The sequence below is a fragment of the Neophocaena asiaeorientalis genome, unplaced genomic scaffold (genome assembly GCF_003031525.2).
Source record: "Neophocaena asiaeorientalis asiaeorientalis breed wild unplaced genomic scaffold, Neophocaena_asiaeorientalis_V1.1 scaffold212, whole genome shotgun sequence".
Taxonomy (NCBI): domain Eukaryota; kingdom Metazoa; phylum Chordata; class Mammalia; order Artiodactyla; family Phocoenidae; genus Neophocaena; species Neophocaena asiaeorientalis.
The window spans coordinates 4680706-4824884 of NW_020174046.1; the positions used below are offsets into that span (position 1 = coordinate 4680706).

The window sequence follows — 144179 nt, forward strand, 5'->3', positions numbered from 1 at the left end:
GTCTGTCATGGATGAATTATTCCACATTTTCCTTGCTGATTTTAAAATGCAACACTCAAGCCACTAACATAATAGAGATTAAAATGAACAAATATACATGTAATATTTTTCAAACCAATAATTATTTTGAATAGGTAATATATGTAGAGGGTAGAGAGTTTGAATGTTACAAAAAAAGGTAAATACAGCAAAATGTAAGTCTCCCTTCCACTCCTTTCCCCAGATACCCATTTTCTTTCCGGAAATAACCATTGTTATAAGTTTATTAGGCATGAATCTAAAAATGAAATAATAATAATAGCCACCATTTGTTGAATAATCACTCTCCACCAAGGTTCCTCACAAAAATGGTATGAGATAAAGACCGCTATTTTCCTCATTTTACAAATGATAAAACTGAGCCATACAAACATTAAGAATCTTTTATAGGGTCACACTTTGCAGGTGGAAGAATTTTGGTTCAAACAAGAGCTATTACTCATATTTGTACAGGCTGTACTCAAACAGATACTATACTAGAGAAAATAGCTGAACTAGAGTAATAGTTACTAGGATAATTGAGATTTGATAAAACTTTACAATGATGCCTTTAAAGGGTCTTTAACAGTTAAGAACTAATTTACTTACTTATGAAGTAATATTTATTGAAAACCTACTATGGTCCAGGCACTGGAAACATACTTGCCATCCTCACATGAGAAATGCAGGCAAGGGAAAAGCAACTACAATATTATGCAGTATACAGAATTGGGATCATGCCATAACAAAACTCTAAAATATGTGACATTGATTCCAAGACCATGTGGCAGATGAAAAGGAAAACTTTAGTAGAAATAGCAAGAAAACGATTGCAGGAGACTACAAAAGAGATGAGGAAACTGCTACAGAAGCTAAAAAAATACTGACCCGTGTCATATAATATAGTGGTAAAAGTATCACCTGCAGTAACTTGAAAGATAGTCCACCCGGTAACCTGATGGACTTTTGGATTTGAGCAGAGATTTCTAGGAAGAGAATTGAGAGTGTTTATACTAGCTGAAGTATGAGGAGCTTCAAGAAAGAGTTGGGCTCTGAAAACAACTGACCAATATGTAAGCAAAATTTAAAGAGATTATAGAGGGGCTAGAATTTGCCAGTCTGGAATGTAAACTCTTATTTCCAGCTTCTCAAGCAAATAAAAGATTTTCAAATTAAGATATGGCCTAAAGATAAAGGATAAAATCAAAACTATGGCCAGAAGATACTTTTCTAACACTTCTAAGGAATTTAAACTGGTGCTTTCTTGGGCTGAACAAAATGGCTTCTCAAAAGCTTAAAGATGTAGGTCCACAGAAGCCTGATCCGAAAGTAGCAGTAAATTAGTCTAAAAAGAGAAGACTGTCTTGAAAACAAGTGTGGCTTTGGCTTCTAGAGCATGGAGTGAACTTTCATCTGATATATAGAAGACTCCCAAAGTTCTTAAGGGAATTGTACTAGCAAAATTACTGCCAGCCTGGACTAATAGGGAACATGACTATTCAATCGTAAATAAGTTTCTGGGTTCCTAACTTTATACAGGCAGGAACAGGCTGAGAAAGTTGCTCAAAGGACATACAAGGAGATGAACTGGAATTGGACATTTGGAATTTTAAGTGTCTGTGGGATATCAGAGCAGAGAAATCAGAGGAGTTGAACATGTGGTTCAACTCACCAGGGAGACAGGACTTCCCTGGTGGCGCAGTGGTTAAGAATCCGTCTGCCAACGCAGGGGACACGGGTTTGAGCCCTGGTCCAGGAAGATCCCACATGCCGCGGAGCAACTAAGCCCGTGTGCCACAACTACTGAGCCTGTGCTCTAGAGCCTGCGAACCACAACTACTGAGCCCACATGCGGCAACTCCTGAAGCCCATGTGCTTAGAGCCTGTACTCCGCAACAAGAGAAGCCACCGCAATGAGAAGCCCACACACTGCAACAAAGAGTAGTTCCCGCTCACTGCAACTAGAGAAAGCCCACGCACAGCAACGAAGACCCAACACAGCCATAAATTAATTAATTAATTAATTAATTAAAATAAATAAAATTTAGGGGACAGATCTGGGCTAGAGATATAAATTTGAGAATCATTAGCACGTATGAAATACCAAATTACAAATGCAAACTTTCAGCTTTGGTTGAAATATAAGCAAAATCTTGGGACCCCAAGTGACAATGTTATTCAATGAGAATCTTTAACAGAAGCAGAAAATTGTTGACACAAGTGCTTTTGAGGATGCAGAGCACTGGGTTAGTTTTACAACACTATCATAAATGTCAGGTTCCCAGAAAGAAAACAAATTCACCCTAGATGGATTCAAATCAGACTTTGATGAAAGGAGTAACAAGGAGCGGGCAGAACTGAGGAGGACAGGGAATGCCAAGGCACTGAGAGCTTTGCAGCAGTGGGGAAACATTACACCTATGACTAAAAAGTCAAGAGTAGGAAACAGTGTTTTTTGTTTTGTTTTAAAATATTTATTATTTATTTATTTTGCCTGCATCGGGTCTTAGTTGAGGCTCGCAGGATCTTTAGTTGCAGCATACCTGTGGGATCTAGTTCCCTGACCAGGGATCGAACCCAGGCCCCCTGCATTGGGAGCATGGAGGCTTAGCCACTGGACCACCAGGGAAGTCCCCAAGAAACAGCGTTAATGGAACCTAGAGGGAGGCACTGCCCAGCAGAACATATAGTTGGGGAGGAACACAGCTACTGCCAGAGATATGGCACAGAGCACAGAGCAGACAGGGAAGAAATGCCCTGACCTTGCTCTCCTCTTGTGCTATATCTCCATCTGGTATACATGCCACTGGACAAGCCAAAGGGGCACAAGTGATATAGTCCTCAGAGGACAGTTTTCCAAGGCATAAGGCAAGGGAAAGAAGGGCAGAGTGTATCCAGACAAGCAAATGCAAAATGAGTAGCACAGGTTTTAGGTAAAGGAGAAGATTTAATAACATTTATAATTCAGGTATCAAAAATGCAAAAGAATGTATAGCACTAGCCAGGTGGGGAGAAGGCCATGTTGAATTTATATATGCAGTTTCTGTGTCATAAATATGAATCTCTGGACAGTTTGCTGAGAAGGACAAAGAGAACCTTTTTTGTGATATTCTACTTGTAATTACAAAAGAATTATCATAATCATTGTCATAGTCATCATCATCTGCTTCAACATGTAACATTAACTCAAGAAAATAGATACTACAAAGTTTGTTTTTCATGTTTGTTATGATAATGTATTTATGAATTACATCAGCATTGCATGAAACTGTATCTGTTAGAATGTTTGTTGTAAGAATCGACTCTACACACCTATGCTGTAATATGTTCCCAATCAGCATGAAATCGATTGCTAATAAGGATTCATTAACACATTTATTTTGGCTTTCTCCTTATAGACCTATTTAAACAAGATAATCTTTTTGATTCCAACAACTTCATGTCTAAACACAATGTCAAAGCATTTTTCTTACATGATATGGATGATAATTTCAGTCTGAAGAGCTGATGACATCAACCACAGAGCACTGACAATGAGAAGGAAAGATGCCTAGGAAGCCCGGAAGAACATCAACATTTAAGGGAAATGCAGACCCAAATGTAGCACGCAAAAAGACTAAGAAGGATAAACCAGAGACATCGGAAGAATGTGGTGTCATAGAAACCCAGTGAAAAAAGAAGTGGTCCGCATTTTTACATGCTGCATACAGATCAAATAAGGTGAAGAATGAAATGGTTCCATTCCATTTTTAGCCACATGCACGTTATTGGTGACCACAGAGAACATACTTTTAGTAAGAGCAGAAGCAGAATAAATGAGAGATGCAGACATTAAAATGCTAAATATAGGCAACATTTTAGAGATGCTTGGCTCTAAAGAGAAGAATAAAGACTAGTAGCTGAAGGAGGGAGTGGGGGACAGGGGTCTGTTTTTCAGTTTGGTTCCATTTAGTTGGTTTTTAACTGGTAGAGAGTATTGAGCACAGTAAAATGCTATCGGGAAGAAATGAATAGAGTGAGAGAAGCTGAATCTACAAAAGAGACAACAGTTAATCAACGAATGGAACATGAAATTTCTTTATAAGAAATGAGGTATTTAATCCAGAAACCAAGTGAAGAAACTGTCTGTAGATAGGAGGCACCATATCTCTTCCATCAAAAAGGCAAAAAATGAGGACATGAGTGTGGATGCAGTTCATTTGGTAGATGTGGGGTCAAGAATTTGAGAGAGTTCCATTAGATGATTTCTATTTTCTCTGTGAAATGAAGATGAGATCATCTGAGAAAAATAAAATAAAATCTGGGGAGTGGTAGATTGGAAGGACTGAGAAGAATGAAAAAGGTTTATGAATAGTCTCTTGTGTTCTGAAAGGATGCTTCAGAGAGAAGCTCCTTTAAGCAGCTGCCAGCCTCTGCAGTATGCGTGGTGGCTCGTGAAAAAGGTTGCCCAGCGTATATACTCCCTGTACAGGGCCTCAGGGCTGAATCAGGTGGACTCACCGTCATCTGGCATCTTTCCCTGTTCCTCCCTCACTTGAAACTTTTAGCCACAGTCTTCAATATTTTTTCCCTCCTGTTTTCCTGGCATTGTTCCACCAGATTTCGTAGAGAGCTCCCTGGGAGTCCATGACCTTGGACAATTCTGCCTCCTAACCAGGAAAATGTTCCACGGTTCCACTTGAGGACACTTTTCATAGCTCATTACAGTTCTGAGACCTGCCTAGCCAGATACTGACCCTACCACCAAGGCACCCACTAACCTTCAAAGGAGCAAACTGGGCGTAAGGTCTAAGAAGGGGGCTAAGCCTACTTCATTGTCTATCCAGTCTCTTCACACAGAGCTTGAGTCATTTTGCCCTCAAGACCCTGCTCTGGCCTGCTTAAGTCCTAAGGACATCATTCCCTCTACTCACCCAAGTACCTGAAGGTGGAAAGGATCTCTCCCTTTGAGAGGAGATTCTGCTTGAAATCTACCTTAATATGACCTTAGCCCATGGCCTCAAGAAGGAAACTCTATTAGGTTATAACACAGAAAGCCTAACACACACCCCCAAAGAGAAAATAGTCATAAGATAGGCAGTTTTGTTACAACAGTCAGAAGAACTCCCAAATCTGTATAAGGATAAATAGTACAATGTTCTGTTCAACACAAAGGTTGAAGACAAAAATGAATAAACTATATGTCCATTGTAGTCATTACCTAACCAATAAATGATGTGTATATAAAGTATTTTAGACAAACTCTAGGGAATTTTAAGTCAGTTCTCAACAAAATTTTAGAGGATGCAACACAAATTCTTGAATAACATATGTAGCTTCGTAGAAAACTTTGCCAAATAACTGACTATCTAGTATTGAGATTATGTAAGAGAAAACATTGAAAAAGGTGGCCTAGGGAATTTATTTTCAGCAAATGTGGAGGGAGAAGGTGAGAGAAACAAAAGCGATGGCTGAGAAATTAAAAGCACTCTGAGAAGCAGTGGGACCATCTCTGGATTATATAGTTACTAAATTTTCTAATCACTCTGCTCTAATGTATATGAAAAAAGTTATTTAGACCAGGCAGTATTTTTTATGGTTATGGCTATAACTCTAGAGGAGAATTATTCATCTGTTTTGGATCATTAAACTCAATATGTGCATTTGATTAAATTCCACTCTTCTCTCAGCTACCCATTATGATACTCCCTGTTTTAAAGTAATTCTCCCTTGTTAAGAGTGATGCATTGCTTTCCTATTTAAAAAAGAAAAGAAAAGGCAGTGAGAGGCAGATCTCTGAAAGAGGCTATTTTTTCTTGTTACTTTGCAAAAACAGCAGCAGCAGAAGTCCTGGAACAGGGAAGCTAGAAAATCCATCTCTTTGGACCCTCCACTCTCATAAAAAGTAAAGGGAAACTTATTTACAAAATAAGCAATAGAAAAAATTTGGCCAAGTACCATGCAAAATTATTATCATTAAAAGGAGAATAAGAGGCAGAATAAAATCCCCACAAACCATGACAAAAACACTTCGAAAAGATATGGCAACCAAATGTGAAACTATAAAATCTAATATTTCAAAATAAGTTAAAAGAAATTAAGAAAAGTATAGAAGCTATGAAAGAATAACATAAATCAGCATTAGAGAAACTCAAAAATAGCAAAACCAGAATCTGGGGTTATAAAGCAAGAAAGCTGAGACCTTTGTTGAGTTTCTCTCTGCCATTTCTTTCATCTGGCCCTTCAGAGTTGAAGCCCAGTGAGCCCATTATGCTCAACCTGAGCCCATTATGCTCTAGGCTAACTCTGACTTTGCCATGAGCCTCTGCAGTGCTGACATGCAATACAGCAGATTAAGCACATGGTAGCTTTCATTGAACAAAAGCCAGTGAGAAAGCGGAAGAAAGAGAGGCAACAACAAAGAAAAGGTAAAAGGTTGAGAAAAGTTATCTTGTGCAAACAAAGACTCAAAATTAGAGATTATTATGAAAAGAAAGAAATGCAGTTTGCGCAGCAAAAGGAAATGTCCACCGTGACAAATCAAAGCAAGTTCAAAAGTCCTCTGAGCCGAGAAATGACCACATTACAGACCTAAGTAAAGCAAAATACACTTAGCAAGGTGGTAAAAGTACAACCAGGCACCGAGTGAGGCTGTAAGCACTGGTCCTCCGGGGTTTGTACTTGTTGCTATAGCCCCTAACGACTCTTCCTTACAGGAATCGAGACTCCCTGCTGGTAGAGGTTGAAGTGCAAAAAGAAATCCTTATATATAAAACTGCCACCAAAAAATGATGCCGATGTCTAAATTGATCAAGGTGCCTACCTGTCTGAGTAAATAGCTGGCCATTTTGAAATCCGTGATGGAGATCACAGAATAAAGGTTTCCAACACCCTAAAAAGCCAGCTGGATCTCACAGTTCAAGAAGGATGCCAAAGTACAGTGAACCTCGTTTGGTGTGATACCAACAGAAAGTTTTTGGATTAAGCCTTTTTTTTTTTTTTAATTTATTTTTGGCTCTATTGGGTCTTCATTGCTGCATGAGAGCTTTCTCTAGTCGTGGCGAGTGGGGGCTACTATTCGCTGCAGTGGGCGGGCTTCGCATTGTGGTGGCTTCTCTTGTTGCTCTAGGTGCGTAGGCTTCAGTAGTTGCAGCACATGGGCTCAGTAGTTGTGGCTCACAGGCTCAGTAGTTGTGACACACGGGCCTACTTGCTCCGTGGCATGTGGGATCTTCCTGGACCAGGGCTCGAACCTGTGTCCCCTGCACTGGCAGGCAGATTCTTAACCACTGTGCCACCAGGGAAGCCCTGAATTAAGCCTTTGAGAGGTGGAGCTTACTCCACTGCTATACGACTACAATATGAAAGCATCTGATATTTGAAAAAACAAGATTTTCTATGTTACCTCCTCTTTGATGTTCTGACATTGTTCTATATTTATCAATGGAATGCCTCTTCTGTAGCTCTTGCCTTTGTTCTAATCATTAAGATCAGGAGAAAACTCACTTGAACAAACAGGAACATGACACTAATTCTAGAAGTTATTATACCATCTTCGGTGGTTTTGAGCATGAGGTAGAGGAGATCTGACAATCGTTGTATGACTTTCAGCCAGTCTTCTGCTCTCTCTCTAGTTTAGAGAGTTTTAAGTATCTTGCAGTCTCTGCTTTTTGGAGTTAACGTGCCCGTGGCAAGCATTCATTGCAGCAGTGGGTACTTCACCATTTGGGCTTAGGAGTTTTCCTCGTATATAAATGTGCTTTATTTAGTGATACAAAAAGTTTATGTAGAGAAAAAAATGAGAGAACTCAGGAAATAATTTAAAAATTTTTAAGGAAGCATATATAAGAAACACAAGAACAAATAAAAACAACAAATAATGACAGAAATAGAAGATCAAAAGGAAGAAAATGTTAAAATTCAAAAAGAAATGAAGAGTTGAAAAGGATTTGAGAGAAAGTGACAGGTATAGAAAACAGTCAGAGAAGTTCCTACAGATGCATACCAGAAGTGCCCAAAGAAGAGAACCAAATCAATGGAACAGAACAAATATTAAAAGCCTATAATCCAACAAAATTTTCCTGAAGTAAAAAAAATAAACAAAAACTTGAACATACATCTTGAAAAGCACACTATGTACCTGGAAAAACTAATCCAAAATGACCAACATCAAGACTTATTTTAGTAAAAGTAATGAATTTTAAAGAAAAACTTTAAGTATTCGTTTTGTATCTAGACCAAAACACACAAATCATTTATAAGGGAAGTGATATCAAATTGTCATCAGATCTTTTTACAGCAACCCTTTATGACTGAAGACAATGGAGTAACACATGCAAAACACTCAAGGCAAGAAAATGTGAGCTAAGGGTTTTATATCCATGCAAACCGACATTTAAGTATAAGGAACATACAGAAACTGTTGTGAACATTCAAGATGTACAGAATCTCAGGCATGTACGCGTGCATGTAAGAATTCAGACTCCATCTTAAAGGGGGTAGTTACTACTCAGCTCTAGCCAATTATTGGCACTGGAGAATGTACATGTAGTAGTTTGGGGTCTTCCAGCTTTTTAAAAAGACTCAAATTAAAAGAAAAACTTTGTGGAAACCAAAAGGTCGTTTCTGATGAACAATTAGATATGTGACTTTTAAACTGAGGCTAAAGAAAACCACCTATTTATTTATTTATGCATCCATTCATTCATTCAATACTCAGTTTTATTATTTGAAGTTTTAACAACTAGCACATAATTTATAATAAGGTATTTTAAAAAGATGATCACTTGATTTTATTATTTTACAACTTTATTCATGTTTCACATATACTAGAGTATAATTCCTATCTTCAGATGTACACCATGACTTGGGAGAGTTTTAATGTTTAGATTATTTATTCTGTTCACCTTACATATCCCTCAGTCTTATTGTCAATTTCTTTTTAAATGTTTTAAATGTTTTAGTCAAGCTAGTTTTTCCTAATGATTTGCATGTAAAACTACTTTTAGAAATTTGTTGGAGTCAAACAAGCTTCCTTTACTGCCTATTATGGAACAAACTGCTTACCAATTCATGTATCACAAATCAAAGTAAAAAAAGCACATTATCTGGCTCAAAGTATACTTTAATTATGGCAGTATGTATGATTGAGGCCAGCTATACGATAAAAATTGCTCTATGATGTATCTTGGTCTCCCATCTTGGAGAAGGAACAAACATATTTGTAAACTAAAGATACTAACATCTTTTGACTTTTTAATAAAACATGGTAAATTCTCAGGATATAAAAAATAAGTTATATGGATATTTTCACACAAATAAAAAAGACAATGTTATAACAATCCCAAATATACACATCACCCAACTCCAACAATTATTAATAAATAGCTAATCTTTCCCTGATCAATATCTAAATGTTTATGGGTAGGAACAAACTCCTCAGCTGATTTGTAGTCACCCTATAGTACTGAAAACCACTGCCACAAAAAAACTTACCTCCTCAAGGGCATGATCAATTTCATTCACCTCAGTATCCTTGGTTCTTGGTATATGTGCTACAGAGGAGACACCAAGTATATAAATGATGAATGGTTAGATGTCTATACTAGAAAGCAAGGGGTTTTTCATGCCCAACTATGAGTGGTGTTTTTAGCAAGAAATAAAATATACTGTCTTTCCTCATCCCCCAAACTAAGCTGCTGCTTCTACAGCATGACGGGGTTTGCACATGTTGGAAGGAGACAGTAAACAGTCTGCTTCTCTAGGGCTTCCCATTTGCCCTGCCATTCATTTGGAAACGCCTATGGGCCAGAACGTAATTATCTGTCTGAATTCCTCCAACCTGTCGCTTAGTCATCATTGCTTAGAATCTACAATCTGCCTACACCCTACGGTTATGTTCTTGATAACAACAGTTCTTTAATAGCACATCTTAAATATTCCTTTGCCCTTTACCTTGGCACAGAAGTGTGAAACACAATGAGACATGTAAGTGCTTTTCTTTAACAAATGTTCTTCATATGCTGAAATAGTAACTAGCCAAAGATTAATAGCTATTTTCTCCTATGGTACTTGGAATTCAAAAGAGCGTAAATCAGGATCAAGTTAGTCAAGCTATGCGATTTGTAATATTCAGTATTTCTGTGTGCTATGAAATGGTGGTCAAATCAATAGCTAGCAGATCCCCTTATCAAATACAGGACTAGTAAAATCAGCACACTCATTTGAGAATGACAGGTGAAATAGTTAAAATTCCATTTAAATGGTGGCACCTAAGATTCTTATTCAAATTTGAAAACCTTAATACTTAAACTCTGAAATTCTTCATCAGTATAGTAGAATGTATAGGCTAAATTTATACTAGCATCATTCATTTCATGAGAATTAATATTAATGAATTAGCACAAAAGCAAGTAGATTACTTCTTTAGGCAATATATAAGAAGCTATTTAGCAAGTTACCTCTATACCTTTTAGATGTGTTTAATTATCCCTGTGTGGAAAAGAGTTAACAGCACTCCTGACTGCTTATACTTAAAAAGGCCAGCTGACAAGGTTGGCCCTTGGTTGCCATCTGGGAACTTGGATTCCAGGAGCGCTCCCACCATTGACTGATATGAGTGGCTCACTGTGCCTAAACTGTTTGTACAAACAATGTAGTTATGGAACCCACTGCATCCCTTCTGGGAGTCTGAAATTCGGGTACATGACAGGCAGGGGTGCCTATATGATAAGCTCCCAATAAAAAAATCTGGGTATTGAGTCTCTAGTGAGCTTTCTTGGTTGGCAACATTTCACACAATTCGTCACAACTTGTTGGGTGAGAGATTAAGCACATCCTGCATGACTCCCCTGGGAGAGGACTCTTGGAAGCTTGCATACGTTTATCCCAGATTTAGCCCCATGTGCCTTTCCTCTCTGCTTACACTTTGTACCCTTTCACTGTAATTAACTATAGCCATCAGTGTGACTACATGCTGAGTCTGGTGAGCGCTCCTAATGAATGACCAAAACTGAGGGTGGTCCCAACACAATCCCCTCATCTACTTTTAAAAGAATCACTTAATTTGAGGCTTAATGATGTGCACCTCAACATAAGACATAGCCTCTAAATGCATTACTAATGAAAACTTAAGGATTTCCTAAGCATTGTAAATCAAGAAATCTGTACAATTGATTGTAATTATACCTTGTTCTGATTTTGGTTACAATGGTGTAGTCAACCTTACAGACCATTAATAAGGAATTCTCTTCTAGTTGTTGTCATGACGTTGCCCAAGATCACATCTGACCCATTGTAGAGTACCCTCTGTATCAGACAGGACCCGTAGACAAAATTCAGATCTCTTTTAACTAAATTAGGTGTATCTTGAACTATATGTTTTACTTTGATCTTACCATGCCTCTCATGAGTGGTTGGGGGTTGTTTTTCTGGTTTGTTTTGTTTTTTTAACTTTAGAAGATGAACAGTTATTTGCAACCCAATCTAAACCATTGTACAGGATAGTATTCTATGCGTATGTTTCTCTGCACTGAACTTGGCTATACTATTTTCCTACTCTTATTTTAATGTGTCCTAACTTCCCCAGTGTCTTTCTAACTCTCTTATTGCAGGTATTATTGCCAGACATTTCAAAAGTTTTCAGGTAAGCCATAAAGGAAGGAAGAAAAGGATTGAATATGTAACATGTCTAAAGAAAGAAGAGCGAAAAAAAGGGGCAAGCAGTTAATACTGGAAAATGAAAATTAGTCAATTTATCACTAAGCACTAGATGGACCAGCGGTCAGATGTACTTTGGCCTCCTGGACAGATACACCTCATCCATAAAGGTGGGCGCATTATAATTCCCCTTTCTCTGGTTTCAAGTTCATTGAGCGCCCTTCTGGTTTGCATTTCTCAAGGAGTGTTAATATGTTTTCAGGGTCTACTATGTTTTACATATGGTGTTCAGTTTTCACAGCAACCCCAGGAGTTGTTATCCCTGTTTTACAGCTGAGGAAATAGCTGGTCACTTCTGCCTGGGGTTGCCCCTCTGGCCTTCAAACATCCACAGGCACTTTTATTCCCACACACAGAAAACACTACACCTTTGTTCTGAGCATGTAATGTTTAGACTATGCAATGAACTTGGGGGTACCGATATCTCTTTGAATGAATTAATAGAAATGTATAAAACTGCTCACATCACTTATTTGTTAAATGTTTCATTTGGAACAAGAAAATAGTACCTGCAGTCAGCTGAAAATTTCACTGTAAGAAAAGTTTGTCTTAAAATTTTTATTACCTACCTCCAGCACTTCAGGATTTTAAAAACATTTTTCATTACTTATTTAGTTCAATATAAAACTTTAAATCACTGTATATTGAACAATCAATCAACCTGTAATTTTAATCACTGTAATACTACTGAAGTTTGTTTGTTGCATCAAAAACGACCACAAGATAGGTAATGATAGGTAATGCACAACAATGTTTTTATATTTGCGAGATTCTTAAGGAATGTATATTATCAAATAAAAGTGGTATTTTGTTTCATTTCAAATATTATGTTAGTCTCTAATTTTAAGAGAGCCAGCAATTTTAATTGTAAAATAGTAATTCTGCCACTTACTGCCCATAAAAGGACAAATAAGACAGAAAGCTGACAAATTTCAAAAATCTTTATCAAAGTGCAGGATCTCCATTTGATGCACAGTTGTCTCGATCATATCCAAATACGGGTCCATGTTGGAACCAAAAGTCAATATATCTGCCCACCCCCTACACATCCAACACACATTGGTGGCGCAGAGACAGGAGAACACAAGGAAGAATTCAATCTCATTTACTTATTTATTTACTTACTGGAAAGAGACGAACGGGAGACACAGCTGTCACTGGTCCACAGCAGTGATGAAATCCTGCCAGGAAGGCATGAAGACCTCCTGCCCAAAGTCACATAACTAACTCAATTTGTTCAGTCTTCAAAATGGGTAATAGGGGGACTTCCCTGGTGGTCCACTGGCTAAGACTCTGCACTCCCAATGCAGGGGGCCCGGGTTCAATCGCTGGTCAGGGAACTAGATCCCACATGCTGCAACTAAGAGTCTACATGCCACAACTAAAGATCCCATGTGCCACAACTAAGACCTGGCACAGCCAAATAAATAAATATATATTTTCTAATGGATAAAAAATTCTCCACTCTCCCACGTTGTGTAATAGGCTGACCCGCTGACTTTTATTATTAGTTATTAAATATCTGACTCCCCCAATAGATTATAAGCCCTGTGAAAACTTTCTGTTCACCACTATATGCCAAGTGATTAGCAAAGTGTCTGACACTTCAGAGATGTTCAATAAATATTTGTTGAATGAACGAACAATATAACTACTATAGACTACTTAGCCATTATATTTTCAGTTTAAATTAATAAATAAATATTTAGAGTTATATACCCATCTTCACTGAATTTGGTCAGCATGAATCATTCCTCCTGAGGCAAGATCATTGGTCGGATTGAGTTTCTTGAGATGTTGGACTAGTAGACCCAACTACATCATCTAGCAAAATGCTATGTATCATAGGTTTACTGCATGTTTGTTTGTTTGTTATTACTTCAGAAGCACAGACGAATACTGGATTAATCATTTAATTGTACTTCTTGGCTTGTGGCACACTTTCATCATTGGTCTAAACCTAGCTCTTTTAATGTATTTTACGTGTTTTTTACGTGTTTTAATGTATTTTACGTGCTTATTTAATGATATAATAAACACCATGAACTTATTTCCCAACATGAATAATTGGACATTACCAGTAACTTACATCTACTGTGGATTCCTCTTCTATCCTGCCTCTAACTTCTCCCTGTCTTGAAACCTAGAGGTGACCAATCACCTTGGTTTTGCTTTTCATTCCCTTTATTTATTTATCTTTATGTTTTTACATACATATATTCAGTATTATGTTACTAAGATTAATTTATGATGTTGTGTATACCTATTGCTCATTAATTTTCTCTCAGTACAATATTCCATTGTGAAAACATACCACTCTTTATTTATCTGTTCTCTTGTCCACAGTCATATGGGTTGTTGCCAGATGAGGGCAACTTCTGGATCGTGCCCTTAAAGCATCCCTTCTAGTGGAGTTTGTGTGTGAAGCCAGGAGTTGGTACAACCACCCTGAACTCGTTGAAGAAGCTGTACAGTAAGAATAGTAGAGTTATAAGATAGAAGTGTATGTCCTTGATGTCTTCAAGAAGAACAAACAGCTCGGACATGATAAATAATTTTGTCTAATTTAAACCATCATCATTTTGGGATTACTACCACAGCAGCTGATAACCTAACACATAATTTGTACCTAAAAGTGAGATGCTACTGGAATAAAACGTGTAACAGGAGGCACTGGCAGTCAGGCAACAGGCGGTGAGGATACTGTGGATGGGAACGGTGGTGACTCATGCTATGGCAAAACATCTGATAAAACTATCACCATATGATACTGAAGTTGCAGAGCCTATAGCTCTAAGGCAGTGTTTCTTAACATAGGTCCTCTTGGCATTTGGGGTAGAATAACTTTTTGTTGGTCAAGAATACCCTAGGCATCGTAGGATGTACAGCTCCCCACCCATAAAATGCCAGCAGTATGAACTGAAAATGATTCAATGATCTTATCTACTAGCCCCAGGCAATATAACAATCGAGAACTTCCCCATACATTCCCTCATGCCCCTTAAAGGAGCTAGACTGCCCCCAGGTAAGAACCACTGCACTAGAGGAACTAACTAGAAAAATGGCAGAACACTGATGTGTTGGCTCCTTCTTGCCACTTTTGGCAAAATTCTATGAGACAGAGAAGCTCAGGCTAGGTTTACGTGCAGAGATGGAGGGAACTTCCCTTTGGAAGAGAGGTTCTGTTTGTGGCTGGATGCAGAACGGTGGGACTTTGGGATTGTCTTCCCTTGGGAAGGATAAACATGTTCTGCAAGTGGAAGGAAGGATGCCTGTAGCTGGTGGACAAGGAGGAAGACTAGCAATGATGCCTGGCTTTCCTTAGAATCCCTCTTCTCCCTGTAGCATAGCAATAGAACTTTTAACTGGGCACACAGCTACCCTGCTAGACATTTTCTAGTCTCCTTGGCAGTTAGAAGTGGCTACACGAATAGGTTCTTCCAATGGGATGTGAGTAGAATGAGGTGTGTAACACTCAGGACGTGAGTTTATACGGAGAAGTATGCCCTTCCGTCTCCCTCCCTCTCTTCTGCTGGCTGGTATGTAGGCATGATGATAGAAACTGGAGCAGCCATGTTTTTCACAAGGTGGAAGCCATGCGTTGAGAATGGCTGGTCAACTACACAGAAGGAGCCTGGAGCCCTCTCTAGCCACCATACCAACTATCTTATTTAGCCCATCTCACCGGGAAGACACATGCACTCTCTTGCATCCATGATCTCATATATATTATCTTGCCCTGTTTGTTGTTAGCTGGTTCAAATTGTAAACTGAAGGGATAATAACATTAGCTGAGTTCAGGTCATCATTTTCACCAATCCTAAAACATGAGCTGGACTTTGTGGAGAGACCTATCTCAGCAGGAGAACTCCTTCTTTCAGATTTCTAAATTTCCCCCCAGTTTTACTGAGATATAATTGGTATATAACATTGTATTAATTTAATGTTCACAACATAATGATTTGATATATGTATATACCGGGGAATGATTACCACAATAAGTTAACATCCATCACCTCACATAGTTACATTTTTTTTCTTGTGGTGACAGCTTTTAAGATCTACTCTCTTAGCAACTTACAAATATACAGTCCAGTATTGTTAACTATAGTCACCATGCTGTGCATCAGACTTCTAAGGGTTTTTTTTTTAATTTTTAAAGTTTTTTTTCTTTCTGTTTTATTGAGCTATAACTGACATACAGTACTACATAAGTTTAAGTGTACAGCATAATGATTTGATGTACAAATATCATGAAAGACTTCTAAGTTTTAATGATCTCAAAATCTACAATACATAACCTATCTAGCACCCAGACCTTGGTTTCTAGTACCACTGTCTAATAAAAAGAATGAGGGTTCTTTGGGAGTAATGACTGATTCAAACACACAAGGTGAGCCTGGAGCATCTTGTAGTGATAAGTGTCAGAAAGCAGTGCTCAAAAATTTTTTTAAAGTTGGCGGGGGTGTGTCAAAGGGGCACAGCAGCCAAATGAAAGAGCTCCCAAGAGTCAAAGTTGGAATGACTTGAGGAAAAAGTGTAATCAATTGTAACCCCAAGTATACAATAAATATCCATGAGTTTGTACTGTTACAGATAAATGAATGAGTACATTAATAATGGGGAGAAGAGATGAATCTCTCCCAGAATTCCAAATAAAATATGTAGATACTTCACCATAAAAGAAGGGGAACATAACTCCACATTCCTTAAGTATAGCCTGCAGGTAGTGACTTCCTTCCAAGAGTAAAGTATGGAAAAAAGCAGGTGGACAAGTAACTTTACAGTGGAGAAACAGTCATTACTTCAGCCAGGTTATCAACATCCTCATGAACACTCATAAATTATGTTGCTAGTAGGTACCCTTGATATGAAGTGAGGAAAATGCACTTTCTATCTGTGATACCCATAACTCCAGTTCGGAAAAACATCAGACAGATCCCAAATGAGGCACATCCTACAACATACCTGACCAGTTTGAGTACTCCTCAAAACTGCCAAGGTCAACAAAACTAAGGAAAGTCTGAGAAACTGTCGCAGACAAGAGAAGCTCAAGGAGACATGATGACTAAATGTAATATCATGTCCTAGATGGGATCCTGGAACAGAAAAATATATTAGGTATAAACCGAGGAAACCTAATGTATCAATAGTGGTTCATCAATTATAACAAATGTACCACAAGATGTTAACAGGGGAAATGGTGTGGGGTATATGGGAACTTTCTGTACTATCTTTGCAATTTTTCTATAAATCTAAAACTTGAAAGAAACAAAGTTTATTTTTTAAAATCTAAAGTACAAAATAAATTTTTTAAATTATTTGAGGGACTTCCCTGGTGGCACAGTGGTTAAGAATCTGCCTGCCAAGGCAGGGGACATGGGTTCGATCCCTGGTCCGGGAAGATCCCGGGAAGATCCCACGTGCCGTGGAGCAGCTAAGCCCGCGTGCCACAACTACTGAGCCCGCGTGCCACAACTACTGAAGCTTGCACACCTAGAGCCCGTGCTCCGCAACAAGAGAAGCCACTGCAATGAGAAGCCCACGCACCACAACAAAGAGTAGCCCCCGCTCGCCGCAACTAGAGAAAGCCCGCACGCAGCAACAAAGACGAATGCAGCCAAAAGTTTAAAAATAATAAAAAATAAATAAATAAATGAATAAGTAAGTAAATATTTGAAAAAACTTATTTGAAAAGATAATTCTGCTTAAGTACTTTTAAAAACGAAGCACCAGCATGATGGAAATTTCAACACCTTTAATTTAATGTGACTATCTTGCCTTCTTTCCACATAAATCTGATATGTATGTTAACCTGTCTTGGTAGCAGAATATCTGAAAGTATTTGGGTTTTGCTTGATGAGCTTGGGGATAATCTATTTCTTTTTAGAAACTAAATGCTCATTAATCATTTTCCAACTTGAGAATCAAGTATTTTCCAAAAGTTTACATTTAAGTCAAGTGTTTGAAACTTGAAACACATTTTCCCACAGAAATGTTGTTACAAACAGTGGTTAATTCCCAGGCCAGCCAGGTGAAGTTCATTAAACTCATAAGCAAAATAGACATCTTCAGTGAAAACAGTATAACACTATATTATGAAAAAAACTTGCCTTTCAAATTCAAAAGATAAATTTAAACATGCAATTTAAATTTATTCTAATCAAATCCATCACCCAGTGTTTGAGCCAAGGGCTTTCTTTGGGCCTCTTTGCAACACTGCAAATGAGAAGGGGGCGGAAGATGGAGGGTGTTAAACTGGGGTGAGTGGGAGATGGAAAGACCATAAGCACAGTCTGCGAAGGCAAGTGTGTGCTTTTGACCCAGATTGGGTGGGCAGGTTTCTACTTTGATTTCTGGGGATACAATGAAGTTGGTACCCCAAAGGACAGAGAAAGGGATAGAAAGGGGACTTTGTCTTCTTCTAATCCTAAATCTTTAATGTGCTACTATGCAGAGGGTGGGTAATAGAGTAGTCTATGGGCAGCTGGTAAGGATGAATGACCAGTTGGCTAACTCTTCAAGCTGGTGGGACTTGAGTACATGGGTGGACAGCAATAGGCAGCGGGCCCGCACTCCTCACCACAGTATGCTACCGAGCAGAGGACCAAGAAAGAAAGTGGATTCACACAGGAGATCTGCAGAAATGCTGACGGGGTGTGAAGAGGACTTAAATTCCCAACAGGGAGGCTCAGAAGAGGAAACAAAAGGTAAGTGAAAGAAATGAAGTATCTTGCAGTGATACCAGCCAAAATATCAGACCCAGCTGCGGTCAGGATTTCTATAGCACAGTGAGGCCTACGTTTGATGTATTTCAGGTTTGTCTATCCTGATTTGGAGACACACTATACCATTTGTTAAAATAAGGATACATTGTACCACAAAAAGAACTATAAGAACTTTTCAGAAGCATAATTAAAAAGCAAACACTTTTATCAAGTATTTCTTAAAAACAATGATACATATTTTCTTATAATGCATTATGGATTTGAAAAAAATTTTTTTAACTGCTCTTCCTCTCCCTCTCCAGATACCCTCTCCATCAATGCTTACAACATGGTAAACATCCTTCCTTAATTTTCCATTAAGAATTCAAATATATATTGAGTGCATTTTCCAGTTTTATGAAACAACAATATGTGTTGATAATAGCAAATGTATTGTTAATACATATTGATAACGGCAGGTATATGATATGCTGTAACATAGATATGATGAATTTATTCAACCATTTCTTTATTGACAGTCACTGCTCCCTTTATTTTACTTTTCACCGCTTGGGGAAATGCTACAATAAAAATCTTCATACAAATATCTTGTGCTATTCAAGTTTATGCTCACTTGCTGTTGTTAGCGAACACTCTAAAAATCTCACCAGCTTACCACAAGAGTTTGTTTCTAGCTCACATCACTGTCTGGTGCAAGTCAGGCTGTTACTATGAGTTTGCCTCCAATCGTGATTCTGGGGCTCCATCTTATGGTTTCCCTATCTCAGATTTCTTCGTTTCCAGCAGTCAACACGGGAGAGAGCTTGGAAGACAAGGAAAGGTTTATGACAAAGACTGGATGTATGTTAGGACACTTCTGCCCAGACTCCACTGGCTACAACCCAATCATGAGGTCCCAACCTAATTGCAAGGGAGGCTGGGAAATGCAGTCTTCCTGTGTGCCCTAACAGGAACTGGATGAACATTTAGTCAATTTTGCAAATATTTTTATACACAGTAAGTCCCTACATATGAACGAGTTCCATTCCGAGAGCCCATTCATTAAGTCCAATTTGTTTGTAAGTCCAACAAAGTTAGCCTAGGTACCCAACTAACGCAGTCAGCTATATAGTACTGTACTATAATAGGTTTATAATACTTTTCACACAAATAACATAAAACACAAAAAATAAAACATTTTAAATCTTACAGCGCAGTACCTTGAAAAATACAGTAGTCCAGTACAACAGTGGGCATACAGGGGCTGGCATCGAGGGAACAGGCAGGAAGAGTTACTGAGTGGAGGAGGGAGAGGAGGTGGGAGGTGGCAGAGCTGAAGGATCGTCAGCAACAGGAGACGGAGGGCAAGCTGCAATTTCACTCACACCTGACACTGATGGCACAGGTTCTGGCTCCTTGCTGGATTCAATTCTATCGACCCTCTTGAAAAAATGATCCAGTGATGTCTGGGTAGTAGCTACTTTTTTTCTCGTCATAGATGACATCCTGGGCTTGAAATCAAGATACTGTACTACTGTACTCTATACAGTACTGTAAAGTACACAAAAGCACACTTGCAGAGGATGTACGCACGTGACAACGTACACCAGACACGTGAACTGACTTACGTGACTGGACACGCGAATGCATGTTCCCATCTTTGAAAGTTCACAGCTTGAAGGTTCGTATGTAGGGGCCTTACTGTATTGGTGGCTTTACTCCAAAGGATATATTTCTGGACTGAAATTTCTGGGCTGTGAAATTCTATATAATGTGTGTATGTCTATCACTTCACAAAAAAGGCCATGACAACTCCTATTTCTGTCAGCAGAGTAGGAATATTCAGCACCTTTCTTGCTTTTCTAAATCTCCCTTCCAAAGGTACTAAAAGACTAGAAACTCCACTGACCAGATTCCTGTGTCAACAGGGTCCTGGTTTAACTTCCACCAATGAGAGGCACTCTCACTGAAACTAGAAAAGGTGAAGAAAGCAAGCAGCCTTTATTTCATTCTAACATGTTGACACTTGGCAGAAATGGCCTGTAGCTGCTTCCAGGTGACATCCTGCATTCTGCAGAGATTACTGGCAGGGGCTTTCCCTGAAGTTCCTGCATTACCGGATTTTCTAAAAGCCAGCAACGATTTCTCCTGACTTGTTCCCTCAGTCTTTCTGACAGTTTAGTGAACATCTCATTTCTTGTATAAAACCTCTTCCTACTTGAAATACTTAAAGCAATTTGTTTCCAGACTAAGTACTAACTTATACATCAACCTAGCATTTGTCTTTTATCTTTGTTTATGACCCATTTTTTCCCACATATAATTTTTTAATTCTTACATTTCAAATATATTTGTTTTACGTTATAGCTGTGGTGTTGCTGCTTCCCAAGCCTTAGTTAACATATTCTATAAAACGTCTAATTTCTATCTTTTATAGTTAAATCATTAATTCATCTGGAACTTACTTTTGCATGTGTTGAGACTGCTAGTATCATTTATTAAATCAATCCTGTTTTCTCACCCAACTGAAATATCATCTTTGTCCCAAATATCTTGATCTTTTTCTAGGCCACCTAGTCTATTCCAGTGATCTGTTTATTTTCCTGAGCAATGCCATACAGTGTTGATTGCTGTGGTTTTATAAAATATTTTAACAACTGTTTTATAAATCTAAATTCAAAAGAGACCATCTAACACAATAACTTGTGTTACCAGGTTAACTCAGTTGTACATAAACTCATAATAAAATTTATTTTTCTATGTGCACATACTTGAACTTTCTACAAATATTAATAACAGAAACATCTGAATACTTGGCTAAAATAAGGGAGCAATGACCAACCCTAACCTGATTCCAAATGTTGGAGAAGGAGCAGCCTCACTCTTCGGATTGCTTTCATAAGTTAACCTTATAAAATTGAATTTGTACAGTAACATTATCCTAATCAAATACTACTTTTGTCATTCATATATACATTATATATAAGACTATAAAGGACTCTATGTAAGAGTTTGTTTAGAGAGGAGGAGTCAAGATGACTGTGTGGGAAGACGAAGAGTTAGCGTCTCCCCACAACTAGGGCACCTGCCAACCGCTGGTGGGGGACTCTGATGCCCAAGAAGACGCGAGGAACCCCAAAGTGAACTGGTAGCATGAAGGGGGACTGCGGGGGAAGGAGAAGTGGAGGCCAGACAGGATGGGCACCCCTGAAGCTGGGGAGATCAGGAGAGGCATGGAGAGGTTGATTGCCCCGCCCACTCGGGCCAGGGGAGCCTGCTGAGCTCCCAGGCTGGTCCTCTGCCCTCCAAGGTCCCCCCGACAACCGAATTGGTCCTGGGGGCATAGAAGGGAGGCCGGGGAGGTCAGGAGAGGCAGGAGGCATGGGCTCTTGCAGGCTGGAGGAGCGGGAGAAGAGAGGAGGGCGTCTGCCCCGCCCACTCAAGCCCAGGAAGCCTGCTGGGCTCCCAGGTGAGGTCCCCTGCCCTCTGAGACCAGGGTTGGGGGGCACTCCTGGGCCCCTTCTGTTCCTTGAGCCTAAGCCCCACCCCCATAGCCCCCAGGGCCTTTTCCAGTCCTGTGGGTCCTGAGCATTGGCCCCACCCACCACCCAAACCTCGACCTTGCTTAGGCCCCGCCCTCCACAGCCAAGGCCTCCCCCGACTTTTTTCTTTTCTTTTCCCTCCTCCTCTTTTTTACTATTATGGTACTGACGTACCTTCTGGTTGTTGATTCATATTTTTATATTCTTCCTAACATATCTGTTAGTTTCCCAGTCTAATTTTATTTTTTACTTTGTTACTTTTTTTTTTTTCTTTTTTCCACCCCATGCATATTGAGGGATCTTGGTTCATGAGCCGGGGGGTTGGGCCAAAGCTCCTGCAGTGGGAGCTCCAAGTCTGAACCACTGGACTAACAGAAATACCCCAGGGAATATTCAATGGAGTGAGGTCTCACGGAGTTCCTCATCTCAGTACCAAGACCCAGCTCTACTCAACAGCCTAAAAATTCCAGTGTTGGAAGCCTGAGGCCAAACAACCAGTAAGACAGGAACACAATCCCACTCATTAAAAAAGAAAAAAGAAAATGAGACAGCAAAATAATATGTCACAGATGAAGGAGCAAGGTAAAAACCTACAAGACCAAATAAATGAACAGGAAATAGGCAACCTACCTGAAAAAGAATTCAGAGTAATGACAGTAAGATGGTCCAGAATCTCGGAAACAGAATGGAGGCACAGATTGAGAACATAGAAGAAATGTTTAACAAAGATCTAGAAGAACTAAAGAACAAACAAACAGATGAACAGCACAATAACTGAAATAAAAATACACTAGAAGGAATCAATAACAGAGTAACTGAGGCAGAAGAACAAATAAGTGGGCTGGAAGACAAAACGGTGGAAATAACTGCCAAGGAGCAGAATAAAGAAAAAAGAATGAAAAGAATTGAAGACAATCTCAGAGACTTCTGGGACAACACTAAACGCATCAACATTCGAATTACAGGGGTCCCAGAAGAAGAAGAGAAAAAGAAAGGGTCTAAGAAAATATTTGAAGAGATTATAGTCGAAAACTTCCCTAACATGGGAAAGGAAATAGTCACCTAAGTCCAGGAAAAAGAGACTCCCATACAGGATAAACCCTAGGAAAAACACACCAGGACACATATTAATCAAACTAACAAAAATTAAATTCAAGAAAAAAATATTAAAAGCAGCAAGGGAAAAACAAAAAATAACATACAAAGGAATCCCCATAAGGTTATCAGCTGATTTTTCAGCAGAAACTCTGCCGGCCAGAAGGGAGTGGCAGAATATACTTAAAGTGATGAAAGAGAAACCTACAACCAAGATTACTCTACCCAGCAAGGATCTCATTCAGTTTCGATGGAGAAGTCAAAAGCTTTTCAGACAAGCAAAAGCTAAGAGAATTCAGCACCACAAAACCAGCTTTACAACAAATGGTAAAGAAACTTCTCTAGGCAGGAAATGCAAGAAAAGAAAAGGACCCACAAAAACAAACCCAAAACAATTAAGAAAATGGTAATAGGAACATACGTATCGATAATAACCTTGAATGTAAATGGATTAAATGCCCCAACCAAAAGACACAGACTGGCTGAATGGATACAAAAAAAAGACCTCTATATATGCTGTCCACAAGAGACCCACTTCAGACCTTGGAACACATACAGACTGAAAGTGAAGGGATGGAAAAAGACATTCCATGCAAATGGAAATCAAAAGAAAGCTGGAGTAGCAACACTCGTATCAGATAAAATAGACTTTAAAATAAAGACTATTGGGGCTTCCTTGGTGGAACAGTGGTTAAAAATCCACCTGCCAATGCAGAGGACACGGGTTCGAGCCCTGGTCCGGGAAGATCCCACATGCTGTGGAGAAATTAAGCCCGTGCGCCACAACTACTGAGCCCGAGTGCCACAACTACTGAAGCCTGAGCGCCTAGAGCCTGGGCTCCGCAACAAGAGAAGCCACCACAACAAGAAGCCCACACAACGAAGAGGAGCCCCCACTCACCGCAACTAGAGAAAAGCCCACGTGCAGCAACGAAGACCCACCACAGCCAAAAATAAAATAAAATAAATAAATAATTTTTTTAAAAAAGTAATAAAGAAATAAATAAGCTACAAGGATACATTGTACAGCACAGCACAAAGAATATAGCCAATACTTTATAATAACCATAAATGGAGTATAATCTCTAAAAAGTTTGAATTACCATGTTGTACATCTGAAACTAATATAATATTGTAAATCAACTATACATCAATAAAAAAATGAATGCTAAAAAGGAAGAGTTTGTTTATAAAATGGGTAATATTACCAGTAATTTTTAAAACTATTGGTCTAATACATAAACTTGTGCTGCTTTTAATATCATTCAACTGTCTGTCTGATTTATTTTTCATTAAGATATAATTCACATACCACAGAGTTCTTCACCCTTTAAAGTTTCCAATTCAGTGGCTCTTAGTATATTCACAAAGTGTGCAGCGATCACCACTTTGTAATTCCTGTTTGTCTGATTTTCTTTTTTATTATTTAAAAAAATGGAAAATCAAAAGTATAATTTTCATTCAATAAATATCATTTGATCCTTAGGCAGTTTTGTTGCAGAAAGTAAAGTCCATGATTTTAGAATGATGGTAGCAATTCATCAACAAAGTAATCAGTTTTCACACAGTTTCAATAACTGCAGCAATTTCCTTGAACTGTCTGTAGAAATTCTGGAGAGAAAGGGGAAAAACAATATTAATTTTGCTTTTAGAGGCTATTTAAGTAGTTCTTTTAATTATATCTAACCAGCAGAGGCTCTAGAACATATTAAGTTTGCATTTTAATGTTACTTCCTCAACTATTATTATTCGAAAGTTACTATAAGAAACAAACAGATGTAATTTGGTGCAAGCAAAAATACTACTGTAGAGTTGGATAATTAGCTCATAAATAAGCTTTTTAAAAGAATCCAACAGGGCTTCCCTGGTGGCGCAGTGGTTGAGAGTCCACCTGCCGATGCAGGGGACACGGGTTCGTGCCCCGATCCGGGAGGATCCCGCGTGCCGCGGAGCGGCTGGGAAAAAAAAAAAGAATCCAACAAAGTTCTTTGAGATCACAACAGAAAGATTTATTAAATGCCCAGCACTGTTCTCAACAATGAAGACTTTAAAAAAATGACAGATCGGTTCCCAGGCTCTGAACCACTTTTAATACAGTGAAAGACTGCATTTCAGGGTGATAGGGGCTGTCTTGTCAGTTATACTAAGAGGGACCCAACACTGACAGTAGCTTACATGGTAGAAGCTTATTTCTTTCAATTAAAAACTAAGCTGGTATGGTAGTTCTCCTGTAGAAGTCATCAGATAAAACATCAGATAAAAAAGGGATCAAATTCTGTTTTCCTTTCTTATCCTCTACTTGCCGAGAAGTAGGAAGCAAATTTGATATACTCTAATGATTCACATCCTTGTATTTTCCCTCTTCTTTGGACTTAATTCTCTATTTTGCTACTTAAAATAGTATCTGTATTTTGTTTTAACTCATATGTAAGTTTATTATGGAACGAAGGAGGAAGTAACCATCTCTTAAAAAATATATACTCATGATCATAATTTCAGCTACTAGAAAGATAAAAGTCAAAAGCTCAAAGAATGCTCCTTGGCGCTCAGTCCTATAATGTGACTAACAGGCTGTTTGCCTGGTTAGCTGTAAGCCACGTAAAAACTACCTCTAAAAGAGTTGCCCCATTTGTGATCTTTTTACTATGAGAAAAAAATTTTAAGAGGTGGAATCAGGGAGCACAAATGTGGCAAAGAAAAATAAGAATTAGGCCAGTATTATGAATTACAAAAGGACTGAAACCTATATTCCTTTTTGAAGTAGATTTGGTCTTTATGTTCAGTTGAAAGCTACTCACATATCACAATACACTACATTTATTTCCTTCCAACCAAGTCCTAATTTGCTTCCAAGACACCATTTAGCATTAAAAATAATGAATCTGTGACCCTTTTTTGTTCTACAGCAGACACAGCTGTTCTAAAAATAGGAATCAAAAGGAGAGAACATCCTTAAAATGTAATTTGTAAAACAGAACTACAATATAACCCACAAATCTCACTTCTGGGTATATATCCAAAGGAAATAAAACCACTACCTCAAAAAGTTATCTGCACTCCCACATTCAATGCAGCATTACTCACAATAGCAAGGTATGGAAACAACCCAAGTGTCTGTTGACAGATGAATGGATAAAGAAAATGTGGTGTGTATATATACACAACAGTATACTATTCATCCTTTAAAAAGAAGGAAATCCTGCTATTTTTGACAACATGGGTGAACCTGGAGGACATTATGCTAAGTAAAATAAGCCAGACACAGAAGGACAATACTGCATGATCTCACTTATATGTGGAATCTAAAAAAATTGGAATTCATGGTAACAGAGGGTATGCTATAAGAAAGAATTCATATCTGTTCACTCACCAAAGGGATCAAACCAAATAAAAACAAAACTCTAAGGCCAGTTAAACTAGCCAAAGACAAAGCATTTCCCTATATGTACATTGAAAAGAAAATGATTTCTCATCCACCCCCTTTCTTCCTTTCTTGCTTACAGAAAAGAGGTAGAATAATAATATATATAATATTGGATACTAAAAAAAAAAAAATAATAATAATATATATAACATGATTCTATAAATAAACTATTGAGTTACTCTAATCCCTAGCAGATAAAATTAGCAATCAAGTACTAGTGGTCTGATCTACATTTTGTAAACATTATTAGTCAGAAAATTCAGGGTCAATACTGCTCAAAGGTAAGATTCATTTAGCTTAATCACTCTTGAATATTAAGCCTAAGAAGAATAAAACAGTTAAATGCAAAGTAAATATCCTGCTAGAAAAGATGCGAATTTCTTAAACACACTCACAGATGAGTCCTTGAAAGTGATGGAGTGTCAGTATACAAATTCAGCATATTATATTGAAAATAATTTATCAAATTCCCAAATAAAGCCAATCCAGATCTTTTGCATGTAAAGCACATCAAAACAATTGCAAATAAAAACAGTTAAAATTTTCTCTTAAAGAAGATTTTATGTATCTTTTTAAGCAGTAATTACAGAACAATGGCTAAACTGAATGAGTTTTATCACAAACCTGAAACTGTGGAATTGTCATTTCGAAGGACTTGTTCTTTACTTGGCCTGAATGATCTGCCACTTTGAGCATCACTGCAACGTAAGGATACTTAAGTGATCTGCAGCTGTCTGAGCTCACAGCCACACCCAGCTTCCACTGAAAATCTATTAGCTGTAATGAAACAGTACACAATACACCAGTTATAATATTGCCCTGAATGAAGATATTTATTCAATTTTACTGCTCTCATATTCAAGTTTTAATTTCAAGGCCAGTCAGAATAAAAGAAAATATCTTCATTTTCATATTGTTAGGGGGATATAATAATCAAATGAACACAGAGAGAGGCAATAAGGGATATAAACAGGGTTGGAAAACAACACTGTCATAATTACAAAAGGGAAGAAAAACAAAAACAAGTCTCCACCTGATGTGTTATGGAGGTAGATGTGGCAGTACTGGTTTTCTTTTCATTTTGCTCCTGTACTTAAGGGGACTCCAAACATTTTGGACCATCTCTTATCTCATTTTCCTGTTCCACATATGCCTTGCCCCATTCCACAACCCAAAAGTCCTAAAATGGAAGATGAGTTATATACCATCTTCATATTTGATTGAGGCATACATGGGAACCATACCAGTTTCTTTCCTCACCACAGTCCTTGACATGAAACCTTACACTATTGGGGAAGGTGGTTTTAGATTTCATCACTGTTGATGATGGATACCTGCCACGTGATGTGCTATGCAGTTTACATGTATTTAATGCCTCACTGAATCATCATAACATTATAGGCTATTATTTCCATTTTGCAGGTGACAAAACTGAATTTCAGAGAGCTTACATAATATGCACAAAGTCACGCATTTCTGGACTCATAACTGAAACCAAAGTCTGTTTGACTCCAATGATTACATGCTTATTGACTACTGGTTGCCTCAATACCTTCTAGCTAATTCTTTTCAATGATTGTTCAGTGTTGCCATGGCGTAAAACAGGACTGGATAAATGCAGCCCTTAATACTGAGTTTAAAACATAAGACAATAAATGGGGGAATTTTGTGTCTTGTTCCCAAAGCTTCGAAAGATATGTAGTACCTAGCAGGCACTCACAAAAAATACCTGTCTATTGACTGATACCTTTTACTACCAAATGAATGCTTACTGGGCAAATAGCTTTACATATTAATAAAAAAATTTTTATAAAAGGTGGGATTAGTGTAAGGACCAAAATGTCCTCCTGTCTTCAAACTGGCATTAGACGAACCAGCTACAGCATGAAGGCCAGGCTGGTCCCGATAAAAGGTTAACATCTTTGATAAGTAAAAAGACTGTACAGGTACTTCTTAAATTAAAGTTTCCCATACAAAAATAGAGAAAGGATAGTAGGTTAATAAGAAAAGAACTACAAACAGCTAATAAGCATATGGAAAGGAAACAGGGAAATGCAAATTTAAAACACAAAGAGATACCACTACACACCTACCAAAATGGCAAAATTTTATGTCTGATGATTCTAAAACTGGCAAGAAAGGATGTATCACAGTGCTGCAGATGGAAGTCTAAATTGGGTCAATCTTTCGGAAAATTGGCTTTACTTAAACTGCAGTTACGCATATCCAGTGATCCGGTGATTCAATTATTAGGGATATAACCTAGAAAAACAGTATACTTGGGGCTTCCCTGGTGGCACAGTAGTTAAGAATCTACCTGCCAATACAAGGGACAGGGGTTCGAGCCCTGGTCCGGGAGGATCCCACATGCCACAGAGCAACTAAGCCCGTGCGCCATTAACTACTGAGCCTGTGCTCTAGAGCCTGCGTGCCACAACTACTGAAGCCCGTGCACCTAGAGCCCGTGCCCTGAAACAAGAGAAGCCACTGCATTGAGAAGCCCGCGCACCACAATGAAGAGTAGCCCCTGTTGCAGCAACTAGAGAAAGCCTATGTGCAGCAACGAAGACCGAACACAGTCAAAATAAATACATTTATTTTAAAAAGTTAAAAAAAAAAAAAAAGAATCCACCTGCCAGTGCAGGGGACACGGGTTCGAGCCTTGATCGGGGAAGATCCCACATGCCGCAGAGCAACTAAGCCTGTGCACCACAACTACTGAGCCCATGTGCCACAACGACTAAAGCCCACCGGCCTAGAGCCTGTGCTCCGCAACAACAAAAGCCACTGTAATAAGAAGCCCACCCACCGCAACGAAGAGTAGCCCCTGCTCGCCGCAACTAAAGAAAGCCCATGCACAGCAATGAACACCCAAAGCTGCCAAAAACAAATAAATATTTTAAAAAAGGAAAAACAGGATGCTTATGTGAGAATGTTCCTAGCAGCTATATTCAAAATAGCCCTAACCTATAAACAACCCAGATGTTCATCAGTAATAAAATGGACAAATGAAATGCTGTACAGCAATGAAAATGAATGAACTTCAGCTACACTTAACACCAAAAATCCTGAAAGAAACAAGTCAAAAAGTTATGTGATTCCATGCACTTAAACCTGAGAAACAGGAAACATAATACTGTTTAGTGATGCATACACAGATGGCAAAACTATAAAAAGAAGCAAGAATATGACTATCACAAACGGATAATTATTACCTCTAGGGAGGAGGGCGGGAGAGATGTGATTGGGAAGGGGCGTGTGGTGGGCTTCTGGGGTACTGGTAATGTTCGATTTCTTGAGTTTTGATTGTAGTGACACAGATGTTCACCTTTAAATTACCCATTTTTTTGGTAACTATTTGAGGGGATGGAGGTTAACTAGATGTACTGCGGTAATCATTTTGCAGTATATGTATGTCAAGTCATTATGCAGAGCTGTATTTCAATTATATCTCAATAAAACTGGAAAAAGTAAAATTATTCATTAAACAGTCCAATTGTTCTGCACGTTTTGGTATAGATGTTATCTTGCACATATACCAGGGGGAGGGGAGGAAATGTCAGTGAGCTCCACATTTCTGGCTGAAAGGAAAAATTTATTTAGGGTAGGTGATCAAAGGAAAGCTTCAGAGGAGACAGAGCTCAGTTTTGAAGAATAACAGAACTGAAATTGAGAGGAAAAAAATTTGTTTTATTTATATATTCCATAAATACATACCTAGCAAAGAATAAGTGCTTAATAAATATTAAGCTGAACCAACTAGAGATAAAAGTAGTTCATATCTGGCTGAGGGATAGAGCACACTGTCTCAAAGTGAAAGGCTCTTATAAGGAAGTATGGAAAATAAGGCTGACAAGAGATCAAGAATCAAGAGGCCAGTAATTTTTTGCAAATTGTACAAGTTTTCAGAATAGTCTCATTTACAGTTGACCCTTAAACGATGTGGGTTTGAACTGCAGGGGTCCACTTATACACAGATACTTTTCAATGGTAAATACTACAGTACTACACGGTCTGCAGTTGGTTGAATCCACATGTATGCTGAGGAACCTAGGATATGTGACAAGTAGGATGAAGCTGATCCTGTGAAGAATGGATCACTAGGTCTTGATGATCATCTACAGTTAAGGGAGGTATCAAAGACAACCATAAAATTTTGAGCCCAGATGACTGGGAGAATATATCATATATGAATCAGGACTTTTTATATTTTAAGCCCAAAAGTATTATCAAGAAGTGATAATTAACCTATATGAGAAAAGAACCTAAAAAAGAATGAATATATGTATAACTGAATCACTTTGCTGTACACCTGAAACTAACACAACATTGTAAATTAACTATACTCCAATATAATTTTTTAAAAAGTGATAAGGAATATCTAAATAGGAATGTTCAATAAGTGGATAAAAATTCAAGAACAGAATTCATGGGAGTTCATGATTAGAGATAGTTTTATATCAGTTCAATGGTGATATTCAAGAAAGTAACTTAACACTTTTTAAACATATTTGCCCCATACAACTCCTTGATGCAAGAAGTTCCATTTTTACTGTCCATAGTAAAATGGGAGATAAAACATTGCTTATTTGACTCTAAAAGTATGAAATAAAACTCTGGATTATCCAGAACATTTTAAGCAGAAAAGCAATTAAGGAACACAATGTTGGAATTCACTGACCATTACAATGGTGAAACTGGCAGGTGGGGAAATTGGGAGAGCTGCCATTTACTGTGCAAAGTTGGTATTCATGAGTACAAGAGCTGGGATTAGGGTTATGGGATGAGAATTTCCCAAATTCTGAACTGAACATTTAAATGCAAATTATCAATAAAAGCAAACCTTCTAATAAGTGTGATTGAGCCTTAAATAGGAATTAACTACAGAGGAGATTTTAAAAAGAATAAAAAAAGAAAAAAAAAATCAGAACAGGGCGAACATCACTATGGAGAATATTAAGAATGAAGTAAGAATGAAGTAGCCTCAAAATTCTTGTAGAATTAAGTAAATGATTTAAAAAGAAAAATGTACAGAGAAAAAAAGCTAGTAGTAAAAAAATATAGGAATAACCAGAAGAAAAATAATCAGAAAGCAAATGTAGATTAAGAGGTAAACAAAGAAATTAGCTGTAGTCTGTCACACTAAAAATAGTTGATATGGTGGCTGAAGTTACTGTTAACATAAAAACATCACTATAAAAACCGTGTACAGGGGCTTCCCTGGTGGCGCAGTGGTTGACAGTCTGCCTGCCGATGCAGGGGACACGGGTTCGTGCCCCGGTCCGGGAAGATCCCACATGCCACGGAGCGGCTGGGCCCGTGAGCCATGGCGGCCGCTGAGCCTGCGCGTCCGGAGCCTGTGCTCCACAGGGGGAGAGGCCACAGCAGTGAGAGGCCCGCGTACCACAGAAAAAAACAAACAAACTGTCTACAAAGAAAAAAATTTTTAAGACCATTTCAGTTTAAATTTAATTTTTATTTTTCAAAACATAACAGGAGAAAATTTTTAAAATAATCGTGTAAAACTCCATCATCTTAAAAACTATGTTCATATTCCTGTGTCCCCATTTCTAGTCTTTGTATGCAATTTTTATAGCTACAGTCACAAAATACACACTTTTATGTTCTCTCCTTTTTTAAATGAAAGTTTTCAAATGGAAAGAATGTTAAGCATTCTGCACACATTAATCTCTCCCAAAGTACTACAAGGAAAAGACTGATTAAACTCATCCAAGGATACACTAATAGAGCTGGTATTCAAACCCAAATTTGTCTGATTCCATATTCCATGCCTTTTTCACTACCTAGCTGCAACATGACTACCATTCAGAATTAAACCAAGTCCTAATAGGTCAAGAAAGTAGACAGGTCTGGGACAGGGCAAGAGTGTTTGGCATCTTCTAAATGCTAGGCCTGAACTGTCCAGTATAGTAGCCACTAGCCAACTGTAACTATTTAAATTAATTTAAAATGAATAAAAGATTCAGTTCCTCAGTTGGACTAGCCACGTACAAAGTGCTCAAGAGCCATGTGTGGCTAGTGCTACCATACTGGATAGAGCCAACAGAGAACATTTCCATCATCGTAGAAAGGTCTATTGGACAGTGCTGTGCTAAACTCTGTGCTTCGTACTTTGTATCTGCAGATATTGATTATGGCATGAGTTACTAGCAAATTTCTACTTGAAAATTCATATTAGCTCTAGCCTAAGTGGACAACTTTTGCTAAGTCATTAGCCTTTCTCATCTTGCTCAACGGCACCTTCATCCGTGCTCTGATTTTCTTCATAGCACTTAACAGTTTCTAAAATTATGTTAACTTATTCATCCCCTGTGTCCCCAAGGAAATGGCATTATGAATCCAGTTACTACTGAATCTATTAGAACATTATCTGATAGAAAGTGAATATTCAAATAAATATCTGTTGAATGGTTTAGAAGTTCTGGGGTATGCGGTAAATGGTCTCCAAAGATAGCCTCCAGCAATTAATTCCACCCTGCTCTGTAAGTACATGTCACTCTTCACATCAAGAAGTGGAGCTTATTTTCTCTCTGCAAGAATCTGAGCTGTGCCTGTGATTGTTTTGACAAGTAGAATATGGCAGAAGAGGTGTTCTGGAATCTTTGAGCCTAGGCCTTAGGAGAACTGGAAGTGTGTCCTTCCTTCTTCATGGAATGCTGGCTCTTGGGACTCTCCTTCTTGGAACCCAGCCACCATGATGTGAGCACCCACATGAAGGAGAACCGAGTCACGCCAATGATCAGCTCTAGCTCAGCTCACAGCCCAAGTCATGACTAGCATGTGAGTGAGCCCTCTTCACTTCCACCCAGCTAAGGCTCCTAGATGACTGAAGCCCCAGCTGACATGATAAGGAGTAGAAACCACCACTCAGCTAAGCCCAGTTAACCCAAAGACTATGAGAGACAATTAAACAACTGTTTTAAGTCACTACGTTTAGGGTGCTTTGTTATGTGGTGACAGATAACTGAAACAGAGCAAACACAACTAGCTGAAAATAGCTTTGTTAATAAACTTACTACGATATACGATTTATCAAAAATGAATTCTCAAAACTATACAATCTGAACTATATTGGTTTATAGAAATTGTAGCAAACACAAATAATCAAAACAATGTTTCATATTTGGTTAGTGTTAATACCACCAGTAAAAATAATCCAGAGAACGAAAGCGTTTCCCATTAAACACAATCGCTACTAGTAAGTTCACAGTACTACTGTCATGCAACACAAAACAAGTATCAGCTTTCCTCAAAATGGTTTTTAATCCTCATTTCTTTTCTGATGACCCCCATTTTCTAAGTGACTCAGGTTTGAAACTTCAGTCAACTTTGATTTTTCTCTCTCCCTTACACAAAACATTTATGAATCGCTAGGTACTCAAGATTTTATTTCAGCCAATGCCACTGACATTTATTCCCTCCTTCCCAATCTCACTGTTACAGAGCCTTTTAAAAGGCTTGCCTTCAATTTTACTGCAGCCTCCTAATCAGTTTCTTGCCTAGAGTCTTCCTCAGTTCCAACCCACAGGATGGACTCTAAACACTACTTATAAACTTACGAAATCTAATATCACAGGTCAAAAACCTGTAATGTCTACTGCCTCAGGAACTAGTTAACCCTTCCCCTAGCACTTAAGTCATCTCACAGCATAGTCCCAAACAGCTTTCCCACTCGTGCTCAAGCTGGACCGCATCCTCTTTTTATTTTTATTTTTTTGCGGTACGCGGGCCTCTCACTGCTGTCGCCTCTCCCATTGCGGGGCACAGGCTCCGGACGCGCAGGCTCAGCGGCCATGGCTCACGGGCCCAGCCGCTCCGCGGCATGTGGGATCTTCCCGGACCGGGGCTCAAACCCGTGTCCCCTGCATCGGCAGGCGGACTCTCAACCACTGCACCACCAGGAAAGCCCCGCATCCTCTCTTTAAATTATCTTTCAGTCTTCAAACCTTTGCTCATGCTGCTCACTCCTCTTGGAATACAACTCTCAAACACCTATTTAAAATTCAAAACTCCTCTCAAATTCTACTTGCTCTGTAAAGTCTTTCCTGGTTTCCTCAACTTTTCTATGAATGGTCACGTCGCTTCTTACACCCCAGCACTTAGAGCTTCTGACTTGAATAGTAGTCATCTGTGGATCTGTCTCTCTCCCCCACCATCTACTAGGCCGTAAACTCCCTGAGGGGAGTTCATACATCCTTACATGACTTGTAGCACCCAACAGGACACACAGAAGAACAAAAACAGCCATACGTTTATGAACTATTACACAAACTGTACAAAAACTTAAGTCACTGTCTCATATACGGAAGAGGGAAAATGGCACTAGATATTGTGCGTCAATATACATATTTCTGTTGATTTATACCATAACACTGGCAAGCAGGAAAACAATGAAATGTGGCAACAACAGGAACAATCATTCATCTATGATAAGGAGTTCTAACTAGACATCTATAAAGAAGAACCATGAATTACTTCAAAACAGTGATTATCAGCATCAGAATGTGAAGTAATGAATAACCTTAGACCTTCTGGTGCTGGACAAGGTAGCACGATGGTTTGCTAAATTTAACAAGTTCAGACTCTGAAGTTAGACAGACCTGAGTTTGAATCTCAGCTCTGCTACCTTCTACCCATGTGGCTTTGGGCAAGTTACTATGTCTCTATGCCCCAATATTCAGTTAAATATTTACGAAACGATACTATGTTCTAGGCACTGGGACTATAAAAAATAAAACAAAGGGTTCCTGACCTCAGGAACTTACGTTCTAGTAGGGAAGACAGACAATAAGCAAATATATATACAGTGTCGTTGTACTAAGTGTTATAAAAAGAATTTTTTTAAACGCAGGTAAGGGGACAGAGTGACCAGGAAGTCTATTTAGATAGAGCCTGGGGGAGACCTCTGTGAGGAGGTAGGTTTTGAATAGAAAGACACCTGAGTAAAGTGAAGGAAAAAGCCACAAGAATAACTGGAGAAACGAGCATTCTGGACAGAGGGAGATGCATGCCTGGCCTGCGCAGGGAACAACAATGAGGCCCGCATGGCTGGAGTGGCGTGAGCTAGGAAGAGAGGTAAGAGACAAAGAAACACTTTTTGAAGGGCCTTTAGGTCAAGGAAAATACTTAAGACATTTTTCTAGTGAGACAGTACTCTCTTAAATGGCTTCGAGCAGGGAAAAGACCTGGTCTAACTTAGACCGCAAAAGTCTCCTCCAGATTGATGAACAGGGCATTAAGTTTAAGAAGGAAAACAAAAAGACTCAATTGGGAGACCATTACGGTATCTACACAAGGGGGTGGTGCTTGGGACTCAGGTGGCAGCAAGGCGAGGTAAATTTAGAGAATATTTTTAAAGGCAGAGAAAACAGTATTCTGATGGATTGTATGCGGGGTCTGCACTCTCACGGGAGGTGTGGTCCCAGTTAGCCTCGCTGATTCTTATATTGGTGAGAAATATTTAAAGAAAGAAAGAAGGTGTTATAGCTCAAGGAATTTAAACTAGTGTTAGCCCTAAAAATTAGCTATATCTGGTACATTTAAAAAGCATATACTACAAACAGAAATGACTTACTGCTAGGTCAAGGCTTTTCCCCCCTACAAGACTGCTGAATCCACATAATCATTTTGTCTAGCAATATAATATTTAAAAAACACATCATGAACTATGAATAAAAAGGTTCAATTTAAGAGTTCCTGGGGCTTCCCTGGTGGCGCAGCGGGTGAGAGTCCGCCTGCCGAGGCGGGGGACACGAGTTCGTGCCCCGGTCCGGGAAGATCCCACGTGCCGCGGAGCAGCTGGGCCCGTGAGCCATGGCCGCTGAGCCTGCGCGTCCGGAGCCTGTGCTCCGCAATGGGAGAGGCCACAACAGTGAGAGGCCCGCGTACCGCAAAAAAAAAAGAGTTCTTGGAGGTAAAACTCACAAAAGTGTGAGGTCCCCGTAATGGTTGGGGTGTAGGTGGGTGCCTGAGATTTTAACTCGGCCTTGTCCATGCTGAGCCTCCAGTAATTCATCAATTATGGTTTAGGTTTTCCTACCCCTAGCACTGGTTTTCACGGAGGTTTCTGTTCTGGTTAAGTTGTGCTTCTCTGTATTCACCTGTCTCTCCAATTTGGGAGATAGGAGTTGCCCTGTGACCTCTCTTTTCTGACTTATCCAAGAAGAACTGTTCATTTTTCAGTCTATTCAGCTTTTCATTTATTTTAAGGCACACGTTGGGCTTTATAAGAAGGCGGCAGGAGGGTCAGAATCAGAGAAGGCAATATGATGATGCTGGCAGAAAGAGAAGTGATGACAGAAGCAGGGGCTGGAAGGATGTGCTTTGAAGATGGAAGTAGATGCCATTGCTAAGGAACACAGGCAGCCTCTAGAAGCTGAAACAGACAAGGAAGCAGATTCTCCCTTAAAACCTCCAAAAGGAACACAGCCCTGCTGGCACCTTGGCTTTAGTCCCACAAGACTAATTTTGGACTTCTGATCTCCAGCACTATAAGAATAAATTTGTGTTGTTTTAAACACACCTCCCCCTACACACACCCCCAAAAGGTTCAACTTTTAAAACCCTATAATCTGCTGTAATTCAGTTTCAGGATACCTTATGCAAACATATGACTTAATGTAAGTATAATAAATGGATAAGATGATTTCTGAGAGATTGAGTCAAAGTTATTGAGCAGTAACTCAGAGCAAAGCCAGACAGGGGGGTGACTGCTATCTGAGTTTCCCCCTATCTCCCAGGAATCCTCAAAAACAAAAAGATCAGCTGGAGACAGATGTCAGAGAGCAGTCAAAGGACATCTCTCAGCCCCCGTGTTCTCATTATTTATCCCAGCCCTTTCTTACACTTTGTGGTCCTGGGTAACTCCTGTATTTCAAATACTCTAGTTTTAGTACTCTTCTTCTGGGAAGTGTTATAAGCTATTTGCCTAAAAACAGTTTATTAGCTGAAACAGGACAGGAACACTCAGAACAAAGAGACAGTCCTAAGACATACTTTAAAAATCAAATTCTTATTCCAAGCATAAAAAAAAACAGACACTGAAAGGTTAAAGAGGTAAACTCTCCCTCTTCCACAAACTGCTTTTTAAAGACTTAAGAAAATGTTTGCGCAGCTATCTTTGGAAATTTTGATAATTTCTTCTATGTATTACATCCCCAAATACTATGTACCTAGTATCGAATCAACGGCGCTTAACAATATTTGGTCTGTACTCTTCGGGCTGGAGTGGGTGGGGAAGATTACATTACAATGACAGTGGCTACTACCTCAGAAGCCAAGTGGAAGGAGCAATGCAGGGTGGCGGAAGGAAAGTCACGGGCTCACGGACATGGGCCTTGATTTGGGGTTGAGCTGGGGAAGGCTCACGGTGGCATCGTCCCGCGGCTGCCAGAGGCGGGGGGGGGGGCACGGGGGGGGGAAAAAAAACCCGCCACTTGTCCAGCCGAAGCCGGCGGAGGCCGCGAGGGATGGCCACTCACTCACCTGGTTGGTGACCTGAAATGGAAGCAGAAAACACAATTTAGGGAACGATCTTTCTTGCTCCGGAGCCCACTGCCCCGGCTTCTTCCAGGCCAGGTCTTACCTTGGCCTTAGCATCCAGCTGTGGCTCGCTACACCCCTCCATAGCAGCGCCCCGGAATCCCTCCACCGACTCAGGTGGAAGCTCCCGGGACCACCACCTCTTCCGCTTCCTCTTCCCGCCCCTCGCGGCCCGTCGCACGCAGCGGACGTGGGGGGAGAAGGGCAGAAATATCTTTGTATACCTCATCCTTAATCTCAATTAGACATCAGTTTTATGGAGCCGATCAGTAACAACGGATACACTGTAGGGGAAAAGGTCCGAAAACTGGCGGATACCTTGTGAAGGGAAGGATAGATTATCTTTTAGGTGCCGTCGCCCCCCTACTTATGCTATGGACGTGGACTCTTCCTGCCTGCAGCCCAGGAGCCCTTTGAGCGAGCGCAGACTTGCAGCTGCGCAGACTTGTTAGAAATTGATGTTAACCGAGTTTGAAAGCTGTGGGACAATCGCTCCTCCTTCCCCACAGATGTTTGTCCTGCGAGGGAGATGCCAATGGGACGTTTAGTTTTATGATTAACTTCTGTCACTCGGATTCATTTCACTGGCCTAGGTTGGAGGTGGGGTGGGCATGCTTTTTGTTACCCTCCTTCGTGGAGGATAACACGAAGTGCTGGGAGCTTTATAGACACATAGGCCTGAATCTAAAACCCTCTGCCACTCAGCTGTACGCCTTGAGTAAAGGTAGACTTTCTGGAGATCGGCTTTCTAATCTGTAAAACTCAGGCTGTAGATATTTGTCTCACAAGGCTTTATGAAAGGTTCTGTGAGATCCCATATGTAAAGCACATAGCAAAGTTCCTGAACATAGCGAGTACTCAAATACCAGCTCCTATTATCATCGTCGTGATAGTCGGGCCTCAAAAGAAGCCTATAAGTTATCTAGATCACAAATTATCTCCATTTTAAAGTTGAGAAAATGGAAATTCAGGAATGTTAAGCAATATCAGCTAACTAATAGATAAAACTTCAAACTCTGTTTTTAATTTACGGTCTGCAATCTAATTTCAGAGAACTCCAGAGGGGTTTAGCGCTCCCAGTGTACCTGCTGAGATCCTTTTCCAGCTGCCTTGTGCTAATTGAATGTTCTATTTATACTCCAGGCTACTGAAAAATATGGATGATTGTGTGTGTGTTTGTGTGTGTTGCAGGGGTGTTGGGGGAAGTAGATAGTGGTGGAAATCCACGGGCAGCCTGAGCAACGATGCAGAACGGAGAATAAGCATGATCACTGATGCTAGAATCATAGAGGTTTTAGAGCTTAAAGCAGAGTACGTACCACAGATTGTTAGATTTGGGGCCAAATTTGACGGACCTACATATTTAAAACAAAACAAAGCAAGTAAGACAAACTCTATCAGAAACTGAACGGCAATGCATTTAGATAGGTTTTATATGTTCCATATTGTCACTGTCCCACATTCTTCTTTCAGCTCATCTGGCCGAGTCACACATTCACCTGAAAGCTGCACGACATACTTTTTAACCTTTGGCTTAAGGGGAACGTATAGAGTCTCATTTTAAAAATGAGACCTAAATAGATTAAGGGCCTGGCTTATAGAAACACAACAATATTATGTTAGTCGTGATTTCTGATCAGATACGGACAATTTTTCATCCATACTGTGGACAGATGAGACCAAATTGTGTTAAGTTTTGATGTGTCCTTTTTTTTTTAAGTTAATTTTTATTTATTTATTTATGTATTTATTTTTGGCTGTGTTGGGTCTTTGTTGCCACGCGCGGGCTGTCTCTAGTTGCTGTTAGTAGGGGCTCCTCTTCGTTGCGATGCGCGGACTTCTCACTGCGGTGGCTTCTCTTGTTGCAGAAGCACGGGCTCTAGGCTCGCGGGCTTCCGTAGTTGTGGCTTGTGGGCTTAGTTGCTCCAAGGCATGTGGGATCTTCCCCGACCAGAAATCGAACCCTGGTCCCCCGCATTGGCAGGCAGATTCTTAACCACTGCGCCACCAGGGGAGTCCCGATATGTTCTTAAGTATTGCAAAAAGGCTATGTTTTAGGATGGTTATTTGGCAATGCAACAAAGGCTAAAGGCAGATACAGCATGAAGACAGCTGGACGTATTCCTATTATGACAAGTAATATAAGACAGAGTAATCATGATGGTGTGCCATGAATGAGTTACAGGTGTGTAGCGAAACTAACCATTCCCCCCCCCCATAGCCCTAAGGAAAGCCAGGTGAGGCCTCATCCTAGAAGATTCCCTGAGCTGGTTATGACTGCAATGACAACCTTATTTGATTAAGTCAGGTGTTGTACAAATACCGAATTTCATCAATTGTTAGATGCATATTTTTTCGCATTTGACTCCTGAGAAATCATACTGCACATTGTATCAGATGGCTGCTTACAGTGGCGGGTAGGCAGGCAGCAGGTATGACTCAGTTTTTTTGCAGGTGTATACGTGAACTTGGTTACAGCTGTTCAACACTTTTATTGAATCACGGGTATTGCTGGCTGTGTACATACTATGTTTAAATGCCATGTGAAATGCCTTTAAAAAGATTATGCTGTTGAGGAGCAGCTAAGCCCATGCGCCACAACTACTGAGCCTGTGCTCTAGAGCCCGCGAGCCACAACTACTGAGCCCATGTGCCACAACTACTGAAGCCTGCGCGCCTAGAGCCCGTGGTCGGCAAGAAGAGAAGCCACCGCAATGAGAAGCCTGCGCATCGCAACGAAGAGTAGCCCCCGCTCGCTGCAACTAGAGAAAGTCTGCACACAACAACGAAGACCCAACGCAGCCAAAATAAATAAATAAATAGACAGATAGATAGATAGATAGATAGATAAATGTTCCTTTAAAAAGAAAAAGATTATGCTGTGATTTGGCATAAAAAAAGTTACCAGGAATGGAACCAGGCATGGAAAGAGAACAGTGTGTTGTAAACTTAGATCAGTAAGGCAAATATGGGTTATTGGAGGAACGACCAAAATTCCATGTGTTCTTACAAATCAACCAAATTACAATTCCTAAAAAGGTGGATATACTTGAGTAGATAAAACAAAAGTGTTGCTTATTTCAGTTCAAGTTTGGAGAAGTTGCCAGATCCCTCAGAATATAAGAAAGAAATTTATAAAAATGAGAGAGCAGTTTTTGAGTCTCAAATACTTTCGTTAAGACATCAAACATCAGTTTGTCAAAAACTTCCTAGTGTGTTTGAATAGAAGCTGCTGAATTTGCAACAGTTGCTGAAAAAAATGAAACTATGAGTTTAGTCATGTAGGAAATAACATTTTTTGGAGGTTCAACTGCATGTTTTTATTTGGTTATTAGAATTTGGGGCAGCTGTATCAATTATCTGACGACTCCTTTGAATTTGAGTATGAAAATTTTTGGTAGATATAGCAATTAGGTGTTGCTGTGTAAAAAAGTCCTGCCCCCCCACAAATTCCCAATGTCATACTACAAACAAACATTTATTTAGCTTACATGTCTTGGGGGTTAGCAGTGAGTTGGCCAGTGGAGGCTGGGCTCAGCTGAGGTGTTTCTGCTATGTTCCAGGTGTCCTTACTCTCTTCCTGGAACCAGCAGGCTGGCCCAAGCTCATTCTTCTCCAGGTGATGACACAAGTACAAACAGCAAGCAGAAGCTTATTCAGGCCTGGATTTCGAACTGGCATACAATTATTTCTGCCCCATTTCATTGACCAAAACAAATCACATGGCTGAACTCAATGTCAAGGAGTGGGTAAATATACAGTTAATTCTCATTATAAAGCTACCACGAATGCTGAGTTAGTAAATACTGAACCATTGCTCCTAGTGGAAACAGGTTAGGTTCCTGTGAGCCTCTGGTCACATTTTAATCAACAAATCAACACATTTTTTATGTGTATTTTTGTTGAAAGTCCCCACATTTAATCTGTATTGTTGATTCATAAACACTGATCCCAGGGCTAACAGCACTGTAACTCATGCCTGAAGGAACTTATCTAATACATGTATTTTCTCTATAAGGCACATCACAGTCTTCCTGTGTGTGGGAACACAAAACAGCACATGAGCACAATGCTTGGGGCCATTTTATACAGGGAAATCATCAACAAAAAGCACACAAATGCCTAAAAAATGTGGCACTAAATAGACTGCACAAAGGACACATTTCCAATACAAGACCTTGAACAAGAAGGCAGAGCACAGACTTGCTTGACCTCAGCTGGGAACTCAATTTTTTTGCCACTCTGAGCATGTCTGTGAATGACCTTGAAAGTGACATGGGTACTGATTTGGGGGTTACAAATAAATGTTAGCAAGTAGATAAATTCAAAACGCAGAACCCATGAATAATGAGGATTGACACTACTTTGCCCCTAGTGGAAAAAACTTCAGTGTTATATGGCAAAGGTTATAGATAAAGGAAGAATTAAAACATAGGGATCTGGGCTTCCCTGGTGGCGCAGTGGTTGAGTGTCCCCCTGCTGATACAGGGTACGCAGGTTCGTGCCCCGGTCTGGGAGGATCCCACATGCCGTGGAGCGGCTGGGCCCGTGAGCCATGGCCACTGAGCCTGCGCGTCCAGAGCCTGTGCTCTGCAATGGGAGAGGCCACAACAGTGAGAGGCCTGCATATCGCAAAAAAACAAACAAAAAGAAACATAGGGACCTTATACATATGTATAACTGAATCACTTTGATGCACACCAGAAAAACATTGTAAATCAACTCTACTTCAATTAAAAAATTAAAAAACAAAACAAAACAGAAAGGGAGCCAATAATGCATAATCTTGGGCCCCATCTTAGACTTATTGAATCAAAATCTGCATTTCAGATTCCCTAGGTATTTGTATGTACATCCAAGTTTAAGAAGTGCTGGACTCAATACCATGGTGGGTATATGCATGCCAGAGGCTGAGAATTAAACCCTACAAAGATCAGAGGCTACTACATTCATAAGTTTTTTTTTCTTTAAGTTATTTATTTATTTATTTTGGCAGCATTAGGTCTTCATTGCTGTGTGTGGGCTTCCTCTAGTTGTGGTGAGTGGTTTTCTCATTGTGGTGGCTTCTCTTGTTGCGGAGCACGGGCTCTAGGCGCGCTGGCTTCAGTAGTTGTGGCACACGGGCTTAGCTGCTCTGCAGCATGTGGGATCTTCCCAGACCAGGGATTGAACCCGTGTCCCCTGCGTTGGCAGGCAGATTCTTAACCACTGCACCACCAGGGAAGTCCCTCATAAGGCTTTTATGGGTCCAAAGATCTAGCCCATAATGGGACAACCTCTCTAAGATGAAGGATAAGCTATTGTACCCTGCAATTCCTATCAACAGGGAAGAGGCAGAGCACTTGGTGGGTTTCTGGCTTTTGGATGCAGCATACATCACATTTGGGAATACAGGTGCAACACGTTTATTGGGTGATATGGATGGCTGCCAGTTTGAGTAGATCCCTGAGCAAGAGAGTCCTCTGCAGCAAGTCCATGCTGGAATGCAAGCTACCTTCTGTTTGGCCCTATATCTCAGCAGATCCAATGGTGCTAGAGAGGTCCATGCTGTGTGGAGTCCTAGGGAAGCCCTAACAGGAGAGTCACAGTGCAGGACCTCAAGGTTCTGGACCAACGCCATTCCTCTGACAGTAAGTCATTTGAAAAACAACCCCTGGCATGCCACTAAGAGCCTGGCTGTGCAACTGAAGTGATTATGCAACTATGGCTTCCCATGATGAGCTGGACATTTCAGATGTACCACCTCACAGTTGGGTGGTATTCCAACAATCTCTCAGATAGATAAGGAGAACAGGGAATCTTGGAAATTCCTTGGAAGTTGAATAGTGGCCAGAAGAACATGAGTGGGAGAGCTGGAAGTTCCCCAAGAAAGGCAAGCTCAGTGTAATTATCTTTTCCTCACTCCCTAACTGCTCCTCTCCCTGCATTCCCTCTCTTGGGTGCAGCAGTAACACGCACTCTACCCCAGGTCAGATCTCTGGAGTCGTCATTGACAGTACGGGCTCAGAAATAGGATACCCCCTTCAAACAGTATCTCTTTAATCTATGCCTGCCCCTCCTGCCCCTCCGTCACCGCTACTGCCTTAATTAAGTCTCTCATCATTTCACTCTGGCAAATTTTCCACATTATTGAAAATGGGGTTTATGCATATCTGATTATTCCATTCACTCCTCAAATATTTATTGAGCATCTACTATGTATCAGGCACTGGGTTAGGCTTTGGGGAAAACGATGTGAGGAATTCAAAAATGACATTGCTGCAGGCCTTATGGAATTCACAGCCTGATGGAAAAGAGAGATGAAAATTCTCCTTAAAATCCTTCAGCGGTTCCCCGCTGTTTTCAGTATGAAGCCCAGATATCTTGACCAGTTAGTCCCTTCCTATCTCTCCAAAACTGTCTCTAACTACTGCCCTTCAGTCTTGCAGGCTCTGCAGCCACAGTGCACACTTTCCCTTCTTCCGAGCACCCTCCTCTCTGACTGGCTACCATCGACTTTTTTAAGGGCTCACTCCAGCTGTCCACTTCCTCCAGGAAGCCTTCTGGACACTCCCTTTCCCCGTTAGCTGTCCTTTTGTGTAGTTTCAGCAACCTCATGCTACCACTATCACACGTGTATCACACTTCATTGTGATTCTTCGTTCTTTTGTCCACCTCTTCTACCTTACTGTAAGCTTAGCTTTGTGTACCCAACACTTAGTTACAGCGTCTGATTCTTAACAGGTACTTGACATTTTTTCTACACGGAACTGCGTAGGTATATAGAAATGTTCCCCACTCTGTAACAGCAGACAAGGCCGACATATCACTTCTGCACCCTGGCAAAGGAGCTTCCGAGCATGACTGGCGTCCTCTGGGCGCGGGGCTTCCTGACTGGCAGCGCCCAGGTCCCTCCCTCGACGAACAGGACTCAGCGGCGCGCCCCCTAGCGTCTCCGGCTGATGATACAGGCATGGGAGGGCGCCGGAGAGCACGCGGTCCCAGACCCGCGCTTGGCGCATGCGTGGCACTGGAGCAGTCTCGTCGGTTCGGAAGAGTCCAAGCGCGAGGGGAGAGAGCTGAGATTCTTTTCCCTTCTGCAATAGGAAGCTGGCTCCTGTTCTTTTCCTCTCCGATTGTATCTTAATTTAAAGTGAAAACCTTGACTTGTGGTTCTGTAGCGAGGGATAAAGGAGCTAGGGTGTTGTTAGACTTTTCTTCGTCTCTCGGCACCCCTCCCTCGGGGCGCAGGGTTGGACGGGTCCAGGTCAGGAGCAAGGGGGCGGAAGCGGCGGCGGCTGTCAGAGCTGGAGAGGGGCCGGGCGGAGTGGCAATGGAGAGTCAACGCTGGCTGCCGCTGGAGGCCAATCCCGAGGTGAGCGTGGCTCGGGTCTTGGCCTGAGGCCGCGGGCGGGGGCGGAGGGCACCGGGCTGCCGCCTCTAGTCCCGGGCAGTTTGTCGCTAAATGGTGTTCTCTGTTTCGTTTTCAGGTCACCAACCAGGTGAGTGAGGTGTCTTGTCGCTTGGGACCCTGGCCGCCTACACCCCTGCACTCCCCCAGGAGTCTGGGATTTAACTCCGTGAGGGTCCTTCTTGCTCACCTTCAGACGGGCGTGCCCTGTTTGCGGCCGCTTCCCTTCCACCTGGGTCCTGGAGATGCTCCCAGCTGTCTCTGGTCCCATTCCCCGTCATCAGCATTTCCTGGGTTTTTTGGGTCAGAGGTTTTGAGGGACGTTCACCCTGTATTCCAGTTCCTCTTCTCTCTTCGTTTTGCCTCCTGCTAGTGCCGAATCCATGATTGTCCCAGCCCTGTACCTTCTAGGTGACTAATTTGCCTGCAACACCTGACTCCAAGCTTTGTAAAGGCTCCCACTCAGTCCTTGTAATCTCATCCGCCACTTGCACCATGAAATCATCTTCCAGTCATCTTCTCTCGTCCGATCAAGTCACTTCTCTTCTCCGCCACGCCCCCTTTCTCTTCCAGTTTCTTAAAAGTGGAATTTAGTTGCTCTTATACCATAGGAAAGCTCAATTCCCACGTCATCCTTTGCCAGCTACAACCCTTTAAGTTCGTTTGGGTGTTGGAGGTTCGGGATGGGGAAGGAAGAGGGAACATCTCGCAGCCTCTCGATCAAAAGGACAATAAGTGCTACCAGGTATAAACTTTTTATTTGCTCAGGTGTATTTTGTCTTCTCCTGTTTTTCATTCTCAACAGCAAGTTTACTTTTTACTGCCCTCTTAGTTTATCATACTTCTCCCCCCGCCCCAATAATCTTCCTTCTCATCACCAAGGAATAATGATTCATCCTGTACTTCATTGGTTTTCGGTTTTGAAAGCTTGTAGAAAATTCCTTATATAAAGAAAGCAGATAGAAGTGCTTTATTTTAATGTTGTCAGCAAACTATTTTTTTATTCAGGTTTATTACATGCTATTGAAATGATTATTACTGCCTCAATTCTTGTCTCTTTAGTAATCTAGTAATTTAGTAATGAACAAAGCTTGGAACACAGCATATATCTTTCATGTTATTATTAAGGTGGCATTTCCTATCAATATTAATTTTCTTTTGTTTTACCCTCTTTGACATTTGTTGTTCATTTTTTTGCCTAAAACATTTTGACGGCTTTGTAAAGAAAAAAATTTTCCTTCTGAAGAAGTCAGTATTTACAACTTCTGATTTAGTGCCCTAGGAAGGAAGCATATTTCTCTCAGACCTAATTCCAGATATTTTTATAACTTTAGTTAAAAATCAATTTACCATATATCTGGGCTCTGTCCTATTCTATTGATCTATGTGTTTGTTTTGATTGCTGTAGTTTTATTACTGTGGTCTTGAAATTAAATAGTATGAATTCTCAAATTTCATTCCTTTTCAAAATTGTTTAGGCTGTTTTAGTTTCTTTGCCTATCGATATAAATTTTAGAATCAGCTTGTCAACCTACACAAAAAATTTTGGTATGATTTTGATGACTAGGCCTATAGATATATTTTGGGGAAAATTAACATCATGACAATATTGAGTCTTGCAATCCATGAAGACGGTACCTCTCATCATTTACCTGGGTCTTTGATTTCTTTCAACAGTGGTCTGTCGTTTTAGCATGTCGATCTTGCACATTTTTATGTTTGTTTATACCTAAGTATTTAATGATTTTTGGTGCTATTGTAAATGATGGTGTTTTAAAATTTCATTTTCTAGTTGTCCATTGCTATGTATAGAAGTATAATTTATTTTTACGTGTTAACTTTGTCCTGCTGCTGTGCTAAATTCACTTACTCTAGTGGCTTTTTTTGGTAGATGCGTCGGGATTTTCTATACAGACAGTCATATTCTCTGTGGTTAGACTGTGTTATTTTTCCCTTTTCAATCTGTATGCTTTTTATTTATTTTTCTTGTTGAACTAGTTAGGACCTTTAATACAAAATTGAGTAGGATGGAGAGAGAGAGGACATCTTTGTCTTGTTCTGGAACTTAGAGGGAAAACATTTGATTTTTGATCATTAGATATGTTAGGTGTAGGGTTTTGGTAGATGCTTTTTTATCAGGTTAAGGAAGTTCCCTTCTTTTCCGAGTTTGCTGAGAGATTTTATCATGGATCACTGTTGAATTTTCTTAAATGACTTTCCTGTATCTCTTGAAATGATCGTTTAAGGAAGAAATAATACTAATCCTACATAAACATAGAAGAGGGGGGCACTTCTCAACTCATTTTATGGCCAGCATTACCAGACAAGCCGTAATAAGAAAAACTGCAGACTCTCCCTCATGAACATGGATGTAAAAATCCTCTACAAAATATTTGCAAAGAGAATGCAGCAGTATATAAAAAGGATAGTGTATCTTGATGAAGAGCCATTTATTCTGTTATTGCAAAGCTGGTTCACTATTCTAAAGTCAATCAGTGTAATTAACTGTATCAACAGACTAAAAAATACAATCGTTTTTAGATGATACCATTATTATTTTTAATGAGATGTTAGCTTATATAATTGGAAACTTATATTCTAAACCTACGTTCTAATTGGAAACCTTTGTTCCTAAGTAATCTTGGTAGACTATAAAACACATTCACTTATTCACATCAATTAAATAATATTTGAGGGGCACCTTTTGGAATACCAGATATCTGCGCAGGAGCTGGTTATATTTGGTGATGAAAACTTTTATGGTTTTCTGCTTTTCAGTCCATTGGGAAGACAGACAATAAACAAGTAAGCAAACAAATAGTTAGCAATTATTATAAGTGCAGTGGAGAAAATTAATGGTACAGTGATGAAGACCATCAGGGAAAACATACTAGGTTAGATGGTCACAGGAGGCCATTCTGTGGTGACATAAACAGAGAAAAGATATTATTAGTATATGATTGTCCACTATTTCTGGCATGCTTTGGTGTGGTTGTTTGTTTTAAATTTATTTTTTTAATTAAAAAATTTTTTTATGTTAGTTTCTGCTTTATAACAAAGTGAGTCAGCTATACATATACATATATCCCCATATCTCTTCCCTCTTGTGTCTCCCTCCCTCCTACTCTCCCTATCCCACCCCTTTAAATTTATTTTTTAAAGAAGTAATGTACATTTAGTGGGAGAATGGACAAGTATCTAAGAAGTAATCAGTTTAACCAAAATTTTTGTACTTGTTTCTTTATTCTCTTTATGTTAGTGGCAGAGCTGAGACTCAAAAATGAATGGAAATTTAATTAACTCACTCAGAATTTGGAAAATTTATAAATTAAGCCACAGATTAATCCCAACAACAATACCCGTCCCCACCTTTTCTTCTTTCCTCAATTGAATGGAATCACAGACCTTTTACTTACCTTGATTTCACTCTGTTACCATTTGTTGGTTGCATGTGTCATTATACTCAGTATGAGCAAACACTGTTTAATGCTCTAACAATGCCTAGTTGGTATAAGAATGATTAACACATGTCTACTATATGAAGATTGTTAGTAACTGTTAGACGTTAACTAGTAACCATATGTCTCAGTAGATGTGGTAAGTAGTGATTTCTTTTGTTGGTTTATATGCTGTCACTGCCTTCTCAGGATATTTTGTCTTGCTATAGGTAGGACTTACTTAGAGTAAAATCAGTTAAATGATAGAAAAAATTATTTTAAAAATTGAAGCTCCATTTTATTTACATATGCATTTAAGGGGTAATAGCAGCTTGTAGCTGATGGAAAGTTACAGGTAATTAAGCATCAGGAATTATAACATTTTTTTAAAAAGAACATTTTGTGATGTGGGCAATCATAGAATTTCTTTTTATGACCACACTAGATTTTCATCTTGATTATGTTTTGTGATTTGAGTATTGCACAGCCACATTATGTAATTTTAAATATTGTATTTTAGAACCACCCATTTCTGATGTGGAAATTCCCTAGAAATATTCCTAATTGTGGATTTTATTGAATAGGCAAAATATTTTCTGGCTGAAGGAAAAGAAATTTACAACTAAATTGTATTTCGTTGCTTAGTGTTGGAAAAAGATTTAGAAGTCATGTGCTAAATTATTGCCATGAACATACAAATATTCATTAGTTAGTGTTTCCCATCTTGGGAAAAACACCCTTGTTACGCTGACCTCCTCTACTCCTCCTCTCTGTTTCCCTTCTTTGTAAATTTTCACAAAGCATTGTCCATAGACGCTCTTGCTACTTTCTTATCAGCGTTTTTTTTTCCTGTATTCACTCCCATCTAGTTTGCTTCTATCCTCACCATTTCACAGTAACTACTTTTCTCAAGTTTACTAATCACGACTTTGCCAGATCCAGCGTTCACTTTTCTGTCACCATTTTTTTGATCTCTCAGCAACATTTGGTAGAGTAGCCCACTCCATCCCTCTTAAAACATCTTTTCTTGGCTGCTGTGATAATTCTGGTTTTCCTCCTATTTCTCTGACTGCTTCTTAGATTTGCCTTTGCTGGATCATTTCCCTTCCAATTACTAAGGAGTTCCTCAGAACTTTGTCCTACACTGCTAATCTTTTTATATTTTCTGTTGTATAGCATTAGTACTGTCAGTTGTCACCTATTCTGTGTGACAGATCCTGTGTTCCTCCAAGTCCTGACTTCTCTACAGAATTGGAAACTACTATATTCAGCTACCGCTCTTACAGTATATCCATTTGGATGTCTTATAGATATCTCAAATTTAACATGGCTGAAAAAGAAATCTGGCTTTACATCCTCTCGTTTCTCCTGCAAATCCGCTTCCCCAGTCTTTTAAGGGTACCACCATTTATACAGTGCCCAAGTCAATGTCATTAATTCTTCACAGCTATGCTAGTTTGGAGAGGCCATTCTTGTACTGATTTAATTTCTTGGGTTTGAATCTCTGCTCTGAGACCACAGGCAGTTACCTAGCCTCTTTGTACCTCAGTTTCTTAGTTTCTCATAACCCCTCCTAATCCTGTAAAATTGTTGTAAGGATTAAATAAATTGCTACATGTAAATTATGCATAACAATGTATAGGACAAAGCATGCACTCGGTGAAGTTAGCTGATTTTAATACTTTTCTTGACCTAACCTCTCAGATCCAATGATCTGCAACTCCGGTAGACTCTTCTTTCAGAATCTATCCCAAATCTGGCCATTCTGTTCATTTCCACCACTACGTCCCAAGCCACCATCATCCTTTGTTTGGACAACTGCAGTAGCTTCCTAACTAGTTTTTCTGCTTCTCCCTTTACCTCCCTAAAATATATTCTCAATATACACCCAAGGAGATTTTATAAAAATGCAAATCACGTCTGTGTTTCCCTGCTTAAAACACTCAAAACACAAAACAGCCTTCCATTGCTTGTCCTTAGAATGCACTTCAAGCTGCTTACTATGGCCTGATGGGGAGGTACTGCCTGCCTCCCACTTTTGCTGGCCTGCAGTCTTTGAATGCGCGTCCTGTTCCTGCTTCAGTCTTCGTACTAGCTCATCCTTTGCTTGAATCATTCTGATCTGGGTTGTTTCATGGCTGGTTCTTGTCATTTGTGTCTTAACTTAAAGTCCTCTCCTCAGTGAGTCTTTCCTGATTATGCAGGTAATGTTCCTTCCTTTTCCCACCACCGGCCCTGAAGCTACACTGACATCATGTCTTGTTTTCTTTTTTTCATAATACTTAACCACCTTGTGAAATTATCTTGTTTATGTGTTTACTTGTTTATTGTGTATATCATACCACTAGAATGTAAGTTCTGTGAGAACAAGGACAAGTCTGAAGTACTAAGAATGGTGCCTGGTCCATAGGGGGCTCTCAACAAATAGTTATTGAATGGAAGAATGAATAAATTTTATATAGCTCCTTTCATGCTCCAGAAAATGTTTCTTAAAATTATCTTTAATGTGGTCATGAATCTTTTGCTTGAATACTTCAGTGAGCAGTATTCTATCTCATAAAGTGATTTAGTTTTTTATTATCATGAGAATAATGTATAATTAGAAGAATTATATTTCTTTATATTGAAACAAAATCTGCCTTCCTGTAACTTCCTCCAGTTGTCTGTCATCCTCCCATTGAAACCATACAGAGTAAATCTAATTGCTTCTTCATGATATTACTAGAAATATTGGGGGAAAAGGATTATAATAATTTAAGTTTTCTTCGAACATGCCCAGATTCTCCAGTTGTGATGTCTTCCAAAACCTTATCATTCCTGGTGACCTTTCTTTGAGCCTGATTGTTTGTTGTCATCCTTCATAAAATAGGCCTGCCAGAGCTGATATCATATTCCACTCTGAATAATCTGTGTTGAAATAGTGTGTTACTAAATTGTCCTAATACAACTTTTAAAGCAGATCAGCATTGCATCACTTACATTGACAATTGTGTAGTCCATATTGAGCCTGCAGTAAAGTAAACTTTTTTTCTTGGTCCCTACATAAAATGTTTTTAGTATTTCCCCATTCTGTACTTAAGTAATTTCATTTTTGTTTGTTTACTAAATAGCTATTAAAATTCATTTGGCTGGTTTCCAGAGTTTAAAAACCATTGTTTTCTCATTTAACTATTAGTTATTTTCCTAGTTCTGCATCTAGCAGTTACTACTAGTATACTTTTACTAGTAGTGATATCAAGCAATTATTAGATAAGTATAATTTCTGTCATAACCCAAATCATTAGTAAATTAGTAACAAGGCAGAATCTATTGCTGTCCTGAGCTGGCCATTAAAGACCAGAGCAAGTGACTTAAGAACAAATTTGAAAGGAAGGTAGATTTAATTTTTCTTTTTTTTATATATATTTATGTAATCAGAGTTTTTGTTACTTGACTATCACCTAAAGAATGAGGAGGAATTCATTAAAAATGAGGGGGAGGGCTTCCCTGGTGGCGCAGTGGTTGAGAGTCTGCCTGCTAATGCAGGGGACACGGGTTCTGGGAAGATCCTACATGCCGTGGATCAGCTAGGCCCGTGAGCCACAACTACTGAGCCTGCATGTCTGGAGCCTGTGCGCCGCAACAAGAGAGGCCACGATAGTGAGAGGCCCGCGCACCACAATGAAGAGTGGCCCCTGCTTGCCACAACTGGAGAAAGCCCTCGCACAGAAACGAAGACCCAACACAGCCAAAAATAAATAAATAAATAAATAAAATTTTTAAAATGAGGGGGAGAGGCTAACATTTTTTCAGATATAAGTCCAGTTTGTGTGCAAAAGTGATGGTTATCGACCCTTTGAGAACTTGAAGAGTTCATTGTGGCTAAAATTAGAGAACAAAGTACAAAAAGGTACTTTAAGCAGTGAGAGACAAGTAAATAAGCACCAGAACATCCAGAGCTTTGCATGTGGGTTCTGAGAATGACCTTGAAAAGTCACAGAACCTCCCAGGCTCAGTTTTCTCACTGGTGAAAGGATGTAATAATAAAACCTCCTTTGCAGTAAAGGTGAAGTGCATTAAAGTTCCTAGCATAGTTTCTGATACAAGATACTATTTTTAAATATTTACAAATAAATTAAAATATTCTGTATCTGGTGGAAATTTTTTCTTTGGACCATTGAAAAGGATAAGTTAACCAAGGATCTTTTTTGGGCACATATTCTAATTTACTAATTGTTTTTCTTGATAGGCCAAACGTTAGTGTGGCATTATAAAAATTTAGTGAGCTAGTCAGTCAGAATTTTTTGTTATTACCCAATGTTTTAAAAAGCCTGAAGACAGATATTAAAGGTTATAAATCCCTTTATTATATTTGGTGCAAACAGAATGCTTCTAATTGTGTAGAGAAGGCTTTGCAAGTGCCTGTACTATATAGAATACTTTTCTTTGTAAGCTGGAGAGATTTTTTGGGAATAGTTTTAAAACTGGCATTATGTTTTATCACAGTTTTGTAAATTTAAAGAAAATACATGCATATCAGTTCTGTAGATTTGTATCTTTGAAACTACATCTATTGTAAAAATAACACTTTTTAAAAACACTGGAAGATAAAATGTTGAGTTCCGGGGCTTCCCTGGTGGCGCGGTGGTTGAAAGTCCGCCTGCCGATGCAGGGAACAGGGGTTCGTGCCCCGGTCCGGGAAGATCCCACATGCCGCGGAGCGGCTGGGCCCGTGAGCCATGGCCGCTGAGCCTGCGCGTCCGGAGCCTGTGCTCCACAACGGGAGAGGCCACAGCAGTGAGAGGCCCGCGTACCGCAAAAAAAAAAAAAAAAAAAAAAAAAAAAAATGTTGAGTTCCATACCATCCAAGCTAACTACTATTAATATTTAATATTTTAGAGAATTTCTTTTTAATCTTTCTCTATTTGACTATGATCATCACAAATGCACGTAGGTTCTTCTTTTTCCTTTAATTATAAAAGTAGGATACCTTCGTTATTTAAAAAAAAGTGAGAGGTAAAAGTTGGAGACTTTCTTCCTCACCTTTTCTCCGAAGCCCAGAGGTAGTTACTAGGCATAGCCTCTTTTATTCTTTCTATGCATATGATGACTTCCTGTGTGAGTCTGACCCATAACAATCTGGAGTCAGAGGTTGCATCGGTGTACTTAATAGATATTAGTTAAGTTGAACGTCTTTTTATCAATCTTATTTGATTGGCTATATGAGTAAAAAGTTGAGGAAAAGTATGATTCCAGTTAAATTTTAATCATTTTTTTTATATTTAATTTAATGTTCTATTTAATCATTGATGTGTTCTCAGTTTGATACTAATCACTCTCACTACAACTGCTTTGGAGCTTGGTAATTTTTATACTCTTTAGCTTTGGCTGACATGGAACAAGTTTACAACTTCAAGGTAATTTGCCAGTTTTCTCCAGAATGTTTTTTCACTAAGATGTTTAACTGTTACTTTCAGTTTGCAGCACAGATGTAAAAATTACTCTGTTACATGTACCTCTTGTTTTATAACTTTATAGCAATATGGCTATTGGGGGTACATAATATTAACAAATAAATTTAAAGTCTTTTATCAGGGTTTATGATACTTTTCCTTGACAGTATGCCTTTTAGAGCTGTCAGTCCTGTGCAGGTAGTATTTGGAGTATTTGGAGCTGATAAATGCCTGGTTTTAGATTAGAAGCCAAATGTATCTTTCCTACCTCTTTAACTTGGCACAAATAAAAAGTATATGTAAAATATTCATTATAAACATAGATTAACAGACATGTGCAGACATACAGATGGCTAGATTATCTATTAAGATAGAGATACAATCTTCAACAAATTTCTTGCAAGTTCAGCAAATAGAACTCGAGTGTCTATGGTTTGGCCAGTACAATGCTAGGCAGTGGGATTAAAAAGATGAATAAGACACAGTTCCTTCCTTTGGCTTTGCAGTCAGTTTTAGTCCTTTTTTAGTTTCTAGATAGAATTGAATATTGAGGAGGGCATAGACTAAGAATTTCAGAGAAAGTGGAGAAGGGAGAGGGAAGTAGTTTGAAATACTTCATTGAACTTTTTTAAAGTCTGGAATCATTAATAGGAATCAGATGAAGAATAGGTATTAACTAGAGAAGGCCATTGATTTCTGTGGCCCCAGACTTGCAGAGCATGTGACTTGATGAATCTATGGATGTTGAGCACATTCTGCCAAGATAAGTTTTTTAATTCAGAGTATTTCTTATTAAATGTATCTAAGACCTTATTTTTGACCAACCATACTATCAGTAAGTAGCGTTTTTTCTACAGGCAGAGAATTGGAGGGATGTGGAGAGTGGTCCTTTAATCAGGAATGTCTTGTCTTGTAGAACCTGACTGTGAGATGAATAACACTGTTTATGTAATAGGGCATGGCTTCCATTGGTTTTGCAAGATCTCATTTGATGATCTAAGTATGTGTGATCGTTCTTCAGGGAGAAATACCCAAGGCACCTTTTTATTTTTAAATCTCAGTTAATGTTGGAGCTTCCCTGGTGGCGCGGTGGTTGAGAGTCCGCCTTCCGATGCAGGGGACACGGGTTCGTGTCCCGGTCCGGGAGGATCCCACATGCCGCGGAGCGGCTGGGCCCGTGAACCGTGGCCACTGAGCCTGCGCGTCCGGAGCCTGTGCTCCGCAACGGGAGAGGCCACAACAGTGAGAGGCCCGCGTACCACAAAAACAAACAAACAAAAAAACAAACAACAACAACAAAAAAAACAACTTAAAGATAATGTTAGACCAGTAGATACTATAATGTATTCTCAAAGTAAGGTATAATGATGCATTTTTAGTATGTTTTTTGTTTCCTCTACTCCTTTATTATTTCTATCATGTAAAATTTATTTTGTGATGGTGAACTTTTTAAAACCATCAATTTCCTTCAGTACAGGCATTTATTGAGTTTATTGTGAAATTGACATCATTCTTATTATTATGTTCTTTTTTCCTTTTCTCTCTGCAATAGATTAGGGTCTGATATTTTATTTCCCTATGAATTCTTAAGAGTTTGAAAAAAACACTGCTCTTTTGTTACAGTTTTTTTTTTTGCTAGATCTAGGGGAGACAGTGAAGCTGAGTAGGTTTCATTGTGTACTGAAAGTCAGGAAGCCAGCAGGTTACTTTTTTATATAATTATTTTTTTAAATATTTATTTATTTATTTTGGCTGCACCTGGACTTAGCTGCGGCATGTGGACTCTTAGTTGCGGCATGCGTGCGGGATCTAGTTCCCTGATCAGGGATTGAACCAGGCCCCCTGCATTGGGAGCGCAGAGTCTTACCCCCTGGACCACCAGGGAAGTCCCAGGTTACTTTTTATATCAAGCATTTCCTGGTGTTCCCACAAGTTGCTTGGACTTTTTTGGCCTTATACACTCTTTGTTCATTGATAAAACTTGTGATATCAACCTATCATCTATCTTTAAACCTCAGTCATCATTTTTGATAATTAGGATAGACTATACTGATTTACTACCAAAATAATTCTTTATGTACTAGAACTTAGATGCATTTCCTTAAAAATCCAATGTTGGGAATGAGTTTAAGATACCAATCAAGCCACTTGTATGTGTTCGGTGAAGTCCTGACTTATTATGTTCAATCCCAAAGTAATGGATTTTGAAAAACGGAGTTTTGCTTAATATGTTGTAAATTTTAAATGTTTGTTAACTGATTTAAATAAATTGCTATCTCTTCCTACCTTATTCATGGAAGACCTGCTTTACTTCATTCTTATTGAACATCAGTAATATTTGTACCTTCCATTCCCTTTTATGTATCAGATATACAGTATATACACATTATTTCCCTGTTAACACTAAACTGGTTTTTTTCCCCCTTTTACCAGTTTCTCAAACAATTAGGTCTACATCCTAACTGGCAGTTTGTTGATGTATATGGAATGGATCCTGAACTCCTTAGCATGGTACCAAGACCAGTGTGTGCAGTGTTGCTTCTCTTCCCTATTACAGAAAAGGTAATTGTTAAGTAAGATATAGTTTCCAGTAAATGCAGAATTCTCTTTCAATGTTGAATTAAACCTATGCTGTTGAATTAAACCTATGAATTAAGAACAGATGACTCCTTTCTTGCATAAAATGAGGAAATCTAGACGGTGGGGACATCCTAAAAATCTAGTTTTATTAAAGAGATGTATTTAGATTTTGATTTGTAGATTGACAGAGAAGCCCTGAGTCTTTTAAACTCTGGTAGTTTTCTTTTTTTTTTTATAAAATATGGTTAGTTTGCCTCAACTGTTTTGATGTGACATTTAATCACAATTTCATGTGTATACTTTAGAATTGTTAAGTACTAGGATATTCTTAAATCTGTCTTAGAAAATATATGAATAAAGAATATTCAAAATTTTAATATATAAAATATGTAAATGTTTTCAATATATAAGTAAAGAAATCTTTGTTTTAAGGAGGTAGATGTAACTAGTGACATGGGTTACATTATTTTCAGAATAAACTTGATTTGGGTGCGAATCGTTAAGCTTAAATACAATTTAATTGGCAGATTTAGGATATGTTGGGGATTATAAACAGCTATTCTTAGCTCTCTGTATCTAAATTCAAATCTCCATATTTCAGGCCTTCTAGAATGATATCTTATAGCTATGTGCATTATGGAGCCATTTTAAAACAGTTTTGAGTCTATATCTTTCTGATTTTTATTTTTAAACTTAGAAATAATAGGATGAACTCCACATTGTAAAAAATGAAGTAAATGGGAAGATGTGAGGAATGAGTATTTATACTTATATAAGTAGAAAATATAGTGGCATCTGCCACTTTCTGATATCTCTTACAATTTGATCGGTCACTATTTCAGCTCATAAGTGACATAATAAAAATCACTCAAAGGATATCTAGTGGATGGTTTAGGAAATATGAAGTGTTTCAATCTTCTAAGTTCTAATTTAGAAACTGATTATGTAGTTGTGAATGGCTTCAGCATACTAATAGCAAAAGAATTGTTATGGATACATCATTATCTTTTAAATAAAGTCAATTACAGTGTTTTAAATGTGCTTTACGCTATTAATTTATTTCTCTCTGATATTTTTGTTGTCTTTAATTATGGCAGACCACAGTGAAAACACAGTCACTTTCCTTTTTCCTGTACTTGCTCTGAATCATTTTAGGATTTTTTTTCTAAACCTTAAATCTTGAGAAGTTATCAAACTTTTTGATAACTTTATGGTAAGTTTTTGATAACTTCAAACTCTTTTGCTTTGTCACCAAGGAACATTGATGTTAAGCAACAACAATAACAAAGTAAACTCTAGGACTGTACAAAACATTTCAGCTCAAGACCTTACTGCATTGAACTTTTCAGTTTTTATCAGTTGAACTTATATGAATGAATTAATGGTTCAGAATTTATTCTGAAAATATTTACAAATTTGATTTTGGATATATGTATATGTATAACTGGTTCACTCTGCTGTACAGCAGAAACTAACACAACATTGTAAATCAACTATACTCTAATAAAAAATAGTAAAAAATTAAAAAAATAAAAATTTGATTTAGGAGCACATTTATAAAAATTATTTTTTCAGGCACAGCTACGTTTGTTGTTAAAAGCAGTTCCTTAATTATGGGTTTTAAATAGACATCATTTGTTTCTTTTATCACAGGGGTCAGCAGACTTTTTCTGTGAAGGGTCAGCTAGTAAATATTTTCAACTTTGCAGGCCTGATAGTCTCTATTATAACTATTCAACTTTGCCTTTTAGTATGAAAACAGCCATAGACAATACAAAAATAAAACTTTACTTATGAAACCAGGCAGTGGGCCAGGTTTGGCCTGTAGCCTGTGGGCTGTAGTAGGGCTCCCTACTCTATTGGAATCTGAAAATTATAGGAAAACAATAAACAAAACAATAAAATCATCTTCCTACTCTCTTCCTTCTCCTCACTTTTGTTTTTAAATTTATTTAATTAAATAATTTATTTATTTTGGCCGCATAGGCTCTTAGTTGTGGCATGCGGGATCTAGTTCCTTGACAAGGGATCGAACCTGGGCCCCCTGCATTGGGAGCACGGGGTCTTACCCACTGGACCACCAGGGGAGTCCCCATCCTCACTCAATTTTTTAAATATTTATTTTATTCAGGTATAGTTGATTTACAATGTTGTGTTAATTTCTCTCCCCACCCATTTTTTAACCTCATTATTTTTAACGCTTTTTACAATTGGAAAAATGAGGCACAGAGACATTAAGTAACTTGTTGGAGTTGCACAGCTCATAATGGCAGAGCCAGGTTGTGGGTTAAGGCAATCAGATGTAGAGCCCACACTTTTGACATTATTGTACCATATTGTTTTTACAATCAGTTGTTATAGATAATGGTGAATGTTATGAATACCATATACTTATAAATATAGTGTGAATTTTGTTAATATAATATGATGTAACAGTATAGAAATGTGAAAAATAGAAAGTAAAAATCCTCTAGTAATCTCTTATCCCAGATCTCTTATCTCTTATCTGTTAAGTTTTTCTATATCCTTTAACACTTTGCAATGCATATACAAAGGAAATATTTTTAAAACATAAATGAGAATCATATTAATATATACTGGCCTGTAACCACTCTATAATCATGGACAGATTTCTAAGTCAGAATATGTAAATCTTTTATTCTTTTTAAAATGTTTTGTAGTATTGCATTCACATATGCCATGTTAACCAAATCCCCATTGATGTATATTTAGAGTTTTTCCATATTTATATTTAAGTCCTTTTTAATATATTATTTTCACATGTAGACTTGATTTTTTTTTGATAGTATGAAATATTCAGAACAGAAGAAGAGGAAAAAATAAAATCTCAGGGACAAGATGTTACATCATCAGTATATTTCATGAAGCAAACCATCAGCAATGCCTGTGGAACAATTGGACTAATCCATGCTATTGCCAACAATAAAGACAAGATGCACTTTGGTAAATAATTTTTCATTACTGCTATCTTCCCCCTGCTTAAGTTATAAGTTAACTTACTGAGCAGTAGGTGGTGTTCTAGTTCTTTCTTTCGAAGTATCAAATAAAGCTTTTCCTCCCTTCTTTCTTTTATAATGGGAATGTATATACTGTTAGGGGAAATATTAATCCTCCCCAGGTTTAACAAACAAATAACTTAAGCCCTATCATTTATCCCAATATTCTTATATTCCTAACTTACCAGTAAAAGGGTTTTACCTGAGAAATAGTTAACATGCTTCTAGTATTTTCATATCTCAGTCTCTTTGAGATAGCAAGCCTTTTCAATTTTATCATCTTTAATATTCTCAGAATCTGGATCAACCTTGAAAAAATTCCTGGAGGAGTCTGCATCAATGAGCCCTGAAGAACGAGCCAGATACCTGGAGAACTATGATGTCGGTACCTTTTTCTGTCTTGATCTCATGTGTGGGCAAAATTCTCTGGGATTGTAGATTCTCTTGGGGGGTTTGTCTTGAAACCGTATATTATGCAATTATGGATTTTTGTTGTATCCATTAAAACAGGCCTTTTGTACTTTTGTAACATTATCTGAAATATCCATAAATGTTGATAAATTGCCACTTCTTTTCTATGTCCAGAGCTGAATGAGAGAAAAAAGGCAATTTGATTTAACAATTTATAAAATATCTTATGATTGACTGTTCCTTACCATTCCCTCCCTATAATAAATATATGCTTGGCAATACCCTGTGTGTCTTTCACTGGGAATTTGGAACAAGGCTGAAGACCAATGGAAAAAACAAAGGTTTAAAGGTAGATGTTAGAATATTCTCTAGCTATTTTATCAGTGTAATATTTTTGCATGTGTGAGGACACAGGCCACATAGTCTAAGACGTTTTAAATGATTGTACCTTTTCATAGAATTTAGATTGGAATTTACATTTTATTCTATTTGAAATCTATTTTTCTTTTGAAGGCTTTTTACCTTTTAATGACATTAAGTAAATTGTAAGTTCTTTGAAATTAGAAACAGTATAGTGTACAAATTATTTGGCTAGAACAATGTGTTAGGCAGAGTTTGTGCCCAATAAATCCATTGACTTGATTTAGCATTCTAATATACTTTGATTATTTTAAGTTGTATTTTCTTTAAAAAACCTGCTGATCTCATAAAACGTCTTTATTTTACATAAAAATAAAATGAACAACATAAAAGTCACCAGTAATCCCACCAATGAGAGGTAGCCACCATTTATACTTTTAATAGGGAATATATAATTGTATGCACAATATTTTAAAACAAAAATTTGATCACACTGTAATACTGTTTTATAACTTGCTTTTTTCATGTAACTTATCACAAACATATTACATACCAGTAAGTATATATTTGACATCATTTAATGGCTGCCTAGCTTTCCATAGTGTAGTATTTTATTTAACCAATAAATTATTGTCAGAAATTTAATGTTTTTCCCTTTTTTTCACCATTTGAAAAAATACTACAAGGTATATCATTGTAGCTAAGTCTTTGCAAATATCATTAGTGATATATAATTATGTACAGTTATATGTAAATATATAAACTCCTAGAAGAGAAATTGCTGGACGAAATAGTTTGCATATTTTTAAAGCTTTGATACTTATTGCCGAATTGCCATTCATAAAGGTACTTTCACCCGTAGTTTACTTTGACTGTTTCTCTTCATCTTTGTTAATAGTGCCTATTATAAGAGCATTTTTTTTTTTTTTTTAAGTTCAGGAACCTAAAATCTCTAGCTTCTCTTAAATGCATGCCTTTTGCTCCACATTTCTAAAGTGCTGACTGAAGCTGCATGATTAAGCATAAATACAGCCAGAGCTGCAGAATAGCATGTAACCTGGAGAAACAGATGAGCTAGGCTTCTTCAGTCTCTATCTGTGAGATGCTTACTTTATTCTAGTCTCAGTTGAATAAAGTGTTAAATGTTAGTTCCAGCAATTAAATAAGGTAAATGACTCCCACTTACCCCTGGCAATTACAAATAAGCAGATACTCAGTTTCCTAAAGTTTCAGAGATTTGAGGGTTGGAAAGCACAGCAATTCATTTGCTTACTCAGAAATCATTCTTAAATATTCAGTGTTAAACGGTTCCAAAAATCTCCTCCAATTTGTTTCTTAACAAGGCTTTAGATGTTAAAATTTAGCGTTGTTGTTTTCATTTAAAAAGTTGGATATAGTCATTTGTTCCTGTTAATACTTTATATTCTTATTACAGGCCATTCGAGTTACTCATGAGACCAGTGCCCATGAAGGTCAGACTGAGGTATTTCACATTTTTCAAAACTTTTCCTGCCACTTTTAAATTTAACCACAGTTCTATTGTATGACATGTAGTTGTAGAAAATTATTGGGACTTTTTTCCCTTTGAGGGAATTTGCTTACGTAAAAGTAGTCATAAAGTAGCCCAAGAACATGTTTTGACAAACTGTTAATATGCACTTTGATAACAGCCATCTCAGTTTGTCTAATCATTTAGACAGATTGCAGATTGTGTGTTGTTTGCTTTGGCTGACGGGTGGTCTTCGTGTTCCCCATCAGGTTCCTTTGACTTGCAAGTATTTTGAGAAAAGTACCTGCCCTGTAGTAAAGGTAGATAGCCAGTATGGTTTTCAAGAGCCTTTATCATGCTCAGCTTCTAGCAAAAAGCTGTAACATTCTCTTTACTCAGGAAATCTGTTCTGGGGCAATGTGATGGTCTTCACCATCTTTACTCTGTTAGCTAGTTATTTCTTCAGATCAGTCACCTCTCCTCTCCTTCTCTTGTCTCTTTTTTCATTCTCTTTTTCATGAGGGATTCCCTCCCTCCATTTCTCCTTTTTCCTCCCTCAAACCTCACCCTCCCACTCTTGGGGGAAGTTTGTCAGAAGGTATTTCAGTCAAAATGAATAGAATTTAATTAAAATCATTTGGTGTATTTATAACACATTTAAGTGTTAATACCAGAGAATTATAGATTTTCTTCTTTCTTATCCTATGCGTGACTTGCAACCATACTTTTTCATGTACAAAGGTGACATTGCCTTTATGCTTTAAAAATACTTGAAAGAGGGCTTCCCTGGTGGCACAGTGGTTGAGAGTCCGCCTGCCGATGCAGGGGACACGGGTTCGTGCCCCGGTCCGGGAAGATCCCACATGCCGCGGAGCGGCTGGACCCGTGAGCCATGGCCGCTGAGCCTGCGCATCCGGAGCCTGTGCTGCGCAGCGGGAGAGGCTACAACAGTGAGAGGCCTGAGTACCACAAAAAAAAAAAAAAAAAAAAAACTTGAAAAAATACTGATTTAAAAGTATTGAACTTAAATATTCCCACTATCTTCAAAAATTTTTTTTTAAGGAGAAAACAATTTGATACTATGATATAACTGCAGTTTTTCATAGCTCTGACTGGTAACTGTGAATGTTTATAATAAAACCACTTAGGAATTTAAACATTAATTCTCCATGTAATTGTATCATACTTTCTTGGTTGCTCTCAGGTTCTGCTTTCAGATGTGTGTACCATTGCTTTTTGACTAAGTTTACATAACAAACGCGCACACACACAGTGGCATGTCTAAGTGGTTTCAACACCATATTGGAAATGAATGGGATGATCTGTTTTTTGTATTGCTTTTTACGATCTTGAGCATGTTCTTAATCTTCACTATGTTTTGCTTTTTTTTGTTTACAAATTTGTAGTGTTAAAATTAGCAGTGATGGGCTTCCCTGGTGGCGCAGTGGTTGAAAGTCTGCCTGCCGATGCAGGGGACACGGGTTCGTGCCCCAGTCTGGGAAGATCCCACATGCCGTGGAGCGGCTGGGCCCATGAGCCATGGCCGCTGAGCCTGCGCGTCCGGAGCTTGTGCTCCACAACGGGAGAGGCCACAACAGTGAGAGGCCCGCGTACCGAAAAAAAAAAAAAAAATTAGCAGTGATGGTGAAGATCAGCATGAAATTATTGTAAAATATGAAAACCGTTAATTGTAGTAAAGCAGTTAAATGCTTTAATACCTGTTTACTTAAAAAAATTGTCTTTATGGTGCCTCCTCTTGCCTCCCTTTTGGCCTTTATCCAAATTATGGCTTTTAATACCTCCTTTTAGATGATGTTCACATCTCTTCTCTAGATCTAAACTCCTTCCCGATGTAGACTCTTTTATTTTATATGATTCCTACTATTTGCATTTTAGCTATTTGTTTTCATATTCTTTTTCATTTATTTAAGATGTATATTTTTTAACATCATAACAGCTCTGAAATTAGGGTGTATCTTACAGTTGATTTTGTAATTTACTTGGTGGTATTACCTTCTTTAGTTGTACATAAAATGATGCATCTTAAAACCACCGGTGCCTTAGATTTGCTGAAATGTGGTGTCATATCTCCCTTACTGTGGCTCTTCGACCTAGGATTGGTGTTCGATTCCTGTGGGTATGCCCCAGAGTATGCAACACCATTCCTTGTGCATAGGCACAACACATAATTATTAATTCACCAGAATTAGCTCAAAACTAACCTTAGTGGTGTAAAAACTACCAAAAAAGGCTAAATCTTGGTGTTCTGTAGTTCCCTGAGTAAACCAAACATACTATTAGCCACTGTTCCTCAATAGGGCACTATTAACATTTTGGGACGAGTTCAGCTCTTTGCTGTATGGGCTGTTTTGTGCATTCCAGGGTGGAATATAGATTATTATATTCTAGCCACTGTATGTTAGTGACTCCCAGTCACTGAGAGAACAAAAACCCACACCATACATTTCCAAATTCAGTATCAACCACCTTAAAACTCCTGCACCAGGGACAGGTTTTGCGATCATCTTATTTCTGGTTCATCTACCGTCTGTGGACTTAAAAGAGTCTTTGACATATTATTATCTCCATTGCTCTCTGTATTCCAGCACACTATTTTTTGTCAGTTCCTATGACACACCTCAGTCTTTCCCATTTGTATTTGTTTGGTTTTGCTGCCATAGCAAAATACCACAAACTGGATGACTTAAACAACAGAAATTTATTTTCTCACAGTTCTGGAGGCTAGAAGTCAATATCAGGGTGCCATCAGGGTTGGTTTCTGGTGAGGCCTCTCTTCCTCACTTGTAGACGGGTGTCTTTTCACTGTGTCCTCACATGGCCTTTCTTCTTTGTACACTTGCAGAGAGAGAGAAGTCTCTAGTGTCTCTTCCTCTTCTTATAAGGACACCAGCCCTGTTGGATTAGGGCCCATCCTTATGACCTCATTTAATCTTAATTACTTCTTAAACGCTCTGTCTCCAAACACAGTCACATTGGGGATTAGGGCTTCAGTATATGAATATTTGGAGAACATCGTTCAGTCCACAGTACCATTTTTGTGCTTCGTAAAGGCCCAGTTCTTGTCCAGGTATACCCTTTCACTTTACATAGTTGGTACCTTCTCATCCTTTAGGTTTCACCTTAAAAGTCATTTTTCAGAGAGGTTTTCTTTCATTACCATTAAGTAGGGCCACCTCAGTGAATTTTCTGTTATAAAATCCTTTTTATTTTCTTCCGGGCATTTTTTAATCTACAATATGTTTTTTTGTTTGTTTATTCGATTTATTTCATAGAATAGGGGTCCCATGAGGATGTGGCTCTTTTTTGTCATATTTACCTTGAATCCCCAGGACAGTGCTTGGCATTGGACAGTATATAGGCATTTATGAAAAAGTGCATAGTATAAAAGTAAGGAGCACAGGATGTAGGTTTGTATACTGACTCTACTATTTAGTAGCTTAGGCAAGGTACTTTCCTTAGCATAAAATGAAAAGAATAGCATCTACCTTATGGGATTGCTGTGAAGATTAATGAGTTAATCATATAAAGTGCTTAAAATAGTGCCTGGTATTTAATGGGCCCTCAGTAAATACTAGGTGGTGATTTTGTTTTACCAGGCTTTCAGAAAAATGAATATGAATGGCAGAGGATGAGCTGAAGCAATAGGGTGAAGCCAGATCAAGGGGTGGCTTGAATTTTATAAACAATGGGGAGCCACCAAAGATGGTATGTTTAGTGTTCGGCGTATTGAGTTTAAGGTGAGTAATGGGTCATCTGTGTAGAAGTTGGATATGGAGTCTAAAGCTCTAGGGCGATATCTGGAGTTTTGTATTTGGTCGGAGAGTAGTTAGAACCTTGAGAATTCTACAGAGGGAGAATAGTGGTGAACCACAATGAATCCCTGGGGCACATAGGTGTTAAAGGAGTGGGTGGAAGAAGAGGAGCCAGTAATAACTGTAATAACAGCTGACATCATTGATACTCTCTGTCAGAATGCTTTCATGGGAATGGAGTAGGCAGGAGCCTTATTGCATGCAGAGACCTGTAGACTAAATGAGAGATCAGTAAGATGAGCCACCAAAACACAGTAGCCTCTTTAGAAGATTGGCCGTAAATGCAGCGAAAGAGTAGTTGTTTACTTGTATGTTCTGAATTCCACCATGATTGTCTGGCCGACTCTGGCTAATCCAGAAATTTGGACGGTAGCCTCACCTCACTTATGCTTCATTAACCTACGCTGAAAGTTACTGCTTTCATGTTTCACTTAAGTTTGGGAAGATAGAAGAACAACAATGGGATATAAGGAAATTAAATTAAAAGTGTTTTTTTAAATTGTGAACAAATACAGTGATACAATAATGGAAACAGTATGCAAATCAAACGTAAAGGCAAGAAAAGAAAAATCCAAAAGAATATTTTATTTGCCTTCAGACTCTAGTTTTACTTCATCAATACTTATCTAAAAAGCCATTTCTAAAGTTTGTGATTTGCCCATATTAATTTAGGAGCCATCCCAGATATGAGTAGAGATCTCCTGATGATTTATTGTTTATTTAACTTTTTACAAAAAGAATAAATTTATTATATTGCTCAGGAACCTCCATACAAATTTATAGTAATAATGAAGAATAATAGAAACTGACACAATTGTTCTATGTATGTATTAAACAAACATGCCAGTATGGAAAATGTAGCAAAAAATGCTTTTAGTAGTTATGGTTTTTTTTTTTTAACTTCAGATCTTTTTTTAGCTAATTTTAGAACAGTCGAAATCAAACATTTTTGTGGGATTTTTTTCTTAATATTTTATCATGAGTATTTTCTTCATCAAAACCTCTTTATAAATAATTCCATATGGCACTGTACTCTAATGTGAATGAACCATAATTTACTTTCCAGTAACCTTAACTTTTGATATTTAGATTGTTTTCAGTTTTTCAAGTTAAACGCATAACTTCATTGAATATCTTTGTTTATTCATATATTCATTCTAGGTTCTTTCTTTAAGATCATTTCCTATAGGTAGAATTACCTTGAGTCAAAGGGATGAACATTTTTCAAGTTCTTGTTACATAATATGAAATTATTGTCTGTCTTTCATTTGATTAACCTAGTAATCTGTTTGAGCACCTACTGTGCCAGGTATGGTGCTAGGAACTATATATACAGAGATAAATAAGATGCAGTTTGTGTCTTCGAGGATCTCTTACTTCAATGGAGATAGCTTCAAAAATAGCCATTGCCGGTGTTGAATTCTATTTTTAAATTTTGGCTTGTTTGATAGAGGGAAATAATGTGGTTGATTGCTAAGACCATTCAAAGATCTGTTGTAAAAGTTTATGAAATGAATTTCAATCATGAAATTAATTTACAAGTGAAATGTGTAATCTACTTTGGTTAGTGTTGTCCTATAAGAGAAGGTGTTTCTGACTATTGGGAAAGCAGTGGGTAAGTTCTGATTTCAAGTATGTGTTCATGTATATGTATACACAATTTTAAATAAATTGTGTATGTGTGTATGTATATGTATGTGTCTGGTTGGCTTTTTTGGCCCAATCAGTGCAGAATGTCAGTGATGGAGGAGGAAATAGTGTCAAGTTTTATCTTTATTAGTTGTATAAGTATAGTTTGCATGGCTTCATTTTACTCTGAAGTATAGTTTTTCATTATTTTGATTATGTTAGAATTACAAGGAGTTAAGATGCTCTCACATTTATTTTCCTTCTTTAGGGATTTATTTTCTTCTTTCCTTGGCTCTGAAAGAAACGGAAGATATTAGGAAGAAACTTAGTTCTTATAGAATGTACAATTTAAGGTCCCGATTGTTTTGGGAGAATCAGATGGGAACTGTAAATGAAACTCAGATGCAAGTACCATGCATTTTAAGCTGTATAGTCCAGTTTTGTCAAGAAATCTGAAATTGCATCTTTCTGATCTTTCTTTTTGTTTTCCATTTATTTTCCATATCCTATTTTCTCTATTCCATTCCAACAAGATGTAAGGGAAATCCTTTTGGGGCAACTTCATTTTATGTCATTCTTAAAACTGAGAAATGCTCTGGAACTTCTGTCCTAACTCCTTACACTTTTGCCTTTTTCTCTCCTCCTGTTATCATTTTTTCTGTATATCATTCCCTGAATAGAAGCTGGTTTAAAGCGTATGTGTGGAGTTGAATGGGAGAGCTGAGTTTGAAGGAAGTACAATTTAGGCTTAGTCATAGTGGGGGAAATATTATTGAAATGGTTCTTTTTTTGATCCTTTGTTTTCAAGCAGTGATATTGTGTCTCCTTACATGTAATCAGTTCTTCTTTATCTAATATCACTTGAAAATGAATGATGGTTAAATGGATTAAATTAGTTGTTGAAAGGGTCAGAATGTAGTTATTACTCTGTCCTGTTTACACTTTTTTCCCTTTCTTAGGTTAACAAATATTTTGTCCTAAATGAATCAAAATAGTCTGTTTTTTATTCTTTCTGCATCATCTTCTTGTTCTTCTTATTTTCTCCAATATCAGGGTTTTGGAAAAGGAGATATATAACTATTATTATTTTAAAGTAAATTCTTACATTGAACTCACCAGTTGACTCTTCCAGACCTGACTAGATGTAATTCTTCTATCTAAAAATGTCTCCAGCAATAAAAATAGAGTTGAGGTTGTAATGATATTTGAGGATGGTGGATTTTTCTGTTTGTTTTGTTTTAACCACAACTTTCCAAAACAAAGGGTTAAGATTTAAGATTCTTTTCGTTTGTAGTCAATGAGAATCTTATTGGAGCTACTCTCAAATTGTAAAATAATAATAATAATAATAAAGAATTTCTGGGACTTAGTTTTTGGCCAGCTTAACAATGGTAAGCTTGAGTTTAATGTAAAGTATAGAGATATAGGTCATTATCTAAATAGGGATTTTGGAGAATTGTTAACGGAAGTGAGAAAATACAGTTGTGAAACCAGTAAGAGAAAAAAGTGTTTAAAGAATATCTAGAAATCTGTGGGTATCTTGATTTATTAGGTGAGCAAAATGAAGAAATTTGCCATTTTCCATGGAATATATAGTGGTATTTTGTGTATTTCGGTATCTAGCTCATGTTTCACTTTGACTTCTTTGCCAACTGAACGTGGATACTTTGTAGGAAAGTTTGCATCTTTTGCATGAATCTGTTTTTACTTTCCTATTTTAAATTTGGACCTCAAATTTAGTGTAATTCAATGTATTATACTGAAATTTATTCAAATCTACAGGAGTCCATTTGGAATTAATTTATAATTTTGACTTTAAACTTTTAAAGTTTTATATATGTGTACATATCCTCATGCATGTATGCCTACATTTATAATTTTACTTCTTTTCATGGCATTTGGAAGCCCTAGAGAAATTCCTAATTTTTTTCCTTTCCATGTGCCATTTTTTAGACTCAGTGGTATCTCTGAAGTTTGAAAGGACATGTCCTATTCTGGAAATAAATTTAATTGTCATGATTAAGTATATATTTTATCAGCAGGTCAATAAAAGGAATGATTTTGTAGGTATTTAAGACAAAAGAGTCTCACCATGAGATACCTGGGGTTGCTGGAAACATTGAGAATCATTTTGGGGTGTTACAGTATCAGTCTTGATTATTCTTAAGTGTCATTTATGGGTGAATGCAATGGAAATTGACATGCTTATCAATTGCCAAGTATTCTCATCTTCTTAAATTCTCACTGCTTTTAAAAGTATGTCTGTCATCTTATTATAATGATGGTTACCATTTACTGAACGCATCTTATGTGGAGGCATTATACTAAGCACTGTGTGTACCCTACTCTAATCTTCTCAATTCCTTAAGATAGATGTTATCCCATTTTACAGACTGGAAGACAAAGAAGTTACTAACTTGTCCAAAGTCACACAGCTAGTAAGTACTGTCCATGCTCTTAAGGCAACAAAATGTATAGATAAATAAAAATTGCTAAAACAAACAAGCTCTTAGTCAACAGTAGATTTTTCCTTATATTAAACATAAAGTCTTACCCATAAACAGCCACAGTCTTTTGGTAATTATGTTATCTGTATTTTGGAAAACAGTAATTATTTTAAGTTCCTACCAGCCAATGATCCCTTTATATTTAGGAAATTACATGGTTATAATGATATTTTTCTTAGTAACAGGATGCCCTTTTAGATGGGAAAACATTTTGGGTGTAAGCCAAAATCTACTTGCTTTATTTTAACATTTTAGAATAATTTAGATTTAAGCACTTAGGGTAAACTACCAAACACTTGATTTCTTAATAAAGAAGTAATACTAGTCTGACCCTCTGCCCCCTTTGTTAAAAGGTCTGTATCATTTCTTTTTAGCCTTTACAACATTTCTAATTCTTTGGTTATTATTAAGTACTCTAAAGAGTAATCTATTTTTTGTACACCCAGAGAATGTATATTAACTGAAGGAAAAGTAATTTGGCTTTTTAGACCGACACACTCTTTCCACCTTTTTTTTTAAAATTATTTATTTTTGGCTGTGTTGGGTCTTCATTTCTGTGCGAGGGCTTTCTCTAGTTGCGGCAAGCAGGGGCCGCTCCTCATTGCGGTGCGCTGGCCTCTCACTATCGCGGCCTCTCTTGTTGCGGAGCACAGGCTCCAGATGCGCAGGCTCAGTATTTGTGGCTCACGGGCCTAGTTGCTCCACAGCACGTGAGATCCTCCCAGACCAGGGCTCGAACCCGTGTCCCCTGCATTGGCAGGCAGACTCTCAACCACTGCGCCACCAGGGAAGCCCCTCTTTCCACCTTTTTATTAAAGGTTTGAAAATTTTTTTTTTAGGCTTCATGACATTTCTAATTTTGTGGTTATTAAACAGTTTAAAGGGTAATTGACTCATTTTTTCATATACAAAGTGACATACACATTAACTGTGAAGGAAAAGTAATTTGGCCTTCTGGGACCCAGGTATTTTGGTTTCTTTCTGAACTAGTTATAACTTTGAAGATAGAAAAATTTGAACTGTTGATTGTTTTGGGAATACAGCTAGAGATAGTAATAGGCTTGCCTCTATGAATTAGGTAGTTGACAGTTGATGGGTGGGTGGCTTTGTGTGAGATGAAAACACTGAAATTGGAGCCGGGAGTCATGGGTTCTGCCTTTGCTTTGAGAGTCACTAGTTATATGACTGTGGGCAAGTCAAATAAGTCCTTGTGCCTCTAAAAGACCCCGACACTGTTCTGATGCTCATGGGCTGTGTCCAAATGGCTCACCCTGTATTTTTTTTTTTTTTAACTCAAGAGGATTTAAGTCAGAATCAGAATGCTTAAAAATCTCAAAATGAATGTCTATACCTAATTCCTTTATGCAAAAAATATTTGTTAAACTCCTTAGAGTACTTTCTGAAGAGCAAATCATTTAATTCCTAGGGTTTTTGAAAAGCCTGTTCTGGTTTTTTCAAAACTGTAATGAAGAGATAGGTTATATTGCAGTGGTGTATGTGAAGTCAGATTATACCGTTGCAGACCCACGCAGTAAGCAGAGGGGGCACGGGTTCAGTGTTAATGTCCTGGCAGACAGTGATGTCATTAATAATTCTAATGAAATACATAACTTTTGACAACTTTGGATTCCTCTACCAGAACTGAAAAACTGAGGAAGTGAGTTCTTTATTCAGATGCTCTAGAAAGTGGGCTCTTTATTAAAATCTTCTGAAAGACTCAAGAATAAGCTGTAGATATTTGATCCTTTCCAGTTAGTATGGAAAGGAAATTGGCTATTTATTCTGAAGATTCTACTCACAGTTTAAATTTTCATATTTGAAAGCAAAGCTAACTTAGTTACTTCGGCAGCTAATATTATGACACTGTAAAAGTTGGTGAATTTGTCTTTAACATTTGTAATTCTAAGAGAAAGCCTAGGAATATTAAGATTCCATAGTAATGTTCTTCATATCAGTCTTTTCATCTCTTAAAATAATATTACTTGAAAGTCCTTTCCTGAAACTAACACAATATTGTAAAGCAATTATACTCCAATAAAGATGTTAAAAAAAAAAGAAAGTCCTTCCCTGAATTATCATATAAACTTTCATTGGAATTGAAAATATATGTGATGTACACAGTTATGTCTATATTATGAATTAAATTATCTTTACAAATTGTACAGTTGGAAAAGATGTGTATATTTTGTGTTCCTTTAGCTTTAGGAGGTAGAAATAAACATGACTAGAGTAAAAATTTAGAATTACTGGTTCTAATGTTTAACAACTCAACATATTCATTTACTTATGGAAAACAATACTTAGTATACTAGCAATATGATAGTGGATAAAAGGTTTTTCTAAGAGCATTACAAGGTAGTTACAAGTAAGACAGTCATAATGTAGTAACGTACTGTCCTGTATTTGATATTGTAAAACAGTTGCCAAATAGAAACACATGCACACACACATGAATATGGAACTCATTCAGGAGGGTGTGCTTTTGAACATATCCTTTCTTTTTTTCATTCCTTCCTCTTATATATGGAAAACATGATGAGCAAAAAGAGGGCTAAAATTACCCATAGATAATCTGATAATGTTTGGGCAAAAATTGTATCTTCATCTTTAAATAGAAATGATCATAATTTCTACCTTAGTACGATCATGGTGAGACTCTATAGCATCCACAGTTTAGAACATTTGGTATGTAATAGTAAGCACTCAATGCTAGCTATTATTATTGTTGACTGATGAACATATAAAGATACCTGTGTGAATGTATTTACTACAGCATAGTTTATAAATGTAGAAAACTAGAAACAAACTAAAGATGCCATAATATGTTTATGGTGCATCTATGTAAGGAATAATATGTTGTCGTGAAAAATAATGTAGATATATACTTATTGAGGTGGATAGATGCCCGAAATATATGGAAAGTGAAAGCAGCGTGAAGAATATGATTTTTTTTCCTTGTAAAAAATGTTAAAAATTTTAACAAATTGCTAAAGGTCAAGTATAGGCTGGTATGATACTATAAAATCCCTGTAAGCAGTGCCAAAGGGGAGCTCACATCCACTCTCCACAGACCTCACTGGGTGCCTATAAGCTTAAACTAGGGACAAGGCAAGAGAGAGGCCCAAGGTGCAGGCCTGGGGGGAGGAAGCAGCTTCTACTTTGGGAAGGGCCTGGATTCTTCTCCCCTATGGAATAAAACCTAACAATGCTAGGACAGAAAACCCTCCCTGGAGAAGGGAACAGACAAAACTACCCCTTCAGGGGAGGTATAGGAAACTCCTATGAGAGAAATCAATGGAGGAGGGAAGGATCCCATGGACAGCCTTGTCCTTGATATCCAGGTACAAACAACCTACTTATGATGGAGGCTGAACCATGTCAACAAAGAATGCCTTCACCTTCCCACCATTAGACCAGCCAGCACCAACAAACAAGTGTCAAATGTGTGGGGTAGGCCAAGAGCACGAAGAGAGACCTTCTGTGAGGCATAGACTCTGAGAAAAATCCTAAAGCTATGAGTGGAACAAGAACGTTGAAAAAGAAAGCATTCAGCAACCCAGCTCCTACCCTAAGCACACAGTAATGCGAGGCAGATTTGAAGCTGGTAGATTACTGAGGATAACCATAGCAAAAACAAACCAAACAGCACAACTTCTAACTAGATTGACTCAACTCCACACACTAAAGCCCTAGCTGAAGAGGAGGCATGCCTATTCCCAGACATAAATACATTTGTCTCAGTCTCTCTGCTCCTACACAGGATGTGTGCCTTTTAAACAAAAGTTATAAGATGAAGTAAACAAGAAAAATAACACACTGTCACAAGACAAAGGAATCAACAGAATCAAACTCAGATATGATCCAGGTGTTGGAACTGTCAGATGCAACTTAAAATAACTGTGATTAATATGTTAAAGGCTCAAGTAGAAAAGGTAGACAACAGATACCAACAGGTGGGGAATATCAACAGAGTTGGAAGCTCTAAGAAAGAATCGAATGGAAATCTAGTAATTAAAAACACAGTACCAGAGGTGAAGAATGCCTTTAATGGGTTTGCCAGTAGACTTGCAAATGTTGAGGAAAGAATCAGGAAATGTGAAGATAAATTGCTAGAAATTTACCCAATCTGAATCACAAAAATAAAAAATCATGGGAAGAAACCCCACAAACCCCCCTAGATCACCCAAGAGCTGTGGGTCAATTTCAGATGATCTAATATGTGCAGGTAGAATCAGAAGGAAAAGAGAGAGACTTCCTTCGTGGTCCAGTGGTTAAGACTCCGTGCTCCCAGTGCAGGGGGCTCGGGTTCGATCCTTGGTCAGGGAACCAGATCCCACATGCTGCAACTAAAGATCCTGCATGCTGCAACTAAAGGATCCCGTGTGCCACAACTAAAGATCCCAATGCCTCAACGAAGATCCCACACGCAGGATCCCTTCGTTGCTACGAAGATGCCTTGTGCTGCAACTAAGACCTGGCGCAGCCAAATAAATAAATATTTTTTTAAAAAAAGAAGAAAAAAAAAAGAAAAAAAAAAAAGAAGAAAAAGGTTTTTAAAATGAATTCAATGGAACAAAAATATTTTTCAAAAATAAAGGAGAAATAAAGTCTTTTAGACAAACAAAAACTGAGAGAATTCATTACAAGCTTACCTGCATTACAACTTGAATCTACACAAAGAATTGGTGAGCACTGGAAATGGAACAAGTGAAGGTAAATATAAAATAAATTTTGTTTTTTAAATTGTTCTAAAGAATGATTAAGTGCTCATGGATAGACCATATTATGGATCAGAAAATCTTAAAAAAATTTTTTTAAATTTAAATTATACAAAGAATATTTTCTAACTATAATGGAATTAAATTAAGAATTAATAACAGTAAAAAGTATCTGGAAAATCCCCATATATTTAGAAATTAAACAATACACTTCTAAATAGCTTGTTGGATCAAAGAGGAAGTCTCAGAGAACATGAGAAAGCATTAAAAAAAATTTTTTTTAATTGAAGTATAGTTGATTTACAATGCTGTGTTAGTTTCTGGTGTACAGAAAAGTGATTCAGTTATATATATATATTCTTTTTCATATTCTTTTCCATTATGGTTTATTACAGGATATTGAATATAGTTCCCTGTGCTATACAGTAGGACATTGTGTTTTATCTATTTTTTATATAGTAGTTTGTATCTGCCAATTCTGAACTCCTAATTTATCCCTCCCCTAACCCCCTTTCCCCTTTGGTAACCATAAATTTGTCTTCTGGAAAACATTTTGAATTGAATGAAAAATTATTAAATATATCCAAATTTACAAGTTGCAGCTAAAGCAGGGATTAGAGAAAAATCTGTAACATTAAATGCTTATAGTAGAAAAGAAAAGGCAGGGGTTAGAGAAAAATCTATAGCACTAAATGCTTATAGTAGAAAAGAAAAAAGGCTTCAAGTCAGTGATCTAAGTTTTTACCTAAAGGTAGCAAAAAAAAAAAAAAAAAAGAGCAAATTATCCCTAAAGCACGCACAAGGAAGAAATAATTAAAAGTGAAAATCAGCGAAATTCGTTATTGTTCTAGAGGTCCTATAGCCAATGCAGTAAGGTGAGAAAAAGAAAGAAATGGCATATGGATTGGAAAGGAAGAAATACAGATGTCTGTATTCACAGAGAGCATGATTTTTTTATGTAAAAAAACTGTATATTAAAAAATGGGGGAAGGGGACTGTGTGTTAATGTCATAAAAGAAAAAGGCTGTTGGAAATGCTCCAGGTTAAAGGATACTGAAGAGACATGACAAAAAAATTCAATACCTGCTCCCAGATTAGATCCTGAGAGGAAATGCTACAAAGGACATGAATGGATCAACTGACAAAATTAAAATATGGATGGAAGGTTAGACAGAAGTCTAACGTGACATCCAACCTACACACATCCTAACACAGCCCATATCTATATGAAATTATGAAGGTGATAACTGCTGTTATAAAAGAATTTTCTTTTTTAATTAATTAATTATTTTTGGCTGCATTGGGTCTTCATTTCTGTGCACGGGCTTTCTCTAGTTGCAGTGAGCGGGGGCAACTCTTCTTTGCAGTGCACGGGCTTCTCATTGCAGTGGCTTCTCTTGTTGCAAAGCACGGGTTTTAGATGCGCGGGTTTCAGTAGTTGTGGCATGCGCGCTCAGTAGTTGTGGCTTGCAGGCTTAGTTGCTCTGCGGCATGTGAGATCTTCCCGGACCAGGGCTTGAATCTGTGTCTCCTGCATTGGCAGGCGGATTCTTAACCACTGCGCCACCAGGGAGGCCCCTGGTTCACGGATTCTTAACCACTGTGCCACCAGGGAAGTCCAAGAGAATTTTCTTAGTCTTAAGAAATACTGAAGTATTTAGGGGTAAAGGACCATGATATATATAACTTATCCTCAAATGGTTCAGGAAGAAAAAAAAAACAACTATGTAGAGAGACAGGAAGAGAGCAAGAGAGTGTAAGTACAGATGATAAAGCAAATCAGAATAAAATGTCATAGGTAAATCTAGGTGTTTCCTGTACTCTTTTTATTTTTGTAACTCTTTGTAATTTGAAATTTTTTTTTTAAGTTTTAAAAAACATTCTTCAAAACTGGCAGAAGAAGAGAGCCATCATATTTGAAGTTAGAAATCACTTTTCTCCCAGTAAGCACTGTGAGGGATGAGGTAATGTCTGCCTCCAGAACAAAGACAAGTTTGCTTACTGCTTATTATAATACATCAGTTTCCCCAAGCCCAGTGTTCCTCTCCTATAATGCAGCCCATTGTGTGTGCAGCCATCCATCTGGGCCCTCTGTGTTGCCCTCATGTGAACTGACACTAACATAGTGACGATCGTGCTCCTTGCTGGGCTATGAGTAAAGTCCTTTGTCTCTGACACAGCGTCTCATGTCTTCTGCCAGCACCTATGAACAAGTAACGGGATAACTTTTTAGATGGGAGGGGTAAAGTCAGATCCCAGACCTGATAGTCTAGTCCTCTGAACATGTCATCCTCATTCCTATTTTTGTCTTTTTTCTCACGCTGAATTCTTTGCTAGGAATACCTTTCCCATTTTGCCTGCCCAAACCTTATATGTTCTTTCAATGTATGCCTTTAGTTCTACTTCTGGTTTAGTAATCTCTCCTTCCCTAGATTCTTAGAAAATTTTTGTTTTCTCCACTACTCATTAGTCATCTCTTCCTCTCTTCCTTTACTCCATTTTCTTTCTCCATCCATTTTCCTTTTCCTCTTCCCCACTCTTCTGTCTTTCTCTTATTTAAATGTAATCAGATTGAATATGACAAACATGTTAGACTATGTGAGAGCAGACACTTTATTATATACACCTTTGTTCCCATATAGAGCAAAGTATAGGATTCATTTATGTATTTCTAATTGATTGATTCTTACTATGAGCAGCTAAACTGTTCACAAACATGTTTTTAAAACCCTTTATTTTAGGTTATTGTATTATCTTACATAGATCAGAAGTACTAAGTAGGATCATAGGATTTTCAGGGTTGAAAGAGTCTTAGAAATCATTCAAGGAAAACCCCTTTATTTTCCTAAAGAAAATAGGTCATGGTTAGTGAAATCCATTATCACTAAGCAAGGACTTATATCACTATTTTTTTTTTTTACTTCTTCTCACTATGGTTGTTAGTGATTATAATTTTATCATACTGCTTTAAACTCAGTTTCATGTGCTGGTGTTATTTATTGGAGGCGACAATTGTAAAATTATCATTTGGATTACCATTAATAAGTTAGTGTTTATTAGCATGTGCATTTTGTGGAAAACTCTTAGGTCAGGTTCACCTTTTGTGGTACAATAGTGTTCGAAAATGTGACTCCCAAAAATCTAATTTTAAGAGGATTACCCCTCTGCTCATTGGAATCTGGTCTAATAAATTAGTATTAAAATCTTTTTCTTGGCCACTTAGGCTGTACACCACAGTTATTAAGGTCATTGGATTCTAGAACTAGATTTCCTGTATTTGAATCCCAGCCCTGCCGCTTCCTGGCAGTGTGACCTGGGTTATGTTACTTAACCTCTCTGTGCTCTGATTTCTTATTTGTAAACTGGAGGTAATTACAGTAACTATCTCATGGGTTACTGGGAGACCAAATGAATTAATACGTGTAAAGTGCTTAAAAGAGTGCCTGGCACAAAATAAGTGATACATATTTTAACCGTTTTTTTTCTTTTACTAAAAGATGGCTAATAATCCATGATAGTTTCCATTTAACTTTTCAACCTAAGTAAGAGGATAGTTTATGCATGGCATCAGCTTCTGAGGGATTTGTTTCACTCCTCTATATTTTGAAGTTGTTTTTTTCCTTAGTGTTTATTACTGCTAAGGAATTCTTTTTACTAGTGCCTGTTACCATACAGTTTTCTTTTACACATAATTCTTTGTATGTTTTGTATGTGTTACGTGTTTTCTGTGTGTGTGTGTTCTTTTTTTTAAAAAACAGTTTGATGTAATAATTCCACTTTAGTGACTTTTAAATAATTCCATGAGTCTGCGCTATACAAATGAGGGTAGTCTAGATGTGCACTTAACAGAAGCTATGGAATATAACCTGATACTTTGGTGATATATTTCCACCTCACGTACCTTTAACTAATATTCATTTACGATCCTTTTCTAAATTATGATTGATTAAAAATATTAGGCCATATAAATCCAAGTATGACCATATGGTGCTTTTAAGAATAACTGATCTCCCAGTAACGTGGTCTCAGTAAAATGTTCTCTTTTTTAATTATGTAGTCCTCTTCGCCATCCTCATCACAGCCTCATTCTAGCCACTGCAGAGCGAAGGCCTCATCATGGTGTCACCATGCATCCCTGCCCTGGGCCAAACGTAACCATGTAGGCCCTGCAAAGGCTACCAGTCCATCTCTCCGTCTTCGTCGCTGGCGACCCTTCTTACGCCTACCATCTTTGGGTCTCCATTCTGTTGTAAGTGTAGTCAATCTTCCATCTCTTCTTCCAGTGACAGGGGCAGTCCATTTTTTCCCTTAAACTTCTTCAGTCTTCAAAGCGCTTTTCTCTTGGTTCATCAACCATTAGCTTTTTCTCCCCCAGTAAGACTGCAAGCATACCTCTATGTTTTGCAGTCCAGCTTGACTCTCACCAGTGCCTTGGTGAACATCCATCTTTCCACTCCATATAACACCAACAGGTGCCTGCCTTTTGATGAGTGCTGATCGACATTCATGATAATGTTTAAGTTCCTGTCAGTTGTTAAAGTGAATATGTATTCTCTTACCCTTCATCTTTCCAATTTCATTTAGTTGACTCAGGTCAACAAATGCTGTGTACTGTCTGAGTTCTTTGCCATCTCTTACTTTATTTTTTTTTCACGTTTCTGAACATGACTTTAGTCTCTTGTCATGCTTTGGGGTTATTTTACTTACTCTATCCTTAATCTAAGCCTCCATGGTGTAGGGTGTTTCATCTAAGCTATTTTATTCCCTGAGGTGGCTCAGGTACTTGGTTTAATCTTGATCCAATCTTCCCTGCCTATTCAGTTTCTAAAGATCTTTTCTCAAGTAGGAGGTGACGATTTTTCTCCTTGTGAATTGATATAGACTTCCCACAAATTTTATAATTTCTCCTTTTTAAGTTGATAATATTAGCAAACTGTTAAAAAGTACATTTGTTCTTGTAATTGTGCTAATTACCTAATTACCTTAAATGTTGAGGTTGATGATGGAATTCTAATAATTCTCATAATTGAAATAAGATGCAGGATGGCAACTATAGTTCTTTTCTTTCTGATGTTTTAGAAAATTAATGGTAATGAATATAGCTTGGCAGAGCCTACCTAGAAATGCTACATCTGAAAGATTTGGTGTATGCCACACATTTATAAGAAACTTGACACTTCAGTAAATCATCGTGACTTTTGAAGCCAGAGGAAGTCTGATTACACATACTTTCATGCTTAAAAAAATTAAAAGTTGGTGTCAGACATTCTTTCCTTCCCCTTATTTACTCTTCTAGAGCTATTCTCAAACTATGAGGTGGAGTCTTGGCACTTTTCCTTAAACATCTGCTTCCACCAAATATCAGTATAGTCATCAAAATAGGCTTTCGTCCACAAACTGGTATCAACAAACTGGTGTCTCTCTATTTCATTATCCTCATTGGGTCACAACATGCGTCTGTCATATTTATCCATCTGATATTTATTGCTTCCCTGCTGTGCCATACGCTGGCACAGTAGGAGATGCAAGTGAATTAGATGATCAGAGTAAAACCGTAATTTTCTAAATTCTGACTTGGGCACAGTTGAATCCAAATAGGAATAAATTCCTTTGTACTTAAAAAATATTCTAAATATAAGTGAACATGTCATACAAATTGGCATTCTCAGTTTTATGTTTTTATGTAATATTGGTCTTTTCCCCATGTTAATTCCATTGCTTTATAGCTTCATAAGTGTTTTCATAGCCTAGTGGTTAAGAACATGGATTCCAGAATGACATTGCCTGGATTTGAAACCAGATTCTATCACTTACTAGCTTTGTGACCCAGAGCATGTTACTTAACACTTCTGTGCCTCAATTTTCTAGAGAGTACAATGGGTATAACTATATTACCTACCTCATATGGTTTATATAACAATTAATTGGTCAATTCTTATAAAGCACTTAGAACAGTGCCTGGTATATATTTAGCGCCACAATTATAAATTAACTTTAAACTGTTTTTTATAATTTGAAATTTTTATTTAGCATTTAGTTAATTTCTATCTAATTGATTTGTCACATCGTTTTTTTAATCCTTCAAGGTAATAAGTATGTTCTAAATTAAGAAACTTTGTAAAAAATAAGATATAAAAATGTAGGTAAAAATTAATCTGTAGCTTCTGGTTTTTGCCTTTTGTTAGTTATTGGTCACTTTTTGAAACAGAAGACATACTGGAATTTGCTTTTTTTTTTTTTTGCGGTACGCGGGCCTCTCACTGTCGTTGCCTCTCCTGTTGTGGGGCACAGGCTCCCGACGCGCAGGCACTGCGGCCATGGCTCACGAGCCCAGCCACTCTGCAGCATGTGGGACCTTCCTGGACCGGGGCATGAACCCGTGTCCCCTGCATCAGCAGGCGGACTCTCAACCACTGCGCCACCAGGGAAGCCCTGGAATTTGCTTTTTATGTATTGTTCTTGTTTTCAGTGGAATAATGTTTAAGCAATTGCATAATTATAGATTTCAGACTCTGACTAATTGAAGTTGACCAAAGGAAAAGGCTTGTAATAGGTGCTGAGGTCTTGCGGAAGGTTTAGAAATTTTGAGCATTTATAATAGTTTGAAGGATTTTCATGCCCTCTTTGGCGTTTTGTATTTTTAGTATGTACTTCTGGATAAAAGGTACAATGACTCACAATTTTGAGTCACTAGATTTAGTGACTTCTTACATTTGTAATAATGTAGTCTTAGTATTATAATAACACATAATGTTTATATGACACTTAACAGTTTACAAGTAGTTTCATGCATTTCGTTTAAACCTCAAAACAGATAAGAAACCCAGTGCTCACAGGGGTTGGGTACGTATTCAGGTCTCTGGTCTGGTTGTATTACTTTTATCTCTAGCATGGTTGTATTTACTGACAAAATGTAAAAACCAGAAGCTATTAGAGGTATTATTCTTAAGAAGAGATGGTGTTAAAATAAGTAATAATTTTAAAGACATAGTAGCTCAAAAGATTTTAAATATACTTTATATCCTATTGGAGAATTATCTTAAAATAAGTAAATCAAGCCCCTTTCCTAGTTGGATAAGGAATTTTTTGTAGTGTTCTTGTTATAGAATTGAATTTATAGTTTGTTGAATTGCCTAGATTTAACCTTGAAAAATTGGGTTCTCTCTGGTCATTGGGGAAATGGGGGTATTGGATTGAGTGATCACTAAAATCTTTGATTCTCTGACCAGTAAAATCAGGGAACTCGTTATCACTGTCTTTAAGTGTTTGAAGAAATATCATGTTCAAGAGGGATTAGACTTTTTTAAGATGATGGAAAATATTGGGAAACATTTTTTGCCTCAGTATGAGGGATAATTCTAACAAAACTGTCAAAATGGAATGGACTGCCTGAAAACCTAGTGGCAGTTCCCTGTTGTTTGCTGGGATACCACAAGATGGGGCTACAATAGACAGCAGTCTAGCATTGGAGCAACAGTCAAACTACGTAACTGTGATTCCTACCAACAGTGAAATTCTTTAGTTCTAAGTTGAATTTAGGAAGAGCTAGTTTGCCACAGCAATTTATGTTGCGTTGTTGCCATTCGTAATTCGAGGGCAATAATCCCTGAAGAGTAATATGAGGTTAGATGAGTCACTATCTGTAAATGCTTTACAGGCATCCAGTAAATCCAAGATAGTAATGTTTGTTCTGTTCCTTTCAATTTCTGCATCTGAAAACTTCGTATTACTTAAAACTTAAAATTATATAATTACTTGAGGGTGAAAAAATAGAAATTTTAGAGTTGATACTGTTGTGTTACTTACTGGATATTAAATAATATGAGATATAACTTGATTATGCCTCTTTAAAACTTTTGCCTCTAAAATCTGTACTTACATTTAACAGTGATTATATTTCATTTCAAACCATTTAGATTTGGTATATAGCTAACACATATTAGTGTTATCTGTGTAGTTACTATATATTGTAAACAGTGCCAGTTTATCATGTATTGACTTGCATAAGTTATTTGAATGTCTAAGAAATGTAGCACAAGTTGCTCATGCAAATTGAATTTGGCAAGCTAAAAAAACCTAGGTATAGTTTTAATATCAAATAGTTCACTGAGAAAACAAGAGAAAAATTGTAGGCTAAGTTAAATTTTACTTTAACTTGTTCAAGTTACTTTAACTTGTTCCCTTTTTCTCCTTTAATCTTTTGGGCTATTTTCCTGCTTCTCTTCGTTTTTTTTTTTTTTTTTGCGGTACGCGGGCTTCTCACTGCTGTGGCCTCTCCCGCTGCGGAGCACAGGCTCCAGACACGCAGGCTCAGCGGCCATGGCTCATGGGCCTAGCATGTGAGATCTTCCCGGACCAGGGCACGAACCCGCGTCCCCTGCATCAGCAGGCGGACTCTCAACCACTGCGCCACCAGGGAAGCCCTTCTCTTCGTTTTTAAACCTTTTGAATCTAGGATGAATAAAAATACTTATTTTATTCTAAGTCTATATTGCATTTTTTAAAAAATGAGATTAAGGTTACATCATTAAGGGAAGAACTCACTTTCTTGATGTCCTAAAATGTAACTTGCAAAGAGTTTTTTTAAACTCTGTTTATGCTATTATTAAACTTCTAAAAACTTCATTATTTCAAATTTCAGAAATTAGACAAATTAGTTCATGCATTCATTTCATTCAGCAAGTATACACTGTATACCTGCTATGTACCAGGTGTTGTGCTAGGTGCTGGGCTTCCAGAGTGAACAAAACTTTAGGTTAAAATCAATTGAGATTAAGAAAGGTGTGCCTTGAGTCAGTGTTTTCCTTGTTGATGGGCAAGCACATTTGTTATAAATGTAGGCATGTTCACTCTGTCCACTATATCAAAGATTAAGCCTTGAATTATATTGGATAAATATTTTTTCATGTCATTTGATATTATTTGTATGTGTTTACATGTAGTTGATTGATTTGTTTGACTACTAATATATATAATATGTATTTTCCCCTCCTATTCCAGGCACCAAATATAGATGAAAAAGTAGATCTTCATTTTATTGCATTAGTTCATGTAGATGGGCATCTCTATGAATTAGGTAAGAACTATTTTAATTTATCCTGGGGAAAGAAATAGTAAATGGGGAAATCTGTATTTATGATAAACATGACTGTTGATATTTATTGTGTTTACCTAAATTAATTGATTACCATATAACATTGAGTTGGCATAATGGAAGTTTTCCATTTAAAAATTTTTTCTAGAAAAAATAAATATGTTTTTGATGTTCAAGTAACTTATAATTCAAGAATTCCTGCATACCACCTTTGCATTTTAGCAAAGCAGGAAAATGCTTTGCTAAATCATTTAGGAGACTCCTGTAAATCACTTCAGCAGTCTTTACTAAATTTTTGAGTTGGTTATCATCAACATCTTGGATGAACGATCTCGATCCTGAAACTAGTTTTAAAACATAGCGTATTATTCATAATGACTAGTTTTTGTATTCAATAATGAGTATTACTAGTTTTCAGGCTTTTGTACTATCCCTTTGTATCACATCTGATTTTTAAAAAGACTTTACAGGAGTCTGTGTTTTCTGGCAACAGTTCCCTAAGGCATGTGTCAAAGTAGCCATGATTAATTACTTGGTATTTTGGCCTCTTCCTGCACTTACCTTTTAAAAGTTTAACTATAGGTGGACTACTTTAGTTTGTATTTGGAGGAGAGGATATTTTCATTGATAATTAAAGGATAATTAGAGGATAATTTTAGAGGATGATAACTCGAGGATAGTTTTAATTGATTCATTCAGGCAGAAGAAACTTTTATGATTCTTTCAAAATTGGTAGATAGTACTTATGAGTCCTTTTTGTCTTTCTCTCTGAGACCTTCTTTGATTAAAAAAGGCCGAATAAAGAAACAAAAAAGTGAAATCCTTTTCAATTTCTAGATACCATGATTTTTAGTCCTCTTTCTTCTCATTTGCTGTAAATATTAACTTTTCACTTTCATTTTCCTTAAAGACTGAAGAGTTCCAAAAGGACTCTGATTGTGACTGTAAATGTGGTCCATAAAATTTAGATGGATTTTATATTTGGAATATGGCAACAGAATCATACACTTCATTAAAAAGAAGTGGCTCTATTAAAGGGGACAAGAAAAGGAATGTACATCCCTGTGGGTCATCTACAATAGTAGAGTGATTTGAGTAGGAATCAAATAGTTGTCATCGGAGTATATAACAGACCTGCAGAGCAATTTGGAGCATATGCTTTGCTAATTCAGTCTCTAGCATCTACATAAAGATAAAATGTAATAGGGATTGGGGATTTCAAATGTCTGATTGCTGGAAGCTAGTTTCTGCTCTGAATTCTGAATAATAAAGAGTAACTAGTAGAAGTGGAAGTAAAGAGTGTGCTGAGACTTACAGACACATTCTGTTGACTTCAAGAAAGTAGATTTAGGAAAGGCCAGAGGAGTGATAAATATCCATAACCAGAGACTATAAAAGTAATGGTGACTTTCAGAATGGGAGACTTCATAATAGAGCAAACAATAACATCTAAAAGATATTCAGAAGAAAAACATCTCTGATCATCTCATGGGAAGGAATGAGTTGTCTAAAAACCTCAGTTTGACTGATTAGCTAGCTTTCTGAGCTCAGAGACTAAAAGGGCAATAGAAGGAAAGATGTGTATCCGGGATAGGCTACATATGCAGAATGGTTCTTTTTTGTAGCATGCCAAGATCAGCACCAAAGTATTTTAAAATTGGTTTGAACTAAGAACATCAGAAAAGAAAGGCAGAACTACTGAGGTCTTGTTTGGTTCAAGTATTCTTTAGCAGGAAGAATGATCGATGTTGCTGATAGAGAATTAGAGCCCTTTGAGGATTACATTCTCTAAATGAGTTTAAAGAATTTCAGAGTTCTAAAGAATAGCTGGAATCTTTGAGATGTTAGAGAGGACAGGGATGAATGCAAGACAAATGAAGATGGGCAGCTGCTGACTCACTCAAGGGGAATTGGTGGTAGCCCTGACGCAAATTCCTAATAAAGTTAAAAGGAATGTTGAGCAAGAGGAGTATTGAGTTAGTGCATAGAAAACAGTGGGTAAGGGAGCAGCATATGGTTTTTAAGAAAAAAGTCATTTCTGGGCTTCCCTGATGGCACAGTGGTTGAGAGTCTACCTGCCAATGCAGGGGACACGGGTTCGTGCCCTGGTCCGGGAGGATCCCCCATGCCGCGGAGTGGCTTGGCCTGTGAGCCATGGCGCGTCCGGAGCCTGTGCTCCGCAGCGGGAGAGGCCACAACAGTGAGAGGCCTGCGTACCACAAAAAAAAAAAAAAAGTCATTTCTAAATATCCTTGTTTTAAAAAACAAGGCTATATAATTATAGACGTGGTGCAAGGTAATTTCTACAGGACAATTGTATAACAAAGGGTAGTGGTAGTCTTTAATGTATTCATTCTACACCTAATTGTAAGGTTAGCTGAGGAAAGGGACTGAGTTATTCATCTTTCTATTCTCACCTCTTGTCCTTAGGGCTTCATGTAGTTCTTGGCATATGTCCTTTTGATGTGTCCCTGTCATTCTTTTGAGCACTTTCTAACTTTGTAGTAGAAAAACATTTCCTGGTTCATCCTTTGTTTTCCGCGCCCCAGCCCTGTGTTCAGCCACTTCTCCAAGGAGCCCTGGTTCCTTTTATTGGAAAATGATGATTAGAACCAAGACCTGGGTGCTAAGTGTATTCATTGCTATTAAGATATCATTACTTCTAGGCTTTCTCAGAGGACAGAGCTAGGAAATATTTGTCTGTATTATATACATAGACACATGTATGTGAATATCGATATACATGCACACACAATTACATCTGTTTTTCTATATATTAAAAAACATTTATTTACATCCACATTTATAATTCTAACCTAATAATATACAGTTTATTCTAGTGTTATCCATATTTGTGACTTCCTTTTCTGAACATGGGAAATCTAGCTCTCATTATCCTTCATTTCTTTTCCGATTTACGCATTCCCCTGGTATATAAACAAGCTCTTGACCACCCCAGCCCAAAGCTCTGTTCCAGACACACTGCTTCCCGCCCCGAGCTGGCCCACTGATCCTGGCCTGGTCCCAGACAAAGAGCAACAGCTCGCCAAAGTGTGTAGCTACCTTCTTCCTGGCATTGTGCAAACTCCACCTGCCTCAGCCTCCTTGAACTCTGCTCTTTCCCCTCAGTCTCCTAAGTGAGGCTGCTGTAGGCTGCTTGGGTTTTCCTTTCCGGCACTGGCAGATAAGTGGATATTACTGTTAGGCTTACTAACAATTCTGGGCTACCTGTTTCCCAGTCTATAAAACAATGGTTTCAGATATCTTGTCCAGGTCTTTAGTTGTTTCCGGTGGAAGGCCTAGTTCAGTACATTATTTCATTCTGGCTAGAGGTGGAAGTTACCTAATGTTATTCCTTGGCTTCCCACAATGAAGATAATCTAGCTTTCCTTTGTCACCCTCTTTACCTACCTCTCCCTCCCAATCACAAAATACATGGTTTACTTTTTCCTGTTCTTCCAGTGTTGTTATAGTTGTTTATATTCTTATGACTACAGAAATACTATTCTCAGATGAGCCATAGTCAATGTACTTTTCTTTTCAACTTTTTTATTTCTTCAGATTTCATAATTGTCCTGTTTTGCTTTTTGGTTTGGTTAATTTTCACTCATATTTTCTTTAAAAGTAGTATCCTTTAGTCCAGGTCTATCACTATGTATACATATTGATTCAAAACTTTTTATTATGTTTAGAAGCCATGAAATTACAGAGGGAGTTGTGTTTTATGGCTTGAACTTGATGTGCCACTTATAAAACATCTGAAATTATAGGCTTGTATAGAGAGTATCAGTTAACTTTGGGTTAGCAGGAGTTTATATAATTCTGGACTTTTTCGTTTTTCATAGTATTGAAAAAGTACTAGTTTATTCAAGGTGATACTGATTACTTTTGGTGATCAGTAAAATAATCCTAGGTGATTTAGATTGTTGCTCTGTACTCCTACCTTGGTACACAATTAGTAGTAGTAATATATAAACCTTGTAGTGGCTTCCTTTCATTGGTATAAACATGTCAGTCTTACTTAGGAGCCTTCATTAGAAGGCTTTAAAGTGAAGAAAGAAATTTTTTATATTTCTGATGGTCATAACTTTTGAAAAGCTGACATTAATTTTGCATATTCCTTTTAGGAAATTAAAGCCAATAGTATATATTTCTAATAATGTCTGTTTATGAAGATAATATAGGCTTTCAAACACGGAAACAAGGTTCTAAATAACTATTGGTGTTAAAAATATTCGTAAGTAGCATACTTAAAGTGTTTGTTTTAGGATATATTATTTTATCTTTTAACTTTTGCCTCACTGTGGGAAGAGGAAAATGGATGTTGAAAGTACATTATCCTGTCATTCTTAATTAAGGAGGACTAAAGAGATAGGATAACTAAATAGAATATGTGATTCTTGATTAGATCCCACATAAAACAAAACAACATGGATAAAGGATATTTCTGGGTGAATTGGAAAAATTTGTACGTGAAATACATGTTGTTAATTGTTTATAGTATTAAAAAGAAGAAAAAAAGTACATTATCCTATACAAACAACTAACCATTCACCTGTTCATGTATTTTCCACAGATGGACGGAAACCATTTCCAATTAACCATGGGGAAACTAGTGATGAAACTTTATTAGAGGTAACAATAAAACTTGTTGGCCCACCTTCAGTGTCATTAATGTTCTTGTTATCTTTAAAACATCTCTAAAGATAACTGGTATAGGACTTCCCTGGCAGTCCAGTGGTTAAGACTCCACACTTCCACTGCAGGGGGCAAAGGTTTGATCCCTGGTCAGGGAATTAAGATCCTGCATGCCACGTGGTATGGCAAAAATAAATAAAAGATAACTGGTATAACATTTTTCTGTATTTCTCCTTATCCTGGCTGTCTTGAGAAAATCCAAAAAGAAAAATTTGAACTAGCGTTAAAAATCTACAGCAAATAAAGAGGTTTGCAAAGCTCTTTGTGTGAACAAGTATCAAATTTGGAAAAAACAAGAATAGTATTGAAAGAGATGCACATCATATCCCATATTTCATTAAATCCAAGATACCATCATTTATATCTTGATCTTAGAGATTTTTAAATTTACAAACAAATTTTATGGCTTAGAATCAATAAAATATGTAATTTTCATGTTAAAAGTTTCTTAAAAGCATTTTAAGAAAGAACACTTAGCGGATCTTATACTTTCGTACTAATCAAATTAAACCACCAGCCATTCACTCTTCTAGTGTCCTTTAAGTTATTTTTTATTTGAGAAAAGAAGTCTGCAGTGTAAAATTAGTATGGATTAGGAAAACGTGAAACATTTATTTATCAGTTTTAAGTAAAACACATTTTTAAATTGAAAGATTATGTATCTTTTTTCCCTGTAGGATGCCATAGAAGTTTGCAAGAAGTTTATGGAACGTGACCCTGATGAACTGAGATTCAATGCCATTGCTCTTTCTTCAGCTTAGCTTGTCCAGAATGGAAACACCAAATACTGTACTATTTGCAACAAAATTAAATTTCTTCTGCTATACACTAACTCAAAAATTTTGATATTTTCATTAACTTGACTGATTAAACTTTATGTGAACTAAGCTTTGGCTTAATCTGTGTTTTATATTATTTTTGCCTCAAATTAAAGCTGCAGTTATTCCGTTTCTTTCTTATGAAGGATTTACCTTATTGGATGACTAGCTGTATCTTTCTTACTCTCTTTGAATTTCATGGGAGATTCTGTATTGGGACACTGGCACAATTTCCATCTGCATAGTATGAACATATATCATATATTTATTTAGCAAACATTTGGTTAGCATCTACTTTTAATGAGCTGAACACTGTTCTAGGCGCTGGAGTTACAGCAGTGAACACTGTGGGCAAGTTTCTTAGTCACGGAGCTTATGTTCTTGTGAGAATAGACAGATGATAAGCACATTAATAAGATACATACCAATAATGACTGCTATGCAGAAATTAAAGTCGGATTTGTGTTAGAGAGTGACTGAGTGGATACTTTAGATTTTTGTGGTTAGGGAAGGCTTCTGTGAGAGGTAACTTTGAAGTTGAGATCTGAATAGCGAAAAGTAGCCAGTCATAGAAATGGGAGAAGAGGGGAGAGTGGTGGGGAGAATAGAGGGAATAATTAATGCAGAGTCCCTAAAGTAGGCAAGTCTCACTGTGTTGTAGGACCAGAAAAAAAGGTTCATATGACCAGAGCGTTGAAAATAATGGGAAGATAACAAGAGATGAGGTCAGAGTAGGAGGGCTTAGTGATACAGGAATATGGGAAAAGGAATTTGGATTTATTGCAGGTGTGATGGTAAGCCATTGGAGTGTTTTAAGCAGGAGAGTGACCTGATTTGGTTTATAATTTTATATCACTGACTACTCTGTGGATAATATATTGGGGAGGGGGATAAGAATAGGGGTAGAGAGACGTGAGGAACCCACTGCTTTAGTTAAGAGACAGTGATGGCTAGGGTCTTAAAATTAGTAGTAATTTAGATTGAGGTATGTGAGTGAATTTGGGGTGTGTTTTGAAAAAGAAGGGGCTTCAGTTAAGTCTTAAAGGTGGAAGGCAGTGGAAAGGTGGAAGAGTATTTGAAGAGTTAACGTCAAAACACGGTTGGTGTGATGGTCCATCTTTTCAGGAGAATATTGGTTACACAGGTGTATACATTTAGCAAAACTCATTGAAATCTTCACTATATATACATTTTACCCCCCCAAAACAAAACAACAATAATAAAAAAAAAAAAAAAACAGAGCAGAGATGGGGTGGAATGAGTATAGCAGAAGACCAGATTGGTCCAGAATGAAGTTCTGAACCCGTAGAATTGAATGTAGATGTTTTATACGTGCTTCACTGAGTTAGGGTGGATTCCTGAGGCTGCAACATGAAATAAGTGGTATTTTAAGAATCTAAAAAAGAGGGACTTCCTTGGTGGTCCAGTGGTTAAGACTCTGTGCTCCCAACGCGGGGGGCGTGGGTTCGATCCCTGGTCAGGGAACTAAGATCCTGCGTGCCACATGGCACAGCCAAAAAAAAAAAGAATCTAAAAAAGTGGAGATATATATATATATATATATATATGTATAACTGATTCACTTTGCTGTACAGCAGAAACTAACAGAACATTGTAAACCAGCTATACTCCACTAAAAATTAATTTTAAAAAAGAAATGGTCAGTAACTTGATGCAGGTGTTAACCCTTTGGTAATTATTTTGCAATATGTAAATGCATTAAATAAATTGTACACCTTAAAAAAAAGTTGAATAAATTAGCTGTTTGTTATTTAAAGTGTGGTTACATCAGTATTACTTGGGGAACTTGTTAGAAATGAAGAATTTCAGACCCCACCTTTTACCTACTGAATCAGAATCTGTGTTTTCAGCAAGATCCCTGAGTGATTCATATTAAGTCTGGGAAGCACTGGATTAGAAAAAATAGACTATGATGAGGTCACTTTGGACCTATCTGAAGAGGGCCTGAATGAAGTGTTGGCAATTGGGATGAAGAAATAATCTGAAACAATGCTGTAAATGGATAGTATATAGAGATGATGCTTTGGCATGCCAATAACAACAAAGTGTTCGCGTTTTTTGTTACATTGTTTGCATTTTGTCCTCAAATTTATCTTGTGTATCATCTTAAATATTTTAAACATTCCTAAGCAGTGTTCTGCCTGTTGCCTTGCTGGATTTCTCCTACATAATTTCTTTTTTTTTCTTTTATAAATTTATTTATTTTTGTCTGCATTGGGTCTTTGTTGCTGCACACGGGCTTTCTCTAGTTGCGGCGAGCGGGGGCTACTCTTCGTTGCGGTGCATTGGCTTCTCATTGCGGCGGCTTCTCTCGTTGCAGAGCACGGGCTCTAGGCGCGCAGGCTCAGTAGTTGTGGCGCCTGAGCTTAGTTGCTCCACGGCGTGTGGGATCTTCCCGGACCAGGGCTCGAACCCATGTCCCCCGCATTGGCAGGCGGATTCTTAACCACTGCGCCACCAGGGAAGTCCCATAATTTCTTAATAGATTCTTAATCAGTGACATGTTAGCAAGAATTTACATAGTTTCTCAAAGTTTTCTAGGTTGAGTACTATTAAAAAAATTTTTTTTTATTGAGGTATATTTGATTTACAATATTAGTTTTAGGTGTACAACATAGTGATTCAAAATTGTTATGGATTGTACTCCATTTAAAATTATTATAAAATATTGGCCGTATTTCATGTGCTGTACAATATATCCTTGTCGGTTATTTATTTTACACATAGTAGTTTGTATCTCTTAATCCTATACCCCTATTTTGCCCTTCCTCCCTTCCCTCTCCCTACTCCCCACTGGTAACCACTAGTTTGTTCTGTATATCTGTGAGTGTATTTCTGTTTTGTTATATTCATGCCTTTGTTTTATTTTTTTAGATTCCACATATAAGTGATAACGAACAGTATTTGTTTTTCTCTGCCTGACATTTCACTAAGCATAACACCCTCTAGGTCTATCCATGTTGTTGCAAATGGCAAAATGTCACTCTTTATGGCTGGGGAATATTCCATTGTATATATACCACATCTTCTTTATCCATTAATCTGTTGATATACACTTTGGTTGCTTTCATATCTTGGCAATTGTAAATAATGCTGCTATGAACATTGGGGTTCATTTATCTTTTGAATTAGTGTCTTTGTTTTCTTCAGGAAAACTACACCCAGGAATGCAGTTGCTGGATCATATGGCAGTTCTATTTTTAGTTTTTTGAGGAGCCTCCATACTATTTTCCCCAGTGTCTGCACCAATTTACATTTCCCACCAAGTATATGAGGGTTTCTTTTTCTCCACATCCTCACTAACATAGATTATTTGTGGTCTTTTTGATGATAGCCATTCTAAGAGACATGAGGTGATACCTCATTGTGGTTTTGATTTGCATTTCCCTGATGATAAGCAACGTTGAGCATCTTTTCATGTGCCTGTTGTCCATTTGTATGTCAAGTTCTGGGTCATTTCTGTATGTTGCTGTTAAGGACCATAATATGTTTTGGGGAAATGGGACTGACTAAAATGAAACTTTAAATTTTTTCTTGGTGGACTTTTGAGAGCTGACTAAACATCACCTTTCAGCAGGTGTAATTATTTGCTTTAAATTACTGAAACAGAGGAGCATTTATAAACTCTATAATATTTAACCCCTAATATATTGTGTTCATTTGTGACTAAAACAGAAATTATCTGTATTTTATGGTGAATCAAACTTTAATATATCTTAAATGCAAACGATCTTTAATTCTGTAAAAGTTATTTAAACAAAGATCTGATTTAAATTTAATTTCCATCTTAGATTTGTGTACAGTATTTATTAGGTAAGCTTTATAATTGGGTTGTGTATAACATAAACCTGCTTATTTCATGTAATGAAAATATAGTTTAAGAGGTTTTTAGCCATTAATGTTTTTTTAAATAAATTTATTTTATTTTATTTATTTTTGGCTGCGTTGGGTCTTCGTTGCTGCGTGTGAGATATTCTCTGGTTGTAGTGAGCGGGGGCTACTCTTCATTGTGGTGCGCAGTCTTCTCGTTGCGGTGGCTTCTCTTGTTGCGGAGCACGGGCTCTAGGCATGCGGGCTCAGTGGTTGTGGCACATGGGTTCAGTAGTTGTGGCTCACAGGCTCTAGAGCGCAGGCTCAGTAGTTGTGGCGCACAGGCTTAGTTGCCCCGCAGCATGTGGGATCTTTCCGGACCGGGGCTCGAACCCGTGTCCCCTGCACCACTGTGCCACCAGGGAAGCCCCTAGCCATTAATATTTGACTACTACTATAGTTTTCAAAAGAAGCATCTATAGGCTTAAGATTCCTATATTGATGCTTATAAGAAAATTGCAAAGAGGCATATTTTCATTACCTTTTAAAAACTTCTATTTATAGAAACTTATTTCTTTTAGGGAAAGTTTACATACATGTATATAGGTGTATTTACACCCACGCATGCATATATATATGCATGCGTGGGTGTATATACATTATCTGGAAATTAATATGTATGTACATATGCATATATGTGCATGTATATATATGTACATACACATTCATACCTTGAATAGGAAAATAACTTTGGTCTAAATTCTCTGCATATTATTAAAATCCCTGACTGAAGTTAAAGTAAAACCAGTTTGAAAAGTGTGTAATCATTGTGAAGGTTTTTAGAGATAATTTAGATGGATTTGTACGCATATAAAGTTTAATAATGTTTTAATCTTACAGAATTCTCTCTTAAAATGAGGTTCCTTGTGCTCTCAACAGAATTACTACCAAAAACCAAGTGTGGAATACACTGAGTTTTCAGATAGCAGAAAATAAGTTTTGTCACTGCCTTTGTTCCTTTTGATTTCAAATTTTGACCGCTTACAAGCATAAACTATTGTGATTTGGAAGATTCAGTTTCCTAAGGGCATTTTTTTTCTTGGTGCCAATGGTGTCAGTAGATGAGACCAGTCCACCATGCCTTAGTTTCACATAAATTCTTACTTGTTTTGCTTTTCTATAAAAGTTATTCTAAACCTTTCTCTTGATTTCTTCGTTTAGGATAGTGGTTCTGAACCTGTCTGTTGCTTCCACCTGATAGGTGAGAGTCCCCAGTATGACATTACTACAGTCCAAGCCTAGATATTATAAGGGAGGCTATGTAGACAACAAGGGCTATATAGATTATGAGCATTAATTTCTTGTCTAATTGATAGGATGGTTGGAAATCCCTGGTTTAGGGGCACTGAATGTACATAATCCATACTAAAAGCTATTTTGCAAAATGAATTATTTAAAATAATTTAAAATGCATAGAAATATGTAATAAAGCTGTTCTAATCTATGAGACAGATATGAGTGTAAATTGAATTAAAATAAAAATCCATATGGTCAAGAATAAATCCCAAATGATATGAGTGACACATTTTAGTTCATTTAAAACTCTGCCCTTTATCAACATGTAAACATAGTTGGTATTTAAATAACAGTAATTATGCTAATAACATTATGCTAAAACATAAACATTGTTTATGTTGCATTGCCTACTGAGAGTTTAACTACCTATGGTTGAAGAATGACAAAAGATGGCTTTTGAATTTTCCTTAGGGCTCAGTAGTAGGAAGTTATTTTCCTTTATTCTGCCCTGAATACTAAGTATTTGAAGGCAGACATTCCTCCCATCCTCCACCACCACTGGTAGAAGTATACACATTTGATAATAGTGTATACAGTTAATGGGAATGTTACATTGTTTATATATATATATTTTTACCACTGAAACCAAAACATATTTCATGGTCTGGGTATAATTTAAAAGAAACATGAAGAACTGATTTCTTTTATAAACAAAATGCACATGCCTTAAATAGTTCTTCATTTTAATATGATAATATTTGCTCTCATAGCTGTATTCTGGTATGGCTTAATAATCAGCTACATACGAAGTATTTGAGATAACAGTACAGTAGTACAGATTTTATTTTAAGAACCTTAGAAAATGTGACTTGTGGGCAAAATAAACACAGAAAGAATGTTTAAAGGGAACTATTCACCTTACTGTTTTAGTTTTTACTATGCTTTTTTCCATTTTCAGAACCCATGTATCTCATTTGCTACAAGTATTCCAGTGGAGGCTCTTAATTTCCCAAGGCTAGTAGCCGTCTACTGTTTACTTACTGTGCATGGAATGCCTAGAGAAAGTGACTTCTATAGCTAAATTAATAAAGCATAGGAGAGAAAATGCTTAGGCCAATTTATTCATATCCCTCCAATATTAATTCTATAGTTTATAGCTATGTAGATATTAAGAATTTGTTGAGCAGTTAACCTGGTTTAAAATGGGATCCAGTTATTCTCAAACTTTTCCATCTCAGGAACCCGTTAACACTCTTAAAAATTATTGAGGAGCCCAGAGAACCTTTATAGGTTATATTTGTCGATCTGTAAGTATTAAAAATTTATGCAAATTTTAAGAATTTTTATGAATTCATTTAAAAGTAAAAATAAACCCATTACAAGTTAAAAAATAACATTTTAATTAAAATAACTTTTAAAATTTAGTGAGAAGAGTAGCACTGTTTCACATTTAACAAAATGCAAAATCTCTTTAATATCTGACTTATTGAAGACAGCTAGAGTCTCCTTTCTGATAATGAAAAGTGCTTGCTGAAGTTGGCAATTTAGGGAGTCGGTGGTGATCTATGTCAAAACAATTTGAAGACAGTCATTGGAGGACAAAGTCAGTGTCTTTTGCACAGCATTTTATCCTCAGAGTCTGGTACAGTGCTTGGTACATAGTAGGGCCCAGATGATATTCAGTAGGTGATTGAACTATACTGCATTGGGTTGAGATGTGAATAGAGGGTGAAGATACGGATTCAGGGAGCACAGACACCACCTTCAAGCCACTTGGTTGAGAACAGGAGAGAAATTACATCATGAATGGATTCAGAGCAGGATCAGAAAGGTCTTTTAAAAGAGTGTTTCTTTGTGAGGAAACAAAAACAAAAACAGCGGAGAGAAACTGAGGACACAGGAAAGAAAAGGGATGACAGGGGGACCTACGGAGGGTGGGGATGGGTAAGATATGTATCATCTAGCAAAGCATTTCATATTTTAATGAGCATATGAGATCCTAGATCTAGTTAAAATGCAGATTCTGAAACGGTGTATTTCTAACTAGCACCCAGGCTGCTGGTCTGAGGACCTCACTATGAGTAGGGAGATTCTAGAACCCAGCTGAAGAGGTGAACCTTGGAGGAGTAGATACCTCTTCCATTGAATTGGGAGATATTTGCTGATGGAACTTTTTTTTTTTTGGCGGTACGCGGGCCTCTCACTGTTGTGGCCTCTCCCGTTGCAGAGCACAGGCTCTGGACGCGCAGGCTCAGCGGCCATGGCTCACGGGCCCAGCCACTCCGCGGCATGTGGGATCTTCCCGGACCGGGGCACGAACCCGTGTCCCCTGCATCGGCAGGCGGACTCTCAACCACTGCGCCACCAGGGAAGCCCCTGATGGAACTTTTTTAAGAGAGAATTTTTTTTCTCTAATATCCAGTTAGTACCCTTTTCCTTTCTAAATACCCTTTCTAGTAATTTAGAATTTCAGTGTTCCCACAATGCTTGATTGATAGCATGATACTGAGGTTATGACATAAGATATAGTGATTTTACTATTTTAAAGAAGAGACATTATTAGGATCACTAACAATTGTCTAAATGTCATTGCATCATAAACAGAGCTCAGACTTTGGTGTTAGACATGGTTTGATTCTTGGCTCTGACTCTGAGTGGTTTTGGGCTATTAACACCTTAAGTAAAAGTACTTTCATGCAGGTTGTTTTGTGAGAATTACAGATGTAGTACATAAAAGCCAGCACACAAAAAGTGGTGTCTATCGTTACCACAATCACTCCACAAGTGCAATAAGCTGTATTGAATGTAATTTCAAACTTTGTTTCATGAATCATCAGATTCATCTAATTTTTAAAAATGATTTAAATAAGAAGGTGGAATGAACAGATAACATTTCATTTCTATGCACAAGAGAACTGTGCATGTTTCTTCTAGAATTCGGACATGGTTTAACTTAAAAAAAATCTCAAAATAGCTCCAGTTAGCAGACATGCAATTTTAGCAAGGATGATTGGAATTTCGGCCTTTCCTGTAATACTATTATATCCAAGCAATCCAAGCATACTGCTCATTAGAAAACATTTTTATCTGAATCTTTTACTCTTGGGGGCCAAGAATGCTGTTTTTCTTTTTTATAGCTATGTTTATGGAATGTAAATCACCCTGAGCAATTATTTTGACATTTCAAGTTATTATAACTACTCATTCTTCATTTATAGCTATTTGAATTTTGACAAATTTCAATACAGTGACAAAACAAGGTCAGGTACATTCAGTATAAGGTTATGGTGTACACCTATTTTAATTTGTTAGATCTACTATGAAGAAAATGAGGATATACAATATTTCACTTTTTACAGTTGGACTTCCTATACTAAGAACAGACCTCTGAGCTCTGGGAATTTTGAGGCAACTGATCATTGCCCAGTGTCTGGGTATGTGTGGGCTTGCTGTATCTCAGGGAGGGAGTCAGCAGCACAGAAGGTAATAGTCCCTTGACTACTTCTATATTGTTGCTTTGAAAACAGCAAGGCAGAATGTCCTCATTTGGCTTTCTTAAGGAAACACATGCAGACGGCAGACAGGAGCTCAGTAGAAGGTTAAGAAATAAATACTGCAATTGAGATAAAAATTAAGTCAATATTCCAGACTATTCCCAGGCACATTTTACCTGAACTTTTATTGCCAGTAGTCACAGTATTGCAAATAATTAGCTCTGTCTTATCTAGTTTATAATCATTGTTGATCTCTTGCACTGGTAGAATATGTGCAGATGGCGGGAGATATTAATATAGCATAAAGCATATTGTAATTTGTAGCGTGCTTTCACATACAAGGTGATGAGGGCATGCAGAAATGTCAGCCAAGCTACTTGAAGCCAGTTGTAGTTTAGGTTTGCGGGCCCAGTGTTATTAAGATCCTGCTGGACTTTGCTTTGAAAAGATTTTCTCATTCTTCTTCTAAATCTTATAATTGTTAAATACTACCGTCATAATTCATGCTCCTATTCTAATCATGCTTTTAAGAGCTTTAAGAATTCTAAGCCCAGGGATCCCTTCAAAAAGACCTGACTAGGGCTTCCCTGGTGGCGCAGTGGTTGAGAGTCCGCCTGCCGATGCAGGGGACACGGGTTTGTGCCCTGGTCCAGGAAGATCCCACGTGCCGCGGAGCGGCTGGGCCCGTGGGCCATGGCCGCTGAGCCTGCTCGTCCGGAGCCTGTTCTCCGCGGCGGGAGAGGCCACAGCAGTGAGAGGCCCGCGTACCAGAAAAAAAGAAAAAAAAAAGGACCTGACTAGAAATGGATACTTATGGTGGGTGCCATGCTGATTTACAACAACTATCCTAACCTGACATTAGATCGATTCAACAGATACAGCAATAAACATGGAGTATACTGATGTCTGATTCTGTAAAATTTAGTTATGCACAAGAAGAGTTTCTTTTCTCTACTGCATTGGCTGATTATATCAGGATACCAATTAAAAGAAGATCTGAAAATTAATAACTCCTGCTTTTGATTTAACATCCAATAAACTTTTCTCTGGCCATAATGGCTTAAAGAACTGAGCACTTCCTTGGCAAAGAATTTTTCTGGCATGAAATATTACTGTAAAAATTTTTTTGTTGTATAACAAAATGAAAGGTTAATTTTACATTGCACTTATTTTGCAAATGATATGAAATTTCTACAAGCCACTAGAAGAGCAAAAATAATTTTAAGTGTCTCTAAAATTTGAATTAAAGTAAAAATATTCTTAGTATTTTATCGGGTACATATTTGTGTTTGACTTTTTTGGGACAAGCACTTGTGTATCTTGGTGTCTCTGCTAGCTAGTATAGTGCCTTGGAGACTCAGCAAATGTTTGTTGTTGCTCAATAAATATATGCTGATTAGTTAATTTTCATTTTTCCCCATGTTAATGGTTTAGCTCTCCTAGTCATGAATTTTTATGCAGATATAAATTTGGAGATTAAAAGAAATTCTGGAAGGACTATTCCTATTAAGGTAAAAATTTTCTCTAATTTCTAAGCCAGAACCAGAAAAGTCAAAGCATTTTTTGAATAATTAAATTGGTAATTTATTGTAGGTGTTGTCAAATAAAATTTTTCTTTCAAAATGATGAAAACCTAGGCTATTGAAGCTTATCAATTTAGGTTTGTTTTTTGTCTTTTTTTAGAAGGAAGTTAAGAGTGGCTTTATTATTAACAGTAAAGTAGACACCAGGATAATACGAAACATAAAAAACAGAAACAGAGAGGAACATTACATAATAACAAAAGAGTCTATCCATCCAGAAGACATAGCAATCCTAAATGCTTGCACCAAAAACTAGACTTCAAAATATGAAAAGCAAAAAATGATGAAATTGAAAGCAGAAATAGACACATCAAGGCCCCTTAATTTAGATTTATATTTAAATATGTTATAGGAAGATAAAAATTATTGAAAATTTGGCCATGGTATAATTATTAATAAGATTTTAGAAAGTGAAATGATGGGTAAATAACATTCTTCTGGCCTATTCCACCACTAGGAGAATAAAGTCAGTTCATAAATGCATATGATACCCAGGTGTCTCTTGGGTATTCCTGAATCTTTGATCTTTTGGAGTTACATCTCCTTTAATTTTCAAATAGAATTCCTTGAATGACTATTCTAGCTTCCCCAAATATCTCCAAGGATTTTTAAGAGCACATGTATCTCTAGCCTTCTCTGGTTCAATTGTATGCTTCTGCTGAATTGTCAATTTCTGTTTCAGTCTTTCAACTATGACAGACACCGATCTTTCCCAGGTAGCACTTTGCCTCATGTAGGACATTACCGTACCCTTCAAAGCACCACTAACATAAAGCTGCGTATCCAACTTTACCAAAGGTCTCCATACTTAGGAGAGAATTAGAATATAACAATGTCCACCACTACCTTAAATCTATACTTTGAATATAACTATATCTCGAATCTAAGGCAAAAGAGTTAAACCTTTTGCAGGTATATCCAGCTTCCTAGCTATTCTGCCCTACATCAGAGTCCACCCTGTACTTGTTTGTTGGAGAAAACACCTTTCATAAATATTTCACAGGGCCAACTTCCATCCTACTTTAAGAATATTCCACTCACTACCTACAGGAATTGGTTTCTCTCTAGGACTCATTAGACGTCCTTAGACACAAGAATGCACACAAGGGGACTTCCCTGGTGACGCAGTGGTTAAGCAACCGCCTGCCAATGCAGGGGACACAGGTTCAAGCCCTAGTCCGGGAAGATCCCACATGCCGCAGAGCAACTAAGCCTGTGCGCCACAACTACTGAGCCTGTGCTCTAGAGCCCGCGAGCCACAACTACTGAGCCCACGTGCCACAACTACTGAAGCCCACGTGCCTAGAGCCTGTGCTCCACAACAAGAGAAGCCACCACAATGAGAAGCCCACACACCGCAATGAAGAGTGGCCCCTGCTCACCGCAACTAGAGAAAGCTCGCGTGCAGCAATGAAGACCCAATGCAGCCAAAAATAAATAAATAAATAAATAAATATTTAAAAATTGCTGTTGTTTAAAATAAATAAACAAACTGACCCATACATTCAAGGAAATCCCTTTGCTTTGTTTCATAAAGAACCTTCTGAAGGAGGTGGGACCAAAGCTGGCCTCTTCTGTGGTTACTTCCAATCCTTGAGGGAACACCTGACTCTCCTCTGTGTAGACTATTTCATGGCTGTGCTGGAACTCTGAATAGACAAAGGCTTCAGTTCTTTCTTTTTTCTTTTTCTTTTTTTAAAGGTAGAATATTTATTTATTTATTTAGGCTGTGCTGGGTCTTAGTTGCAGCACTTGGAATCTTCATTGCACATGCGGACTTCTTAGTTGTGGCATGTGGACTCTTAGTTGCAGCATGCATGTGAGATCTAGTTCCCCGACCAGGAATGAACCCTGGGCTCCCTGCATTGGGAACGCAGGGTCTTACCCACTGGACCACCAAGGAAGTCCCAAGGGGTTCATTTCATAGCTGTTTTGTAAGGTCTCTTCACTCTGCATGATGGTGAGCATGAGATGTGCTAGAGATCACTCTGATCTCACTACTGATGCCCAGACAACTACTAGGGCTAAATCTAGGAGCACAACTTAGGTCTCTTATTCCCCAGGCCAGTCCATTTTGTAGTTTTGGTAACCTTTCCTTTTTGAAGCTAATATTTTTTCGATATCCACCCACTATTCACAGAATAGGAAGAATGAAGGGGTTATTTTTAAAAATGTAGTTTGAATTTTTAGAAGTTTCTTATAATATATGGGTGTTTCCTCTCTGCAAAAATAAAATGAAATCTTTTTTACTTCAAAATATAAATAAAAGTGGCTATTACAATTCTAAGTTAATAACACAGTAAATGCTGTGCTTAATTTTTCTTCCTGTTTTTTTTTAGCAGAACAAGTTGAACAGACAGTAATGTTGTTGGTCTTTTCAAGTAAACTTAATGAGAGGTCAGGTAGAACTTCTGTGCCAAAACATAAAAACACTAAGAAAGAAAATGTTTTAGAGAAAACAGGGCTTGACTATTCTTATCTTTGATTATTATTACTAAATATATCCTTTTAGGGAAAATACAGAGTTCATTTTACTCATTTCACTAGGTTGCAGGAAGAGAAGCTTAGTAAACAGACATTCTCTCTTTCTTCTTACCCAGAAGCCCCAATAGTTTATTTTAAAGATAATTTTAGGGTAAGTCCTTTTGATCTTACTGCTATCACTTAGAGAATTATAGTGTGGTTTTGCAAATCTGGCTAGAATGCAGGACCTTAACAACAAACAAACCCCAACAAAAACCAAAGTCTTAGATTCTCTGTTAAATCATTTGAGTTCAACGATAGGAAACTCTTGTACATGCCGAAAAAATGAAACAAAACAAAAAACCCCAAAGCCTTCAGATCTTTACAGTAGGAAGAAAATAACCAACTACTCTTCAAATTATGGGGTTGGTCCCATGTTTTGAAAGTTACCATCTCTACTGGTCTCTTAATGAGCTGTCTGTGCACACAGGGGAAAGGTCAATAAGAACCAAGGGCTTCTATCTAGACTATCCCATCTCCTCTAGCAGATTCAGAAGACGTGTTTAGGACCCCTGCCTTTATCCACTGGGCAAAGCACTCATTATCGTCATCTTAAGGCTGTACTGAAAACTTCCTCAGTATTTGTCTGCCTTTTGGGGGAGTGGTATAATACAGGATTCACCTAGAATATTTTCCCTTTCTGCTTCCTGCACATCCACATTCCTCCCTCTTACCTTCATTTCTTAAATATTGTCCGTAACATTGTGGCTACTTTTTACTCCCTGGCTTCCATTTCCAAATCTAGGGTTAAACTTACCTTTCTGAATATCATTATGTAAGTACTGACAACATCCGTAATCCTTTAATTACCAACACTGAAGGATGTATTTTTGTGGGCAAAGATGGGATAATCAGAATTTTATCATTATATATTTATTTATTTCTTCTGTTTACGTGAACTTTGATTTTTTTCCAGTTTTATTGAGACATATAACATATATTGACATATAACGTTGTGTAAGCTTAAGGTGTACAACGTGATGAATTGATGTGCGTGTAATTGCGAAATGATGACCACAATAAGGTTAGTTAACACTTCCATCACCTTACATAATTACCATTTCTTCTTTTTTGGGGTTATAACACTTAAGTTATACTCTTGGTAACTTTCAAGTATATAATAAAGTATTGTTAACTATAGTTACCATGTTGTACATTAGATCCCCAGAACTTATTCATCTTAAATCTGGAAGTTTGTACCCTTTGACCATCTTTCCATTTCCACCAGTCCCTGCCCCTGGCAATCACCATTCTAGTCTCTATTTCTATGAGTTTGGTATTTTAAGATTTTATATATATATATGTATAACATATGTGTATATTTTCTTTATCCATTTATCCATTGATAGACACTTTGGTTATTTCCATGGCTTGGCTATTGTGAACGTTGCTGCAATGGATATGGGGTTGCAGATACCTCTTCAAGATACTGACTTCATTTCCTTCAAATATACATTCAGAAATGGAATTACTGGATTACATGATAGTTCAATTTTTAATTTTTTGAGGAATCACCATACTATTTTCCGTATTAGCTGTATCAATTTACATTCCCACCAACAGCGCACAGGGTTCCCTTTTCCCAGCATTCTTGCCAACACTTATCTCTTGTCTGATGATAGCCATTCTAACAGGTGTAGGATGATATCTCATTGTGATTTTGATATGCATTTCCCTGATGATTAGTGACACTGAGCATCTTTTCATGTGCCTGTTGGCCATTTGTACGTCTTCTTTAGAAAAATGTCTATTTTTTAAATCAGATTTTTGTGTGTGCTGTTGAGTTGTATGAATTCCTTATATATTTCAAATATTAACCTCTTATCAAATAGACGGTTTGCAAATACTTTTTCCATCTTCATTCTGTAGATTACCTTTTCATTTGGTTGACTGTTTCCTTTGCTGTGCAGAAGGTTTTTAGTTTGATGTAGTCCCCCTCGCTTATTTTTGCTTTTGTTGCCTGTACTTCCGGTGTCATCCAAAAATCTTTGTCAAGACCAGTGTCAAGCAGCTTTCTCCCTATTTTTTTTCTAGGAGTTTTATGGTTTCAAGTATTACAATTAATTTATTTCCTGTTAGTTTCTGTCAACGGTATAAATTAAGGGTCCAATATCATTCTTTAGCATGTGAATATCCGGTTTTCCCAACACCATTTACTGAAGAGACTATACTTTCCTGATATGTATTCTTGGCTCCCATGTCAAATATTAGTTGACTATATATTTGTGAGTTTACTTCCGGGCTCTTGATTCTCTTTCATTGGTCTATGTGTCTGTATTCATGCCAGTATCATACTATTTAGATTACTATAGCTTTGTAATATAATTTGAAATCAGAAAGTGTGATGCCTCCAGTTTTGCTCTTCTTCCTCAAGATTGCTTTGACTATGCGGGGTCTTTTGTGGTTCTGTATACATTTGTTGATTGTTTTTTCTATTGCTGTGGAAAATGCCATTGGGATTTTAATAGGGATTGCACTGAATCTATAGATGACTTTGGGTAACGTGGACATTTTAACAATATTAATTCTTCTAATCCATGAACACTAGATATCTTTTCATTTTGAATTTGTGTCTTCTTTAATTTCTTTCATCAGTCTCTTGTAATTTTCAGTATACAGATCTTTAGCCTCCTTGGTTAAATCTATTTCTAAGTATTTTATTGTTTTAAAATAGGATTATTTTCTTTCTTTTTCAGGTAGTTTGTTGTTAGTGTATAGAAATGCAAATAATTTTTGTATGTTGATTTTGTATCCACAACTTTACTGAATTCTTTTATTAGTTATAAGCTTTTTGGTGGATTCTTTAGAATTTTCTCTATACAAGATCCTATCATCTGCAAACAGAGAAAATGTCATTATATTTTTTCATCTACCTTCTAGGAGTGATTCTTCCTGTTAATAAATGTGTTTTATAAGCATGAGAAATATACCGGCCATTCGGATGTTGGCTATCTGAATCCATGAGGGTTGACATTTTTATGAGCCATATTCAACCGGAGTATAAAACTCAGTTATTTTATTAGAAGTGTTTCCACTGTACCTGTCTCTTCTTGCAATTCTTTCCAGCCACAAAATCCCTTCATTCTTATAATCTTTGCCACAGGCATCATCCAGCCCAGTGCTTCCCTGCCCCTTCCTCTTTCATAACACAGAGTAACTCCTTTCCCACAATTCACCTAACTCCTCTCTACTCTACCCCACACACTTGTTTAAAAAAACTTGGGCACCTCTACTGAACCAAAGCACTAATCAATGAAGCCAGTCTCTCCCTGTAGAGCAGTGGTTCTCAGCTGGTGGTGATTTGGCCCCCAGGAGACATTTTTGATTGCCACAGCTACAAGGGTGCTACTAGCATCTAGTGGGTGGAGGCCAGGGATGCTGCTAAATATCCTACAATGCACAAGACAATCCCTTATGACAAAGAATTATCCAGCCCAGATTGTCAGTAGTATACCTGTTGAGAAATCCTACTGTAAAGAAATTCTTATATTACCTTCAGTAATCATTGGTATTTTCTACTCTGCTCCTATTAATGTTTTATTACTTCTGTGCATTAAGAGTTATATATTTTATACCCATACGCACACCAGTCAGTAATCAATTGTTGAACACCAGATACGTGGCAGGCAGAGTTAGGCACTCCTAAGTTGCTCATAGTTCTATGAGGAAGACAGACAGTATAATACCTCGTGATTGAAGGGGCTTTGATTACATAAAGAAAAGGTACCTGGGCTTCCCTGGTGGAGCAGTGGTTAAGAATACACCTGCCAATGCAGGGGACATGGGTTCGAGCCCTGATCCGGGAAGATCCCATATGCCACAGAGCAACTAAGCCCATGCGCCACAACTACTGAGCCTGTACCCTAGAGCCACAACTACTGAAGCCCACGTGCCTAGAGCCTGTGCTCCACAACAAGAGAAGCCACCGCAATGAGAAGCCTGCACACTGCAATGAAGAGTAGCCCCCGCTCACTGCAACTAGGGAAAGCCCACGCACAGCAAGACTCAACACAGCCAATAAATAAATAAATCAATTAAAAAAAAAAAAAAAAGAAGGGGTACCTAATGTAGCCCAGGATGATCTGCAAAGTTATTTTGAAGGATTCTGAGAAGGAAGAGGCCTGAATTGAGCCTGGAAGAATACGTAGGAGAAAGCCAGGCAAAGAAAGGGAGAGAAGCACCTTTCTCACAAAGGGAAAAATATGGGTCAAGACACATGGTTGTAGAAGAAGGCAGCAGCAAGTCCTGAAGGATGTCAATGTGCTGGCAACGATCAGATGGCCCTTAAGCTGGCAACTGGGGGTCCTTGAAGGAGAAGCTAATTGGGTAGAATGATAAGATTTAATTTTAGAAAGGTCATACAATTTCTGAAATCAGGCTGAGAGCTAATGAGGGCCTGAACTAAAATGGAAATGAGGATGAGTAAGAGGGGCCAATTGGAGTGATATTGAGGAGACAGAAAGGACAGGACTGGGGATGGGGTGGACATGGAGGCAAGAGATGTGGAAGTCCAGCATGACCCCCAAATTTCAGGTGTGGTACCATTTACAAGTCAGGGAAGGCAAGGGGAAATTTGTGGGATGAGATAGAAAGTCAATTTTGGACGTATCTTTGTGTCATACAAATGTTTTCATTTATAAAAGTAGCATAGATGTCTCTTACCAAAAAATTGTAGAAGAGAGAGAAGTATGAAATGTCCATCCAACCAGTGTTAAACTTTGGATGGAGTTTCGTTTCGTTTCGTTTTGTTTTGTTTTGGCTGTGCTGCGTGGCTTGCGGGATCTCAGTTCCCTGACCAGGGACTGAACCCCAGCCACATCAGTGAAAGCCCGCAATCCTAACCATTAGGCCACCAGGGAACTCCCATTTTTTGGGAGGGAGTGGAGTTTTTTCCAATTTGTTCTATGTGGAAAATTATGCATTTAAAAAATACAATCAGTGGGATGAATTGGGAGATTGGGATTGACATATACACACAAATATATATAAAATAGATAACTTATGAGAAACTGCTGTAGAGCACAGGGAACTCTACTTCACTTTGCTGTACAGTGGAAAGTAACACAACATTGTAAAACAACTATACCCAATAAAAAAAAATGCAATCACCAAATTGGGGTGCTTTATAGATGTTTTTTTCCCCACTTCGTAATATATTTTTAAACGTCTCTCTGTGTCATTGAACATCCTTTTACATTTTTATTGACTGCACAATATCTCACTCTATGGAAGAACCATAATTTACTCCACCATCTCTAGTGTTTAGATTGCTTCGAGATTCTCATTTCTAGCAAATCATGTGTAATGCCATCACAGGTTGAGTCTTCCAGAAACTGACAGAAATGCCACTTGAAACATAAGGTATTTATTAGGGATTGACCCCAGGGAAGTGAAGAGGGAAGGAACAGCAATGGGCAAGGGAGAAGTTGAACTGTGACAGAGGCTGACTGCTTCAACAGACCTCATATCTACAGAAAGGGCCCATCAGAGTTGTCCTGAATTGGGTAGAAATGACTGGGCTTTCATAACCTCAAGTCACTCAGTCACCAGACAAGGGCTGCTCTGGCAGGGGCATGACCTCAGGTGAGGCTGCACTCTGTGGCTGAGGTAGACTTCCAAAGGGAGGTTTGGCCAGGGCATCTCTGTGTCCACTGCAGATGCTCATTGTGTGCATATATCTTCACTCATATCCTTAGGATAAATTCCCAGAAGTAGGATTGCTGCAGTAGAACGTGGGCATTTTAAAAGCTTTGAATATTTACTGCCAAATTACCTTCCAGAAAGATGGGTCACTTTCTCCGACCAAGAGTTCAGTTCATCACTAATATATAAGAACGTGACAATTGTACTGTTTCATGTTTTTAAATATTGAAAGGCACCTCAAATTCTTTTGGAAAATAAATAATATCTGTGATGTTTTGTTATTGTGAATTTCATTTTTAACTCCTAAGGCAGGTTACCTTTCTCTATAGAGCTGTATAAATCTTTCCAAAAGGATAAAACACTCTAATGACTGATGGTAAGACACAAAGAACCGGATTTCGGTCTCGTGAGTTGCAAATCTGCAACACTAAAGTGACAGAAATGGTTGGTGCTTGAGCTGACTTGAAACAGAATTTGCAGTACCCTATAGCTCTTTCCCTGTGAGTATTTGAGCAAATAAATGAAATTCCCACTTATTAGGAAAAATCCATATTTGACACACTACTGTTAGAGAGAGACGAACGGGAAATAACCATCATTTATTAAGTGCCTGCTCCATGCCAAGCAATGCCCTTGGCTTTTACATACACCATCACATTTAATTCTCACAAGAACCCTTTGAAGTAGTTATTATCATCACATTTTTCGGGTGAGGAAATTGAAGCTCACAGAATTTGGTAACTTGGTAACCTTAGTCATACAGGTTCCCAAGCCTGTGCACTTCTTGCCATCCTGGGCTGCTGCCCCCAAAGCTGTAAGTCAAGTGACACAGCAGTAGCTTTAAATGGTATAGTATATATATATATATATATAAAACAACTGTAGTAACAGTAACTGTCATGAAACTTGCAGAATGTCTGTTTTTCTACTGGGTTGGAAGTCCATAGGATTCACTATCTAAAATTTAAAAATTTTTGTAACACTTATGATACCCAGCACATTACACATATAATGTGCTCACTAAATATTTAATAGAACAGGTCTTAAATAGGCGGAAAGAAATTTCTTCCTAGTTTCGTTTATCCTTTCATCCTCATTTTGGGTTTGTCCTGATCATGGTGTCGTCAGGAGGCAAAGAGATGATCCAGTCGACGGTTTCCCACTTTAGCAGGAACAACTGTGAGCTCTTCTAAACAGACCCACTGATTACAGACAACGCCAGTGAAAAAAGGGTTGGATGAAAATAAACATAACAAAGTCCTCTAGAAGTCACCCCAATCGGGAAGGATGCTGGTGAAATCTTTATTCAGAAGTGTAAATGAATTTAATCCAGCCTTTAGATCTAACTTCTAGGTAACAGGAAAGAGTGAGGGAAGAGAAATATGTTGAACACACCACAAAGAAGCCATAAGACAAATCTAGAAGTCTGCCTCGTTTCTTTTTAAGAAGATAATGTCATTCGAAAAAGGGGGAGGGGGTAGAGTGGGAGAGAAGGAGGAGGCTATTCTAGGCTAAAAAAAAAAGAGGTAACCGAACGCAATGTGTGGTTATTGTTTGAATTCTGGTCTAAGTCAGCTGTAAAAGACATTCTGGAATCCATTGTAGGAATTTGAATCTGGACTGGGCATATGTTAATACTAAGTAATTAAGGTTAGCTTTAGTTAGGTGTGAAAATGGTAATATAGTTATGTAGAAAAGCGTTCTTTAAAGAACGAGATGTATATTATAATACTTAGAGAGGAAATATCTATCTTTTTTAAAAAAAATTATTTTATTTATTTATTTTTGTCTGCGTTGGGTCTTTGCCGCGCGCGGGCTTTCTCTAGTTGTGGCGAGCGGGGGCTACTCTTGGTTACGGTGCACAGGCTTCTCATTGCGGTGGCTTCTCTTGTTGCGGAGCACGGGCTCTAGGCGCGCGGGCTTCAGTAGTTGTGTCATGTGGGCTTAGCTGCTCCACGGCATGTGGGATCTTCCCGGCCCAGGGCTCGAACCCGTGTCCCCTGCATTGGCAGACGGACTCCCAACCACTGCGCCACCAGGGAAGCCCTGAAATATCTATTTTTAAGTAGGAAATATGTGTATTTTCAGCAGAAAATGTGATGAGGTAAATAAGGCAAAACTAGGTTTTAGCTATCCATTATACTAGTCTCTCTGCTCTTTGACGTCGTTTTGCATCATAAAGAGGATCAACCAGGAAAAAAAAAAAAAAAAAAAAAGGGATGGCTTCCTTTACCGGAGTAAGAATCGATCTTTATCTTCTTCTAACAGTGACAACATCAACGTGTGGGCCCGGATAGGGCTTCAGGAGCATGAAGCGAAATTCCATGGAGCCTAGACAGACGAGCAGGTTCCTTTCCAGAGATCTGATTTCTGTGGGAAAAGAACCCGCGTAAGGCAACCCTTGAGCCTCCGACCCTCCAGTCCTGCTCACCTACCCAGGCCTCCTGCGGATGGTGAATAACCCGTCAGCTTACTGCTCCCTAAGTGTTCCCAGACCACGCAGGGTGGCGGGTGTGACGCTCAGGGTGAGGGCGGGAGAATGCTGGGTTCCCCTCCTCTCCGACCCTTCGCGGAGGGATGGGGCCTGAGTGGCAGGTATCTTCCACCTCACCCACCTGGAAGCGAAGCGGAGAGGGTCTGGCCCAGGCTGGGGGAAATGGGCCGCACATGCCAAGGCCACTACCCTCACCTGCCGCCAGGAGAGCTCTGGCCGCGGCAGGGGGCGGAGACCCGGGAGTGCGGACGTCCTCACCTGGCGGCGGGGCGGGCGCGCAGCGGACTCCGCCGGAGAGGGAGCGGCGCGCTGCGAAGTCGGGCCGCAGGTGAGGGCGGCGGGCTGGGCCGCGCTCCACCGCGGGGGACGTTTTTTGGCTGGGAAAGGTGCAGTTGTGAGCAGCTATTCCTGGTGTGTCAGGCGGGCCGGGCGGCCGCGAGCCCTGGGGGCGCCTCTTCCTGGGGCCCCGGCAGAGGGAAGGCGGCCAGGCGGCCGGAGGCGGGAAGGATGCGGACAGGATGCGGGCGCGGGGGCGCATCTATCCTCTGGGCTGGTGCTGCGCGCCGCCTCTGGTAACCCTCTCCGCCTCCCGCGCTGTGCCTGGGTCTCCGCGGCGTTTTCAGGAGTTTAGAGAAAGCCCCGGCTTCAAGTTCTCGTGGGTTCGAAACTTTACCGAACTGCAGGGCGCAACCAAGGGTCAGAGAGTCCGGGCGTCTTGCAGCCGGAGAGAGGCCGGAGCAGCGGGCCGGACGCGCGCGATACTCCCGCCTTTCCGCGCACCCACTATGTCTCTCTCTCCCCCTCTCCCCCTAGTTCTGGAAGTGATGGAGGAGGCGGAGGCCGACTGCGCCCTAGCGTTCGCCGAGGCCCAGAGATGGGTGGAGGTGAGTGCCTTTACTCCTCTTCTTTCCACAAGAGTTGGCGGCCTTGCGGCCGCTCCCGCCACTCTACTTTCAGCCGCCTCCCGGACCTTAGCTTGCGCAGCGCCTCAGTCTGGTTCGCTCAGCAGTTTGGGGGACTTTGCAAGTTCTGCGCCTCCTATGATTTAACGTCTAGTGAAGCTTAGCGCTGCCCTCCCCCCCGACGGTCTCGCTGGCTTCCCTGGAGCTTTTCTGCCAGGACAGAGTCGAGAGCTTGGCCCCGCGGGTTTGGGGACCGCGCATCTCTGTGGAGCAGCCCACGTCCGCGCCAGGACGCCTGGGATGTACCTGCTGGGCAGAGACGGCCCAGGGTCCTCGGGAGCGTTTCTTTGGGGTGGCTAGAAGTGTAAATGCCTGAAACATACCTGCTTGGGCAGCGTATTGTGTGTTGTGTGGGAGGGCGGATGGAGGAGGTTAGACACCTGTGGCGCACCTAGAGAGATGCTTTCTCCGAGGCAGCTTCTGGAGCCCAGAGTGTGTGAGTCAAGGCGCGTACGTTTTCCAAAGTCGGCATTGATAAGACTAAGATATCCTGAAATCACTTACTCAAGGGTTGTTAGTTTCCCAGCTGTGCCTCAGGGAGGAGATCTTCCATTCCCCTCTTTGGCGTTAAAAAGGAGATGGTCTCTTGGAAGTTCCTTGATCAACGCATTAGGGTTACGTTTGTCTGTAGAAAGTTAACACCAGGACTTCTAGCCGTTTTATTATTGGATGAAAAAGATGACCTTTATAATGATGCTAAAGAAGTCTTCGGAGCAAATGTGAATCAGGAACCAAAAGTATTGCGTTTACCAGCCTTGCAGTCATTTAAGGGTTATTGATGTCACGTGCTGGTCTACTCAGCGTATTTAAAAATTCAAATTAGGATTAAAGGTTATTCCATGGAAAAACAAAATATTCAAGAATCCCAAAGCAAGCAGTACTTTAAAACAATTCATTTCTCCTTAAAGAAGTAAATTATGTATGTGGGGAAAAAAAAGATAAACTTTAAATGTTATGTTTTTCACGCTAAAGGAAAGTGAACGTATCATTACCCACTAGACAGTGGCGGGAGATGGAGGTGGGGGCGTCTAAGAAATTAGCTTTGCCGTCTTTTTGTACTGAAACTTGAGCTGGTTTGAAGGTGACTTAGAACGGGGTGAGGGGAGCGCGTGGGGAGGTTGGGAGAAGAATAAACCCTGTATTCTGAATTGAAATGAGAGTGGAAAAATTCCAGCAATGTAGTTAAGGGAAATAACTTCCCCCATTCATAAACCTTGAAAAGTCAAGGCTTCCAAAGGTAATTTTCCATTAGCAGTATGTATACTGCATAATTTTAGAACTCAAACTTGCCCTTCTGTGTTTGAATGTTGAGATGGAGAGAGGGAGAAGGGAAGAAATATGGGGATACTTTTTTGGCCATACAGGGCTCCTGTGTGGAGTTTGTATCTGCAAGTTCTGTATTTGCTTCAGGGAATCTGTGAATATGGATGATTTCACATCCTTTCCTTTTTCAGTATACAGATTTTTGAAATCTAAACATTTTTTTGTGTGTGATAGCTTGCTTATAATTGGAGACTTCTGTGAGAAATTTGTATCTAATAAACTCTGGGGAGATGTGTTGTGATAAAAGATACCCCGTGTGCACGGTAAATGTGCTCATCTTCCCACCACCATCCCACTCCACCTAAAAGTGTTTGTCAGCAATGATTTGGCAACTCTGTAGAGTGCTTTGTTCATCATTAGCAGAAAGCCAAATCTTTCTAAAGGCTTTGCCATATAATTTTAATATGGTTAACTCTTATGAAATTAAAATCAAGTGACTTTTTTCCCCTAGTGCCACAGGGAGCGAGGCAGTACGTTCATTGAAGATATGTGAATAATTTACATATTCACATATACTTTTGGTATACTTGGGACATTGAAGTGACAGCATCGTGTTCACTGTTAGGTTTATGTTATTTCTCCAGTTAGTGTCCAAGTTTATCTGCCTCCTTAGCTTTGCCTTTATAACCAGAGCACGTATTTTAAAATATCGCTCTTGCCAAAAGAAGCAGAGTGAATGAGTGTCTCGTTCCACAACCACTTAACCCTGAGAACCCCTAATTTGAGGATAAAATATTGATTCCAAAGTGTATTTATAAACTACTTTGGAAAGCAAGGAAGATTATAGTGTAAATCTTTCTCCTGATTACTAATAGTTTTGCTCCATTTTTCCACTTCTGTCATACTTTCTTCTACATACATTGAAGCATAAGTGGTTCATTCATATATATATATATTTTTATATATACACAGTACACATATATAAACATATATGTATTATACTGTGTGAATTATATCATTCATATATATGTATTTATATATACATATAACACAAATAAATACATTAATATATTACATACTATAATATAGTATATGTATTGTATGTAATATGCATATAATATAATCTGCTACCTTTATTCTCAGCTGCAGCTTTGACCAATCCAAGGTCAGAAAACTCCGATAACCTTGTAAATCTTTGAAAGATGACCAGAGTCCATGGGCGTATGTCTTTGCCATTTCCATTCTCCATCAGCGATTTTAAATAACTAATATATTATTCCCACAACCAAAGTTAAAGTCTTAAATTTGTTTTGTTTTGGGAGGAGGGGAAAGGGTAAGGTGAGGGCTGGTGCTTGTTATTCTGCCGATTATTGTCATTTCATGACTCTTTTTGTTTATTTCAAAGTGTTTCTTCGATATTTAAAAGTGTACATATACTTCTGGTTAGTTTCATATTTGAAATCAAAACAAATGTAGGAACATAACCTTTTAAGGTAATTCAACATCATGATATTGGATTATTATCTGGTTGGAAATGTGGTTTGGAATATTAATAATGTGTTGAGCTAGTTTATGATTAAACACGGGTTGAAAGCCAAATAATGTAATGGTTTGAAGGCAGAGGCAGAGGGGAAGCTTGATTCTAGCAAGGTCATGGAGTGGGAGAGGAACTGGTAGAAAATGCAGCCTGGACCCTCTAATTTTAGTCCTTTTCTTCAGCACCTTTTAATTTTCTGTACCTAATAGTTGCCTCTGTCCCTCTGTTTATGGAGCATTTAAAAGCCTGTGATAAACAGACAAGGTACCAATGAAATTGAAAACTGAGTATATTGCTCATTGCATTGGTTGGTCACCCATTCCAGTCTGTGACTTAATGTTCCTATCTAGGTTGAGGTTTAAACACAGTAGTAATTTTTATGACTGGAGCGGATCAGGCTAACTTAATTCAACACCTTCCTGCTCACCTGCCCGTCCTGTTATCTCTGTGTTCGAAGTTTTCAGTATCACTGTCACCCTGTAGAAGGACCAAAGGGATGCCAACTTGAGCTCATTGCCATGCCTGGCACCAGAATATGAATCCTTCCCCAGTTACTTCCAACTGGTCTGTTTCTCCACCTGCCCCATTTTTGTCCTTTGGGAGTTGTGTGCTGGTCGTCACTTTTGTTTGCGTTTAGTGCTAAGTTTTTAAAGAATCGCACTCTCTGGGTCCCCCATTGATATTTACAAAATTCCCCTAAGTGGTTTCCCTCTTTCTCTGTAAACTGCATCCCTTCTACGGGTGGTTTCCAACCTGTGGTCTGGCATGAAAAGGTTTGCTGGGTGCACTTGAATCCTCAGTGCATACCAGTGTTGTCAATAGACTAAATGAGGGTCTTATGATTTGTACTGTTGCTTTTCAAATGGATGTAGAGCGACGTAAACAGACAAGATACCAATGCATTTGAAAATGTTACTGAATTCATAGAAGCATTTCTGGTAATTATATATAATTTCAATTAACGGATATTAAGCTTGAAAAGACTCTGATGGTAAAACTTTGTTTAAAATTTTAAATGTTAGAAAGCAATTCTTACACTAGCTGTTGCAATTAAAATTAGTTTTTCAGAATATAAACCTGATTTTGTTTTTTGTTTTCTGAGGAGCCATGAAAAGATTTTAAAAGTCCGCATTTACATTAAGCTGTAAAGTGTAGCATTCACAGCCCTTTACAATCTGGTCTCCGTCTGTATATCTATCTTTATTTTTCGCTCATTTTCTCCATTACTATTTGCATAGTTGCCAGATAGCATAGACATTAAAAGCACAGATTTGTACAGATATCCCCAGAACTTATTTATCTTATAACTAGAAGTTTGTACCTTTTGATCACCTTCATCCAATTCATGATGACTGCAATTAACACTGCTGTACAGTATATTTGAAAGTTACTAAGAGAGTAAATCTTAAAAGTTCTCATTACAAGGAAAAAAGTTTTTTGTAACTATATGAGGAGACGGATGTTGACTGAGCTTCCTGTGGTAAACATCTCACAATATATGTCAAATTGTTAGGTGGTACACCTTTAACTCATACCAAGCTGTGTGCCAATTAAATCTCAATAAAGCTGAAAAAAACCCCAAAGCACCGTTTTGGAATCAGATCATTGTTCAGGTCCTGGCTCAGCTTCTTAAATGCTGTAGGCCTCAGTCAGTGTTCTTCCTTGAGCCTCCAGTGGTGCTTACGCCAGTTGAATGAGATGCTGACTGTAAAGGAATTAGTGCTCCCTAATCCTTGCTTGTGTTTCCCTGCCCCACACAGGGTGCTGTTGTCTCACCTCCAGGCTGTTGTGTGTGGAATGCCTGCTATTCCTTGTTTACCTAATATGTGTTGCTTCTCTGCATTCTTCCGTGCTTGGGCTCTACAGTCAAGCTTTATGTGAAGCCTTTTCTCGGCCACCAAGCCTCCACCCCACCCATTCCTTCCTTATCACTATTGGTTGTATGGATTTTTCTTTTTTGCTCTCTGTGGTATAATTACAAACATTCTTCTGTATTAGACCAGGCGCTAACTGAGGGCAGGAACAATAGCTAGTCTTTTGCTTGAGGACTTAGCACAGTTCCAGGCAAACACTTGTTGAGTGAATGTACAGTCCTAAGGCTGGAGCTTTAATGAAACCTAAGGACCAGGACTCTTTCCTTCTCTCAGTGGAAATGTGCATCAGAGTCCAAAGCTGAGCTTGCTGCTTTGGCATTTGGTTGGGACCAGCTACAAGATACGCGTTCATCTGGGTGCCAGTGTGTACTTACCTGTTTACGCAGTATTTCCTCTTCTGCCCCAACCCTGTTCCTGAGTGATGTCACTCTACTCCTGCCTTTTAGTTACTGGTTTCCCTCATGGGGACTTATTCAGTCGTTCTGTTATCCAGAAAATGCCTATGAAGTGCCTACTCTGTACCAGGCACTTGCTGGGCTTACTGATTCAACTGCCAATTCTTTAGTATCTTTCTAGGACCTCCAGACAGAGTGCACCCCGTGAGGAGCAGACATGCAAACAGACCCTGCAGTGCCATCAGATAATTGCTCTGATGGAATTTTGCCCCGTGTATAGTGATGGCACCTGGGAGGCAGCCTGAGCTCACAGAGGAGGCAGCACTTGAGTCGAGGCTGGAGTGGGGCTAACACCTTTTCCCCCTGAGCCAGAGCATTGTGACTTCGTAATTTGTTGACAGATCTTGAGGTTGCATACAGCACAACTTTCAGGAGTTGCTTGGAGTAGTTTATTTATTTATTTATATTATTTTTTACATTTAAAAAAAATTTATTTATTTCTGGCTGCTTTGGGTCATTGTTGCTGCGTATGGGCTTTCTCTAGTTGTGGCGAGCAGGGGCTGCTCTTTGTTGCGGTGTGCAGGCTTCTCATTGCGGTGGCTTCTCTTGTTGCGGAGCACGGGCTCTAGGCACGCGGGCTTCAGTAGTTGTGGCACATGGGCTCAGTAGTTGTGGCTCGTGGGCTCTGGAGTGCAGGCTCAGTAGTTGTGGTGCTTGGGCTTCGTTGCTCCGCGGCATGTGGGATCTTCCTAGAACAGGGCTCGAACTCGTGTCCCCTGCACTGGCAGTCAGATTCTTAACCACTGCGCCACCAGGGAAGCCCCAGAGTAGTTTATTTTTGTTCAGGTAACCTTTGCATGCAGTGAAATGCATAGGTTTTAAGTGTAGAGTTGCAGGATATACCTTTTTGTCAAACGTATAGGCCCATGTACCCAGCACCCCAATCAACTTATTGAATATTTTTACCACTCAAGAACGTTTCCTTCCAGAAGGGCACATCAGTCTTTACCTCTCCACTCTTCAGATTTCTAGCATCATAGATTTCTCAGGGCAGTTGTGAGCAGCCAAGGAGTGTCTTGATGTCAGTTTGTTTCTTTTTTCTTTATGCAGCATCTTCCTATTTCTTAAACACATCCTCTTTATTTAGCAAATAAGAAAGGATCCTAGGACAGGAGGGGTGGCGAGAGATAAGGGCGTTCACAGAATTCTCTTGGGAAGGAACTGATTCACACAAAGAGGAACCAGGGCAGAGATGCTGTTAGAATAGCTTGATTCCAGGAAGGGTAAACAGATATGACAAGGTATTTCCTGAGGAAGTGGGAGGATTCTAGCAGTGTCAGTCATTCTGGATCCTTTCAGTGTACTGGTACACTGAAAGCTAGAAGTGGACCTCTTCTTAAAGTGGGGGAAAATACTAGGAACTGGTACCTTTAATAAAACAGAGTGTTCTTGAACCGGCTAGAGAGATATGAACTCCCTGGGCCAAAGGAAATGAATGATTTTTTGGTTCTTTTTTTTTTTTTTTTTTTTTTTTTTTTGCGGTACGCGGGCTTCTCACTGCTGTGGCCTCTCCCGTTGCGGAGCACAGGCTCCGGACGCACAGGCTCAGCGGCCATGGCTCACGGGCGCAGCCGCTCCGCGGCATGTGGGATCTTCCCGGCCCGGGGCACGAACTTGTGGCCCCTGCATCAGCAGGCGGACTCTCAACCACTGCGCCACCAGGGAAGCCCGATTTTTTGGTTCTTGATGCACATCATCAAGTCACTCTGTGAAAGCTTTGTGCTAATTTGCAGCCATGAGCAGAGGCTGGGGGCCCCAGCCTCTCATTATTCTGGCCAGAATTAGAAATTGTCATTTGTATTTTCCCTCTAAATAAATAGATGAAAGATGTACATTCTACTTTTTCTTAGGTCACTAATGAAGTTAAACATTTGTCTAACCGATGACTCATTGGGTTTTTTCCAGTGAGGAAAGGTGAAGCTGAAACATGGAGGGTTCTACCTCCTCTAAATTAGGTCGCAAAAGGCTCAGAGGGCCCCTGGCCTGGTGACGTAAGTCTCTAAGTTCATAGGCCAGGGTAGGGCCATTGAGGAAGCGTCCCCTGAGTTGTCTCACTTTGCTTTTGGGTTGTTTGGAGATAGGCAGGCCCGTTGAGTTCTGAACACAATTATGAGGTAAAGAATGGAACAGTTGGCTGTTTTGAGGAATTCTTAAAGCTTCTCCGAGGCTGAGAGAGGAATAATTTCCCCGGTGTGTGGAAGGAAGTGTGCGATCCGTTCAACCCGTTGGGCTCTTGGCCTTCTGTGCGGTGCTCCAGGGCGCTCTGTCTCTGGACGCCCAGAGGGCTTCGGGTGGTCAGGGATTTCTGCTGAGGCTAACTGGCTCCTTTTATCTCCTCCTTCCTTTCAAAATCACTTCTCGACATAACAGCATTTGAGTTTTAGAAAAGCACTAGTTTTGACAACGTTAGTTAAGAAAAACCAAGCAACAGCACATTTACCTGATTCTTTTAGTTCGGAGAAATCGATTGTAGGTGAACTCTTTCATCTATTACGTCTATTATCTGCAGATTGAATTGTCCATATTGTTCCTTTGCTCTACAGTCCCTGACTGACAGTTCTCAGGTTCTTGTTGAACAAATGAAAGTTTTGTGTCCAGTCAAAAGCTTGGCTGATTTAATTGATGTCTGTAGATCTCCTTAAATCTCTTAACTGTCAAAAATGTATCTGAACCCGAGGAAATGATAAACTATGTGTTGTACCCGTGTTTACTCTTTCCAAAGGTAATTGTCGGGTATGTTTCTTTAAAAACACTTCTGATGTACTCAAAGCTCTTAACAAGGATGATACCTGTCATATATGCACAGCTCTGAAAACAGGTTTAGCACACTCACTCTGCCACTTACAGGTGAATCGCCACACGGCCCCATAAACAGCCTTTTCGAAGACTGTAAAATCCTCCCTGATAGGCTTCTCGAAGCCTGGTTCTAATTCCCGGGTACAGGATGCTCAGTTTGGTACCTACGTGTGTTTAGAGGATAGTGCATGCCCTAGACATCACATCTGTCTTTAAGTACCTGGGGGATTGTCTTAAGGAGAGAGAATAGAAAAGTCTTCTGTGGGCTTAGAGGGGAGAACTGGTAGTAACTGATTGAGCACAGTGAGACTTTTGACTCAGGTATTTTAAAGACCCTTCTATAAATAAAGAGCTGTCCTACACCAGAATGGACTGACTTGAATGGTGGGTTACCGCCGAGTGAAGGTTTTCCAAGAGCGGGTAAGTAACTGACAATTAAAGCAACTAGTATTTATTTTTTTAACTATGTGGAAGACGTGGCTAGAGCATCATACCCACGTGCTCTTATAATGAAGGACTATTATTACCCAAATACGTGTGTGTGTGTGTGTGTGTGTGTGTGTGTGTTTCCAGATGAGAAAAAAGAAGGGTGACAGGTAAAATAATTTGCTCAAGGAAACACTAGAACTAGTAAGTGGTGGTTGGGGATTTGAACCCAAGCAGTCTGACTCTTAATCAGTATATGCTGCTGTTCAAGAGGGACACCGGTCGGTAAATCGTGGTGAAGGATTTATAGATCAGGAAGAGAATGGGCTGTCAGTCTTCACTCCACCTAAAGCTGTAAGATTAGCTGCTTTCTGTTTATGACAACTCCTCCACACACAACAGGTTCTGTCTTGTGATGTTAGTGCCTGGAAAGCTCATGATCGAATATTATGTAAGCTGCAGTGTTGCTAACAGACACTCTTGAGCAATTGCGGACTTTAGGTTTGTATGTTCTGGTGTATCTAAGTGCTCCATAAACCCTTGAAAGTGTTACAAAACGGAAACATGGTTATATGATGACACTGAGTTATACTTTGTACTAGAGTAGGAGGTAAATGATATCTAACTAGTTTCTTCTCTAAACAATTTATAAAATTCCCAGTTTTTTCTCTTATACTACCTGATTTTAAGTAGTACATGGTATACCAAAATTGTACAGTCTGTTACTGTATAGTGCTTCGAAATATATTTCATATTTTTGATGAGGATACTTTCTAGTTAGTGTTTTAGGCTTGTAAGGACTGAAGCCAAGATCATGATCAAAGATTTTGCATTCTTGACTAGATTTAAATTTGACTTAGGTGTCTGAGCTGGGAAGGAAATACCTGATTTATTATATCACCATTTCATACTATTCAAAGGAAGGGTGGTTGTTACCAACCTTGTTACAAACTTTCTCATTAGAGTTTGAGGTCTCTCATTCTACCTGAGGAAGGAGAAAATAAACAAGCATTTTACCTTTACTTCTTGAGGGGTGGCTAATCAATTTGGAATTTTACCCTATCGCCTGAAAAAATATCGTCCATCTATCAGTAGCGTCAGACATAGTTGGCCACACCTTCCTTCTTGAAACATTTCCTTCAATTGCCCTCTGGGTTTTTCTCCCATTTAACTTGATATTTCTGATTTTCCTTTGCTGAATCGTAATTATTTGGGTAAATATTAGAGTGCCCTGGGGTTCATTCATCTTTCCGTGTTGTCTCTTCTTTGTCTACAACCTCTCCCTTGCGGGTGTTATAAGATCCATAGCTTTGTACACCTTCTGTGTGCTGATAGCTTCCACATTTATATTCCTGACCCTGACATTGTGTCTAACACCCCCCTCATATATGTATGTGTATACAGACACACACAGTCTCAAGATTTCCAATTGTAGGTCAAATAGGCACATCACACTTTGTTCAAAACAAAATTCTTAGTTCCTCTCCCTCCCTACCACCACCTACTCATCCTCTCAATGTTTCCCATTTTAGTAAATGGCACCACCGTTCACTCACTTGCTCAGGTTCCCAACTTCGAAGTCACTGTTGCCTCCTATTTTTATCACACCCCACGCCCAGTCAGTCAAGAAATCCAAGTGGCTATATCTCCAGATACACCCAAGAATCTGACCACCTCTTAACATGTCCATCATCACCTCCCTGCTTCCAAAGTAACAGCCAGGTTCCTCTTTAAAAAAGTGAACCAGAGATTGTACATTCAACTCTTGCCCTCTCTTCCCTCCACAATAGCTACCATTACATTGAGAATAAAATCTGAGTTTTTAACCCATGGTCTCCAGGTCCCCACATGACCTATTCCCTGTTTGCCTATCTCCTCTCTGCTCCCACTCTCCATCTTGCTTGCCGTGCTCCAGTCATCCTGGCTTCCTGCTATTCCTTACATGTGAAAAGAAGGTTTTTATTTTAGGACATTTGCATTGCTGTTCCTTCTGCATGAAAGCATTTCCTTCACCTATTCAGATCTCAGCTTAAATGATACCTCCTCCTCCCTGTCTCCCTTTCTTTTTTTTATTTTTATTTTTTTTTTGTGGTACGCGGGCCTCTCACTGTTGCGGCCTCTCCCGCGCAGGCTCAGTGGCCATAGCTCACGGGCCCAGCCACTCCGCGGCATGTGGGATCCTCCCAGACCTGGGCATGAACCCGTGTCCCCTGCATCAGCAGGCGGACTCTCAACCACTGTGCCACCAGGGAAGCCCCCTGTCTCCCTTTCTATAAAATAATCAGCCTTGTGACCCCATACTCTTATATTTCATAGCACTTATCATCACTTGCTGTTGTATGATATATTTTTTGGTTTGGCTGTTACTCCCACAAGAATATGAGTGTTTTGATTTGTTTTCAAGCCTTGAATAGTACCAGGTATTTAGTAGGCACTCAATAAATGGATAAATAAATGGATGAATGAACAAATGTCTTTTAATTCTTTACAGTTGATGTCTTTCTCACTCTGATATGACTGACTTTCAGGCTGTGCTTCCCTCAATAAGACAAGTTGGTTTTGTTATATTAGGGTTTTGTTGGTTTTGTTTTTCTTGTTCAAGTTCCGTTCTGGATTGAGCAAGTTCAAAGCATGTTTTTAAGAAACAAGTTTCAACCATGTAAAATTGACTTTGCTCAACCAATTGTAAAGATGCCCAAGGGTAAGCAAGTATCGTAAGGTGAGAAACATCCTAGAAAATTTGAAGATGAGCCTCCTTAGCTGAATATCCTGCACTGGGGACAATGCATCGTCATGAAACTCTGGGTTTTAGTCATGAAAAAGATCTTATAACTCCCTGACTGGTGTCCTCCAGCTTGAGCATGGACCATCCCCAGGAGCTAACTGGAGACAGAGCAGAAGAAAATAGCTTTACCTTGTTCAAAAACAAAAGAAAATAATTAAAAATTTGAGAACAGAAACACTTCCTTCTGTCCCATCTCAGACATCCGAGTCTACTTCACGCTTTCCCAGTGTTGCACTTTATACCACTTTTTTCAGGAATCATTCTGAGATGGCACATAAAGCCGAGAAGCGCAGGTTTCCAGAAGAGCTTCATTCAGAAATGAGGGAAAAAGGGAAGCTGAAACTTTTTGCCTGTTTTTATGCAAGCGACTTTCTCTTAATGTGATTTAAAAACATTATTCCTGGGCTTCCCTGGTGGTGCAGTGGTTGAGAGTCCGCCTGCCGATGCAGGGGACGAGGGTTCGTGTCCCGGTCCGGGAGGATCCCACATGCTGCGGAGTGGCTGGGCCCGTGAGCCATGGCCGTCGAGCCTGCGTGTCCGGAGCCTGTGCTCCGCAGCGGGAGAGGCCACAGCAGTGAGAGGTCCGCGTACCGCCAAAAAAAAAAAATAAATAAAAAAGTTAAAAAATTATTCCTCCTAGCTGTCATATGGATTAAGCGATAGCTCTCTTTTCATAAATGGAATTTTTTATTCTGTAAGTTTCAGGTGGACAGCATTATAATTCGACATCTGTATACACTGCAAAGTGATCGGCAGCACAAGTCTAGCTACCATCTGTTAAATATAATTTCTTTACAGATGAGAAAAGAGCGGCTCAGAGAAGTAGAGTTTCTTTCCCAGCACTGCTGATACTGTTAGAACAAGTGTTTGAAGTTATATTTTTCTATCAGAAGAACTCAAGCTCTCAACCATTGCATTCACCTTCCTCTGTTTCTCTTCCTCTTTTATGACTGTACCTGCGTTTTTGGCATGTACACGCTGTGTTGTACTGTTCCATATGTCTGCCTCTGTCTCTCTTTTTTTCTTATTTCACAATTAAAAAGCATAAGAAAGTGCTTAGACTTAATATAAATATAAGTGATGTAAATTCACACTAAGATGTAAGTAGATACTGTTGAATAACTTCCTGCCGTTGGGATGAGACGGGCCTAGAGACAGCATGTGTGTGTGCGTGTGTGTGTATTGAGGAAGGGCAGGCTTGGGCACTGGCTTTGGTGGTTCTTCCTGGGGCTCGTCCTGACAGGGAAGAGACAGTCCCAGGGCAGCATGGGGATAAGTGTGAATGTGTTGGAGAGCATATCTCTGGGGAGATGGGAGAAGCATTTGGAGGCTCTTAGAGAAGGTCCTTCTGGAGCTGGACCAGAAAGACGATGGAACACAGTGTGCAGGGCAGTTGAGTTGGGTAGCGGTGTCACTGGCATGAGCAAGGGCCTCTTGGATTGTTCTGTTGGCAGGACAGAGAAGCTCACAGTCTACTTAGCGTGGAAGGTGCTTATTTGAAGGTAGTGAGAATTTCAAGCCCAAATTGTGGATAAAGAAGTTAATTTTTTTTTTCCTGTGAATGTCATGTCAGGTGATGTTGGAACCCATGGGACAGAATGGGACGGTGGAGGGGAAAGACCATATCACCTAGAAGATCAAGGTGCTTGCCTTGGGAGTCAGTGTCTTTTGTTAAGAGGAAAGGAAGAGCAAAGAGAGGTTGTGGTCCAAATGCAAGGTAGAAAACTAGGAGGGTGTTAGGGACCCTAAGGGAAGTGTTGGTTCCGTGAAAGGTAGAAAGGAAGAGGGTGGTCAGCAGTGTTCAGGACTAAAAGAAGTGATCAAGGGAAAAGAAAATGGAAAAAGGCCATTGAATTTGGCAAGAGACGTCTCTCACTTGTTGAAAATAGAGCTTTGGCTTGTTTGTGTGAGAGCCAAATGAAGCCTCAGGAAATCCTGCTGGGAAGTCTCAGTATAGGCGTGCGAGTGCCCTGAGAGAAGAGGTAAGGAGAGCTATTCAAGAAATCTAGATTCTCTTTACTTGTGTTAACAAATCCACTCCTTACCCCCAGCTTACATATACTAAATGTTCAAACCGTTCATACTTACGGGAAGTACACTCTAGGACAACAGGTCCGAAGGCATCATTGTGGTCTCTACATGAAGTACTAAAGTTGAAGCATACTGTTCTCTTTTAGACATCTGTGCCCTTCACGTGCTGAAGGTCATTTTAATCTCCTGAATTTATTTCCTGTTTCCTTAGCAGGGAAAATGTCTCTTTTGTCCTCAGGGTTTTTAGCTGATAATAACTTGGTAAAGTTACTTTGTTTATGGTATTTAGAATATCTTTTTTTTTTTAACATCTTTATCGGAGTATAATTGCTTTACAGTGGTGTGTTAGTTGCTGCTGTATAGCAAAGTGAATCATCTATACGTATACGTATATCCCCATGCCCCCTCCCTCTTGTGTCTCCCTCCCACACTCCCTATCCCACCCCTCTAGGTGGTCACAAAGCACTGAGCTGATCTCCCTCTGCAATGCGGCTGCTTCCCACTAGCTATCTGTTTTACATTTGGTAGTAAATGTAAAATAGATATTTGGTAGTTATTTTGGTAGATATTTGGTAGATATTTTATATTTGGTAGTGTATATATATCCATGCCACTCTCTCACTTCGTCCCAGCTTACCTTTCCCACTCCCTGTGTCCTCAAGTCCATTCTCTACATCTGCGTCTTTTATTCCTGTCCTGCCCCTAGGTTCATGAGAACCTTTTTCTTTTTAATTTTTAGATTCCATAAATATGTGTTAGCATACGGTATTTGTTTCTCTCTTTCTGACTTACTTCACTCTGTATGACAGTCTCTAGGTCCATTCACCTCACTGCAAGTAACTCTATTTCGTTTCTTTTTATGGATGAGTAATATTCCATTGTATATATGTGCCACATCTTCTTTATCCATAGAATAAATATAAATAGTTTTGATTTAGTGACTCTAAGAAGCTTAAGGTCATATTAACCAGAAAACAGATGGTAATAAAAGAAATAAAACGTTTAAAACTTTTAAATATCGATGCACATCGTTGCCATGAAGGTGTACATTTTTGGCCTGTTGGGTCTGTTTCTTTTCTGTGTTTAGCGTGGTATAGTGGCGAGAGTGGCAGGGTTTGAGGTAGTACTTCATAGGCATAGCTCGTACATGGCGGGTCCCAGAGTAAAAGGTGTGACATGGACAAGACACGTAGCATCCCTAGGCCTAAATTCTCACTGTAAAGTGAGGGTTGCAAGGTGGTGATAAGGTTTAAAAAGAAAGGAAATTTGGGAGATGTGTAGGTTACTCAACAAAGTGTCCGTGTTAGTAGTAGTATTCTACTTGCATCTGTACACAGTCAGAAAACAGATGATTAATTGATGACTTTTTTGGTTTTCCCTAGAATGGCTAATTTTTATGGATGTGTGTGTACGTGAGCGCATGTGTGCCTGTGTGTGTGTGAATCTCAAAATGCACTTAGATAACTTGCTGTGTATTCTAACCTCTGGTTTTCAAATATGGGTCTTTATTAAGTTCTTCTGTATTGTTCTTAAGCTGTGATAAAAAATCCTTTCATTTATAAGGACTTGAAGTTAGAATGAACAAATGCCTTATGAGTAATGAATTCTGTTTCTTTTCTTTGTTTGTTTTTACTTTTGTTTTTTTTTTGGCTGTGCTGCACAGCCTGCGGGATCCCAGTTCCCCACCTAGGGATCGAACCCTGGTGGGTTTGGCAGTGAAAGTACAGAGTCCCAACCACTGGACCACAGAGAATTCCCTGAATTCTCTTTCTTGATGATACTTCTGTCATCATCATCTCTCTAGGGACCCTCAAGTTCATTTTAGCACATCTTTGCTATTGATTCTTTCCTGTCAATGGACCTACAGTATAAATCTAAGGCTAGTCGACCTGCCTGAGACCTTTTAAGTTGAAGGAAGAGAATTCCATATTTATTGCACTGTTGAAAACACTGCCATATATTCTGTCCTCACTGCTGCTTTCCGTTCAGCTACTAGTTTCAGATCAGAGAGAAGGGTATGTAGATTACGTGCATTAAGATTCTTTTCACATAAATTGTTTTTTTCAAGTCTCTATGCATTACTGTTACTTCAGTTATTCTTTGTTCTTCATGCGTCTTTTTTATCCTTTAAGTTACTTTTCATGTTTTGTGTGTGTCTTTGAATCATCTCATTAATTTCGCTTTTCTGCTGTATTCAGTTTGGAAGAGGCAATTGTAAGATCCTTCCAATAAAGACACTTTTTGATGTCACCCTAAAAATGAGCCTAGTGAGTTATTTTAGAAAAGAGAAGCTTTTACCGTTTCCATGAAGAAAGGAAATGCATTTTTAGGTGTTTTATTCAAAGGATAACATTATACAACTGCTTGTTTTTAAGCCAATTTGCAAACATATTTAGACTTGGAAAATGCTTGTTAAGTCCTGAAAAAGGTATCACTTGCCAAATAGCTGACCCTTTTGAAATTTGGCCTTACTTCTGGGAAAAGAATGTTGTTGACAGCCACACTGCAATTTACAGTAATCCTTTTTGTGTAAGGAAATGAATCTTCTTGGCTTGATAAACTCCAGATGAGTTTCTGGCTCTTTGATTATTACCAAGTCATTTAAAATTAAGGTTTCATTATTCAGTTTAGATACAGCCACCCTCTCTGTGCTCGTAATGGCCAATGTGATGTTAAAATCCTTTGCACAACGGAAGCATTTTGGGGAAAAATTACATTTGGGTGGGCCATTTTGGGGCACAAGCTTATGATGTGCCTTAAGGAAATCAAGTTGAAGACCCATAGGAAGTTCTGCTGGTGTCATAAAGGAGAATTTTCTTGGAAGCCCACCTAAATGTTTCTACTTAACTTTTCATCAGTCAACCTTTTCTGTAAAATAGTCTGAAAGATGTAGCTGGACACGTAACTGCTCCCGACACTACGGCAGTTTCATTACTGAGGAGGAAGAGGTTGACAATGAAATCTCTGCCATACTTATTTTCTGATTGTTCCTTTTTTTGTAGCATTTTGCTTTATTATGATTGCAATCTAGTGTCTTAGCTCTTTGAAGATATTATAATTTTTTTTTTCCCCTTTACTCGCTGCATTGTCTGTGTCTTCCGAGCTCCTTTTCTGTTTTTTCCCTTTTGGCTTTGGTCTCTTTTAAAATGGAAGTTTCTCTTAAACCTCTGATGATCATTGTCTAACTGCTCTCTAGGTTTTCTGTCAGTTTCTGTATATGGAGCCATGTTCCTCACTACCCTCCCTACCCGGAGGACCCGTTGCCTCTAGACTCTGATTCTTTTCTGGAGGAACTTGCCTGCTTTGGTTCTGCACTATGCTTTTGCATGTCCTGAAGTTGGAATTTCCTCCATTCTGTTTGGTTGGTTACCACTCCTCCATCTACTTTCCACATCCAAATGTTTGTTCACAGTTTTCTTCTACTGTTGTCTCTTTTTGAATTCCCTTTGTCTTTGTGGATTAATGCCTTAAATTTCTGTGCTTTCATTTTGGTGAGGTTTTGGGAGGCAATGGAGAGAAATGTGTAGCCAGTTCATTGTGTTCAAGCCGAAGTCCATTGTGTGTGTGTGTGTGTGTGTGTGTGTGTGTCTACAATAGAATAAAAGAGTAGAAAAACGTGGGTTGAATGATGGTTATAATATTGCCTAGGTGAATTTCATACTAGTAAAATAAATGTCACCTTATATAAATTTTTAAAGAATCCTATCTTATTGTAAAATTAAATTGAGGGGGCTTGTATAAATCTTAAATACATACACTGTAATAAGGCAAAATTTAAATCACAAATAAAGGGATAGTGAATGCAGGACAAGCAGAAAATGAGCATAAGAAAGGAACTAAAGCCACAGATGAGTTGCAGTTTCTGCTATGTTTTCTAATACCTGTGCTAGTAATAGGTCATAAACTTCATCTTTGTAGCAGTTAGTTCAGTTCAGAGACAGACTCTTGACCCCATCCGTGCCTTTCACAGCCTGGCTTTTATGCACACTCTTTCACTCACCTCTGAAGAAACTTGGCCCTTCAAGGGAAAAAAAGGAAGTTGACATGAGTATCTAGGTTCTAGTCACTTCAAATAACTGCATCCTACAAAGAAGAGGACAGAAGATCAGACAGCCTGGGTAACCTGCCCAAGGAAGAGCAAGCCATACCTCCAATCCTGGCTTCAGTCCTGCTGTCCTGTCTGCGACATCACTATTGCTTCCAGTGACACCCTTTCTGTGAATGTTTCCCTAAATGAGAACGGCACTTCACTTGTTATAATTAGTTGTTTGTCTTTGCTACAAGCTTCTTCCTCTTTTTTTACCAAAGATTTAATATTTATTTTATTTGTTCCCAGTTTTATTGAGATATAATTAACATATAACTTTGTATTACTTTAAAGAGCACAACACAATGATTTAAGTATATTTTATGAAATGATCAACACAGTAAGTTTAGTTAACATCCATCACCTCACATAGGTACAGATATTTTTTCTTGTGAGGAGAACTTTGAGATCTACTGTCTTAGCAACTTTCAAATATACAAAACAGTATTGTTAAGTATAGTCACCGTGCTGTATACTATGCTGGAAGCTTCTTGAGAGGAGTTGCCAAACCACCTAGGGCCCAAGTACAGTACCTGGACCCTTAAGGATGGCTCAGTAGAATTTTCTTGAAAGAAGAAAGTGTTGAATAAATTTAGTGCTTTGCACATAATACTGGTACTATAAATCCTTACTGAATGAGACCTGAGACTTGGTGACTTAGACGTGTAACCTCTGGAGGAAAGAAATACTGGGGCAGAGAAGGAAAGCTATCAGTACAACTGGAAACAGTGTGTAATGGTGCTGGTATTTTGTGGTTAAAGGGAGTGTACTCCAAGTCTCTGATGACAGAGCCCAATAAATAGTTTTCTGTTACTCTAGTGAATTTACACCTGTAATTCTGGCATCGTTAGTCAATAAATAATTCACAACTTGACCTGAGGATTATTAGAGATGTTTATATAATACTCAAACATAAACTTAGATTAGATTTTACTAATCACATAATGCACAGTGATCTTAAAGTTAGCAAATAAATAATTTAAATTCATTTTGTACTTTTTCTTTTCTTTGCAACCATGGTGGGTCTCTCTATGGCGAATGTAATAGAATCATAAGACAACACAGGATCTTGGTTTTTTTTTTTTTTCATATGAAAAATACCCCTTTCTCATTTTTATCATTGATACACTATCCTCTATCCTTTCCCCAAAGAAGAAATTTGGAATGTATATCAGGATCCTAAGCAGGAAACAGACCACAACTCACATGATTCGAAGAAGGCAAGGTCTTACAAATGTGTAGAAAAGAAAGAGGTAAGGGAACCAATAAGAAACAAATCTGGGGCCAATCAGGAGGACAGGCAGGTTTGAGTTTTAGTTGTGAAGTTTCTTGAGACGCAGTGGGAAGGAACAGGGGAAAATAATACCCTGATGGTTCTGTTATTCTTTGTCACCTACATCTGACACTTCTCGTTGGACAAATCCAGTCAGAGGCCAATTGGCTAAATAACCAAGATGATGCAGTCCTCAGGGGGGACAGGAGGGGGGGTGTAATCAGATCGGGGTGGGGGCGAGCTAGAGAATAGATTGGGGTGGAGGTGAGAGCAAACAAACTAACCAGCATAGATTTCACCCATTCCCATCTCTTTCTTTTTGTGTAGCCCAATTTTAGGTCTGGACTGAGAATTTTCCTTGTAGGATTTTGATCTTAAGAGTCCTCGTTGAACATTATTATACATTCCAGTCTCATTACTCAGGATCTTGGTCTACCGTTGTTTCTTCTTTTTTCATCTCAAGATCTCTGATACATGCTTAGATATACTTATTTCTCAAATATTTTCCTTAGGTCCTATTTTGGGTAAAAACGTTTCTGAAGCTTTGCATATCTGGAAATGTCTTTCTGTTACCTCATGGATGAATGATTCTTGTCTGGCTAGAGTTTTAGATTGCAGGCTTCATACTTCTGAAGTCTGTAGAGATGTTCCACAGGCCTCTCATTTCTAATGTGGTTGGGGAGAAGTTTTTGTAACTAGTTCTTATCTCGAAGCTTGTTATATTTTTTCGTGTAATATTTTGATCAGAAAATATCAGATTTTATTCAACTCAGTGAAATTTTATTCCATTTGTTTAATTATCGCTCCCATCTTTAGTCACCTCCTTTTGTTGGTATTTAGGTCTCCAACAGCTCTCCCAGAAGTCTACTCATGCTCTCTGTTTGTAATTTTGCTCTGTGGTTGACATTTCTTTGAGGCCCCTGATCTTGGGAGTGCTGACGTTTCAATTCACCCGCTAATTTTTTTAGCTCATGGATTATACATTTTTTAGGTTACAAAAAGGATGGTTATTATTTTTTGGTGTTGACTTGAATTTCCTGAAGTGCTCGTTTTTTGCTCAGGTTGTCATCTGAGCCTGGTGGTAGCTCTGTTTCATTAGGAGTTGGGAAGATTCTTCTTGTTTATTCTTCCTTTGGCTGCTGGGCCCCCGTAGATATGTAGTTATTTTGCCTTGTCTCCTCATTGCAGTTCAGGTCCAGCTTCTGGGCTTCCTTGTATGATGGAGGCTTGGTGGTTTCTATCCACGTGGTGGGCAATGAATCTGTTGATGGGTCCTTGGTCTGTCTATCTTGAGACACCAGCAAGAAACTCCTGTGCTCTTATGTGTTTTTATGCTCTTCCTTGTCTGGATACATCCCTATCTGCTCTCATCCCGGGGCCTGTGGAAATTGACCGTGTTCCCTTAAGGATTCAGGTCTGTCTGTGGGTCACTTCTCCCTGGGAGCCACTCTGGTCAGAGGTTTAACCTGGGGTCTTCCACTGTTGGTCCCCTAATTCTGTCATGCTGAAGGGGAGACAGTCCTGCAACAACTCCTTGTTTACTTGTTGGGGGCCCGGTATCTTGACTGGAGCTGTGGGTCCAGGGGAAATGTATGGCTTAGATTTGAAGTTAGGAGAGGGAAAAAGGCTGTACATATTTAATATGCTACCACCTCCACTGTATTTACAAATCTCTTGAGCTTCCCTGGTGGTGCAGTGGTTGAGAGTCTGCCTGCCGGTGCAGGGGACACGGGTTCCTGCCCTGATCCGGGAGGATCCCACATGCCGCGGAGTGCCTGGGCCCATGAGCCATGGCCGCTGAGCCTGCACGTCCGGAGCCTGTGCTCCGCAACGGGAGAGGCCACAACAGTGAGAGGCCCGTGTACAGCAAAAAAAAAAAAAAAAAAAATCTCTTAGGCTTTCTATAGATACATTATTAATATTTATCATGTTTTTGACCATCTATTCAGCAATTCAGAGTGGTTATTCACCTTTGCAGTATGTTTAAAAATTTAACTTCAGAGTTTTTCAGTGCATAAAGATGTTTTTGCATTTCAAAATCTGGACTGTAACATTTTCTCTTAAATTATGACTTTGGAGTAAATGCAGGCAGATTTTGTATACTAACTGGTTGTCATAGTTATGATTTCAGAGATGCCATGTTTAGCCTGTGGTTAGTAGACTTTAGAACGTTTGTAGTCAGTGGAGAGAAATCCTAGACAACAATTTTCATTTGGATGTAAAATGTGTGGCTCTTGGAAAGGTTACATCAATTCTGTTGGCTATGAAAAAGCTTAGTTCAGGTCTGGCACACTGGCAGCCTTTCTAAGGGCTGCCCTGTGAAGAAGGTTAGACTTTAGGACCCTTCTTTCCCTTCCCTTCTTGAGGGAGATTTGATATGATTGTTTCAAATTACTCTTCTGTCACCTTTTGTGAGAAAAACAAACGTCCTGTGCTGATTTCAAATAGTATTGGTAGGCAGGTATAATTTTATATTTAAAAAAAAGTAAAATTAATATCCAATTCATAGGAGCTCATCATTGGGGATAGAAATTATTACTAAAGTTTTTGTCACCCACAAGTAACCTTGATTATTAAGTGCCATTTAAAAATAAACGTTAGTGAACTTCAGTTTTGTCTTAAATTTTTCATGGTCATTATATTTTGTTCCTTTAGTACATTTTTCTGTCCTATTTTGGACCATTTAAGAATGGGCCCATTTTAGGGAGGGACTGATTAAAAATTCATTTCTTCTTGCTTTTTTTTTTTTTTTTTTGTGGTACGCAGGCCTCTCACTGTTGTGGCCTCTCCCGTTGCGGAGCACAGGCTCTGGATGCACAGGCTCAGCGGACATGGCTCATGGGCCTAGCCGCTCTGCGGCATGTGGGATCTTCCTGGACCGGGGCACGAACCCGCGTCCCCTGCATCGGCAGGTGGACTCTCAACCACTGCGCCACCAGGGAAGCCCTTGCATTTTATTTTGGCATTTCATAAGGTTCCTGGAATATCCAGGAATATATCCATTCTCTTTAGATTTTCAAATTGTAGTTAATAGTTTGTAATATTCTTATAAAAAACTTTATGTATTTACTGAAAAAATGTTTATTGAACACTTACTCTGTTCCACGTGATATAATTAATGGGACACAGCAACAAACAAGTAGGTATAAGTCCCTAGCCTCATGGAGCTTACTTACATTTTGGTGGGGGAGATAAAAAATAAACGAGCTGACGTTGTATTAAAGTTTTGTTTATTGCTCCATTTTAGTCTGTTTTTTGCTCATTGTAGTTTATCCTTTCTAAAAAGAAAATTTTAAATCCCACCACAGTATCCAGAGGTATGTGTATCTTATTGATCGTTTCCAAGAACCAATTTTGATTTTATTTACTTCTATTTTTGGTATGCATGCAGGGGATGGGATTCCTATTTCATTGTTTCTGCCCTTCTCTTTAATATCAGTCTTACTTCTTGTTTCTTGGCTTTTACTCTTGCTTTTTCCAACTTCTTAAATTCCCAGCTCATGGGGCATGGTGCCTTCAGTTATTGCCCTGGGAGACCGAGTGATTGCTGTCTTGCCCCTTTTCTAGTCTCAGGGTCTTGTCTTTACTACTTTTGCTTTGTTTCAGAGCTGTCTGCTTGCCAGTGGGAGAGGGGCACCTCGGTCTCCCGAGGTTGTCGAGTTAACCACATGCTGTGCCATGAGGAGAAGGTACCTTTGTTTCCTAAATATTATTCCATTCGTTTGTCATGATTCCATAAAACCCATTCCCTGGAGTTTTCGAAATTTTATTTGAGTCTCCCTCCTGAGTAGTAGAAGAGATGCCTTACGCCTCGTCAGGATTTTCAGGGGCGGAGCAGGGTTGGCTGGTAACAGGTACTTTGTCAATGGAATTTAGAATGTCAGTAAGGGAGTATGGGGTCTCCAGGAGCGCAGTTAGTTAATAATGCAAGGCCACAGATATTTTTGCAAACTTGTGTTTTGACATTTAATCTTCTCACTGTTTACTTCAAATCCCTTATTCTAAGAAGTTTTGATTATTCTCTCCAGCAGTAATTCTTCCTCCTACATGTTATTCTCCTACTTTATTTTTACCTCTAGTGTAGATAGCCATATCTTTTAGCGTTTTTTAAAAATTGAAGTATAGCAAAATGAGTAAGTTATACATATATATTCCTATATAATATAATATATATATTCTTTTTCAGATTCTTTTCCCTTATAGGTTATTACAAAATATTGAGTAGAGTTCCCTGTGCTATATAGTAGGTCCTTGTTGGTTATCTATTTTACATACAGTAGTGTGTATATGTTAATCGCAAACTCCTACTTTATCCCCCCCCACACCCCTTTCCCCTTTGGTAACCATAAGTTTGTTTTTTATGTCTGTGAGTCTGTTTTGTACATAAGTTCATTTGTATTTTTTTAAGATTCCACATGTAAGTTATTTCATTTGATATTTGGCTTTCTCTGGCTTAACTTCACTTAGTATGATAATCTCTAGGTCCAATGGCTGAGTAATGTTCCATCGTGTGTGTGTGTGTGTGTGTGTGTGTGTGTGTATATATATAATATATATCTCACATCTTCTTTATCCATTCATCTGTTGATAGACATATAGGTTGCTTCCATGTCTTGGGATAACTATCTCTTTTAAAATAGTGATTTTTGCTTGGCTTCCTCTCCTATCCTAATGCGGGAACACTTGAAGGGCTGAGGCCCTGTTTTTTTCATCTTTGTGTTTCCCGTAATACTGTGTGTGTGTGTATATATATATACATATATATGTATAGTATGTGCCAAAAAAATGCTGAGGTGTTATTAAATTAAATATTGTCACATACTAGTTTTAGACAGAAAAGGTAGCTTCTTGACATTGGATGGCCAAGAATAAAATTCATGTACATGAATTTTACATGTGCTTTGTAAACTGCTAAGTGAGACCATGAGAAAGTGACTGAACTTCTCTGTGCTTTAGTTTTCTTATTGCGAAACGGTAGTCAAACCTGCTTCATGGGGTTTGGAGGATGAAATGACACAAGTACAAAGCTATTTCAACTGGAGTTTTTAAGGAATGCAGAAGACGTGGACACCAGAAGTAACGAAAAGGGCCAAATTCCAGAAAAAGTAACTAAGACACTGGGAGCACACAAAGGGATAAACAGTGACTCTGAACCAGGACTGACTTCCAACCCCTGCCTCCTGTTTCTAATTTCCCTTTGTCTGCTTGCTGGGGAGTCCAGGAGGCATGAAAGATGCCCCCGTGCCAGCACTGTCATGTTCAGAGTGCGTCTGTGCCCTGTCTCCTTCTATGCTTTATTTTTATTTTATTTATATTTTAGCAACTTTATTGAGCTATAATTTACATCCCATAAAATCTTGTGCTTTACTAAAGATTCTTAAGCATCCCCCCTACCCTATGAAATTGTTGTCACTACATAGGGTTACCTTTACAGCTGAACAATCTTTTTTTTTTTTTAAATGGGTGTGCTTTACTACTAGAAATTGTAAATTACAAATGTTTTGTATTTGGAATTTATAACCTTAGATTCTCATTTACCTGCCAATTTAAATTTTCTTCTTTGGGTTTTCAAATTCTTTTTTTACGTGGCAAGTAATGCGTTTAACTGAATGGCTACTCAAGCCTGACCTTAGCTCACCCTTAATCATGTGTTAAACTAAATTTCTTAATGTTCCCAGGGTTCCTCTCTGTGGTACTCATGGAATTTTTAGAAACTGATCATTTCACAAGGACTATAATTTTCAGCTGCTTTTTGGCTTTCTCATTTATCTTTACATACTTGAAGTATTAGACAGTTTTTTACAGTGACCCTGAGGAGGTAATGATTAACCCCTGAAAGAGGACTGTGTGAGCAAAGATGTTGATTTCAGTGTCCCAGGTTCTCATCTCTCATATTGATGCTAGGGAAGGGTGGCAGATGAAGTTCCCATCTTACAGGTGAGGAAGCTGAAGCACACTTAAGAACTTAATACACAGCTTCCAAATGGTGGAACTGAGGGCCTCTGATTTTAATCCTAATATCATTTGTGGATTGAGAATATTTTCCTGTGGATTATTCAAGTTGTTAATTAAAAGTAGAAGTAAAGTTTTTAAATATTCAATTTTAACTTACTGAATATTGTTGATTTCCTGGTATGTGCCTAGGAAAAAGAAGGCCAATACATCCCTATGAGGAAAGCAGCTGGCCTTGGGGAATAAAACCAAGCCCTGACCCTGTTCACAGAGGAGGGGACCTCTTATTAATTCCCTTTAATTATCCCACCAACCTTTTTTTCCTTTTGGACGTTTTCTGACTTTGATTAATGCTGGGAGTTTAAAGGAGCACTTGTAGCATCCTTAAGCTAAATAATGTCTTTGAAGGGACCAACACACTGAGTTTCTCATTTGCTTTTAAGGCTGATGGTAAACTGAGATGACTTGTTATGTAGGGGACAAGAATATTGATGATTGCTAGTGAACTTTTGAGATGTCCTTCATGACTGTGTATATAATTTACCTGATGATAGCTAAGGTAATAAATCTGTTTTAATTGCTAACTATAAGACTTCTATATCTAAGGATTTTCTCTGAGATATCTGTATTTTAAATTTAGATTTGTAAAATATTTAGTCATACTTTTTTTCAAAGTTCAGGCATAATTTTTTTTTTTTTTGCAATACGTGGGCCTCTCACTGTTGTGGCCTCTCCCGTTGCGGAGCACAGGCTCCGGACGCGCAAGGCTCAGCGGCCATGGCTCATGGGCCCAGCCGCTCCACGGCACGTGGGATCTTCCCGGACCGGGGCACGAACCCGTGTCCCCTGCATCGGCAGGCGGACTCTCAACCACTGCGCCACCAGGGAAGCCCTCAGGCATAATTTTTAGTCCTTTTCATATCACATGCTTCTTTAATCCATATAATTTTAAATAGAATTTTGACTTAAGATTTTGAAGTTTTAATATGTTTTAAGCTATCAGTTTAAGAAATATGAATTTAAAACAGTATACATAATAATACTGAAGTTACTAAAATAGAGTGCTGATGTTTTTATTTACCTCCCTGGGTTAATGTTTTAGTAGGGCTAGTCCTACCAGTTTTAGCATGGTTGGGGTCAAATGCTAACTGTAAAGTAAAATGGGTTTAAATTTACCTTTAATTGTCTTTAAGCTCATCATTTACAAATTGTTATGCTGAGGAACACAGGATAAAGACATTGCATTCTGTTGAAAGGTAAAAACAACAACAAAAATTCTTCTTCCTGGGGTGTAATGCAAAAAAGTAACATAAAATTCATTGTACTACAACTTTAGTTATTGCTTATTTTGTCTTTAAGAATCAAAATAGGACTTCTAAATGCTTAAATAAAACCTTTTTAAGTTTCAAAATCTTGTGATGAATCAGTACTAATGGTGAATACTGGTATATTTTAGTTTGGGGGCCATTTCTGGTTTTTATGTCCGATGTTTAAGATACAAAACACTTATGTATTGCTTCTCATAAAATTAGAAACATTTACGTGAATGTGATTTTTTATATAAAATAAATCAAGTAATGTAATGACTAGGGAATAATTAATATTATAGTTAATATCTTTGTCTTCATGTATTCCATCTAGAACTTAACATTTACCAAATGAAAAGTTTGATTTTCTTTTTACCAACTCTGCAAGGTACATGTGGAATCCAATGACAGGGTTGATTTTAATTTAGAAAACTTCTGGTCCTTGAAAGGATATTTCTAAATATCTTTGGAAGGCAACAATAGATATATGTGTTCCTGCTCATAGTTTTTGGGAAAAATTTATGTTTCATGGTTGAAATTGATAGCTGAAAAATATTCTTTTCAATTAGAAAAAGCATTTATGTACTGCTTTTGTGTTTAGTTATTTTAAAAATCTGAAAGTAATTGATGATTTAATTCTTACTGAATTATATACAACTGATAGATAAAATGTGGTTTATCTCCTTTGAAAATATACGTCTGTTCTTTAGGTTTGACTATTTCCTACACATTTTTAAAAATCTAGTCTTCTTTCTAGAAATTCCCTTGATTTTCTTCCCTATGTCAAGATGCTTTTATCAGTGCTTTTTTTCTGTGATATTTTCTCTTTGCTCTGCAGTGGTGACTCCGATTTTTTTCTTGGTTTTTAAATTTGGTAAATGGGATTTGGGGATAGACAAAGGTGAATGTAGGAAGTCTGTCGATAAATATTCTTTTTTTTGATGTTGGGGGTAGGAGTTAATTAATTAATTAATTTTTGCTGTGTTGGGTCTTCGTTTCTGTGCGAGGGCTTTCTCTAGTTGTGGAGAGCCGGGGCTACTCTTCATCGTGGTGCGTGGGCCTCTCACTATCGCAGCCTCTCTTGTTGCGGAGCACAGGCTTCAGACGCGCAGGCTCAGTAGTTGTGGCTCACGGGCCTAGTTGCTCTGCGGCATGTGGGATCCTCCCAGACCAGCGCTCGAACCCGTGTCCCCTGCATTAGCAGGCAGATTCTCAACCACTGCGCCACCAGGGAAGCCCCGATAAATATTCTTAAATATTGCTTTTAAATCTAAAATGTTGCTTCAATTTAAACTTTACTATTCCAGTTGGCTAAGAGAACACAGGAATGTGACCTCTTCTCAAGCTGGGCTTCTTGCTCACCGTGGACATAACAAAGAAATGTTTTCTAGTCCTTTAAGTACACTTTTATATATATCCAAACATTCAGAAATATGTTACATGGATTATGTCTTTCTTGATCTCATCATCGCCGTTTTTTACACATTCTGCATTCATAGTACAAAATCATAGTAAGATAGTATTTCTGTAGCCAACATGGTAAGTTTTATTTACATGAGTATTCTTTGGGGCCCTAAAGCTGGTAAAAATGCACTTTCTCTTACTGAGTTTAAATTAGCACAATGGCAGAGGGTCAGATATGTGTATGGAATAAAATTGTTTTAGTATTTTTTACTTTTGAGGAAATAAAATGGCTACTCTGAATTATACTAAATGCTTCATAGTAGTTTAAAATTTTCTTTCATGCTCTTATCCTTCAGTGGAATAACCATTAGATTTTTTAGTAATTTCTTTAGAAATTTACAGCTTTCAGAAAACTTTCAATTTTTTGATTGAGGTAAATTTTAGAAGCAATTAGAGTTCAGAAAGAAATATGTTCTGATAGTTTCCTTTTTTCTGTAGTATAATAATTGTTTTTTAAAAATATATTCTGCATATTTAGAAGTAGTCATTTATTTTATAAACTTTATATGAGAAAAGATCAGATTTACTTTTGGATTCTTATTTTGTAAGTTAATAAAATTTTAGTCTGAGTGGAGTAATTAACTTGATAGATTTCTAATTCAAGGGGCAATTTGTATCTACCTGGCCTACATTTTATATGTTCTGTAACTATTCATTGTTGAAGGCTAATATTGTTAATATAGTAGGGATTTTTACAAGGTTTGGTAGTTACTCAATTAAATGTATATTTTCTATTTAAGATCCTATTTTCTGCGTTATGAAAAGAAAATTGTGAGAGGATAGTTAGATGATATATCATAAAGTATTAGGATTTTTTCCCAGTAATTTTTGGTGTAAGAATATTCTAGTGTGTTTCTGTTATCAGTTGGAGTCAAAGCAAACTTTTGTTTTTAATTTGGTAATGTTTTGGGTGGTTATTTGTATTGATACAAACCATGCTTACAACTTACACCGAAATGCCTTTTAAAACTTGACAATAAACTGGTTTCTATTTGGAAGATGGATATTATGGTGACTGTTTAATTTTGTAATTGTAATCTTTTTTTGAAAATGAAGTTTTCCCATTTCTTAATTGTGTCAGGATTTCGAAACTTTAAAAAGTGGAAATCTTCCTAAAGTGTTTTCATTACTGCTCCATTAGCTCTAGGATGAGGCATTTAATATTCTTGATCACTTAGAATGGTGTAGAGTTGCTGCTGCCCTGGGACCTTACTGTGTTCCTAAGGCCATTCCAGCCTTCTGCAGGGATGGAAAGGCAGCACACTGGTCCTTTCATTCTCTCCCTGTATTCACATCCATTCACATCCAGTAAGTAGTCCTAGACTGGTAAGAGAGGACTCACGTGTAGGCTGTTTAACTTACCAGGCCTGGGGACTGTTCCCCTCTGCGTCTGCCCTCCTTGACAAGCAAAAGTGTGATACAGATTGGTTCCAGCACCCCAGGCCCCCCTACCCAAATCCACACACGCTCAAGTCCCTTGTATAAAGCGGCTTGGTACAATTAGCCCTTTGTGACCTTGGGTTCCATATCAGCGGAGTGACCTGACTTGTCACTCTGCTGCTGGTCCTCCCATTTTCTTCCTTCTTCAGTATTTCTCATTGTTTACTTTGTAAACTTTATCTGAAAAACATAGCCAATCAGAGTGCTTTTTCATTTCTCTATGAGAGCTAGACTGGGTATTTTGAGTGTTACTTCTCCACCATCAGAAATGACTCCTGTCACCCGTCACATCTGTCCCCAAATTCCTTTTCTTCACTTTATTTGAATGCTGAGAGGTCTGAAATACTTAGGTAATTGAGATTCTACTATAAAGGAGAACCTCCTAATAATTTTGACATTGGGAAATAGGATGAATAACTTGCTTATATCCTAGTAGGCCAGGTTGTCAACCCATGTACTGATATTTCAAACTGGGAGAATGATTGAATTTACTTCTTCATTAGATTAGTATCTCTTAAGGATTGTGTGTGTGTGTGTGTGTGTGTGTGTGTGTGTGTGTGTGTGTGTATTCAATGCATGAGTGAAATTCTGGGCCTTATTCTGGGGATACAGAAATGAGTAGCCTACATTATATTTCTTGGTTTAGTTGTCTGATAAATGTCATCAGGCAGATAGGCAGAGGGAGCTATGGGGGAGGATAGGGCACACCAGAATCAGACTGTAGGGGAAAGATTAGGAAATGCTTTCCAAAGAGGCAATACTTAATCAGAGTTGTGGCCATGGGTAGGTGTTAGCTGGAATACGTGAAACTGAAAGGCTTTTCTTCTAAGGAGAGGGAACAGGGTGTGCAGCACATGAGAGAGAGTGGCGTGCTCAGGGAATTCCCTGAAGGTTGGGGTAGCTGGAGCTTCCGGGGGCAGCTGGACCCCAGAGGGAACCATCTAAAGCAGCAGTTTTCAAGGTGTGGGTTGAGATCCCTGTGGGTCCCTGAGATCCTTTTATTTATAAAACAATACTAAGATTTCATTTGCCCCTTTCACCCTAATTCTCTCAAGAGTATGCTAAGAATTTTCTAGATGCTGCCCTGTGTATGATGATATCATTGTTCTCTTGTTTAACAGGATGTGTGCTTGTGGATTCTTGTGCTTTAAAAATTTCTCACTTTAAATTTCTAAAACAGTAAATATTGATAGATAAGCCCACATAAACAAACGCTCTTTGGGGCCTTCAGTAATTTTTAAGAGCGTAAAGGGATCCAAAAATCAGAGAATGCCCTTTTAAAGAGTTTGGATTTTATCTTGAGTGTGGTAGGGAGTCATCAAGTAACTTTTGCAAGAGTGTGACGTGTTCAGTGTTCTTAGAGAGCAGGGGTGCTGATAGAAACACAAAGTGCATAGGGGCCAGCCTGAGGCAGAGAGACTGTTAAACAGCTATTGCTGTAATTCCGGAGAGATGTGAGGGTTTGAGCTACTTTTGGTGGGATAGACATGGTGGTGCAAAAGGGGAGACCAAAAAGGGGGTAGAATCAGTGGCTCTGGGAGGGTTTGGCTGTGAGGAAGAAGTTCAGCTCACTCCCAGGTTTTTGATGTGGGATGCTGGCAGCCAGTGGTATGATAAACTGAGTGGACAGGTTTGTTTGTTTTTCTTCTCCCCAGCATTTTATAGGTATGTTCCTCTGTTTTCTGGCTTCTGTTGCCTCTGATGAGAAGTAAGCTGGAATTCAAATCACTGTACTCCTGTAAGCAAAGTGTCACTTTTCTCAACTTGCTTTCAGGATTTTCTGGTTATACTTAGTTTTTAGCAGTTTGATTCTGATGTGTCAAGGAATTATTTTCTTTGAATTTGTCCTGCTTGGTATTTGCTTATCTTTTTTTTTTTTTTTGCGGTACGCGGGCCTCTCACTGCTGTGGCCTCTCCCGTTGCGGAGCACAGCCTCCGGACGCGCAGGCTCAGTGGTCATAGCTCGCGGGCCCAGCCGCTCCGCGGCATGTGGGATCTTCCCGGACTGGGGCATGAACCCGTGTCCCCTGCATCACCAGGCGGACTCTCAACCACTGTGCCACCAGGGAAGCCCTTGGGAGGAGTTTTTATGCTTCCTTTCTCTAACTCTCTCTGGCCTGGAATTTCCCTCTCATCTTCTGGTGACTGTGGTTTTCCTGGGCTCCGTCCTCTAGTTCTGAAGCCCAGTGAGACTGTGAGATTTCTACCAGAATTTTAGCCACTTGCATGGTACAGACTGGGGCCTGTCCTCATCTAGCGTAGTTCGTTCATTCTTTCACATGTCAACTCACCTCCAGGCATTGCTTGTTTTCATTTCTTCCTCCAGGGCCTTCAGAAATTTTCTCTTTTTTTTTAAATATATTAGTCCTAGGTTTATAGTTCTTATCTGTGTGAGAGTTGGCCTGATAGGAGTTATTTGGCCGTCCCAGAGGTGGAATTATGGTATTTTATGGGTATTATTTACCAAGAAAGAGAGATTATGGAAAGACAGTCTAATTAAGTGGGAGGTGAGAGGAGCAGGGTGGATTTGATTCTGGTCGTGCTGAGTATGATGTTAACCAAAGTAGAGTTATCCACCAAGTGGTGGTTATGGAAGTGGGACACTTAGAGGTGTGGTTTGGGCTGGAGGTAGAGATGTAGGACTTCTAAACATGCCAGTGATGACCGAGATCATGAGAGTGGATGAGCAAGGAGGAATGTTTTGAACCAGAGGACTGACCTGAATTCGTAACTCTGGGGAACAGCCGTGTTTAAGAGGTGGGAATAGGATGAGGAACACAGGAAGGAGATTCAAAGTGGAAGTGGAATACAGTGGACCCTTGAACAACATGAGTTTGAATTGCGCGGGTCCACTCATACATGGATTTTTTTGTCATCGATTGTGTACTACAGTACTGCATGATCAGCCAGCCATTTGTTGAATTCGTGGAACTGTGTATACAGAGGGTCAACTGTAAAGTTATACTCGGACTTTCAACTGCCTGGAGGGCGCCCCTAATCCCCTAGTTGATCAAAAAGTCAACTGTAATTTGTAAGGGAAAGTTGTTAAAGAAACCAAGCTCGTGACCAGCAGTTCTTAACCTGGGATCTCTTGACTCGGTTGGTTCAGGATTAAGTTTCAGGGGGTTTCTGAACTCTCTGCAGTGTGTGTATGTGTAGGATTTTTCTGGAGAAAGGGTTCATACCATTCATCAGATTTCCATCAGATTTCCAGATTTGGAAGGTTTGTGACCTACAAATAGTTAAATGTTGAAATAAACAGTATCAAAACAACCCAATCAAAAAATGGGCAGAAGACCTAGACATTTTTGTAAAGAAGACATACAGGTGACCAAAAAGCACACGAAAAGATGCTCAACATCGCTAATTGGTAGAGAAATGCAAATCAAAGCTACAGTGAGGTACCATCTCACACTAGTTAGAATGGCTATCATTAAAAAGTTAACAAATAATAAATGCTGGAGAGGGTGTGGAGAAAAGGGAACCCTTCTACACTGTTGGTGGGAATGTAAGTTGGTGCAGACACTATGGAAAACAGAATGGAGGTTCCTCAGAAAACTAAAAATAGAATTACCATATGATCCAGCAATCCCACTCCTGGGCATATATCCAGACAAAACTATAATTCAAAAATATACATGCACCCCTATGTTCATAGCAGCACTATTCACAATAGCCAAGACATGGAAACAACCTAAATGTCCATTGACAGATGAATGGATAAAGAAGATGTGGTACATATATACAATGGAATATTACTCAGTCATAAAAAAGAACCAAATAATGCCATTTACAGCAACATGGATGGAACTAGAGATTATCATACTAAGTGAAATAAGTCAGAAAGAGATAGACAAATACCACATGATATCACTTATATGTGGAATCTAAAATATGACACAAATGAACCTATCTATGAAACAGAAACAGACTCACAGTCAGAGAACCGACTTGTGATTGCCAGGGGAGAGGTGGGTGGGGGACAGATGGATTGGGAGTTTGGGGTTAGTAGATGCAAGCTATTACATATAGAATGGATAAACAACAAAGTCCTACTGTATGGCACAGGGAATTATGTTTCATGTCCTGGGATAAACCATAATGGAAAAGAATATAAGTAAAAATGTATATATGTGTGTAACTGAATCACTTTGCTGTACAGCAGAAATCAACACAATATTGTAAATCAACTACAATAAAAGATA

The 144179-nt window shown here is 38.5% G+C and overlaps 4 protein-coding genes across 14 annotated transcripts in view; 2 read left to right on the forward strand and 2 right to left on the reverse strand.

The window, feature by feature from the left end:
• Positions 1-17482: 17482 nt before the first annotated feature.
• On the reverse strand, positions 17483-38188 carry COMMD6 (COMM domain containing 6). Of its 2 annotated transcripts, XR_003004353.1 has the most exons (5): positions 38089-38188; positions 37989-38000; positions 27108-27260; positions 24372-24670; positions 17483-19245 (listed from the first exon to the last, which is right to left on the reverse strand). XR_003004353.1 is itself a non-coding variant. In XM_024753965.1 (4 exons), exons 1-4 carry the CDS (start codon positions 38128-38130, stop codon positions 24620-24622), a joined length of 258 nt encoding a protein of 85 aa, XP_024609733.1. In that variant the 5' UTR covers positions 38131-38188; the 3' UTR covers positions 24115-24619. The 2 variants fall into 2 exon arrangements, 1 of the variants encoding a protein (XP_024609733.1); XM_024753965.1 differs by lacking the exon at positions 17483-19245 and having other exon boundaries at positions 24115-24670.
• Positions 38189-45312: 7124 nt separating this feature from the next.
• On the forward strand, positions 45313-89527 carry UCHL3 (ubiquitin C-terminal hydrolase L3). Its single transcript, XM_024753915.1, has 9 exons — positions 45313-45399; positions 45515-45526; positions 56738-56866; positions 59692-59848; positions 60197-60282; positions 62108-62155; positions 83849-83924; positions 88519-88577; positions 89318-89527. Exons 1-9 carry the CDS (start codon positions 45358-45360, stop codon positions 89399-89401), a joined length of 693 nt encoding a protein of 230 aa, XP_024609683.1. The 5' UTR covers positions 45313-45357; the 3' UTR covers positions 89402-89527.
• Positions 89528-110079: 20552 nt separating this feature from the next.
• On the reverse strand, positions 110080-110860 carry LOC112405519 (neural Wiskott-Aldrich syndrome protein-like). The gene is made up of 2 exons (XM_024753948.1): positions 110581-110860; positions 110080-110198 (listed from the first exon to the last, which is right to left on the reverse strand). The coding sequence occupies exons 1-2, from the start codon at positions 110858-110860 to the stop codon at positions 110080-110082; spliced, it is 399 nt and encodes a 132-aa protein (XP_024609716.1).
• Positions 110582-144179, forward strand: part of LMO7 (LIM domain 7) — a 195687-nt gene continuing 162089 nt past the window's right edge. For 3 of the 10 annotated variants that reach the window (XM_024753953.1, XM_024753955.1, XM_024753957.1), the window contains exon 1: positions 110909-111206. In XM_024753953.1, the coding sequence (XP_024609721.1) occupies positions 111108-111206 (99 nt within the window). In that variant the 5' untranslated portion in view covers positions 110909-111107. Of the gene's footprint in view, positions 110651-110907; positions 111207-144179 lie in introns of those variants that run through there. The other 7 variants (XM_024753952.1, XM_024753956.1, XM_024753954.1 and 4 more) reach the window with 7 other exon arrangements.

What these genes read in the sequence shown, in the direction of transcription:
- COMMD6 (XM_024753965.1), bottom strand. Translation starts at nt 38,130, where the DNA reads ATGGAGGGGTGTAGCGAGCCACAGCTGGATGCTAAGGCCAAG. An exon ending in TGACAATTCCACAGTTTCAG is followed by an intron (nt 24,671 to 27,107) that starts GTTTGTGATAAA and finishes CTTTCTCTCCAG; the next exon opens with AATTTCTACAGACAGTTCAA.
- UCHL3 (XM_024753915.1), top strand. Translation starts at nt 45,358, where the DNA reads ATGGAGAGTCAACGCTGGCTGCCGCTGGAGGCCAATCCCGAG. An exon ending in TAAAGACAAGATGCACTTTG is followed by an intron (nt 59,849 to 60,196) that starts GTAAATAATTTT and finishes TAATATTCTCAG; the next exon opens with AATCTGGATCAACCTTGAAA. An exon ending in CCCATGAAGGTCAGACTGAG is followed by an intron (nt 62,156 to 83,848) that starts GTATTTCACATT and finishes CTCCTATTCCAG; the next exon opens with GCACCAAATATAGATGAAAA.
- LOC112405519 (XM_024753948.1), bottom strand. Translation starts at nt 110,860, where the DNA reads ATGCGCCCCCGCGCCCGCATCCTGTCCGCATCCTTCCCGCCTCCGGCC. An exon ending in CGCGCCCGCCCCGCCGCCAG is followed by an intron (nt 110,199 to 110,580) that starts GTGAGGACGTCC and finishes CTTTTCCCACAG; the next exon opens with AAATCAGATCTCTGGAAAGG.